Here is a 144,179-nt window from a genome sequence, read left to right as displayed (position 1 = left end):
TCCGCAAAAAGGTCTTCCAAAAGAGCTACTCACGAAACAACCTGTCTCTGGTGCAGGACCCCGCCACAGCAGCCCTGCTCAACAAAGCTAACGGTCTACAGTTTAAGACCTTGCATTCTACAGCAGGAGACCCTATCAACCTTTACTCAGAGACCGGGCTGGGGCCCACTGTGTTGGGAACAGGTGGGATGATGGGACCTCCGCAGGTCCCCGTGAGGCCTATGGGGTACACACCTTGTTTCCAGGGTGAGCCACAGTCCACACTGGAGAAGATGGTGGACGGACGCACTGTGGAGCATACAGAAATGAGCACCTTTCACCCAGAGTCACAGAGAATCCTGTCAGGGACCACCAGGAAGGGGGTTGTGGTGTGCAGTGTGGCCCCAAACCTTCCCTCAGTTTCCCCTTGTCGATTAGACTGTGACTCCATACAAAAAAGCCCATGGGACAGTGATGAGGGTAAGTGTATTGAAATCTGCAGCAATATTTTACGATTCTATAGCAGGCTTTCTGTTTGTGGGAGTCCCCAGATACAACTTTTTCGCTTCCAATACAATACCGCTATCAGCCAGTTGTGATTTATTTAATGCCCCAAGAAACCACCTCAGAAAACACTTGGCTCTCCAAGTATCACCATAATGACCAACATCAAAATACAGTAGCATAGTAGGCCTATGGTTTTATTCAACAGGTATATTTAATAATTTTGGCCACTGTACCACTGTGGTTAGAGTGTCCGCCCTGAGATCGGTAGGTTGTGAGTTCAAACCCCGGCCGAGTCATACCAAAGACTATAAAAATGTGACCCATTACCTCCCTGCTGGGCACTCAGCATCAAGGGTTGGAATTGTGGGTTAAATCACCAAAATGATTCCCGAGCGCATTCACCGCTGCTGCTCACTGCTCCCCTCACCTCCCAGGGGGTAAAACAAGGGGATGGGTCAAATGCAGAGAGTAATTTCACCACACCTGGTGTGTGTGTGACTATCACTGGTACTTTAACTTAATATGCACAGTTTGAACTGTAACACTGTCTTTGAATATTTAATTAAGTGATTATTTGGCGTACCATTAGATGGAGCCCACGTTCCACTAGTGGTACACATAGCACAGCTTGAGAATCACTGACCTAGATGAATGAGAATATGCACAGGCATTAATTTCTGTCATGTCTATGCTGCGTGCATGTTAGTCCTTGCTGGGTCCTGTTGGCCCACCTTTTCCAATTGTGCCAGAGGAGGGGAAGTGTACGGAGAGTAAAAAATTATGATTTCCTTTGTGAGTTCACATTTTTTGGCTTTAAGTCTGAAGAATCAGAGAATATTGTACTTTTGGTACAATTGTTTTGTGTATAAGATGTCTAAAACAAGGACATTGTTTTGTGTCGGTCAAGTCAAAATCAGTTGTTGCCTGTGCAATAACTTACTTTTTTATTGTATTGTATTGTAGTAAGTAAAGTTAAAGTACCAATGATTGTCACACACACACCAGGTGTGGTGAAATGTGTCATCTGCATTTGACCCATCCCCTTGTTCACCCCCTGGGAGGTGAGGGGAGCAGTGAGCAGCAGCAGCGGCCACGCCCTGGAATAATTTTGGTGATTTAACCTCCAATTCCAACCCTTGATGCTGAATGCCAAGCAGGGAGGTAATGGGTCCCATTTTTATAGTCTTTGGTATGAACTCACAACCTACCGATCTCAGGGCGGACACTCTAACCACAAGGCCACTGAGTAGGTGTATAGTATTTTGTGTAAACATGTTTTTATTCGTCTGGATCTGTATTACATTAAATGGGTTGTACTTGTATAGCGGTTTTCTACCTTCAAGGTACTCAAAACGCTCTGACACTTTTGCCACATTCACCCATTCATACAAACATTCACACACTAATGGCAGAATCTGCCATGCAAAGCCACGACCCATCAGAAGCTAGGTTGAAGTGTCATGCCCAAGGACACAACCGATGTGACTAGGATTGCGGAAGCTGGGATCGAACCCGGAACCCTAAAGTTGCTGGCACGGGCGCTTTACCATCCGAGCCACGCCGCCCCACATTAAACTATGAACTATGAATTATCTATGATAGTTATTGTGATTATTCGTGAATCAATCCTTCTTGTTTTTGTAGTGTTAATACTTAAAGGGCCTGATATACTAAAATCCAAATAACGTTCTGAATAGCATGTGCATAGTATAATATTTTGTGTAATGTTAGTGGGCTAAGACTGCGTGTACAATTGATAACAAGTGCAAAAGTGATGCAGACTGTTTAAATGAGGATTTTTTATGTATACCGGCTGTCACCATGCATATAGACTGTCTGTATTAATTTCTCTTTACATTTATAGCATTATATGGTCCAACATGTGGCGTTTTGTTATGTCGTTGACATGCAGCACACAAATATAATTAGGTGCCACTACGTTTTCTGTGCTATATTGAAGCACCATCTAGAGAAAATAACCTACCTTTAGCACGGTGAAGGTGTGCTCTTGGAAACACTGTGGTGTTGTGAAGGTAGTCTTGAATGATTCTGATGCAAAAAAAATGCATACTGCAAGAGGTTTTTCATATCGGAAATACACCATCTAAAAAACACCAACAATGCTCCATTTAAATTTTGTGACTTGAATATTAACCGAGTATTAGTGATATTGTTATTGCAAGCGCTAACGCAGACATACTATTTATAGCGGTGCCGCGATCACAAGCCTGTGTGCCTATTTTGACCAGATTAACTAGTGAGCTGCTTCCTTGCTCGTGGAAGTTTATTCTAGATCATAAATCATGCCTCTCACCTGGATAGTAGAAGGATGAGGACATATTCTGACAAGTTGGTCAACTTTGGCATCCGATTTAGACCCGGAAATGGCGAGAAATACACAAAAGGACACTTGGTTCTACCCTCCTTTTTTTCCACAAAGATTATGAGTCATTCTTCATCTAAACGGGAATATAACAAGATTCTATCAGTCGGCATCCTAGTGACTGCAGACATTGTACAGTAAGTGATGTTTTACTATGTTTGTTGGCTCTCATGAAGTCAGCAGTGGGTAGTTCTCAGTGAATAAAAAAAGTGAAAGTAAATAAAAAAGTAAAACTGAATGTTATGCGTTTTTTAAATTAATAAAATGAATGAGCAAAATACGTAAATATTAAATGTTATTACACATGTGCATATATGCACAGCATGTACGGTATATGAAATCTTAATGGAGGTGTTTGGATGTTTTTAAGAGCTTTAGAAGCAGAATAGGGAAACTCCCATATAGGCTCCATTTTAAGTGGAATTATATTAATTATTTGCCATTTAGAATGCATACAAAAAGAAAAACATGTGTTCTTGTCCTACATAAGGACTTTTGAATGATAGGCAAAATTACAAAAAAAAAGTGCAGTTCCCTTTAATACACACAAACTTTTATATCAGGAACTGAGGTCTAGCTTGGTGGTATGCATAACATGGTTTTGCCTCTGGACTTTTATTTTCCAACTTTGGAACCAAATTTGTATTAAAAATGTTAACGCTACCAATGTCACCGACAAAATGTTCGATTTCTGTGGTTCCGTTGTAATTGTCTTTTAAAGTAACGGTGTTGATGTCAAACTTATTTTCTTCTGCTGCAGTGTGGCTGTTGAACATGATGTGTCTTTTTCCTACAGGCACATTTGTGTTGTTTTTGTAACAGATTCCAACTGAGTCTTATTCCTGTTTTGCAGGTAAGATGGTGGATATGACAGAGGAAGTAACATGTCTCTCAGGGAGCAACAGGGGCAGTAACTCAGAGGTCCAGTCACTAAACTCCTTCCAGTCTGACTCTTGTGATGATAATGGTAAGGTACACCCTCTCGACAGTCAGTAATAAGATTCTATTCTGAATGTAAAATATCCCCTAAATTTCAGCTGTTTTAATTTCTGTGTTATAAAGTATTGTTGCTTTTTTCTTTGGTAGGACTGATATTTCACATTGAAATGTAATTACCAATGCTTTCCATAAAAATGGGTTTGTTACATTCCACTTACTGGTGGTGAAGTCGCACACCCATTTTGAAGACCCCATTTAAAATAAATCATCTTGTGAGGTTACCTTTCACTTAAGATGGAAATACAAACAGCCAGGCTAAGGGAAGGTCTTTGCAACTAGTGATGTGCGCCTGTAAAGAAATGAACACAACAGAGTATTTCTGCAGTATTACGTAGGTTCACTTCAAATGCAAGAAGTGCAAACTATAAAGAACTGATTTTGTCCCTGTTCCTTAATAACACTGAGACAAGATAGCTGTAGTGTCTAGATCAGTGAACGTCAACCATAGCCTGCGTTCCACATCTGGCCTCCTGAATTCAGGATCGGGTCCTGGGCTATAAAAATAAAACACGGGCGGTACCGAATCTATTGCGAGTGAGTCAATTTTAGTGTGAATAATCTGAGACCTCCACAGTAGTGCCAAATTATTTTGACTTGTCTGCCCTTGCTTTGCAGCCAGAGGCGGTCCTGGCTTGATTTAAACCGTCCAGCCCCCCTCCTCCTTGCCTCGTCTGACACACACAACTTGTATCCCTGTCTGCAGCAAGTTGAGGTGTCACTAGCCGTCTTTATACAAAGCACCAAGCTACCAAATTTCCCGTCCTTTTACCAGCTCGCTCGTGGTTCTTTTTTGGTCCACCGATTTTCCAGATCGGAGGGTACACTTATTTCCGTCTCGATTTCTATACGAAACCGAGGCAGAAATGTGCCGGCCCGTAAGTGAGATGGGCGGTGTTTTATAAAATGGTCTCCAATGGAAATAAGCGGCAGGAGTCTAGAAAACTGGCGATTTATGTTCAGATTTTTTTTTGTGTGTGTGCATACGACCTCACAAAGAGTGTGCCCTGGGTGGTCGCCCACATTGCTCATAGAAAAAAACGGCCCTGTTTGCAGCCCCTAACGAAGCGCATACCTACCTCATACCTGAGTTAGGCTTGTATTCAAACATTTAAAGTTAACATTAAGTTACAATACAAAGACATGACTGGTATGTAGTAAGGCCGGTTTGGTTTGATACAAAGTGGAATTATATGTGCGTGAGTCATGTGACTTCATTTATTACGTCCCCATTCGAATCTCCAGTTCCCACTGTCTCCAAAACGACAGCTCAAAAGTTTGCATGCAGATACACACATTCTGTGTATTTGTTATGTGATTATTTAACTTTATTTAAATTTAACAATTTGGGATCTTTCTGTGTGGAGTTTGCATGTTCTCCCCGTGACTGCGTAGGTACTCCGGCTTCCTCCCACCTCCAAAGACATGCACCTGGGGATAGGTTGATTGGCAACACTAAAATTGGCCCTAGTGTGTGAATGTGAGTGTGAATGTTGTCTGTCTATCTGTGTTGGCCCTGTGATGAGGTGGCGACTTGTCCAGGGTGTACCCCGCTTTCCGCCCATGTGCAGCTGAGATAGGCTCCAGCGACCCCGAACGGGACAAGCGGTAGAAAATGGATGGATGGCTGGATGGATGGATGGATGGATGGATGGATAATTGAATATATGGAAGAGCCATAATTATTCCTCAGCAGATAACTGTAAGGCCAATATCGATAAAAGATAATTAATGATAACAATAATGCTGAATCTAAATAATATTTTGATAATAACAATAATGTTAATAATGTTACTATGACCATTCACCCTGACTAGGATTTGAATCTTGGTTATCATGTTCAACCACTCACTATGTAGTCTGTATTACAATATTATTTTCATTTTACTTACAATAACAAATCCAGTTGACTCCAGGTGTAGCCCAATAGTGCTTTTACTGAGTTTTATAGCAAAGCATAGGGCACCATTGTGATGTAGCGGGTAGTACATCCTCCTCACATTTTGGAAATCTGGTTTTGAATCTCACTCTTTGCTGGAACATGCGTTCTGTGGAGTTTGCATGTTCTCTCTGTGTTCTTTTTGTGGGAGGGTTTCTCTGGGTGTGAATAGTTGTTGTCTTTATTGGACCTGTGATTGACTGGCAATCAGTCCAGGGGGTATGCTGCTTCTTGCCCAATTAGACGTAGAATCAGTATTTTTTTATATTATTCCTAAAAATAGTGTGATATTATTTGAGGCCATATTGCTCGCTCCTACTTATCACATAAATCACTCAAAGCATGTTGCTTTATTTGATGTTGAAAAGACTTGTCTTTTAAAAGAATACTGTACTACATGGGTCCCCAAACTACAAAACCCAAAACCAGTGAAGTTGGCACGTTGTGTAAATTGTAAATACAAACAGAATACAATGATTTGCAAATCCTTTTCAACTTATATTCAATTGAATACACTGCAAATACAATATATTTAATGTTCTAACTGAGAAACAAACTTTTTTTTTTAGCAAATAATCATTAACTTACAATTTAATGGCAGCAATACATACTTGCCAATCCTTCCGAATTTTCCGGGAGACTCCCGAATTTCAGTACCCCTCCCGAAAATCTCCCGGTACAACCATTCTCCCGAATTTCTCCCGATTTCCACCTGGACTAAAGGCACGCCCCCTCCAGGTCCGTGCGGACCTGAGTGAGGGCAGCCTGTCGTCACGTCCGCTTGGCCAACCAAAAAGTAAACACAGAACACTATACGGTATAGTGTTCTGTCGTTACTTTTTGGTTGGCCAACGGTTTACGTTTTATTGCGCACCCTGACGACAAGTGTGGGAGTCGGTTCTGAAGTATGAAGTAAAGAGACGTAACTTCGTCATTGCCTGGTTATTGACTCCAACCCAGAATATTACACTGCCCATACCTACGCTCCTTCAAAGGCTGTGCAACTGGCTGCAAAGCATTGCACTTTCAAATACAACAATGAGTAGAGAGGAGTGATATGTGTGTATAAGTGTAAATTAATGAACACTGAAATTCAAGTATTTATTTTATTTATATGTATGTATATATATATATATATATATATATATATATATATATATATATACATATATATATATATATATATATATATATATATATATATATATATATATATATATATATATAATAAAATACATATATATATATATATATATATATATATATATATATATATATATATATATATATATATATATATATATATACATATATATAAGCAATACTTGAATTTCAGTGAATTCTAGCTATAAATATACTCCTCCCCCCTTAACCCCGACCCCACCCCCTCAAATCTCCCGAATTTGGAGGTCTTAAGGTTGGCAAGTATGCAGCAACACATTGCAAAAAAGTTGGCAGAGGGACACGATGTCCACAGTTTCCAAAAACAATTTGAAATGTGGACTCGTCAGACCACAGAACACTTTTCCACTTTGCATCAGTCCATCTTAGATGAGCTCGGGTCCAGCAAAGCCAGCTGCGTTTCTGGGTTTTGTTGATAAATGGCTTTCGCTTTGCATAGTAGAGTTTTAACTTGCAATTACAGATGTGGCGACCAACTGTAGTTACTGACAGTGGTTTTCTGAAGTGTTCCTGAGCACATGTGGTGATATCCTTTACTCACTGATGTCGGTTTTTGATGCAGTACCGCCTGGTCGCATGGAAGCTTTTTTACCCAATCATGTTCCCAATTAGCCTGTTCACCTGTGGGATGTTCAAAATAAGTGTTTGATGAGCCTTCCTCAACTTTCTCAGTCTTTTTTGTCACTTGTGCCAGCTTTTTCTAAACATGTTGCCGGCATCAAATTCCAAATGAGCTAAAATTTGCAAAAAATAACAAAGTTTAACAGTCCGAACGTTAAGTATCTTGTCTTTGCAGTCTATTCAATTGAATATAAGTTAAAAAAAAGGATTTGCAAATCATTGTATTCTGTTTTTATTTACGATTTACTAGAGGTGTAACGGTACGTGTATTTGTATTGAACCGTTTCGGTACGGGGGTGCCGGTTTGGTTCGCAGATGTGCCGAACGAGTTTCCACATGGACATATTAAGTAGCGTAACGCACGTTGTGTAAACAATGCACACCGAGGCACAACACACGGCATGCTAGCAGCTAACGGGCTACGATAGACTGACCATACGTCCTCTTTTCACCGGACATGTCCTCTTTTGCGGAACTGTCAGGGAGGAGTTTCTTAAATGCCTCAACTGTCCGGCATTTTGAGTTAGGGTTGCGTGTATTTTCAATGTACGTTCAGGGTTAAGAAGGGGTTAAAAACAAAACAAATTGTGCGTGCAGCAGCATTCGTGAGGGAGGGGCAGAGACAGAGAGAGCGAGAGAGTTATGATAAACGCGCATGCGTCGCCAGGCTCTGCTTTTTATCCATAGATTTATCAGATTTAATTTTTTATTATCTATAGCAGGGGTGTCAAAAGTGTGCCCCGGAGGCCATTTGCGGCCCACAGCTAATGTTTTTAAGGCCCACGGCAAATTCTAAACAAAAACATAACAAAAGTGAAATAAAAAAGCTTAAAGTTTAAATGTAAGTTAGAAAAAGTTGCAGTGTTGACTAATAAAAAAAAGCTGTTTTTTTTCTTTCAAACTGTCTTTGCTCAAAGCATAATATTGAATCAAAATCAATGTTATTATGAATTATTGACCTATCCAAGGTTACTTCACATCAAATATTCCACTAAGAAAAATATTTTTGGTGGAGATTTTGCAAATTTGGTAAATAAATAACCCAAAAATGTATATTTTGTTGTTTTCTTACTGTACCGGAAATGAACCGAACCGTGACCTCTAAACCAAGGTACGTACCGAACCAAAATTTTTGTGTACCGTTACACCCCTACAATTTACACAACCTGCCAACTTCACTGGTTTGGGGTTTTGTACAATCCTGCCTGTCAACATCAACAATCCAGCTTAAGGGACGTACCAAGGATAAACAAATTCTAATCAAAATCTCTCCTGTCAGGAAAATCATATTGTTGATGTAGATGCCCATACAGATTTATAGGGGTGTCAAAAAATAAAAAATGTTTAATTAATCGCGATTCTTATTTGTAACAATTTTTAATCGATTGAAAAAAATCTATTTAAAAAAAGTATATGTTATTCTTTTTTGTTTTTTTAATTTGTCCTGTCCAGCCACTCAGGCAAATCATATTGTTGATATAGATGATCTATACCTGCTGTACAAAGTTACTTTAGAAAAGAGAAATGATGGATACTTCTCTTGTTGCCCTATTTGTATTTGACTTTATTAAATGTTTGGGTAGAATTTTATTACATTTGATTTTTTCTTCTAAGTATTATAAAAAATTATCAGAGCTGTTAACTTATTTTATGGAGGAATGTAGTTAATCATAGAACTGGCACCCATTGTTATTAAATAAGAATTGATTTTGAACCGAGAATCATTTTGAAACGATTCTGAATCGAATTGTTACCCTCAAGATTCACAGGCCTACAGATTTACTTTACAAAAGTATTTATATTTAATTTTTGATGCAGCCACAACATAGCAGGAGGGGATAGAAAGAAGAAGAAAATAAATAAGACAGAGGATCACAAAACAGGGACATAACAAAAAAAACAACAAACAAATTGTAGGGATGCAGTACACCAGGGGTGCCCAAACTTTTTGACTCGGGGGCCACATTGGGTTAAAATAATTTGGCCGGGTGCAAAGCTATCTATCTATCCATTTATATTGCCCCCGGCCAAATTCTTTTCACAAAATCTGGAACCCCGAGTCAAAAAGTTAGGGGACCACTAGTGTACTACACCTTACAATAGAGTTTCATAGACGTTATCTTCCAACACACATCATTGCTGTTCCTATAGGCAATGGCACTCTCTCTGTATTATTTTATTCTTTCATTCTTGTCTCTAGTGAGTTTTGGACATGGCTACGTATTGCATTGTCTTGTTTTCATGACATCTTTCTTTCTTTCAAGAAAATTTTTTTTGGATCCAACCAGATTTGTTATTACCAATTAATGAAATGCTTAAGTTTGCATGCTTGTTTGGCGGAAATGCTTATTATTTTCCATGATGTTTGAGCAAGATATCGAAGTCAGACAAGTCTTGATCAATTCAAAGGCTGAAAAGGTAGAAATTCTGTGCAGAGTGAGATTGCAAAGATGGGATTGTGAGAGGATCCTCAACCATCATCACAAATAACTATTTCAAAACATATCTCCTTTTCCTTCCAAAAGCCTCCATCGTGACCGTCATTCGCCTGGTCAATGACGCAGTCGACACAATCGAAAGTGAAGGTAGCATGTCTCATCCACTTTGTGTCTCATCTCTGACTGTTCTACTTTTCTTTCTTCTCAACTTAGTTTTACCGCAGACTGCAGTTATTGAAAAACACATTTGGACTTCCATCCATCCATTTTTCTACCGCTTGTCCCTTTTGGGGTTGCGGGGAGTGCTGGAGCCTATCCCAGCTGCATGTCTTTGGAGGTGGGAGGAAGCCGGAGTACCTGGAGGGAACCCACGCACTTAATAAACAAATTGTGCCCTTAGCTTAGACTATTTTTACTAATCCCTTTAAAATAACAGATAATGGCTCTCAAGCATGCAAAAGCAGGTCAATGATCCCACTCCTCCCACAATGTGTACTCCTTGGGCATGTAGCTGAGCCAATTCTTTTGCAGCTAAATGTAAGACCCATACAGACAGTTTATAGCAAAAAAATATAGTCTTATAAGCAGAAAACAATGTGAAATAGATGGACTTTTATTCATCCCACAATGGGGAATTTATATGGTTGCAGTACAGGTTTTTACAAACAGTAACAGAAGTAAAACATAATGAAAACAATCAACAATAATACATATTGCAAACGATTGTATTATATACAGATAAAAAAATAAATTAATAAAAAAGATAAATCTTTTTTTTACTTCATTGATGACTCTTGTTAACCTGACTCTCGCCAGATCCTTGTAGTTCGCTGAGCTCCACACAAGGATCTGGGACTTTTCTATAGGAGATTTATTTCAGAAGGCGGGCCTTGTAAACAAATCATTGTATGTGATTGGATAAGCCACTTGTCCGTTATCTTGAATGACGTGCTACTTCAACCACTCACATCGAAATCAACCTGTTACGCTAATGAGAGCGACGCTGGGGAATCCAAAACAGAACAACCGACATATTGGATAACGACAGAGCGAAAAGTTCTCTGTTCATCTTTTAAATAATTAGTATTCGATCGATGTCGCAAAACAGTTGCAATAGCAGAATCAATGTCAGCGCACGACTCCTCGCTGCGTGCCGCCATTGTTGTTTTAATCAAACAGTCGCTTCGACTCTACGTTACATCTATGAAATCCCGCCCGGCAATTGTTTGCTATCTTGAAGGAATTTGCGTTACCCTCGAGCCCAGATCCCTGTGTGGAGCTCAGCGAACTACAAGGATCTGGCGAAATTCAGGTTAGACTCTTGTTGGCCAAGACGGCGATAAGCGCAGGAGGGCAGGAGAGAGCCATGCGGACTCTACTTTCGTACTTTTCTACAGGTTTTTTCTTAAATCCAATAATGTTTTCACCTTTATCAAAGTGCTGGCACTCGATTCTGCTAAATTATAGTTCGGCAAACAAACTATTTTGTTCTTTGTGATGTTTTGCTGCACAATGTTATTCGAATACAGTGAAAAGCTTTTGGCAAACTAATTCGTCAAAAACCGAATCTAATGAAAAGTCAGGCGTACGAAAGCCGAGGTACCACTGTAACTGTTAATATTGTGGTGGCTGTAGCTCAGTCTGTGAGTACTTGGGTTTTGGAACCAAAAGGGTCCCAGTTCAAGTCGAGCTGACAAAAATAAATATGCTGTTTGACTGTCAAGGATCTCCTGAGCAAGGCACTAAACTGCCCCACGCCTTGGCTCAGGGAGCCAGACAACATTTGTGCACCCATCTGTCCTTGCATGCCTGCATATGTGTGGTCTTCTTCTGTGTGTTGTTCAACACAATACAACATTTCTCAGAATTGTTCAGTCCTCATTAATAATCCCCCGCTGACTTTGTACATTTACCCCTTCATAAAAGACATGGACAGTCCATCATTTTTGGGATCGCTTTATTCTAATTGAGAGACTGAATATCAACAAGAAAATCGAGTAAAAATATTAAATACCGGTTAAGAATTTGTATTTGAGGGAAATAAGTAGACTCTTTACCACAAAGAAAGATATGTTGACGATATTAAGAAAGGTGAAGCACCATCTCGGAATTATAATGGAGGAGCTTGCTAGTAATCTCAAGGGAGTTGAGACCACAGACACATATAGACTAGCATTAGTAACACACTTTGGTGTAAAGATCAGATTAGATCAGACCAAAATCTAAGTCCTTGGCATCAATTTGACTCAACATGTTTGGAGGCAGAGACATATTTAATATGACTCCAACAACAGCATCCCTACTGTTAAACATGAGGTGGAAACATTCTACTTTGGGGTTGTTTCTCTGACCAAAATCCCTCCTGAGATGTGTGTAATGCTAGTGACCAACTACAAGAAACATCTGACCGAGTTACTATCAAGTTACTTAACGAACACAAAGCAACATACGAAAACATATAAATCAATATGCCTAAACATTTGAGGTGTAACAATTGATCGATATATTGATAGATCGATTTATATTCCTAAATCTCAAGCATATTGATTTGTGCTCGGCAAGTTGGCCTTCCGGAAGATAGGTATCGATCCAACATCTATTTAAAAGGCAATATATTTCAATTTCATCAATACTAGAAAAAGGAAAACATTGGATATAAGAACAACAGACTTAATATGAAGTCTAGCGCTTTTATTGAAAAGGACGTGAAACGTTATTTGAGTCTGTTTGCCCTTCTGTGGCATCATAAAAACAAAAATGGCGGATACCTATGGTGGTCAAGAAAGGTCATACCAAATTCAAACGCACAACATAACATCATTGATTAAAACACAAAAACTTTCAGCAACAGCACGATTGTAAAAGCTACAACCAATAAAAACGACACAACACAATAATATAAAGCAAAACTCAACATTACACCACAAATGATGTGACGGACAAAACAGAAGTGACAGCGGAGCAAGTTTGTCGACGGACCAGCTTGAGACAGAAGGTTAAAAACAGTGTAATAAACACTAACAGTACATTAGTAATATCGAAAAAGTAAAAATAAAAGTAATAAATGACTAAAAAAGTGGTGACAAATCTCTTAAGTTTCTAACTTTGTTCATTACTCCCTTGGCCATTTGGTTGGTGTCTCGCCAAAATGTTTCCACTATCATTTCTGTTATGTCTTTATGATGTTCTGTGTGTAATTTAAGGAGTAGCAGGTCAAACCACTCCTCATTTAATCTGAAAAGATTTGGTTGCATTTAATTTCTCCGGTAAATCTAGAGAATTTAACCTGATAGATGTTAGTTGCACTTTGTTTTTGATATATTATTATTTTTATGTTGAAAAACAATAGCAAAAATAGCAGGTAAATCTACTGTTAAAATGTTGGTTACTGTATTTCATTGAAAATTTCTGGAATGTTGAAAATGGTAGCAGAAAAGGTTTCCTCCTGTTAATTCAAATTAAACTGCCGGTTGCACTTTATTTAAGTAAGATGTGAATGCATTGGCCATTAATTGTTGTTTACTTTCTTGTTTGTATCCATAATTCCCTTACAAATAATACCAGGAATGTAGGAAACTTCACCTGTAGTGTCCCAGTATCCATCCAGTATTTATTTCACACACTGGTTGTGTTTATTTTATTTTTTTTAATGTTTTTTTTTTTGCTAAAAAGTTACTGAATCGATTTCAACTCACTAATGGTCCCTGAATCGTATCAGCAAACCCAAATTCTGAATCGAATTGAATCGTTGTTACAATGAATCGTTACACCCCTACGAAATATGTCCCTGGACACATGAGGACTTTGAATATGACCAATGTATGATCCTGTAACTACTTGGTATTGGATTGATACCCAAATTTGTGGTATCATCCAAAACTAATGTAAAGTATCCAAACAACAGAAGAATAAGTGATTATTACATTTTAACAGAAGTGTAGATAGAACATGTTAAAAGAGAAAGTAAGCAGATATTAACAGTAAATGAACAAGTAGATTAATAATTAATTTTCTACCACTTGTCCTTAATAATTTTGACAAAATAATAGAATGGAAAATGACACAATATGTTACTGCATACGTCAGCAGCTACATTAGGAGCCTTTGTTTGTTTACTTACTACTAAAAGACAAGTTGTCTTGTATGTTCACTATTTTATTTTTTTTAATTTTTTTTTATTTTTTATTTTTATTTATTTTTTTTTTCACTATTTTATTTAAGGACTAAATTGTTTAATGTTCCGTAAGATTTTTTGTTAAAATAAAACCAGTAATGCAATTTTTTGTGGTCCCCTTTATTTAGAAAAGTACCAAAAAGTATCAAAAATAATTTTGGTACCGTTTCCGGTACCACAATATTGGTATCGGGACAACACTACTCTCTATTGCTCTCTGATGTTTGGGAGAAATAACAAACATACACGTTGTTTAACTTCTATCTGTGAGGAGTGGGCTGAAATCCCTCCTAAGATGACTGCAACCATGGTGACCAACTAAAATATCTAACCTCTATACTTGCCAACAGGAGTACTAAGCCATGTTTTGCTTGAGCACTTATTTCCCTTAATCAAATGCAAATCAATTAATAACTTGTTTTTAATGTTATTGTATCTGAATTGTTTATACACTCATTCTCTCTGGTATAATAAAACTACCATAACAATTATGGACTGTCCATGTCTTTGTAAAGGGGTAAACTTACAAAATATGATTATTTTGCTTCCTTGCTGTACAACAGGGCTATTCAGTTAAAAAAAACATTTTTGCAGAAGATTCTTAAAAACACAAGAGCACTGTCATACAGATGATCTCTGGCTAGCTTTTTAACAGGTCCTTAAAAACATCAGATTGTCAGGAGTATACAAAATAAAAAAAATAGTTAAGAGAGAAAACCGGTCACCTTGTCCTTTCTGGAAATGGGAAAACAATTGAGTTGATTAGCCCTGATTCTACAGCAACAACAAGAAAGCTCAGATCTTTACTTTTGTAAAAGGTACTTTGATTTAGCTTACTTTCTGGTTTTTAGAAGAAGAAGAAAAACATTCCGTCACATAATGATTTGGATGTTTTGATGTCATAATGTTTTAAAGGGGTCATATCACGCAAAAACAACTTTTGTGTATTTGAGATCCCCATAACCACCGAAAATATCAAACAAAAATATGTCCGTAGTGCGACCCAGTGACCGAAAATGCATTGTTATTGTTTGAATTAACCAGCATACAAACTACAAACCTCCAGCCTCATCTGAAGAATTAAGAAGTAACTTTTGTGTTTCGTGACAATGTACCTACTCGGAGTATGACTTGGAGAGAGAAGGCAAGATTTACAGCTTGGCATGCAGGCACAAAGCCAGCTGTCTAATGGATAAAGAATAATATACTGCATATATATATTTAAACGTTCAGACAGTTCTTACAATTTATCGCAACAGTGCATACAATGAGGAAGTAAGTACAGGGACAGTAGCTTAATAAATGTAATAACATGTTAACGATGTATCATTGTTAGCTTGTAGCATTAGCTTAACCTGCCTACATGTCAATGAGATATAAACAGGCTAATGCTATATTCTTGCATGATTGTACGTATTAGTTTCAAATAGGGAGAAGACATCACAACAACACATACCTAAAGCTTTATGGACTGAAATAAATAATAAATTAACCTTCAAGATGCCTTTATCGCCTCGGCTCTAAAGTTCCATATTCTTGTCAAACCTCTTGTTGCAGACTTGCTCATAAATGCACATGAATGCTGAAATCCATGCCATTTCCATTAGAAGGTAGCGTATAGTTCTAATTTATATTCGTCAGTAGACCCGATATAGAAGCGCTAAAAGCTACAACATTGCTGATGGGGTGGAGACACAGTCGAAGGGGGAGAAGGGCTTTGGCACGTAAATAAGACCGCCAACAAAACGCTGCATTCTAAAGAGACAGTTAGAAAGGAGCTTGAAGATGGTCTGTAAAACAGAATCTATGTACAATTTTGACCGAAGCACCAGCATTACATGTTATGTAGACCACAAAGAAGTGTTTTAAATCATAATATGACCCCTTTAAATAAACTCCTATCGGTATCACATCGATCTGTCTCACAGAACCAAGACTGAACGGAACTATTTTATCTGTAAATATGTTTAATTTTTTTGTAATCGTTCTAACCACATCTGGTTATTATTTTTTTTATTGTCAAAATGACTTGTGGGTCATGAAAACAACAAAACCATTAACATATAAATGCTTAAAGCTTCTAATGTTGTTCTTCCATCTGACAGTGTCAGTCATGGACCCAAGTCAAAACTACAATAGAGGTGACAACATATGGCCTCTGTTATCTATCTATCTATCTATCTATCTATCTATCTATCTATCTATCTATCTATCAACAGTGTTTGGGTTTTTTATACATATACTATATCTGTCTTGCTGCAAAGAGTAGACTTAATCAATCAAATTTTTAAAAAGTATCGATGTGTAATGCCATTTTACAATGACTTTATTGACAAACATTTATGTTTTCTATGCTGTGAGCTGGTATAAATTCAATCATGACAGCATTTTGAAATGTATTATATTCCACAACCTTTTCCCTTGGATCTGCCTTTGGTACACATTTCCATTTAACAAAAGTGTGAAGGTCATTATCCAATAATCATTGTAGCAGAGAGACAAATAAAGTAGGATGTGTGGCTTTTCTCAACTATGTCAAGTGGAATAAATTGATTGCCAGTAGTAAGTATACCCTAAAGTTGATCTTTTTTACACCTGAAAAAGCTGTGTTATTCAGCGCAAAAAAGCTTGATAACACAGAGGGTTGATTGGCTAGCCATCTGCAGTTTATAGTCTGACAGTGGCCTCTTTGAAATGTGGGTTTTGAAATAAGTCTACTCCTTGTATTTTTTTTTATCTTTACAGTTTTTTCTCAGTCGCTACGGTGCATTTCTAACATCACAGTTAACATTTGTACAACATTTAGTGCATTTCTAAATACAATTATTACAAACTCCAAAACATTGTTAATAACCTGCAAAAATTCTTAAAATGAATAGCAATTAGTAATGAAGTCATCGTGACATATTTTTTTATGAACAAAGATATTTCGTCATGTTTTTATTATGACAGTTTACGCTGTGATTTTTTCAAATGCCAAATAGTTAGATCTAGGTGACACTACCCAAAAATGCTCAAAACAGCACTACTCACACAGCCATTTGACAACAACGGTAAAGTTACACAGTACTGTATTTAGCGAGGTAACTTATTCCACACCTTCTACCTTTTACCAGATTGAAACCTGTCTCAGCTGGGATTCACCAATGATCATTTAAAACTTTAAGGGGGCATTTTCCAGGAAAAAAAAAAATTAAGACATGAATATTTGCTTGACAGACTTTGACAACTAGTTCAACATACCATATTTTTCAGACTATAAAGCACACTTAAAATTATTTCATTTCCTCAAAAATCGACTGTGCGCCTTATAACCCGAGTATGTATATGTGTTAATTCTGGTTGTGCTGACTGACGGATTCTATGTGACACAAAGTGTAGTAAAAGGCAGTCACACATAAGCGATATGTGTAGACTGCAGGGTGACACCTCTTCAATAAATCATGCTAGCAAGAACATGTAAGCAAGCAACACCAAAACTTTGATGTTTCATTGATAATATAAAACACGGTGCTAAAAAATCTGTCAAAATGTTTTAGTATGACTTTGGTCAGCGACAAAGCTGCACCGCTTGATGGATTGTTGATGCATTATGGATACCATAGTCAGATGGGTTGTGCTTCAACGTAAGGATATTATTATGGTGTGTGTATAAGGACCCCAAAATGGCACCCATTAGGAGACATATTATCTGGCGTTTTGTTTCGCAAAACCAACTTTTCTTACATATTAGTACCTGCTGATGTGTATTTGTGATCTGCATAAGTCCCGGAAATGTTTTCACGCGTCCGCCGTTATAGCCCACGACGTAGTCAATAAGCGCATTCTTTTTCTCTATCCTCTTGTTGTGGGCATTCATCCTCCACTGTTGCCATTTCTAATACAAAGTAGTGTACAGTTCGAACTTAATTGTTTAGGAGACTTGCTATGGCAGCGCTAACATCTACAACAAAACATGTTGGGAAGAAAAGACACTGCGAAGGTGAGCCACGCAAGTAAGAACCACCCACCAAATGCACCTGAAGAGACGGTCAGAAAGCGGCTTGAAGATGGCCTGTAAAACATGATCTATGCAAAGTTTTGACTAAATAACCACCCTTGCCTGTTATGTAGACCAGAAGAAAGTGTTTTGAATTTAGTAAAAAAAAAAAATCACAATATGATCCTTTTAATCCGGTGCGCCTTTTATATGAAAATAGACCCGTTCGTCGACAGTGCGCCTTATAATCCAGTCCGCTTAATAGTCCAAAAAATAGAGAATTTGTATGTAATGACTCAAGCAATAAAATGAGGAGTTTAAAAATGATTTAAAATGAGTTTATACTAGAGAATGACTATTCAGCAGTCATAAGTGTTGTTTATTTTGACCAACATGACAAAGCAAGTCAGAAAACATCAGAGAATTGGATGAAAGTAATTGATGCATGTCCAAAAGTATTTGTCATTTTTTGGAAAAAAATGAGAATCTGACACTATTGATGTGCACAAAATGTTGTGGAGGTTGAAATCAGAGAAATGCACCAAATGGACTGAGAAAATCCGTAATACAAATCAATGCTTTTTCTTTGATTTGTTAATGTTTGTTTACTGCTTCCCCATCCTCTCACAGCATGTTTGCCTGACACCTTACTTTTTGTCACCCAGTGTGGAGTTATGTGTCCATCCCAGTGGTTGGAAGTATAACCATGCAGATGCATGATATTGTTTTTTGTTGTTTTTGTTTCTTCAATCAAAAACTCGAAGTCCCAGTTACACTCAGAATGAGTTAACCCTATTTTGAATGTGCCTTTTCATACATGAAGTCGTTTGCAACAAACCAACAAAACAAAAACAATTAATATAGTTAAACACAACTAATATGACTAGCAGTTGTTATTTGTGGAAAAGTTTGTTCATTTTGTAAATAAATAGAATTTACAATAGAAGTGGATCATTTTAGTGAAACCGTTGGACACGTTAGGACTTCTTGAGTCACTTCACACAGTAATAATTATTAACATCAATATAATGACAGGTATTAAGATTGACATTAATTAAAAATGATAAAAGCAAGCTTTAATTAAAAATGTATTGTGCAACATAACCAACATAAATATTCCTGTATAAGCATTTATTTAAATGTAAAATTTTATTTTAAGAAATGTAAACACAAAAGAGATCGATAACATACGTGTTTTGCTCAACATTGACCATGCTGTATACATGCACTGTAAGGAATGGTCTTTGTTCAAGTGTATGTTTAACCAATACGTGGGCTCAGTAGATGAACAGGTGCCTTAAGAGTAAGAAATGCTGTATTATGGACTGTGTATGTGTACACCATCCAATTACTAACTAATTGGTAACAAACGCTTAACAAAAAGTTTGGAAACTAAACTAAATCACAACTACAACTGCTTTTTTGAGGTCCACACCCAGTAAAAAGTTCTCGTACATAATGAGGTAATTACGTAACACATGCACGCGCACTAGCTTTGGGTGTTGTTAGCTAATAATACCAATTTGGATAGCTAGCATTAGCTGTCATTGAATGTATATTCTATCATAACAACAACATGACTGCAAATTGTTGTTTCTCTTGGACTGTTTTTGTATGTGTGCACACTCTCATGCCTATTTGTTGACGAGACCGGTTGAGTGACAGCCGTAAACACCAATCATTTTATTTGGGCCGGTAAAAGGTTTTATTACATAAACTTTTTAAATGACGAAAAATATAGACAATTATCAAACAAGTGTATTGTATTAAATCACTAAATCAATCTAGCCGGTGGTGTTTTTGTTATATTTTTTGCTTTGAAAAATGTTACTGTGAGGAAATTCCAAACAGCACCTTTAACATCCACAATTAAAAGATGAATGCTTCAGAAACTGAAATAAGTCAATATTTTAGTATAAGTATACAAACCTACCTGTTCAGTTAGTGGCACATCATTCTGGAAGAAAACTTCACTTTTGTAGTGGGTGAAATCCAGCAGCAATCAATTAGTCAGACAACAGCAAATATTCTCTGCCTTTTAGAAAATATTTAAAAAAATGGATAGACTGTATTTCAGTGAGTTAGAAAAACATTGACACAAGTTAACCTACCTTTTTTTCGCAAAGGAATGTCCACTTACTGCAATTTAGACACCACTAACATGGATTTAATTCAAAATATTTCACTGTTAAGCAGAACGTTTGTTTTCAAATACCGTAGTCACTTAAAGCAAGCCACCGGAATGTATTTAACCACTTTATATAAGAGTATTGTTTACATTCCTAGTATTAGTATTTTACTAGTAAAAGTATTGTAGCCACGACAGGAGTTGTGAGAGATTTTTGTCTGTGCCTCTGAGGGCACTAAATAATTGTTTCCCCTGCTGTATGTAATGATGTGTACAGTGTATGGGAATTTGCCAAGTAAGTATTTCAACATAGCATCTAATAGTGAGCAACTGAGGTAACATATGACCAAATATTGAGTGTCCTCTGCTAACTAATGATGATGCATTTTGGAACAAAGCTTTGCAATTTCCCATGAACCATAGCATGATTTGATCCAGACCCTTAACAGCCCTTGTCTGCATGTCACAGCTGTTACACAAATTGTGCTGATGTTTTCGATGCGAATCCTTTTCATGTGCTTAACCGTCACCCCTTCTGTGTATTGTTGCTGTGGCTGCCTGATGCACACTGAACACTGTTGAAAGGTTTATGGCTACTCCATGTTGAAAGTTCACATTCCACACTGTGACTAACTTCTCCCCTTCTACTGTCCAGCATACCACTGGGACACATCAGACTGGATGCCCAACACCAGGTTGTCAGACGTTGAACAGGTCCCTGGCCACAAATCCCGTACTTGTGGTAATGTTGCAGCACAGCTTGCAGGAAGTGCCCGTGAATTAGAGTCCGACTACTATCTGGGGGGCTACGATGTTGACAGTGACTACCCACCTCCCCATGAAGAAGAATTTTTCAACCAAGACCAACTTCCCCCTCCTTTACCTGTTGTTGAAGACTATGCAGAGCCCCACACATTGCTAACTGCCAATCTTCCAGTTTCAAAAGAGAACACCTTAAGTTCTGTCAGCAGTGGACATCACTTCCACCCCAGTCAATATCTCCCTCCCCATCAACTTCCTGTGGCGGAGGCAGCGCATGGTGACTTCAGTACTTCGGCATGTGGGGTGAGCTCAAGAAATGTTGACATGGATGACTCTGCGTCTCTACATATATGCCTGTCAATCAGAGCATCGTTAGCATCGGACGTGTCAGGCCCCAGTGGATTGGAGGATTCTGAACATAGCAACAGTATGGACGAGCTGCATCAAGGTGTCACCATCATCACGGACTTGCAGCAACAAACTGAGGTGTGATTGTCAAGCAAGCACTCGCTGGAAAATGCACACCATTTATTATTGCCACAGTTGCATCAAAAGAAAAACATCAACTATAAAAACAATGATGCATTTTTTTTAAATATTGGTATTCATGCATTTTCCCATGCAGAATACACAATGTGTTCAACATTTCTTGATGTGCAGGAAAATAAGAAGTACCCTTTCTCTTTCGATAGGAAGTCCTTTTTAATGTCAGAAAACTTGGCTAGAGAATGTGAATAAGAAAGTTTAATCTGCAAGTGAATCATGTGATGGAGAATTGTAAGAAAAACCGAAAGGACTTTCATGTAAGTGAAGAGGTTGATTGTCACAGATGCCAAAGGAGTACTTCTTTCTAGAAACGCAACATTTTCCTTAACAAAATTTCCATTAAATGCTTTTCCTCATCGTACAATTTGAAGTGCTTGTACAGATTTAGTTTAATGAGCATATGTTGTAATTTATGGCCACGTTTATAAAAGTATTTGATTTCATGTGGAATGTAATCCCTTGAACCTTGACAAGTATTGTATGAAAGCTAAGGGCTGCTGTTGTTGATCTTATACTGTATTGTCTGTATTTGTCTCTCATCCCTAGAAAAAAATGTCTAATATTTTATGAGTAAATTAGTAGTTAGTCATTTTAGCCGGATCAAGTTATCTTGGATATGTTAAATAGCTTGTTCTGGAAGTGATTGCTTTTTCATACATGAACCTTTTGACCCAGATATAAGATGGTACTTTTCTTCCCTAGAATAAAATGATAGAGAACGAGAGAGGCAAACACATTTTCTCTTACATACTAATACTGAATAATTTATTTGCTGTAATTTTAACACTGGTCCATGTTTCAAGAGGTCTCAGTCAGCTTGTTTGATGTGCACTTGAATTGAGTAGATTGCATTCATTCTTGACCAAATACTGTAAGGCTATGTCCACACGAACACTGCTACTGTAAAAACACACATTTTTCAATGCACTTTGGCCTAAGCAGAATCGTCAAACAACTAAGAAATATAAGTTTGGTCTTAAAAAAGTGTTTTCCAAAAACTGGTCTGTGACCCTGGCCCAGGTAAAAAGTAATTCTATAGTTGAGTCAATACAGTATATACTTATAGTATGGGTATTATTTATACTGTATATATTATTTCTCATAGGGATGTGTGGCAACTATATACCCCAACACTAAAATTGACAGCGTACTAATTCTAAATAGTGTTTTTGTAAAACTTCAGATTGACGTGGGGAATATAAAATACAATGTTAATGTTTGTATACATAGAGTTGCCAACTGAGTGATCATTAGAAGGAATGTGCACAAAAAGTTTGGGCTGGTGGCTATGGAAACAGTTTTATAATATATTTTGGATGTGGTCTTGGTATACTCGGTTTTTTAATTATGTAATAATTTTCAGAAATATGGAAAGTGTCTACATTTCACAGCTGCCGTAATTTAGTTTTACAAAATGTTTTCATTCATGGTGCATTAGTGATGTGTTTTGTCATTATGTAAATTAAACTTTGTACCATGCTCATAAATTGTACCTCTTTGTGACATATGGTATGTTGATGTAATTATTCCTGAATTAAAAACACACTCAAAAAGGACAACCGGAAAAGGTAAAAAGTGCACTTACTGGATTCATTCACCAACATAATTATTTCACCAATATATCTGTACAATCTACATATTGTAGAGGAAATACTTATGTTACCCCCTTATTTTAACAAAAATGGACAGAATAGCAACATAACATCCAGCCCATCAATACAAATGTGTACATACATTTATATTTAACTGACTGAAATAAATATTACAAATGAACATGGCATTATAGAAAACGATGCATTGACACTGAAAAATATTCAATTGAAAAATATGTGTCAGGAACTGCTGGTGTTGAACCCCAAGATGCAGAGATAGCAGGCGTAGCACAGCGCAGGAAAACATGACTTTAATACAGGGGTCTCAGAAACGCGGCCCGCGAGACGTTTTTTGCGGCCCGCACCTCAATATGAAAATGTAATGTTAGTGCGGCCCGCGAGTTTTATATGAATGGCGCTTGACAGCGTCATGTTTGCCAACCCTCCCGATTTTTCCGGGAGACTCCTGAATTTCAGGGTAACTATTCTCTTGAATGTCTTCCCCCAAACAACAATATTAAGGGCGTGCCGTGAAGTCACTGCCTTTAGCGCCCTCTACAACAGCGTGTCAGCCCAGTCACATGTTGTAATTGGCTTCTGTACACACACGTAAGTGACTGCAAGACATACTTGTAATGTAGAGTATATGTAGAATATATTTATATTATTTATATATTATATATATAATATATTATATATATTATATTATTTATTATTATTACTGTCTATTGTGAGCGAACTGTGGTGCTGAATTTCCCCCAGGGATCAATCAAGTACTTTCTATTCTATTCTACTTGATCAACAGCCACACAGGTCACACTGAGGGTGGCCTTATAAACAAGTTTAACACTGTTACAAATATGCGCCACACTGTGAACCCACACTAAACAAGAATGACAAACACATCTCGGGAGAACATCCGCACTGTAACACAACATAAACAAAACAGAACAAGTACCCAGAATCCTATGCAGCCCTAACTCTTCCGGGCTGCAGTATACACCCACGCTACCTGCGCCCCCACACATCAACCCCACCCACGCCCGTGCGTGCGTCGGTTGAGGTGGGTGGGGTTTGGTGGTAGCGAGGGTGTATATTGCAGCCCGAAAGAGTTAGGGCTGCAAGGTGTTCTGGGTATTTGTTCTGTTGTCTTTATGTTGTCTTACGGTACGGATGTTCTCCAGAAATGTGTTTGTCATTCTTGTTTGGTGTGGGTTCACAGTGTGGCGCATATTTGTAACACTGATAAAGTTGTTTATACAGCCACTCTCAGTGTGACCTGTATGGCTGGTGATCAAGTATGTCTTGCAGTCACTTACGTGTGTCTGCAGAAGCCTCATACTACAGTACATGTGACTGGGCCGGCACGCTGTTTGTATGGTGAAAAAGCGGACGCGACGACAGGTTGTAGAGGACGTTAAAGGCAGTGCTATCACGGCACGCCCTTAATATTATTGTCCGGGTGAAAATCGGGACAAATTCGGGGGAATGGTTGCCCCGGGAGATTGTCGGGAGGGGCACTGAAATTCTGGAGTCTCCCGGAAAAATCGGGAGGGTTGGCAAGTATGTTGCTAGGGCGGGATAGCCATTCAAAGAAGGTGAATTCATTAAAAAGTGCATGTTAGAAATCTTTTCTTGCGGCCCAGCCTCACCCAGTATCTGCATCCAGTGGCCCCCAGGTAAATTGAGTTTGAGACCCCTGCTTTAATAGGATAACAGGAAACAATCATCAAGCACTGACTAGAGGTCAAGGCAGGCATAAATATTAGCCAGCTTGTTGACACAACAGGTGTGGTCAGGCTGTCAATCAGCGGCAGTTGAAGGGAAATAGCACATCATCACAGTATCCCCCCTTTATGGACGGTACTAGGTTCAAAAGTCACGGGAGGGTGGAGGGCGGAGTTGGTGGCGCGTCACCAAGCCTTGTGTCTCCACAGCCAACGAGGGACAGTCAGGTGGCGGCGACGCGTTGAACGCCGCTGCATCTGGCAAGGCAGGCGACTACGGAACGGCCACCTTAGTAGCCGACGAGAAGTTCGCGGAGGTGACGAGGATGACGGCGCTGTTAGACAGCCCGCCGGAGACGAGGATGGTGTTTCCAGAGCTGGAACAGCAGGCGACTGGGCTGTCGTGGGTCCAGAGCTGGCATCTGCGATGGCCTCACTTGAAGAGGTGAGAGCTGTGCTTCCGCACAGCTGACCTTAGCACCCCCATCATGGGACGGATTTCAGACGTCCCAAGAAAGGCTGAGGGAGCGGGTCGGGAGCTGGAGGGTCTCGGGTTCTGCCGACTGTGGCCGCCCCCCTGGAACAAACGACAGGGACGGGTGGTAGGGAGCCGAAGAACCAGTCCGTGCAGCACTCAAGCCACAGAGCTTGTCCATCAAGGAGACCAAGCGAGTACACTTCTCGTCTGCGGCTTTCTCCCAAGCAGCCATCCGTTGCCTCCAGACAGCCCACCAAACTTCCGCGGGGTTCGTACTTGGCTCGATGATTCTGTCTGGAACTGCTGGTGTTAAACCCCAAGATGCAGAGATGACAGGCGTAGCGCAGGAAAACATGACTTTATAAGGATAACATCATCTAATTTTATTCTGTGAAATGTTTTTTTCCCCATTACATTTTTTTTTTCCATTGTCATCAATTTCACTTTCTGGTTTTAATTGATAATTGATTATTAGTTTCAGCTTCATGAAAGTGGTTTAGGGAGAGACAAGAGCACATGAGGATTCCAAGCTTTGAGAAAGCCATCATTATTTAGTCTGAAAGGTTCACGTTGAGATAACTAAATCTCTTATATACTTGAACTTGTTAAATGCTGTAAGTGGTGTCCAATCTGCGGCAATGGGGGCCCATTTTGGTTTTAGTTCACTGCTGCTGAAACTGAGGTTTGTTAGCTAGCTAACCATAGATTACAGCAGTGTTAGCTGCTAATAGTGGTACATGCAGGGCCGCACCGCACTGAACACAGATCATGCGTTGTGCATAAGCCTTTTTTTTGGTGAAAAAGCGCAAGGAAAATGTAAATTAATGATAAGGCGCTTCATATGAAATGTTACCGCAAACGCTCCTTAATTCATCAGAATATAATGGCAAAATTCCCCTCTTAGGTCTATCAATCAATCAATCAATCAATGTTTATTTACATAGCCCTAAATCACAAGTGTCTCAAAGGGCTGCACAAGCCACAACGACATCCTCGGTACAGCCCACATAAGGGCAAGGAAAAACTCACCCCAGTGGGACGTCGATGTGAATGACTATGAGAAACCTTGGAGAGGACCGCATATGTGGGTAACCCCCCCCCTCTAGGGAGACCGAATGCAATGGATGTCGAGTGGGTCTAACATAATATTGTGAGAGTCCAGTCCATAGTGGATCCAGCATAACAGTAAGAGTCCAGTCCACAGTGGGGTCAGCAGGAAACCATCCCGAGCGGAGACGGGTCAGCAGCGCAGAGATGTTCCCAACCGATATACAGGCGAGCGGTCCACCCCGGGTCCCGACCCCGGACAGCCAGCACCCCATCCATGGCCACCGGATCTGTGTGTCTCCCCTTCCACAAGGGATAGGGGGGAGCAGAGGAGAAAAGAAAAGAAATGGCAGATCAACTGGTCTAAAAAAAGGGGGGCTATTCAAAGGCTAGGGTATACAAATGAGTTTTGAGATGGGACTTAAATGTTTCTACTGAGGTAGCATCTCTAACTGTTACCGGGAGGGCATTCCATAGTGCTGGAGCCCGAATAGAAAACGCTCTACAGCCCGCAGACTTTTTTTGGGCTCTGGGAATCACTAATAAGCCGGAGTTCTTTGAACGCAGATTTCTTGCCGGGACATATGGTACAATACAATCGGCAAGATAGGCTGGAGCTAGACCGTGTAGTATTTTATACGTAAGTAGTAAAACCTTGAAGTCACATCTTAAGTGCACAGGAAGCCAGTGCAGGTGAGCCAGTATAGGCGTAATATGATCAAACTTTCTTGTTCTTGTCAAAATTCTAGCAGCCGCATTTTGTACCAACTGTAATCTTTTAATGCTAGACATAGGGAGACCCGAAAATAATACGTTACAGTAATCGAGACGAGACGTAACGAACGCATGAATAATGATCTCAGCGTCGCTAGTGGACAAAATGGAACAAATTTTAGCGATATTACGGAAATGAAAGAAGGCCGTTTTAGTAACACTCTTAATGTGTGACTCAAAGGAGAGAGTTGGGTCGAAGATAATACCCAGATTCTTTACTGAGTCGCTTTGTGTAATTGTTTGGTTGTCAAATGTTAAGGTGGTATTATCAAATAAATGTCGGTGTTTAGCAGGACCGACAATCAGCATTTCCGTTTTCTTAGTGTTGAGTTGCAAGAAGTTAGCGGACATCCATTGTTTAATTTCATTAAGACACGCCTCCAGCTGACTACAATCCGGCGTGTTGGTCAGCTTTAGGGGCATGTAGAGTTGGGTGTCATCAGCATAACAATGAAAGCTAACACCGTATTTGCGTATGATGTCGCCTAGCGGCAACATGTAAATACTAAAGAGTGCGGGGCCAAGAACCGAACCTTGGGGGACTCCGCACGTTACCTTAACATAGTCCGAGGTCACATTGTTATGGGAGACGCACTGCATCCTGTCAGTAAGATAAGAGTTAAACCACGACAAGGCTAAGTCTGACATACAAATACGTGTTTTAATACGCTCTAATAAAATGTTATGATCGACGGTATCGAAAGCAGCGCTAAGATCAAGAAGCAGCAACATAGATGACGTATCAGAATCCATCGTTAGCAGTAGATCATTAGTAACTACTTCCGGCCGGTCATAGAGTCCACGTTTCATACATAGTAGTTTATTATTCTTCATCATTGTTGAAACATCTTCATAAAACACTGTGGAAACTAAAAATGAGAAGATGAAATCTCTAAATGAAGAAGTTACATGTCTAATACATGTCACTCAATAATAATAGTGGGTAATAACAATAGTGTCAGGCTTGGTCAAAAATAGGTCTCAGGTGCAGAGTAGGGAACAATCCGGCAGGCTTTTATTTTGAAAGCTTCTTTTCACCTCCAGAGTCAGGTTTATTCAACATATGCTATAACCTGACTCGACGGCGAAAAAAGGTTCCGCAAAAAGGAACAACCGAAAATCACTCCAAAAGGAGGAAACACAGAAACAATAACAAACTATACTTGGCGCAGGATATAATCTATTAAATATATCATAAACAAAAACGCTCCAAAAGGAGGGAGAAACAATGGCTATAAAACTTCTTCACTGTCTCTTATCTAAAAAAAATAGTTAACAAAAAATGTCACTCAAAAAATTGAGGAAAAGGAGGAACTGTGAAACAAAACTGAAAACTCACCACTTCGGCTGCAAAACTAAATAACCAAAAATCACTCTGCTGAGGAGGAGAAAACGAAAACTCAAAATACCAACAAGGGAATTCAGGATCAAGATACTCAAACAAGAGACGAGGCAAGGCTTGGACGATGCTAAAGAGGCACGAAAGAACGAGACAATCTGGCAAAGGGGTAATGGGAACAGGTGGAAACAATTAGGGATCAGGGATGACGTCAGACTGATGACACAAAAGGAAGGGCAGGTGACCTGAAACGAGAGGAGAGTTACTTTTCAAACTAAAACATGCAATTTACAAGACAGAAAAAAACAAGACAAGACATCCTCACCGTGGTGTGACAAATAGAGATTTAAAGGAGCCATATGTAATAATGTGGCCGGAAATGGTACTGCAATCACGGTCAAAATTACCGGTATGTAGTCCCCTCGCTCTCTCCCTGACTGAGATTGCCAGATACGCAGCCAAATCCAGCTCAATCAACTCCTAGGAACTTCAAACGTCCACTGCCTCTTACTAGGGTTGAGGTGTTGGGAATATAATAGCTGAATAGACAAGCGTTTTGTCAATAACAAATCTCTAACCAACACATTTTACACAGCAATGAGGCTATTTTCAGGAAGAAGTATGTGATGCCTGCGTACAATATCACAACAAATGGCAATCATATGGTTATTTTCAGTACTATCAGAAAACAAAGACTAAAACAAACTAAAACCAACACTAGCAATGGTTATACTGGTGAAAATAAGTAGAACATGCTAATGTACGCCCAAAACTATAGCTGCTACACGAATGAGGAATTATTTTATCATGCAATTTGGCTGTCTCTGTATGTTTCACATTGCCATGATGACAGCCGGTACCCAGTTCCTCAGTGTATCAGCATATTTACAACGAAATAGGCACCGACACTACTCATATCCACATAGGTTTTTTTTGTCGGAAAGATATTTTGCCCTGTCAGTTCGAATACACATAGGCTAACAAGCATATATTTCCCCCGTCAGCCTATATGTCGACGTGTCATTGTCCAGGCTAGCATACTAAGCATTACACTCGGAGCTAAGCACCATCAAACGAAGCATTCGTTGCATGAACATACTAGCTTTGTTAGACAAGATCATAGACTGTATTGGACAATATGGTTTACATACAAAATGTCCATTTCCTATTATTACAAACCCCGTTTCCATATGAGTTGGGAAATTGTGTCAGATGTAAATATAAACGGAATACAATGATTTGCAAATCCTTTTCAACCCATATTCAATTGAATGCACAACAAAGACAAGATATTTGATGTTCAAACTCATAAACTTTTTTTTATTTTTTGCAAATAATAATTAACTTAGAATTTCATGGCTGCAACACGTGCCAAAGTAGTTGGGAAAGGGCATGTTCACCACTGTGTTACATCACCTTTTCTTTTAACAACACTCAATAAGCCATTGGGAACTGAGGAAACTAATTGTTGAAGCTTTGAAAGTGGAATTCTTTCCCATTCTTGTTTTATGTAGAGCTTCAGTCGTTCAACAGTCCGGGGTCTCCGCTGTCGTATTTTACGCTTCATAAACAGGTATGGACTGCAGGCGGGCCAGGAAAGTACCCGCACTCTTTTTTTACGAAGCCACGCTGTTGTAACACGTGCTGAATGTGGCTTGGCATTGTCTTGCTGAAATAAGCAGGGTCCATGAAAAAGACTGCGCTTAGATGGCAGCATATGTTGTTCCAAAACCTGTATGTACCTTTCAGCATTAATGGTGCCTTCACAGATGTGTAAGTTACCCATGCCTTGGGCACTAATGCACCCCCATACCATCACAGATGCTGGCTTTTGAACTTTGCGTCGATAACAGTCTGGATGGTTCGCTTCCCCTTTGGTCCGGATGACACGGTGTCGAATATTTCCAAAAACAATTTGAAATGTGGACTCGTCAGACCACAGAAAACTTTTCCACTTTGCATGAGTCCATCTTAGATGTTCTCGGGCCCAGATGTTGTTGATAAATGGCTTTCGCTTTGCATAGTAGAGCTTTAACTTGCACTTACAGATGTAGCAACCAACTGTATTTAGTGACAGTGGTTTTCTGAAGTGTTCCTGAACCTATGTGGTGATATCCTTTAGAGATTGATGTCGGTTTTTGATACAGTGCCGTCTGAGGGATCCAAGGTCACGGTAATTCAATGTTGGTTTCCGGCCATGCCGCTTACGTGGAGTGATTTCTCCAGATTCTCTGAACCTTTTGATGATATTATGGGCCGTAGATGTTGAAATCCCCTAAATTTCTTGCAATTGCACTTTGAGAAACGTTGTTCTTAAACTGTTTGACTATTTGCTCACGCAGCTGTGGACAAAGGAGTGTACCTCGCCCCATCATTTCTTGTGAAAGACTGAGCATTTTTTGGGAAGATGTTTGTATACCCAATCAAGGCACCCACCTGTTCCCAATTAGCCTGCACACCTGTGGGATGTTCCAAACAAGAGTTTGATGAGCATTCCTCAACTTTATCAGTATTTATTGCCACCTTTCCCAACTTCTTTGTCACGTGTTGCTGCCATCAAATTCTAAAGTTAATGATTATTTGCAAAAAAAAAATGTTTGTCTGTTTGGACATCAAATATGTTGTCTTTGTAGCATATTCAACTGAATATGGATTGAAAATGATTTACAAATCATTGTATTCCGTTTATATTTACATCTAACACAATTTCCCAACTCATATGGAAACGGGGTTTATACAAGTAATAAGAAAACGTAAATGCCTTACTTACCTATCAAGGAGGAAATTACTAAGGTCTGACATGTTTAGTAATTTTACCAGTGGCAGTAGCGAGACAAAGAGTAACTGGCAACCTGGATGTGACACACTCACAGACTTTCTAATTGGTCAAATGGTAGAGGGCGGTACATCGAAATTAAAACAATAACAAGATTCGGGGCTGTAAATCTAATTTTGAAATGAGCATATCCCGGTTGAACTATTGTAATCAGTTATAGAGGTATTGGAAAAGAACATGATTTATTAATGTCTTTTGACATATCAGGGCCATTTAATAACTTGACATGAATTTATTACATGTGGCTCTTTTAAAATTTGGGCCGCCACATGTGTATTTTGCCATTCTGTAGTAAACTGCGAATGCAGCTGGTAGTTACAGTGCTGTTCTACCAGAGAAGAAGAAGACGCAGAGAATACAAATTCACAGAAGAAAAAGTGACGGAACAGTAAAGTTTATCTAGAGACACATGCAGCTTTGAACAACACTTGTCTAGAAATAGAGGGTAAATACTATGTTAAACACTGGTCATTTCTGAGGCAATAAAGTTTCTTAAGTTATGTTTTAACTGATGCTAATATTGTTATTTTGAACTATTTTATTTTTATAATTGAACAATTTATTTCCCATGAATTTGTTTAACTACAAAACATGCATCAAACTCAATTCAAATTTGATCAAAAAGTATAAAAATCGTACCACATAAAAACAAAAGTGTAAAAACATGTTGTAATGTATGGCGTTATGTTTGTGTCTTAATGTTGAGGTCGCAAAGGCAGAGTTTGAAGACAGAAAAATATGATTTGCAAGCCCAGACATATTTTGAAAATAAATTAAACTCACGCAAAAAAATGTTTTTTGAGCGAATATAAATGTATTTTGTGTACAATAAAAGTGTTTGCTTGTCTGCTATTATCCAAATTCCATCCATCCATCCATTTCCACTGCTTGTCCCTTTTGGGGTCACGGGGGTGCTGTAGCCTATTCCAGCTGCATTCAGGCTGAAGGCGGGGTAAATTAAATGATAAATGGGTTGTACTTGATAGCGCTTTTCTACCTTCAAGGTACTCAAAGCGCTTTGACACTACTTCCACATTTACCCATTCACACACACATTCACACACTGATGGAGGGAGCTGCCATGCAAGGCGCTAACCAGCACCCATCAGGAGCAAGGGTGAAGTGTCTTGCTCAGGACACAACGGACATGACGAGGTTGGTACTAGGTGGGGATTGAACCAGGGACCCTCGGGTCGCGCACGGCCACTTTTCCACTGCGCCACGCCGTCCCAAGACACCCTGAACAATTTGCCACCTCATCGCTGAGCCATTATCTGAATTAACACTCAATAATTAGTGCTGTCTGCAGCCAGATGGATGATCAATCATATTTTGTTCATAGTTAACTCAAAATTATTCACAATTAATCACAGATATATATAATTTTTTGTCATTAATAAGTGCACCATAGACAGATAATTTTGAACGAACGGACAATTAATTTGCTTTATTGAAATGTGTTGTAAACATTATGCTTCTTTAAACAGCTCAATACAAAAAGGACCAAGGATTTAATGATAATAAAAACAAAAATGCCCACTGTGTGTTGGTGTCTTGCCAGATTTTGTATTTTGTAGAAATACAAAATTTATATTCCTGTTTTAGGAGCACTTTCATTCAGAGGAAGAGCTACATTCCATGTTTAGATAACAGTTTCACACACAAATAACACAAAATGTTAATTGTTATTTGTGTTACATGTGTTATAAGTTAATGGTCTTCATATTGCTGCATGGCAATGTTTTCACCTTCTTTATTATTAATAAAATTTAATATTCAGCCTGCCAATCGTTTTGTAATTGAGGACTCAACCAGAACATGTTTATAAAATAATTTACACAATATTTCAGCCAGCCAGAATTTTTTTACTTCAAAAGTACTAAACTAAAAATGAAAGTTAAGCAAAAACTTTACATTAACATTACAAAGTACAGTAGTACGGTAGTACCGGCTGGTTTCAGTCTGTGCCAAAAAAGTACCGGATTCGGTGCCCACCACTATAGTGACAAAGCATGATCGTAATGTAATTTTGCAAATGCAGTTAAACCCAATGTATTGTGTCGCGCATTTATTTTGAAGCCGGAAAAGTGTGTCATTGGTGTGAGAAAGTGTCTTGACATGTTTTAAAATCGGATCGACTGTTTTCAATTAAAAAAAAGTATCTTTCGACATTCTGCTGACCGTCTTTCATTTCTGTTTAACTTTTATGTCGTCTTACTTACTAAAGCAGTCACAATAACAATTTTAAATGTTATGTTATCACTGCAGCTTAACCGTAATCTGAACACGGAATAGAATAGAGTTTTATTGTCAATATCACAGTGAAACAACACCCACCAGAACAACAAGCGAAGCAGGCGTTTGCTGCAGGCATGTCGCCTCTTCTCACTGAAAAAAATAGTCCTTTCTTGTCAGGATAAAAACTTGCCATGGATTTGAACCTGATATTTCTACAAGGTAGAGAACTTTCCTTTGGCCATTTCTGCTCGCTTCTGGCTCATCAGTAACAAGTGAACTGCAGCCAAGAACTCCCCGAGGGTCAAAATGCACGTGTGTGAGGGCGATTAGCCCTAATTTTAACACATGTTTATATCACTACTATCACCCCAGCTTTACATGTCTGCTTTTAGATGTTTTAAATGAATAAATAAAGCGATACTTACATTTTAAAGTCTCTCTGTCCGACTGCAGACAGCACTAATCATTGAGTGTTAATATGGAGAATAGCAAACAAGCAAACACTTTTATTGAGCACAAAATACATTTATATTCGCTCCCAAAAAAAAATTTCCGCGTGAGTTTTATTTGTTTTCAAAATATATCCATCCATCCATCCATTTTCTACCGCTTATTCCCTTCGGGGTCGCTGTTCTTGCAAAACATATTTTTCCGTCCTGAAAATCTACCTTTGCAACCTCAACATTAAGACACAAATATAACATGGCATTATATACTCAGTGGCCTAGTGGTTAGAGTGTCCGCCCTGAGATCGGTAGGTTGTGAGTTCAAACCCCGGCCGAGTCATACCAAAGACTATAAAAATGGGACCCATTACCTCCCTGCTTGGCACTCAGCATCAAGGGTTGGAATTGGGGGTTAAATCTCCAAAAATGATTCCCAGGCGCGGGACCGCCGCTGCCCACTGCTCCCCTCACCTGAACAAGGGGATGGGTCAAATGCAGAGGACAGATTTCACCACACCTAGTGTATGTGTGACAATCATTGGTACTTAAACTTAACTTTAACGTATGTCTGACGCCAAGTGCAAAAAAACAGCAGCATTAAAATACATTACCGTATTTTCCGCACCATAAGACGCCCTGGGTTATAAGCCGCGCCTTCAATGAACGGCATATTTCAAAACTTTGTCCACCTATAAGACGCCCCGTGTTATAAGCCGCATCTAACTGCGCTAAAGGAATGTCAAAAAAACAGTCAGATAGGTCAGTCAAACTTTAATAATATATTAAAAACCAGCGTGATGTGGGCGCGCACGGAGTCGTATATCAACGGAGCTGCGTGAAAAAAGCCACCCGGCCTCTTCGCGTAAACTTACCTTAATCACTCGCTCATCTTTTCTTCATCCATCCCTTCGAGTTAGCTTTTATGATGACGCCGGCTGGAAAGGTCTCTTTTGGCAAGGTCTTCCTTTTGAATATCACCATGGGTGGAAGTTTCTGGCCATTAGCATGGCAAGCTAGAACCACAGTGAAGGATGACTTCTCATTCCCTGTGGTGCGAATATTCACCGTACGTGCTCCCGTTGTATCCACAGTGCGGTTCACAGGAATATCAAAAGTCAGTGGAACCTCGTCCATGTTGATAATGTTCTCTGGCCGGATCTTTTTTTCAGCTATCTTGTTTTTACAATATGCACGGAAAGTAGCCAGCTTTTCTTGAAAGTCTTTAGGCAGTTGCTGTGAAATAGTCCGTGTGCGGATGGAGAGATTGCGTCTTTTCATGAACCGGATCCCTGTCGCTTAGTAGGAGCCATTTTGTGGTCTTTACAGATGTAAACACACAAAGGAAATGAAACGTAATATCCGCACGCTTCTTCTTCTTCTACGCGGGCGGGTGGTTGCTTACAGTAGAAGAAGAAGCGCTTCCTGTTCTATAGGGGCGGGTGCTTACCTTGGCGGTTGCTTGCGTAGAAGAAGAAGCACTTCCTCTTCTACGGGGAAAAAAGATGGCGGCTGTTTACCGTAGTTGCGAGACCGAAACTTTATGAAAATGAATCTTAATATTAATCCATATATAAAGCGCACCGGGTTATAAGGCGCACTGTCAGCTTTTGAGGAAATTTGTGGTTTTTAGGTGCGCCTTATAGTGCGGAAAATACGGTAGTTTGAAGTGGCAACTTGTCCAGGGGGCCTCTGCCAATTCCAGCCGAGTGCAGCCATCCATCCATCCATCCATCTTCTTCCGCTTATCCGAGGTCGGGTCGCGGGGGCAGCAGCCTAAGCAGGGAAGCCCAGACTTCCCTCTCCCCAGCCACTTCGTCCAGCTCCTCCCGGTGGATCCCGAGGCGTTCCCAGGCCAGCCGGGAGACATAGTCTTCCCAACGTGTCCTGGGTCTTCCCCGTGGCCTCCTACCGGTCGGACGTGCCCGAAACACCTCCCGAGGGAGGCGTTCGGGTGGCATCCTGACCAGATGCCCGAACCACCTCATCTGGCTCCTCTCGATATGGAGGAGCAGCGGCTTTACTTTGAGCTCCCCCCGGATGGCAGAGCTTCTCACCCTATCTGCAGCTTTACAGTTAATTGCAATACAACTAAATGCTCTAACTTCAGAGTTGTATTTTCATAGGCAATTACAACTATATACTGTAACTTAACAATTGTAATGTTATTGCTAACTACTGTCTTATTTTAACAGCATATAGCCACCTACTGTAGAATAGTATGCAATGTAGTATATGGAACCACTTAGGAGACAAATCAGTTTGAATTTACAGTAATTTGTTGTGATATTACAGAGGACTATAATTACAGTATCGTACTGTGGAAAAAAAAAACTGTAAATGCTGTGAAAAATAATGATATCCTAATTTTTACAGCCATCCGTTGTAATGAAAGAGTACATTTTGATTACAGTATTTTACTGTAGAGAAAATACTGTTAAATGCTGTGGAATCTTGGTAACTTTTAAAGTGTAGCATTGAAAAACACATGAAAAAAATCCTATATTCATTCATTTTGTCCAGTGGCAGTACATCTTTTTCCACAATGCCAACATGTATTTCAGCCAAACCTCAGTGGCTGCAGTGTTCTGACTCCACAATTAAATGCTTCACTCAGTAACCTTTGATTATTTGTTGTCTCCCTTTGCTGATATAAATCTACCATTACAATTATGAGCTGTTCATATTTTATTAAGATTGAGCAAGGGATCAAGTAAAGTTATTTCTAATGCAGAGGAGGAAATACTATTTTTTTTAATTTAACACCAAAAGACACTTTTTTGTAATTTTTATTTTTTTTAGCATTTGGTTATTGAATCTTTGACATATACAGTCCAGAAATACAATAAAACACATGTCAAATGCTCTTGTTTTCCTCCCCCAACTAAGTAATAGGGCTGGGTGATATGGACAAAAAAGTATATCTCGATATATTTTTACTTAAACTCGATATTCGATACATATCTCGATATATTTTCCAGTGAAAATATACGTATAAAAGATATTCATTTTTGTCAGTGGCACTTTCATTAAAACCCAGTTAGTCAAGATGGGTGTTTAAGTAGCACAAAATCACATAACATAAATAAAATAGAAAAACAAAGAATGTATTTAGAAATAGATAGAAAAATATTCTTTCTACATAAAATAAAAGACATAGCTGTGCAACTAATACAAAATGTATCAAACTCAGATACAAAATAAATTTGCAGGCAGGCACTTTTTAATACGCATACATTTGTCCAAATGTGGCCAAGTAGACGCAATGTGGGTTTCCTGGATGTTGTCTAAAAGGAAAATCTGAGAAAGAGAATCCCTCTGCCATCTACCACTATATACAAATCTCTGATTGGCCTGTCCGTAATGTTTTGCCCTAATCGTGACTCATCATAGTAAACCAACCAACCAATTGTGGATGTTCTTTTACGTAAACCAACCAATCATCAATGATGTTTCCCGTATATGATATGTCCCTGGCTCGTGGAATTGCACTAGTCTACTTCTCTCTTTCTCTTCTCCCCCTCTCCTCTTTTGTAGCATGTAGCTTGCTAACCGATACAAAAAATATAAAATAGCTAAGCTACGGAAATCGCCATTTGTTTAAAAAGTAAATGTAGTTAAGCTACGTAACGAATATTTGCTTGTGTGTTGTTGTAGTGGGTTTACCTCGCTCAAAGGAGGTGGACGCCTAGGGTGACCAGGTGTCCGGATTTAGGCCGGACAGTCCGGATTTTTAATGCCCTGTCCGGCGTCCGGCGCAGCATCAAGCCGGACACGTATTTGTCCTCCTTTTTGAGGCACTAGGCTTGAAGAGCAGAGTTTTTTCATCTTTGCTGGGCTGCAGCGCGATAGCCAATCAAAGACCATAAAAAATGCCCCCAACGCAGTAACATATCAAATGATTGGCTAAGAGCGGTGTCGGATACAAATCTGCTTATCATTGGTTAAAAAAGTAAACAAGGGTCCATGTGCTTCTGCGGCATGACTTGGACAGAAAGTTAGCATCATGCCAAAACGCAAGACCTCGTTTAATTCTGAATGGATAAAAGAGCACGAATTTATAACGAAAAGCAGTCGAAACTCATTCCATGGCTTCTGCACACTTTGTCGATGTGATGTCGACGTAAGTAGTCAGGGGAAAGCTGCAATTGAACGGCATGCGGGTGCGCGGATAAACATAAAAGTAATAAACGTGCGGCAGGTACCTCTTCAATGAGGACATTTTTTCGTGAAGTTTCGTCGCCCCTGGATGACAAGATAACCGCTGCGGAGCTGTGCAAGGTGTACCATGCTGTAAAGCAGTGGTTCTCAAATGGGGGTACGTGTACCCCTGGGGGTATGTAATGTAATGTAAGTTCATAAACTGAACATCAAATCAAGTAGGCTATTCCATTCATTACCATAAACCCAGAGTTTCCCCCATGCCATGATGGTTTGACCCTCACTAAAATGTCTGTGAAAAAGAACTGTGAAAAGAAATGCAACAATGCAATATTCAGTGTTGACAGCTAGATTTTTTGTAGACATGTTCCATAAATATTGATGTTAAAGATTTCTTTTTTTGTGAAGAAATGTTTAGAATTAAGTTCCTGAATCCAGGTGGATCTCTATTACAATCCCCAAAGAGGGCACTTTAAGTTGATGATTACTTCTATGTGTAGAAATCTTTATTTATAATTGAATCACTTGTTTATTTTTCAACAAGTTTTTAGTTATTTTATATGTATTTTTCCAAATAGTTCAAGAAAGACCACTACAAATGAGCAATATTTTGCACTGTTATACAATTTAATAAATCAGAAACTGATGACATAGTGCTGTATTTTACTTCTTCATCTCTTTTTTTCAACCAAAAATGCTTTGCTCTGATTAGGGGGTACTTGAATTAAAAAAATGTTCACAGGGGGTACATCACTGAAAAAAGGGTTGAGAACCACTGCAAAGCATCACCAGTCCTACAGAAGTTTAGACTGCGGCATGAAAGTGGACCGGGAGATTTTCAGTGACTCGCCCACAGCTAAAGGGATGGCCTGTGGCCGAACAAAAGCCAAGGCATTGTGCGAGAACGTCATCGCTCACTATTCAGTACAGGAACATACAGACTACATAAAAGAAAACAACCTACCCTTTTCCGTAGCAACCGACGCCTCAAATAAAGGAACAAACAAGTGTTTTCCCATTGTGGTAAGGTATTTTCACTTTGATGAAGGCATCCAACATGTCCTGTTGGATTTTTATAGTGACAGCAACGAAACGTCAGAAGCCATAACAAACCAGCTGCTGGCAAAACTTGAGATGTCTGGCTTAGAGGTGAAAAACATGTCTGCATATGCAGCAGACAATGCCAGTGTCAATTGTGGCAAACATAACAGTGTGTATCAGAAGCTGAAACTGAGCCAAAAAGATGTGCTCCCTGCAAACTGTTTGGCCCATATTCTGCATAACGCAACCAGATATGCAGCAAGCAGCCTTGATGTTGATGTGGAACATTTTTTGTGGCATTTTTTTTAAATTATATATGTTAACTACATTTAAGTCCACACATGTTATGCTTTGTGGCACTCTGCACTTGAAAAGATTCATCTCAGTGGTCACTTTTTGAACACCACAATGTATTAAATAAATACAAATACTGTTAACAAACACTTGACTTTAATATTTTTTCCTATTCAGCCACACAAACATCATCTTTAAACCACTCAAAATTGTACTATAAATAAGGTATACCAGAGTCCTATGTACACCATAGTAATTTATTGATATGCCGCATAATGTCCTCCTTTTTGGTGTCATGGAAATGGTCACCCTATGGACGCCGAAGGTTCAGTCCAAGTTCTGGAGGAGATTCGGGACTTTCGAAAAGACATGAAAGAACAGCTGAACAATATTAAATCCGAGCTAACCAACATTAAACAACAAATAACAGACACAGAGAAGCGAATTGAGAAGGTGGAAGACCGGATTCAAAACGTGGAGTATGTGTTGAACAACATGATAAAAGTTATTCATCAGCAAGAAAACAAACTACTCGACTATGAAGGGAGATCCCGACGCGAGAACTTGAGTATATACAATGTTCCCGAAGGAGCCGAGGGACCGTCCATGCCAGAGTTTGTGGAAAAACTGCTGCGGGACATGTTGGAGATCCCCGCAACTACGCAACTCGACATCGAAAGGGCGCACCGCGCGCTGGCGCCAAGACTCGCCGGAGACAGAGAAGACAAGCCGCGGTCAATAATAATCAAATTCCTCCGCTACAGGATAAAAGAAGAGGTAATGCGCAAAGCCTGGGGAAAGAAGGATATTTTTCTGAATGGAAGACTAATATACTTTGACCAGGATTACTTCCCAGCAGTCCTGCAAAAGAGGAAAGAATATGCTGAAGCGAAGCGAGTGTTAAAGCAAAGAAATATCCGCTTCCAGACTCCGTACCCGGCCAAACTACGAGTGTTCTATGAGGACGGCACGCAGCTGTACCGGACAGCAAAGGATGCGACAAGAGACATGAAGAACAGAGGACTGCCAGTCAGCGTGATTACGCCGAGGGAGAGTCTGCTGGATCAGCTGTCCCGCTGCGCCTGGGAGACCATGGGAGGAAGGAGCCGGGAGGGGGACAGGTGAGGAGCCAGAGAAAAGCATCAAGGAGAGACTGCAAGCCTTCAGAATATAATCATCGTCTCCTCCGGAGGACCTGTTAATTTTGACTGACTTCCTAAAGTGTTGGTAAGATGAACAGAACCAAAACAGGTGACTTTATATTCACTCCAAGACATTTGCGTTTATATAATAACCCCAGCTAGATGAGAATATATACAAATGAGGGATGTATCTATGTAATGAACACAGATTTTTTTTCTCTATCTCCCAAGTGCCATGATGGGGGCCCTCAGCCCATAGTTGGAGAAGATTTCCCCCACAGCTAGATGTTTTATCTAGCCTAACTCAGGGTCATCTACTAGAGACCCCTGCCTTGGAACTACACTTTTCTTTTTTCTTCTGTTCTTTTTTAGTTATTTTGCTTTGTTTTATTTATGTTATTTCAGTTTTTTTCGTTATGGGAGTAGACTTGCTAGGTTTTATTTTGAATATTTTATTGGTACACTTACAAGTAAATACATATGGTTAGTGACAAAGTAAAATGTGTATCTGTCAAGACTTGGACTATGGTGTGGTTTGTTCTCCCGAGGTGCAAGTGAATTGGACTGGTCACGGCATGAAGGTAAATACATAATTTAATAATAACACTCAAACGAACAAAAGGCGCGCTCAAGGCGGATGTACAAACTTGACTAATGAAAACAAAAGACTTGCACGGGGGCAAAAAACTATGAACAATTAAACAAAACACTAACTGTGGCATGAATCGAAACAAAACTTACTTGGCATGGACATGAAGTGCGCAGCGGAGGACAGAGTGTGACAGGGGGCATAAATGCGGGGATGTCGTCAGGCCGAACAACAGAAAATGAATTAACTTAAATACTATGGACATGATTAGTGAAAGCAGGTGCGTGACTCAAAACGTGAAACAGGTGCGTGACGTGACAGGTGAAAACTAATGGTTGCTATGGTGACCAGACAAGGGAGTGAAAAGACAGAAACTAAACAAAACATGACTTAAAACAAAACATGATAATACAGACATGACAGAGCCCCTCCCTTAAGGACAGATACTAGATGTCCAAGAAAAAACTTAACAAAAGTCATGGGAGGGCGACATGGCGGTGGGTCGCCAGACCACGTGTCCCCGTATCCACCGGGGCAGAGTTAGGTGGCGGCGGCGAGTGGAACGCCGCTGCAGCAGGCGAGGCGGGCGCCCAGGGAATGGCCACATTCGTGGCCGACTGGGAGGTGGGCGCACTTGGTGTGGCGGGCGACCAGGTAGCGGCCATATCCGTGGCCGACGAGGAGGCAGGCGCGTCGACAACTTGGCAGGCGTGGCTTGGCGTGGTGAGACAGGCGGCGAAGCTCGGCGTGGCGCGTCAGGCGGCGAAGCTCGGCGTGGGTCTTGGTCTTGGCATGGCGGGTCTTGGTCTTGGCATGGCGGGTCTTGGTCTTGGCATGGCGGGTCTTGGTCTTGGTCTTGGCATGGCGGGTCTTGGTCTTGGTCTAGGTCTTGGCATGGCGAGTCTTGGTCTAGGTCTTGGCATGGCGGGTCTTGGTCTTGGTCTTGGCATGGCGGGTCTTGGTCTTGGCATGGCGGGTCTTGGTCTTGGCATGGCGGGTCTTGGTCTTGGTCTTGGCATGGCGGGTCTTGGTCTTGGTCTTGGCATGGCGGGTCTTGGTCTTGGTCTTGGCATGGCGGGTCTTGGTCTTGGCATGGCGGGTCTTGGTCTTGGCATGGCGGGTCTTGGTCTTGGCATGGCGGGTCTTGGTCTTGGCATGGCGGGTCTTGGTCTTGGCATGGCGGAACTTGGCGTCGTGAAGCTACGACTGGCGGCACTTGGCGTCGTGGAGCTGCGACTGGCGGCACTTGGCGTCGTGGAGCTGCGACTGGCGGCACTTGGCGTCGTGGAGCTGCGACTGGCGGCACTTGGCGTCGTGGAGCTGCGACTGGCGGCACTTGGCGTCGTGGAGCTGCGACTGGCGGCACTTGGCGTCGTGGAGCTGCGACTGGCGGCACTTGGCGTCGTGGAGCTGCGACTGGCGGCACTTGGCGTGGAGGGTCTTGGGCTTGGCGTGGAGGGTCTTGGTCTTGGGCTTGGCGTGGAGGGTCTTGGTCTTGGGCTTGGCGTGGAGTGTCTTGGTCTTGGACTTGGCGTGGAGGGTCTTGGTCTTGGACTTGGCGTGGAGGATCTTGGTCTTGGACTTGTCGTGGAGGGTCTTGGTCTTGGCTAGGCAGTGCTTGGCGGCGTGGAGCTGGTACCGGAGCTTGGCATGATACGGCTAGGCGTGGTGCGGGTACTGGAGTCTGTCGTGGAACTTGGCGTGGTGGAGCTGGTGCTAGCCTTGGTGCGGCAACAGGTGCAGCGACTGGTGCTAGCTGAGGAGCTAGCCTTGGAGCAGGTGGAGGTGGCCTAGCTGGGGGTTGCGGCTTGGCAGGTCGGAAGACTGGTGAGGGCGGTCGTGCTGGAGGCTGTGGCTTGACAGGTCGGTAGACTGGTGGTGGCGGCCGTGAGGGAGGCTGTGGCTTGGCATGGTGATGCCGAGCCACCCCACCTACACAGCTCCCGACCCCAGCCCCCCCCTCAAGGGGCGGATACCAGACGCGCTCCCTGCGGTCTGGAACTCTCTGTAGGGGTGGGCGGGGGAGGGCAGAAATTTCCCCTTTATTTTGGCCACAATATTTTTCTTTATCCCCCACCTGTGGTTGTGTGGGCGGAAAAAAATAAAAAAATTGTGACGGGGGCGGGACTTGAGTCTTGGGGGGCGGGGCATGAGTCTTGGGGGGCGGGGCATGAAATTGGGATGGCTGTGACTGACTAGACCTGAATTCTAAAAACTTATCTTGATAAAGTTTTGTTACGGACATGGAGTCTTTGGTTGGGAGCGGTTGAAAAAAAAGAGATTTGAGGAAAAAAAAATCTTGCTCTGTGATGTCATCCTCCGGTGATGGCGTGACGTCATCCTGGAGCAGCGGGGCTGGGAGCAGCCTGCTTCCGCCCGGAGGGGGAGGAGCTTGCGGGAGTGACGTGTCCTGACTGCTCGCGGAAGTCTTCCCAAACGTCCTCCGTCTTGGGCGACGTTTCCGCGGCTGGGGCGACGTGCCAACGTCGTGGGGCCACACGGAGTTCAATGGCACCATTTCTCCATTTGGCCCCCACATCTGGTCTCTGCGCTCCACGGAGGAGTAGCGTAGCGTTTCCTCCTCCATCGCGCGCAGGAGCTCCCACCTTCCTTCGTCCAATCTTGCGGGAGAACTTTTGTGCTGACGACATCTGTCAGAACTTGGACTATGGTGTGGTTTGTTCTCCCGAGGTGCAAGTGAATTGGACTGGTCACGGCATGAAGGTAAATACATAATTTAATAATAACACTCAAACGAACAAAAGGCGCGCTCAAGGCGGATGTACAAACTTGACTAATGAAAACAAAAGACTTGCACGGGGGCAAAAAACTATGAACAATTAAACAAAACACTAACTGTGGCATGAATCGAAACAAAACTTACTTGGCATGGACATGAAGTGCGCAGCGGAGGACAGAGTGTGACAGGGGGCATAAATGCGGGGATGTCGTCAGGCCGAACAACAGAAAATGAATTAACTTAAATACTATGGACATGATTAGTGAAAGCAGGTGCGTGACTCAAAACGTGAAACAGGTGCGTGACGTGACAGGTGAAAACTAATGGTTGCTATGGTGACCAGACAAGGGAGTGAAAAGACAGAAACTAAACAAAACATGACTTAAAACAAAACATGATAATACAGACATGACAGTATCGTTTAATGTTAATGGGCTATTGAACCCAATTAAACGCAATAAAATATTATCGAAGGTAAGGACAGAACAAGCCCACATAGTATATTTACAGGAGACCCATTTGACTGGCAAGGAGCATGTAAAACTAAAGAAAATGGGCTTCACTCATTTGTTTTTTTCGTCATATAAATTAAGACATAGGAGAGGAGTTGCAATCCTTATCTCAAAAAAGCTATATTTTGAAAAAGTACTGGAATTTGGTGATAGGAGGGTAGATTTATTTTAGTAAAGGGAAAGATAGATGGGAACCCAATCACCTTATTGAATGTCTATGCACCCCCTGGGAGTGATATTAATTTCTTCCTAAAAATCACCAATATTATGGTAACGGAAACCGAAGGTCTTTTGATTTGTGGTGGGGATTTAAATATACATTTACAACCAAAATTGGACTCATCTAGTATAAAAATACATAACGTTAAACCCCTTTATAAGAAAGTAAACACACTTTTTGAGGAAGTAGGCTTAATTGACATATGGCGAGATTGTTTTCCCAGACAGAAGGGATTATACTTATTTCTCTGCTCCGCATTGTCTTTATACAAGAATAGATTATTTTTCTAACATTTGGAAAGGATAAAGATAAAATATGCACCTGTGAAATTGGGAGGATAGACCTAAGTGACCATGCATCTATATACCTATCTATTGACTTTAATCTGAGGGCAAAAAATAATACATGGAAACTAAACTCAAGTCTGCTGAATGACCTATCCTTTAAGACACAAATTAAATCTGAAATTAGTCTCTTTTTGGAGTTTAATGACACAGGAGAGGTTTCACCTCCCAGGTTATGGGACACCCTAAAGGATGTTTTAAGAGGGAAAATTATAGCAATATCTTCATTTAAGAAAAAAAATTAGAATACAAAATCAAAAGACTTAAAAAACAAACTAAAAGAATTAGAAAGAAAACACAAACTAGATTTGGCACAGGATACATTAAGGGAAATAAGAAACACTCGGAATGAAATTAGCAGTTTGGCCACACAAGAAATAAAAAAAAATCTAATGTTTTTGAAACAGAGACACTATGAAAGTGGCTCTAAGTCAATGAAAATATTGGCTTGGAAACTAAAAAAAAAGATAGCGGAAAACACAATTCATAAAATCAGGGATCCAAGAACAAAAGAGATAAAAACTAAACTGAATGAAATTCAGGAAGCCTTCAAACATTTTTATAAAACGTTATACTCCGAGGTCTCTAGTAGGAGCATAACCCAAATTGACAGTTTCCTGAACTCTCTGGATTTACCTATTTTAGATTAAATACAAAACCAAACAATATCTGCAGATATAACGGAAAATGAATTAAAAATTGCAATTAATAGGCTTAAATTAAGTAAATCGCCAGGATCAGACGGTTACACGGCTGAGTGGTATAAGGAATTTAAAAAATAATTAATACCTGTTTTACTCCCCACACTGAATTGGGTCTTAAAAAAGGCACAAACGCCACTTAGTTGGAGGGAGGCAATTATCTCAGCTATACCAAAAGAAGGCAAGGATAGAATTGAATGGGGATCTTACAGGCCAATATCGGTTCTCAATGTAGATTATAAACTATTTACTTCCATTATGGCCAAACGATTAGAAGATTTCTTACCTATATTGATACATAATGATCAAACAGGTTTTATACATCAACGACAAACACAAGACAATATAAGAAAGACACTACATATTATGGATCATATACAAAGAAAAAACATCGAAGCAATTGTCATAAGTGTGGATGCTGAAAAGGCCTTTGATTCGGTCAATTGGAATTTTCTTTACAGAGTTCTATATAAATTTGGCTTTCAGTATACAATGTTTAAAACTATACAGGCACTATATAACAATCCTACTGCTAGAATTAAAGTCAATGGATCCTTATCAAACCGTTTTGCCCTAGAAAGGGTCTCTAGACAGGGATGTGCATGGTCACCATTACTCTTTGCATTATATCTGGAGTCATTAGCTCAGTTTATCAGACAGAATGAAGATATTAAGGGAATCATGATTAAAGGAAGAGAGTATAAATTGGCCTGCTATGCGGATGACATTTTGGTTTATCTCGGACACCCAACATACTCGCTCCCTAAATTAATGCAATCATTTGAACTGTATGGTCAACTATCAGGATATAAAATCAATATAGGTAAAACCCATTTACTCTCATATAATTATAACCCACCAGGGGAAATCAGAAGTAGTTACCCTCTGATATGGCAAACAGTATCTTTTAAATACTTGGGCATTAATTTGTCAAAAGATCTAACAAAATTATCACAATACAATTATCTACCCATACATAATAAAATAAAAGATGACATAGCAAGATGGAACTTAATTCCTTTTCGTAGCCTTAGTTCTAGAATTGATTCCATTAAAATGAATGTACTGCCAAGACTGCTATACCTATTTCAAACCCTGCCAATAGAGATTAACCAAAACCAATTCAATGAATGGGACAAAATGCTATCAAGGTATATATGGCAAAATAAAAGGCCAAGAATTCATCTCAAAACTTTACAATTGGTCAAACAAAAAGGAGGATGGGGTTTACCTTGCCTCCGATATTACTATTTTGCAGCCCAGATGAGAGCAGCGATATGCTGGTACAACCCGTCATATATAACCGCTCAATGGAAAATGATTGAAGAAGAAATGCCCCCCATCCCTATACAAGCAATCCTGGCGGATAGCAATTTACAAACCCACATAAATAACATTGATAACCCATGGGTGAAATGGACCCTTAAAGTGTGGGAAATGATTACAAAGAAATACAAACTCGAGAGTGATATTGCAGTTCTTAAATAGTGTGCCTATGATACAGAGTTTACACCTAATAAATTAGACTCAAGATTTAAGGACTGGATATCTAAGGGTATAACAGCTTTATGTAGTGTAATGAAAGATACAAAAATGCTTAGTTTTGAAACTATTAAAAGGACATATATATTAGAAAACCAAGACTTCTATCGATATTTGCAGTTGCGGCATTTTGTTAATATGAAGATGAAAAGTGTCACAAAGACGAGTATATGTTTGATTGAACTGTTTACAAAAGCCTACAATTCAGAAATTATTGATAGAACTATTTCATGCTTGTATAAGGGTCTGTTGAATATGAAATCATATTCAACTTCATATATTAAAACAAAATGGGAGAAGGAAGGAGGGATAACTATATCTGAGGAAGAATGGACAATAATATGGAAATATCAATGGAGTTGTACCAGCTCACCCAAGTGGAGGGAGTTTGGCTGGAAAAGTTTGATCAGATTTTTTATTACACCTTCTCAGAAGTCTCACTATGATAACAACTCCCCTGCCTGCTGGAGAAATTGTGGGAATTCAAATGCAAATCACTACCATGTTTTCTGGGACTGCTGCACCATAAAGCAGTGGTTCTCAACCTTTTTCCAGTGATGTACCCCCTAAGAACATTTTTTTAATTCAAGTACCCCCTAATCAGAGCAAAGCATTTTTGGTTGAAAAAAAGAGATACAGAAGTAAAATACAGCACTATGTCATCAGTTTCTGACTGATTAAATTGTATAACAGTGCAAAATGTTGCTCATTTGTAGTGGTCTTTCTTGAACTATTTGGAAAAAAACAACAAAAAAAAACTAAAAACTTGTTGAAAAATAAACAAGTGATTCAATTATAAATAAAGATTTCTACACATAGAAGTAATCATCAACTTAAAGTGCCCTCTTTGGGGATTGTAATAGAGATCCATCTGGATTCATGAACTTAATTCTAAACATTTCTTCACAAAAAAAGAAATCTTTAACATCAATATTTATGGAACATGGCCACAAAAAATCTAGCTGTCAACACTGAATATTGCATTGTTGCATTGTAATGTATGGAATAGCCTACTTGATTTGATGTTCAGTTTATGAACTTACATTCATATTGTGTTGAAGTATTATTCAATAAATATATTTATAAAGGATTTTTGAATTGTTGTTATTTTTAGAATATTTAAAAAAAAATCTCACGTACCCCTTGGCATACCTTCCAGTACCCCCAGGGGTACGCATACCCCCATTTGAGAACCACTGCCATAAAGGACTATTGGAAAGAGATACACCAAGCTCTACAGGATATTTTCAAACGTGAAATACCCCTCGAAAGTAAAAATTTGTTTTTTGGACATGTACCTCAGGACTGGCTGAAGAAAGATAAACACTTAATGAATATCCTACTGGTGGCTTGTAAAAAGACCATTACTAGGAAATGGATATCCCAGGAGAGCCCAAATTTGAAGCAATGGATGGAAACAACAATGGACATATATAAAATGGAGAAAATAACCGCCTTTATTAATTATAAATTGGAGAAATTTACTTCATACTGGGAAAATTGGGTCAATTATGTCACGCCCCATAAACCTGACTTTAATTTTTCGAATTAGTGATTGTATTGCCAAAAAAAAAAAAAAGGGATTACTCCCTACAAGTGTATATGTATGTATGCATATATATGTTATTATATATTTATATATATATATATGTATGAGTGGGTATATATATATATATATATATATATATATATATATATATATATATATATATATGTATGTGTGGGGGAAAAAAATCACAAGACTACTTCATCTCCACAGGCCTGTTTCATGAGGGGTTCCCTCAATCATCAGGAGATGATTGAGGGAACCCCTCATGAAACAGGCCTGTAGAGATGAAGTAGTCTTGTGATTTTTTTCCCCCCACATATACATATATTGCGCTCTACTACGGTATCGAGCACTATTTTTTGGATAACCTTATTAAGACATATATATATATATATATATATATATATATATATATATATATATATATATATATATATATATATGTATATATATATATATATATATATATATACATGTATGTGTGGGAAAAAAAATCACAAGACTATTTCATCTCTACAGGCCTGTTTCATGAGGGGGGGTTCCCTCAATCATCAGGAGATTTTAATGGGTGCATTCACATACCATGGTTTATATAGGGCACAGAATATATATATATATATATATATATATATATATAGGTATCTGTTTATATTTTATTTCTGATTACTATTATTATTAATGTATTATTATGTATGTTGTTTATTATTATTATGTATGTTGTTTATTTTATGTTTTTTCTTTCTTTCTTTGTTTATTTAATTGATGTATTTGTAGATATTACTTTGTTTTTTTGTTGTTTATTTCTTTTTTGGGGGGGGGTGAGTGGTATGGGAGGGATATAAACACAAATATTTTGACATTTAGGGCAGACAATAGATATATGATTGATGTGAATATGATGAATATTTATAATGATAGGAATGTCTGATGCTGGATGTCAATTAAAAAAAAAAAGAAAAAAAAAATGTAGTGGGTTTAATAGCCCATTGAGTGTTGGGAGGGAGTGGGAAGCGGGGGAGAATCAAGGAACACAACAAATAAGCTGCGTTTGGTAATTTTAACGTGAAATAAATTATATCGATATTAAGATATTTTCTTAATTCATATCTTGTTTAAAAATATATCGATATATCTTACAAACTCGGTATATCACCCAGACCTACCAAATAATCCACAAAAGTTATATATACACATTTTTAAAAAAAACAACTAGAAAACAAACAAAAAAACACAAAAAAACATGCATCAGTCAAATAAGTACAGGCAAATATTGACATGAAGTCATAGACAACTGGACTCCGAATTGTCCCAAACACTCTGCAGCCATACACAAAAGCAGACATAAGGCTACCTTTCAAATACTTTTCAATCGGTGTTACATTTGAGATCAGTCTCTTTTACATATTTTAGGAAACCACAATACTTGATGAAACTTCACAAAACAATTTTCAATGTCAGTCTAATTTTCTTCAATTTAAGGAAATAAAGTATATTTCCGTGGCAGGGAAGCGCTGTTGCCTTCCACTTTAGCACAGTGAGTCTTAGAACCAACAAAGTAGTAAATGCTACAAGTTATTTTTAGATTTGCTAAGAGAAGATGACAGAGAGGCTACCCTAAATAGTCTGCTTAGAAGATTTGGTTCAATATTTTTGCCTATTAACAAAGACAAAGTATTTAAAATTTCAGTCCAATAACTGCACAGGGATGAGCAAAGCTAAAACATCGGTATTAGGTCGACTGGAGACTGTTGACACTGATCACATAATACCGATATTCTGTCATACATCTTAACCTCACAATAAGAACGTCCTGGGTTCGATCCCCGGGCTCGGGGTCTTTCTGTGTGACTGCGTGTGTCCTCCGGGTACTCCAGCTTCCTGTGTGAATGTTGTCAGTCTATCTGTGTTGGCCCTGCGATGAGGTGCCGATTGTCAAGAGTGTACCTCACCTTCCGCCCGGGTGCAGCTTGGATAAGCTCCAGCACCCCCCGCGACCCAGAGAGCGGTAGAAAAGGATGGATGGATGAACATCTTAGGCCATGTCTACACTAAGTCGTTTAAACCCTTAAACGAATAATTATTTAGTCTAAGCCCCGTTTCAGCCACACTAAACCAGCGTTTAAGGCCCCCCTCCTTGGACACATTTTTACACGGCTAAGTGTGCTGTGTATTTCTTGACTCTCCGGCACTTAGCTTTGTATGGACTCATTGATCGTTTACAAACTAAGTTCGGAGAGGTAGTGACGCCAGAAAGACCGCGCTCCACACAGGAAGTGACGTCCTAAAGAAAGCGCCACAGCCAGCTTCATAATAAAGCAGTTTCGTAACTCGGAGCTAAACACTGGAAATATGAAGGCGAGTCATCCAGACATGCCAGTGTTTCTCAATCCGTCTGTACAGACGCTTGTGGAAATCACACATGAATACCTTAAGAGAAAGCGATTGCAGCTATTTTGGATACAACACTTCTCAGACGGCAAGAAAACTTTCCAATGTCCAGGTCAGCTGGGATTCTACTTAGCGAAAAACTTTGTCCATTTGTCGAAGGAGAAACAACATGATTGCGAGCTCCCGTGGATGTGAGAAAAAAGGTAGCGTGTGCTTTGTATTACCTGGCCGACGAGGGAATAATACAGAAAACGGCGAATACTTTTGGACTGGCAAAGCAGACTGTATCCGTTATTGTCCGCCATGTATGTCGCGGACTCAAAGTCTGGGTCCAGAGTATATAAAGTCACCAAAAACTAATGGACAATGAAGGTGAAGGCAAAAGAGTGAGGAATGTCCTGACCAGATATCTACATCCCTAGATTGATTGTGTAAAATGTTCTTTATCACATTGTTTACACGTCTAATAAAGATTTGATTAATTTTTGATGGCTCAGGTGTGATTCACTACAATAGGGCATTGTTGTGTGTGGACACGGATAAGGTTAGGTGGGATTTACCCTGGATAAACGGGGCCTCAGCCAGCTGGACCTAGGTACGATGTATTAGCTTGCATTGAATAAGGCTGTGTCGAGCACAAATAAAAAACTTATGAACTCTTTCTTAAAATCTCTGTCCAGCTCTCCTCAGATGGGGTCACTCCTAAGTTACACTCCTGAATAGAGATGTCCGATAATGGCTTTTTTGCCGATATCCGATATTCAGATATTGTCCAACTCGTAATTACCGATTCCGATATCAACCGATACCGATATATACAGTTGTGGAATTAACACATTATTATGCCTAATTTTGTTGTGATGCCCTGCTGGATGCATTGAAGTGAAGTGAATTATATTTATATAGCGCTTTTTCTCAAGTCGGGACGGTGTGGCGCAGTGGAAGAGTGGCCGTGCGCGACCCGAGGGTCCCAGGTTCAATCCCCACCTAGTACCAACCTCGTCATGTCCGTTGTGTCCTGAGCAAGACACTTCACCCTTGCTCCTGATGGGTGCTGGTTAGCGCCTTGCATGGCAGCTCCCTCCATCAGTGTGTGAATGTGTGTGTGAATGGGTAAATGTGGAAGTAGTGTCAAAGCGCTTTGAGTACCTTGAAGGTAGAAAAGCGCTATACAAGTACAACCCATTTATCATTTATCATTTATAAGTGACTCAAAGCGCTTTACATAGTGACACCCAATATCTAATTTACATTTTTAAACCAGTGTGGGTGGCACTGGGAGCAGGTGGGTAAAGTGTCTTGCCCAAGGACACAACGGCAGTAACTAGGATGGCAGAAGCGGGGATCGAACCTGCAACCCTCAAGTTGCTGGCACGGCCGCTCTACCAACCGAGCTATGCCGCCCAAACATTAAACAATGTAACAATGTTTTCCAAAATAAGAGAACAACTTCAACTCAAGTTATGGAAAAAAGTGCCAACATGGCACTGCCATATTCATTATTGAAGTCACAAAGTGCATTTTTTTTTTTAACATGCCTCAAAACATCAGCTTGGAATTTGGGACATGCTCTCTCTGAGATAATCCCGATACCCACTACAACTATGGGAAATACTACACTTTTTTTTTTAAACATTCCTCAAAACAACAGCTACAAAAACAATGAAGGCACACAGCTTCAGTCCAGAGTATACTAGAGTAATAAAGTACACAATAACATAGTCCTCCTTGAGTGCAAGATTGCCTGGCATACTGTATAACAGGAAATTATAAAGTGGGCTCAATCTGAGTATCTGCCTCTAATTGTATGAGTAACACAAATGTGCTGCAAGCTGGTGGTGAGTGCTTGAAGTGACCTACCAGTCAGCCAGAACTTCTGAAATGCTGCGTTGAGACAGGGCACCTTGTTCAATGCAAGCTGCAAAGTGTGCGCCATGCAGGGCAGACTAGCCACACCAAACTCCACCGTAGCTTTTTCCATACTGCGTGCGTTGTCCCTGACCACAACTTGGGCTTTCGCCCTGGGGTGGTTTTTGTTGTACTTTTGTTTTTTCTCTGCAGAGTCTTTAAGCGACAACTGTGTGGTACTACTTTTTGGGGGTTTTTTGCTTTCCATCCATCTTTTGCTTGTATTCATCGTGTATCTCCTTATGATTCTTGAAGAGGTGGGAGATCAAATTGCTCGTATTAAAGGAAGTATTAAAGGAAGACGTCTGGGTTCCTCCTCGCATAACCAACTTTTTGCTGTCATTGCAAATTGCCAGTTTTTTATCTTCAAAATAATCCCAAACAATAGACATGGTGTCGTTAGTCAGTCACCGAGCGAGCTCGCTTGTTAGCCAAGGCTACAGCACCGGCAACAACACATTCTTGTTGTTGTTATGCTCCGCTTGCGGTGGTTTGATGAGGTCATCAAGCGTCGCCAGTAAACCTCTCATGTTGCAGTCGTGCTGCAACTCCTGTGTTGTGTGTGGGAGAGGGGAGGGGATGCTGACTGGGAGACACAACTGCTCTGTACTTCTCCCTACGTCCGTGTACCGCTCCGTACAGCGGCGTTTTAAAAAAACATTAATTTTACTTTTTGAAACCGATACCGATAATTTCTGATATCACATTTTAAAGCATTTATCAGCCGATATTATCGAACATCTCTACTCCTGAAGTGACTTAATTGAATTCAGGGTGTAAATAAAAAATGTGATTGTAAATACATGTAATTGATCCTTTTAAAATCGGAAGTGGTGTCAAAAAAGCATCTAAAACTGTGTCAGTCGGTAAATTTGGAAACAAATGCGAACAAATTTCCTGATCTGTAGCTATCTAAAGAAGTGTTGATAAGGGAGTGAACAATTATCACAAAGTTGCTGGAAAGAGGCAAAAATGTTGTCAATGAATACACCTTTAATGTTGTGAAGCCCCAGACTTGACCATCTTATCACTATCAACAAGAGAGGCATGGTTAGCAGTGATGGGTGCAAGACTAGAAATAGTCTCTAAGCCAAAATAGCGCTTAAACTGAACCTAGATTCTGAATTAGGTTTTTACAATTGGATTTTTCGTAAAAGCAGAAGTAGAAGAGAAACGAAGCCCCAAGAGATGGGTTAGCGTCCATAACCAGCCATAACGTCGGGGGATTAAATGCTTCATATTGTAGCCAATATTTAAGAATTGGTGGCCTAGTAGTAAAACCGAAAGTTTGGTAGTGCTAATCCTCCGGACGATATGGGTCTCTGTAAATATTGTTTATGAAATCTGTGAATCTTTTTTTTTTCCAATTGAAGTTTAAAATCTAATTTCAAAAGAAGGTTTGAAGGTGAAAAAGTGTTGAATACTGGAACAGATAGCAAAATTGCGGAAGTACATTTATTTTAACAGAGTTGACACGAGCCCCTTTTGATAAATTAAGTAAATCTCCCTGGATTCTACAGTGGAAAAGTTGGCTTTAGTAATGCTCTGCAAGCGTATGTGTGACCTACGTATGTGAGACTTTGCCAGTCAATTTTAAAGGGAAAATTGTGCAGAGGATATTTCTTAGCAGCAGAATTAATAGGAAATATTTCATTTTTACCTAAGTTCATTTTGTAACCAGACACATGTCCAAAAGCTTGGAGAGTACTCAAGGCAGCCAGGACAGAACAGAGATGTCCGAGACATATTAAAGGTACCCTTAATAAGCAGGTTGGTACGAAGCGCAATTGACAGAGCCTCAATGACAATAGCAGAAATCAATGGGCTAAAAGGGCAGCCCTGTCGTGTGGAACAGTAAAGGCGAAAATATTTGGATTTAATATTATTTCTCCCGACCGAGGCCTCAGGAGATGTGTATAGGAGCTTAATCCATGAAATAAAACTGTTGCCAAAGTCGAAAATCTCAAGGACATAAAATTAATCATTCCACTCTACATAGTTAAATGCCTTTCAGCATCCATATACCTGTATATCACTGCAGGTTTGTCATGCAATATATTGAAAAGACGTTGAAGATTAGAAAAGGAGTGCCTATTCCGAATGAACCTCATCTGATCCACATTAATAATAGAAGGGAGAATAGTATCCAGAAGTAAAGCCAGCAATTTGGAAAAACATTTAAAGTCCACATTTAAGAGGCTAATAGGGCGATAAGAAGTGCACGACAAGGGGTCCTTGCCTTTTCTCAAAAGTAGAGAAAATGAAGCTTGGTTGAGCTTGGAGGTGGCCAGATTTAAACAATGTACCGTATTTTCCGCACTATAAGGCGCACCGGATTATTAGCCGCACCTTCAATGAATGGCATATTTCATAACTTTGTCCACCAATAAGCCGCCCCGGACTATAAGCCGCGCCTACGCTGCGCTAAAGGGAATGTCAAAAAAACAGTCAGATAGGTCAGTCAAACTTTAATAATATATTAAAAACCAGCGTTCTAACAACTCTGTTCACTCCCAAAATGTACGCAAATGTGCAATCACAAACATAGTAAAATTCAAAATAGTGCAGAGCAATAGCAACATAATGTTGCTCGAACGTTAATGTCACAACACACAAAATAAACATAGCGCTCACTTTCTGAAGTTATTCTTCATTCGTAAATCCTTCGTCTTCGGTGTCCGAAGTGAAAAGTTGGGCAAATTTACGATCCACTGGCAGATGTTGGCGTCGTCTGGCGCTGCCTCCTCGTCTTAGTGAAGGTGTGTTCGCCTTCTGTCATCCATTGTTCCCACGCAGTTAGCAGTCTAGCTTCGAATGCCCTGTTGACACCAATATCTAGCGGCTGGAGGTCTTTTGTCAATCCACCCGGAATGACGGCGAGTATTGAATTAAGCGCGTAAGCGTGTCTCTCAATGTGCTGTTATGAGCTAGCAAATATAACAACTACACTACCCAGCATGCAACGATAGTTACGAGCATGCGCGGTAGCCCTGAGAAGCGTTGTTGTATGCTGGGAGTTAGAATGTGGTTATGAGCACGCTGCGAGTAAATGTTGAGAACTCAGTTAACACGCCTCGTCTGCATTATTTATAATTAGACAGACAACACACTTAATAGGAGCCATTTTGGGGTCTTTACATAAACACACAAATGGAAATGAAACGTCACATATCCCAGCATGCACCGCGCGCTTCTTCGTCGTCCACTGTTCCCACGCAGTTAGCAGTCTAGCTTCGAATGCCCTGTTGACACCAATATCTAGCGGCTGGAGGTCTTTTGTCAATCCACCCGGAATGACGGCAAGTATTGAATTAAGCGCGTAAGCGTGTCTCTCAATGTGCTGTTATGAGCTAGCAAATATAACAACTACACTACCCAGCATGCAACGATAGTTACGAGCATGCGCGGTGGCCCTGAGAAGCGTTGTTGTATGCTGGGAGTTAGAATGTGGTTATGAGCACGCTGCGAGTAAACGTTGAGAACTCAGTTAACACGCCTCGTCTGCATTATTTATAATTAGACAGACAACACACTTAATAGGAGCCATTTTGGGGTCTTTACATAAACACACAAATGGAAATGAAACGTCACATATCCCAGCATGCACCGCGCGCTTCTTCTACGGGGAAAAAAGATGGCGGCTGTTTACCGTAGTTGCGAGACCTAAACTTTATGAAAATGAATCTTAATATTTATCCATATATAAAGCGCACCGGGTTATAAGGCGCACTGTCAGCTTTTGAGAAAATTTGTGGTTTTTAGGTGCGCCTTATAGTGCGGAAAATACGGTATTGTACTTGTCCAATAATAGGGGTGCTCTCTTATGCCAAATGTTTTTGAATAATTTGGGAGGATAGCCATCTGGTCCCGGGGATTTTCTGTTTTGTAGTGATAACGCTGCAAAATTTAATTGCGCACTAGTACCGGTAATTGGTCTCTTTAACTCTACCGCAGCGGACTGATCAACCCAGGGGATGTCCAGATTTGCAAAAAATGTATCAAGCTCAGGAGTAGAACAATGAGGAGATGTGTAGAGGAGCGCAAATAAATTCCTGAATACATTATTGATCCCAAGATCATCCGTAACTATACCTGAATTGGAAAATAATGGGATGCTGATATCTGGCGTAGTTGATGAGCTAACAGTTTACCACCAGCTTTATCGCCATTTTCATAAAACTGAGATCTTGAACTAAGTATTTGTTCAGTAGCACGGTCTGGCGCAAGGACATCCATTTCTGCCTGTAGAGAGAGTCTTTCCTTATAAGTGTCTGGGTTTTGAGAGGTAGAGTACAAGTTATCAAACAGAGATATGCGTTGTGTCAAATTAGTCAATTTATTCTCCATTAGTTTTTTCTCATACTTTGTATAGGATATTAACTCCCCCAATGTATGCCTTCAGCGCCTCCCAGAATACATAGGCCGGCATCCAGGGAGTCTTGTTCAAGAGCACAAAAAAATCTATTTGACGCGATACAAAATCCACAAAATCCTCATTTAAAAGTAATCGTATATTTAGACGGCATGGCGCACGTGTGGTTGTCAGGTTTAAAAAAAAAAAAATTCCATTCAAATTGGAGCATAATCAGATAAAACAATTGGAACATATTTGCATATAGATATAGATGTAAGTAATTTATTATCAAACAGAAAGTAGTCAATGCGGGTGAAAGCGTGATGAACGTTAGATATCCTTATCTAATGCCTGGCGCTTTTTTAATCTCTCTGAAGGTAATACAGGAAACTGAAAATTATTCTATAAAAGACTAAATTACCTTAGCGGACCTTGATGGTGTACAAGTTTTCGGTGATGATCGATCAAGCTGGGGATCGAACCAACAGTTAAAGTCTCCTTCTATTATTAAATAGTACATAGACAAGTCAGGGAGATTCTGAAAATGACATTTGAAAAAAGTGTCATCGTCATAGTTGAGAACATAACAATTTATGAGGGATACTGGGGTGTTGGAAATTTGGCCATTGACATTGAGATCAGAAATATTTCAATATAAAAATAGCAACTCCTCTCGATTTGCGTGAAAATGAAAAGTGGTAAGTCTGTCCAATCCATTCTCTCCTCAGCCTCAAGTGATCAGAACGTTTAAAATGAGATTCAAACTAAAAAATTACCTGGGTGCCCAGATGACGGAGATGATATAATATCTTACTTAGTTTGCAATTAAAACTGGTAAACCTAATGCCACACTTGCTGGATGTCACTGCTGCTAGATTAGGCTGGGTCATAGAAAAATGATGCAAACATCAAATATACAAAATGCAATTATGTGGTCAAACTCAAAAAGATTATCTTGAAAGAAAAGAAAAACAAAACGTGGTCCCCACCCCAAAGCTCCTGCAGAAGCATCCCTCCAAACTGGGTGTGTGCAACATCCCCACCCCACAAGAAACAACCATCGCGCCTCTTCTTCACTGACAAACAACACAATAGGCGCCAGAAATGTGACTTTGAGTTAGCAAATCAAGTGCACTAATGTATATACTTGAATACGGTGAAAAAAGGCTGTTTGATTACAGCTTACTATCAAAACGTATTCCTTCCTTCCTATATATGAAGAAGACATATATCACCGGTAAATTAGTCAACAAAATAATAACAAAAAAGAAATAAAAAATACATAGTAGTCATCCCGACAGAACTCAGGAAACAACACCATCTGACTAAAGTAGAATGTAATCGATAAGAAAGGCGAGATATCTTGCGCTTCTGGTAACTGTAGTACTTTAGCTCCAAAATGGTAACAAGCAACTATCATGCCTTCTAGATCGAATCCGTGGCAACTACCATTTCAATGTTTTTGTTGACAAAGCCCGCTGCCTTTGTTGAATCATCGAATCTGTGAGTGTGGCCGTTGGATAAAGTGATCTGTAACTTCACTGGGAAGAAAAGACCTAACCTCACATTGGGACATCAATGTAGCCTCTTCTTCACCGCAGCAAAGGCCGCTCGCTCCCGAAGTTATTTTTCCGAAGTCGGGAAAAATTGAATGCCTCTTGTCCATATAGGATAGTGGAGAAGCCTCACTCACCCTTTGCAGAATCTGGTTCTGGACTTGAAATAAATTAACTCGTACAACGAGCGGCCAGGCAGGTTCGCCGTCTTTAGGCCTGGCGCAGAGCGTCCGGTGGGTGCGGTCCAGCATGGGCTTGTCGTCAAGTTTAAGGACATCTTACAAGAACTAAGCAGTGAACTCAGTCGGACGAGGGTCCTTACACCCCTCTGGAAGGCCCACCATTCGGGTGTTATTCCCCTTCGAGCGGCCCTCCAAATCATCACATTTTTAGAGAGTAGATCAACGGTGGCAGTTAGCTTGTTGGCGCTAGCACAAAGTTCGGTTATCTCCTTAGCATTAGCATTAGCAGCAAGCTAAAGACTTGCGATGCTCTCGAATGGCTCCATAACAGCAGCTATCTGACAATAGATTTAGGATGGTCGAGGATGTCAGCTCGCATCTTCTGACTTATCTTCTTAAAAAGGGCCAAGTCGATGACTGACTCCTCCATGGTATCTGGATCCAGAGACGAACAAAGCGGTCTGGCTTATCGGATTTCCCTCGGCCAGACATAGACTAACTGGTATTAGTAAAAGTGCCAATAAAATTGAAAAAAGTCACATTTCCATAGAGCTAAGCACGTCTTGCACAGACTATGCTCAACCCCAACAAAAGACAGTTGTTGAAATCAGGTGGAGGAAAAAGAGGTACAAAAAGAGGCCGCAAAATGGGGCGGTATAGCTCGGTTGGTAGAGCGGCCGTGCCAGCAACTTGAAGGTTGCAGGTTCGATCCCCGCTTCTGCCATCCTAGTCACTGCCGTTGTGTCCTTGGGCAAGACACTTTACCCACCTGCTCCCAGTGCCACCCACACTGGTTTAAATGTAACTTAGATATTGGGTTTCACTATGTAAAGCGCTTTGAGTCACTAGAGAAAAGCGCTATATAAATATAATTCACTTCACTTCACAAATATTACGGCCTCTTTTTGTGGCTTCAGAAAGATGAAGTCACATTAACTAAACTAAATTGAAGAACGTACAAGCACAGGGCAAAAACATCAGTAACAATGATAACAAGACAGAAAAACTTGGTGCATTAGACACAGGTTGAAGCTGTAGCAAGAAGACAATCCAGCATCTGACTGGGCACATTAATTGCAGATGTGCACCATGTGGCTCCACCCCAGGAACTGCAAACAAGGTGGTAGGACAGGATCATGACAAAAGGTAAATGGTAATGGTGAATGGGTTATACTTGTATAGCGCTTTTCTACCTTCAAGGTACTCAAAGCGCTTTGACACTATTTCCACATTCACCCATTCACACACATTCACACACTGATGGCGGGAGCTGCCATGCAAGGCGCTAACCACGACCCATCAAGAGCAAGGGTGAAGTGTCTTGCTTAAGGACACAACGGACGTGACTAGGGTGGTAGAAGCTGGGTATCGAACCAGGAACCCTCAGGTTGCTGGCACGGCCACTCTGCCAACCGCGCCAGGTCCGTTCTTTTGGGCCAGGTGTCTCCAACCTTTTGTTCCTCTGGGAGCTACTTGTACAAATGCAAATTGCAGAGAGCCATCAATTTTTTTTTAGCTTTTATTTTCATACTATTTCAACCCAAAAATGATGTTGCTATAACAATAAAATATTGTGTATTAAAAAATCAGGAACAAAAAAATTTTCATTTGCATTTTGTATTTCACTAGGCATTTTTGTCTAGTACAGTTTTTTTCATCACTATTAGACAGTCACTCCAGGATTTCACAATTTTTTGGTGATTGTTACGGCCGAATAAGCCGGAATCTGGGCAGTTTTTTCAGGAAAAAAAATAGAAAAAAGTGTGGTGTTTTGAGGTTTTTTTATCCCAACAAGATTTAACAAATATGAAAAAACAAATACTTTGTTTATACCGCACAGACTAGATGTCAGTAAAAGTACATACTGAGATCTCATTGTCAAAATTATATTTTAATTAGTTTCAACTAATAATAGTAATAATTAATTATAGCTTTGATTGTCAGGGACAGGGTTAACACTGTGACTTAAGTATAAGAAGTTGAAGAGTGCTTTCAAAGACTAGAATGACAAATGAACATATTGACATGTGTTTTTTTTGGACAACTAATTAGTGTTCAAGCATTTGAACCACTGTTGTCATTATGCCTTATTTAGTTAAAATAGTGCCAACAAACTGAATATAAAGCAGTCAGAATGTGAGTTTTAGTATAATCATACAAACTGTCATTCATTTTAATATATGATTTTAAAATATGTCAAGTTTCCCTTTAGCAATATCTATTAGCTGATTTGTGTAGGATTGCATCCATCCATTTCTACCGCTTGTAGGATTATTAGTGGATAATAATTATACTAATAAATCATTAGTTAAAATATTATATCATTATTAGTGCATCTACTGGGCTTTAAGCCTTCCGTCTTTAAAAACTAGTGACATCTGTTTCTAACTTTAATCAAGGGTCTTTGAAAGGACTGTGATTATGTGCCAATTAATGTTAATGTTAAACATAACTTTCAATGCTGCTACAAATACATTTATTATATTTTTACCATTTTTCAACCACCTCATCCTAGTTCCCAAATGTTGGCACTTTGGTTTTGGTTAGTAATCCGTTCTAGACGCTCAGCCGAAAATCAAATCAATTATTTCTAGAAGACATCATGTAAATGTAATTGAATCTGATCCAGACACCCAAAAATATAAACACACAACAATTAGAGAATGCCTAATAGTTCTGCATGCAGTAAACAATGTGAAATGTCTGACGTATATATAAACATATAAGTTAAATGGATAAATTAAGATCATTTAACTTTTTGGCGGTGGCGATTTGTTGAGCGAAAGCTACACAGACGACACTTTTGTCCTAGATTTCTTGAATTTAATATAATTTGTAATCTTCCTCATCAGAATGCTGGTACTCACAACTTGTTTTGGTCCTATGGAAGTTAATTTTTTCCGTTGTACCGTACTTAATTAATAAAATAAAAAGCATAGAGAAGTCATCAGTGCATTGAATTATTTCTTTGGGTACTTGATTTTTAGGAATTATGTGTGGGTAAACAGATTAGTTGATGGTATACAAAAATCTGGGTAAATTTTTTTACAGGAAATGTATGTATCACTGTATATTATAAATCCTGTCTGAGATGAATTTAAAAGTGTGAAAACTCTACGTTTAAAAGTCAAAAGGCGGTATTAAAATATTACACAGTACTTTAATAGCAAAATAATCCAAACTAAAAGCCCAACAAATTGTTGACATCCATCCACCATCATTTATCTTCCTGATCTCGGAGCTGTCAAACACACAAAAAAAAACATACAATGTAGGGTTCAACATGGCCAGTTGACAATCATGTTTTACGGTTTTCTTTTATTTAGACAAACCCAAATAAAAGGCACATAAAACATTGTGCATGTTTACATAGTTATTTTCCATGAACATACATTTAAAAAATGTAGGAATGTTTTACCTTTCTGCTAATCAGAAAGCCTAGCCTTCATATATACAAAAATTACCATTGTTAATGATCTAATACAAAATGTTTTTTTAATAAAAAGATTTTTTTCCTTGCATGTGTCTATCATAACTAACAAGTTCTCTGATTTGAACGGTTTGTACAAAGATATACATTCAATTGCCTTCACAACATCTTACAAATTTTTACTTGACAAAATGGTTGGGAAAAATTGTTTGTCTTCAAATTGTTTTTTCATGTATGTTCCTAATTAGCAATTTAAACAAAAATACAGAACACAGTTACTGAACAACTGTGACTTACAATCATAAGATTTCATAACATACTGTATAGAACGCAAATGCCATAATTTGGTTGTCAGTTAGATGTCTGCAGCCATTTGAAAATAAAAAAACAACAAAAAAGTATTCCTTCACAGTATATTTTCATCCTTTATCACATAACACACATTGAGGAAGAAGCATCAACGTGGAAGAGTCTTGCAAAGTATTTCAGGCACACTTGTTACGGCCACTAGAGAAGGACAGACAACACATGCATGATTTACCCTTTTTTTTTTTTTAGTGTTTGTTTTGTCATAAAAATGTCACTATTGTTCTAGCAAAAATGTTATTCAACTCAAACCTACAATAGACAAGCTCAGTCAACCACATGCACCATAAGAAAAAAAACAAAGATTGAAGACAAAACAATTAAATTTCCAAGATCAAAACGCATTACAAATCGGGACAGTGTTGACATGCTTTCAATGAAATGCAGGTGCGACTCGCCAACATCCAATAATATGCTGCAAGTGTTGTAGAGAAATGGCCTCAACTTGAAACAAATACAGATAGGAAAATAAATGTTTGACCCCATGCTGATTTTGTAGGTTTGCTGTCATACAAAAATATGCATTTCTATGGCAGGTTTATTGTAAACATTACAATAAGTTGGTTTAATTTGTATTTCAGTGCGGTAAATAAGTATTTGATCTCCTACAAACCAACAAGCATTCTGGCCACACAGTTGTATGTCCATGAAGCACATAAATCAATTGTTTCTCTTTAGGAAAGACTTTCAAATCGCAACATATTAATTGGCTAAGACCAAAAAAGTATCTTCCATTCAAACCTCCTTATCTCTATGGGCATGTCCAAAGACTTGTCAAGAACCCCATGGACAGGTTTGTAGACCTGCACAAGACTGGGATGAGCTACTAGACTATCACAAGAAGCTTGGTGAGAAAAACAAATACTGCTATTGGCACTGTCAATCACCCTCGTTCAGAAAATGTTTACCCCAGCAGAATAGGGATGGTTTTAGCACCAAATACTCTCATAGACTATAATGATCGCGAAAGAGTTGGGTGTACAATTACCAATGCTGCCATAAAGACCCTGCAGTACTCGCAAGGTCCCAAGAATACACTTGACTCAACGTGTTTGGAGGCAGAGAAAAGCTGAATATGAGTTTAAAAGCATCCCTTCATTCAAACATGGAGTTGGAAAAATCTGACCAAAATCTCTTTCTAGTATGCGTGCAACCTTGGTGACCAAGCAGTCTGACTCGTGTGGTTGCTAACGAGGCTTACTACACCAAGGACTAAGCCATGTTTTGTTTTGGGAACAAATATATTTCCTTTAATTAAATACAAATTAATTTATAACCTTTCTAGATCCCCCCCCCCCACAATGTCAGCCTCTGTTACAGTAAAGCTACCATAAAATGTATGCAATGTTTCTATCTTTGTTTTTTGACAGTCAGGCAAAGGTATGTAATTTGTGATGGCTGCATCACTAACAGTGTTGCAGTCAGATCAGACAAAAGAATAAGGGTCAACTCAACATTAGTGTGTAATTGTGTGAGATCAATATGGTAGAGCACTATTACTAAGTAGAAAAACAAACAAAGAATAGAAAAAACTAGACAATTCCTCTTTGGCCTTGCAGTCCATGCTAAATTATTCTAAATCCGATAACACAAAGGATCAACCTTTGAGCAAGAACTAACAAACAATATATGTACCAAGCAATCTGACTTTTGACCTTTTCCTAAGACACACAAATGTGTTAAAATTGTTTGTTCTGACCTAAAAACATTTCCTGACATTATTAAACAGTGGGAGAGAGATGTTAAATATATGTGAATCTGACCTCAAGTACCTCTGCTGACCCTTGTCAGGGTTTTTGTCAAATACTAATTATTTGTGAAGGTTTAAAAAAGGTTAATTATTTCACAGGAAACACTATTAAGTCTTCTTTCCGAAAACAAGCCTCCATTTACAAGTTTAACCACAGTATTCTCGTAAATATGTACAAACCCCGTTTCCATATGAGTTGGGAAATTGTGTTAGATGTAAATATAAACGGAATACAATGATTTGCAAATCATTTTCAACCTATATTCAGTTGAATATGCTACAAAGACAACATCTTTGATGTTCAAACTGATAAACTTTTTTTTTTTGACAATAATCATTAACTTTAGAATTTGATGCCAGCAACACGTGACAAAGAAGTTGGGAAAGGTGGCAATAAATACTGATAAAGTTGAGGAATGCTCATCAAACACTTATTTGGAACAGCCCACAGGTGAACAGGCAAATTGGGAACAGGTGGGTGCCATTATTGGGTATAAAAGTAGATTCCATGAAATGCTCAGTCATTCACAAACAAGTGTGGGGCGAGGGTCACCACTTTGTCAACAAATACGTGAGCAAATTGTTGAACAGTTCAAGAAAAACCTTTCTCAACCAACTATTGCAAGGAATTTAGGGATTTCACTATCTACGGTCCGTAATATCATCAAAGGTTTCAGAAAATCTGGAGAAATCACTGCACGTAAGCAGCTAAGCCCGTGACCTTCGATCCCTCAGGCTGTACTGCATCAACAAGCGACATCAGTGTGTAAAGGATATCACCACATGGGCTCAGGAACACTTCAGAAACCCACTGTCAGTAACTACAGTTGGTCGCTACATCTGTAAGTGCAAGTTAAGACTCTCCTATGCGAAGCGAAAACCGTTTATCAACAACACCCAGAAACGCCGTCGGCTTCGCTGGGCCTGAGCTCATCTAAGATGGACTGATACAAAGTGGAAAAGTGTTCTGTGGTCTGACGAGTCCACATTTCAAATTGTTTTTGGAAACTGTGGACGTCGTGTCCTCCGGACCAAAGAGGAAAAGAACCATCCGGATTGTTATAGGCGCAAAGTTGAAAAGCCAGCATCTGTGATGGTATGGGGGTGTATTAGTGCCCAAGACATGGGTAACTTACACATCTGTGAAGGCACCATTGATGCTGAAAGGTACATACAGGTTTTGGAGCAACATATGTTGCCATCCAAGCAACGTTACCATGGACGCCCCTGCTTATTTTAGCAAGACAATGCCAAGCCACGTGTTACATCAACGTGGCTTCATAGTAAAAGAGTGCGGGTACTAGACTGGCCTGCCTGTAGTCCAGACCTGTCTCCCATTGAAAATGTGTGGCGCATTATGAAGCCTAAAATACCACAACGGAGACCCCCGGACTGTTGAACAACTTAAGCTGTACATCAAGCAATAATGGGAAATAATTCCACCTGAGAAGCTTAAAAAATGTGTTTCCTCAGTTCCCAAACGTTTACCAAGTGTTGTTAAAAGGAAAGGCCATGTAACACAGTGGTGAACATGACTTTTCCCAACTAGTTTGGCACGTGTTGCAGCCATGAAATTCTAAGTTAATTATTATTTGCAAAAAAAAAAATAAAGTTTATGAGTTTGAACATCAAATATCTTGTCTTTGTAGTGCATTCAATTGAATATGGTTGAAAATGATTTGCAAATCATTGTATTCCGTTTATATTTACATCTAACACAATTTCCCAACTCATATGGAAACGGGGTTTGTAAAAGGAATACTCCCATGACCCTGATGAATAGTATACAGTATTTTCATATCACAAGTATTAGATTTGTTTATCAAGTATTAGATTTGTTTATCTGACGACAAAATGGCCATAGCACCACAAGCAATATTTGTTGAACAGTTTTTTGTTTTTTTGGGGAGGGGATTAGTGATTAAAACAAAAATGACAAGCTTATAGGCCAATGTGGTCTGTTTATTCTTAGTGTGGACGGCCACATCAGCGCTCACATTTTTATTTATTCTCAAGGGAAAACACAAAAGACACATGGATACAATTTAAGAGTAGTCAGCATAAAGCTGTCAGTCCCTCCGGGATTGTTTTTTCATTTTTACAAAGTTGTGGTAAAAGTTGCAATGTCAAAGCCTATCTTTGCATCAGCTTGCGTTTGTATGAATTTGTTATCAATGTTTCAAGTGTTCTTTGTAAGCTTTACCCAAAAAGCACATGATGTACGAAATACGCTTCATATTCATACTCAAGTGCAGAACATTTGTAACATTGACAAAAATTTGGGGATCTTGCCTGATTTCTCAAGAGTTTTTACAAGAATTGTGACAAAAATCGCACTTTGCGAACGGTTTACCCTGCTCTCATTAAACAACGGGGAACTGTGCAGTGCTAAAGCAGGGATTTTTGTTAGTAAATGAGAGTAAGAAATGGTCATGAAAAACTGAGATCTCTGTTAACGTAAACAAGGATGTGACGGCGTGGGTGGGCGATGCAGTGACACATTTCATTGGTTGAACAGCTAATTATTTGTGTTTTGTTAGTCATATTGTTGCTTATATTGAACTCTCTCGTTGTTTTTTCCGACTGCTCCGAGCAGGGCACAAACCCAGGTTATCGGTGTGAGAGGCGAGCCTGCTGACTACGAGCCAAAAGCACAAGCAATCTCCCCAGACCGCGAGTACTATTCTTGAAGTTGACTGACCATTGATGAACAATATATTTTTTAATGATTATATTTTTGCATTGTTGCCGTTTTGTTGGGTAAAAACTCTATTTTGCACAAGCAGTTTTTATTTTACTTAAACTATTCTTTGTAACAAAAAAAGAATAAGGGATGATTCTATGTTTGTTTAAAAGTAACAATTATATTTGTGAATTATATTTTGTTATTATTAATAGTACTGCTTTTTAGTGCCTTATGAAAAACACAAGGAGTAATACTGTCACTCGATGTTTCAATGTGTCACTTTAAGAAAAAAATGTTGCGTCATTTCACCGCGAAGCGCCAAACTGCTCTTCAGGAATTGTTTTTCTTTCGGCTCACAAGTGACAGTTCCTACTAAACAAAGATGATCTATTTAGATCATCGATCTAAATAGAACTAAGAAAAGGCAAAATTCTGAAGTATGGGATCATTTTGATCTTAAAGCGCCAAATAAAGTAAATATTCTTCTTTTTCAATTTACTATTTGGATACTTGACCAGAGTTGCGTGTTTCATATTCCTTTCTGTGCAGCTGTTTGTTTAAAAGTACCAATTATATTTGTGAAAGATTAGTCTTATTTTGAAGTCAAATGCAGATACTTTTTTAAAGAGCAGATAGCGGATGAACATAATGAAACACTAACACAGTATCAGTGTCGCGTCAATACAGCTAGCAAGTGTGCCACACACTCCCTAATTGTTACACTATCTTATACAATTGTAATTTTTTTTCCCCAAATAGGTTTGTTCCCAAAACTATGTTTACCTAAAATTGTGCTGCGTTTTATTTTTAGTCTGATCTGATTGGCAAAATCATTCAAGAAACGTGAAAATATTTTATATATTATATTTTATCGGCAAATATAGCTCTTAATTTTTACTTGATATTGAATCACTACCATAATATGTTGAGTAAATCAACTAATTAAAGTATAACCCTGTTTCATTATTTTGTATTGTCCCTTAAGAAATATTGCCATAAAAATGTGAGAGATAGACCAATTTGTTTTGCACTGCCAGCTGTGGTATAAAGTCACACTGGCATTATCACAAGGCTATAAAATAGTGTTCCATATTTACAAAAAAGAAGGTAAACAGGCATTGGAGAAGAAGTAACTTTTTAGAGTTCTACTGGCATATATAAGCTCATATGCTTGTTAACATAAACATTCCGAACAACCTAACTTTGAAATGGCCTTGATAGCGTTCCATGACCTTCGAAGGAAATACTGTAAATATACAGTTCTCGACCTCAGTAATCAATCTATTTGACCTTAATAATACTGTTTCTCCCTCTGTGCTGTACCTTAAGCTGTCAAGTTCTTATGATAAATATTTCCTCAATAATTCACACATAGATGATGTGAATTTAATTTCAAAATACAGCCAGGGGAGAAGTTAATTTAAAACAAACCTCACCAAGCTTCAGAAACATCAACAAAATGCAAAATATAACACCAGCCCTTCTAAGAAATATTTTTTTATCACTTAAAACTTTGAAATACATAAAACTATTAAATACTGATTAGTCCTCTAAAAATAGTGTAAAAAAAATCTTATCTGGAAGCATTGTGTCTCACACACACCAAAAATACACCTCAGGTGTAGGAAGGTGTCACACCTTTTGACATCAAATGCACAGCATAGGCAATCTTGTTGCAATTGTTCACTTATACTACACATTGACAACTAGATCAAGAATTGTGTAAAAGGATACTCCTTATAACACAGCTCCATTAAGTCAGCTAACAAATGCGGCACAAAACAAGAGATACATTAAACATATGGTTCAATGTGTAACCGCTAATAATGTCTAATAACTGTCTGATAAATACATCAAAATCGGCAACCATATTTGTTCTGTTCGAAAATCTATGTAAACACTAAACATACCTAAATTGATTTCAAAATTAGATTTGAGTAAACACGATATCAGAATGCAAAGATGTAGGAGCATCTAATGTGAGACCTCTTTTGAGATAGTGCTTGATCTAAATTAATTTAGGTGTCTACACTCATCTTTAACATTCATCATTTAAAGGGAACAGTGTTACTTCGAAACTCTTTGGCATAATGGGTTGCTTAAATACTAAAAAAAACAAACTAAAATGGTAGTGAGTGGGGTCATTTTACATTGAATAGAAGGTTTTTATGAAAATACGGTAGACTGTCCGTTTGATAGATTAGAGAATTTAAATGTTTTCTGGGTACTTTAATCTCTACTAATGTAAAACACAAACAATGTGTTGCTTTTCCTCATACGGATTGTTGAAAATTTGTTTTAGAAAATTCATCGGAGGGACTAAGCTTCAGAGGTAATACTTTTACTAATACTAATCATTTTGCATCAATGTGATGAATGGTAAACAGGCTTTCACTTACACTGTGGAACCCGTTAAAAGTCGACATCCCTCGGACTGGCTGACTCACGTTGACACAAATGGTTGTCGACATGACCGAATAACAGTTATTAGTGACTTCAGCCAGAGGCATACAATGTTGAACCTATGGTAGTTTGTTTACTTTTTCCTCCATTTGTGCAAATGAAAAAAACAATTCTATTCCGTTTTTGAGGTGGTCTGTCACACCTTTTCCCTCCCGCATATTAGACATTATTTTGTAAAGTTTTGCATTAGTATTCCTGAAAAAACAGACCCAAGCAAATACAGCATTTTTTTTTTACAGCTAAATTATGAAGTTTTACAGTTTTTCACTGAATAAGGCAGCCAAAATATACATAACATATAGAATGTGGGATTTACAATATTAACTGCGTATGATAAAAAACTGAATATTAAGAATGTTGCTCCTCCTTTACTTCGCAGACCACCTCCTTGATCGACACATTTTACAATCAAGCAAAACGCAACAAACAGAGTAAAAAAATCCTTATAAACATCTTGAACCTTATTAAAAAAGGAGAAAATATCATTCATCTCAAAAGACGAATAAGACATTAATTACTTTTCTGTTTTGTTTGATCAGCCATTTTACTGGCGTGTTACAGGCACCATCTGGAAACAATTAAGGTATGGAAATAAACATTTACAAAATCTGTATATGTAAATATTTCACAATGTACCGGTATATAAATGCGGTTTATAGTCCAGTGCGGCTAATACAGTATATGTACGTATATACAGTATACTAAAATTTAGTGGGTGAGGTTTATATGTCGATTCGGTTTATAGTCCAGAAAATACAGTAAATTAATTTTGCTCATGTGTTTTATACGTTCTACATTGCTAGAAATAATGTCTGTGTTTACTTGTCATCCACCTTGTTTAAAAGTTGGAGAAAGAGTGCATATTTTTCCATAAGTTGTTTATATTCAGATAAGGCAAGAGCAAGAATACTTTTCGTGGATTTGGCGATCTTTATTTCCGACTTCGTAACTAGAGCGCAAGACATCATTCCCAGCTCTGATTTCCAACTTCCGAGGTTAATGGAACGCACCACAAGACTTACGGTAAATTAATAACGGCAGTTTTGATGTTAAATGTTTTAAAAAATAATTGGAAGACATCCAGCGGACCGGATTACAAAGCTTAACGAGACGTATTTTGTCAGGTGTGATTTAGGTATTTGTACGAAGGAAGATTAAAGAACGGCTGAGAGCCCTAACACGAAAGAAGAAATGACTTTTGACCCTATGCTGAAACTTTGAATGTAAGTGGCACTTCTTTTCATAGAATTGCTCCGGTTTAAACTGGCAGCTTTTTTAGCAATGATAAAAACACGATGGGTTGGTCAACATTAACAGGTTCCACTGTATAGCGCTTTTCTACCTTCAAGGTAATGAAAGCACTTTGACACTATTACCTCATTCACCTACTGATGATGCAGCCCCAGGAGCAACTGGGGGTTCAGTATCTTGCTCAAAAATAACAGTTATAGGGTCACAGTGGCACTAAGGATCCGACCACGACCACCTGAGCAATGCTACCCCAATTCATTTGTGGGATATGTAAATCACTGCTTCTTCCACATTTAATATTTCCCAAAGTGGTGGTAACAATTACTTTTTCGATTAGGAATCTACGTGGGGTGAGGTCGTGTATTATTTAGGAAGGCATGCCGCCCTTCATTGGACCAAGATTCAGCACATTTGTATATTATTATTAGGCATATAGTTACATTCTCAACAGTTACTCTGCGGCTACAAAAAATATCTACCAAGGAGGTGAGGATGGCAGAACTTGGGATAGAAAAGGCATGCTATCCATGGGCCTCATAGCAATGTTAAGTGGGCCGGTAATATTCATGGGCATCGGGGTGGTTATAGCTACAGGGTGGGCAAGATTCATGTGGGCTGTCGTTGGGATATTGACAGAGGCGAGGTTGACGGGGCCCAAGTTAACCGGGTTTGTTATGTTGATGGTGCTGGTGGTGATGTTCATCTGAGCAGCAATGGTGACTGGATTGCTGGTATTGCCACCTCGGTTTAAAGCAGAGGTGATGGCTGCAGAGTTGGTGACTGGCGTTGTCGTGGCGGAGTTGTGTATGTTGTTGGCATCTGTGGTAAAATCAAAAGGAGAGAAGATAATAGTCCCGTCACTTGGATACATTTCAGAACTTCTAAAACAAGTTAAGCCAACAGTGAAATCAGGTCCTTCGTAACTTACCTGGATCAGTAAAATAAACATACATTATGTCAACATTATGCCAACTGTAGTAATATTGCTGGAGAAACCTACCTTTATGAGAGTTGTCAATTAGGACTTGGAAGGAGTTATTTAAAATCTCTCCTACCGTCAACTCACCTAAGGGGTAAATTCAAAAAGCAGGATCAATAGACTAACCGGCTAACTGTCGGATTTTTTTAACATAAATACATTGTGGAAAAAACATCTCTACTGCTAAGCACTGTGTGCAGGAGGCTAGATGAACACTAGAACACATGACTAGTAAATAATACAAGACAGTTTATGGCCAATGTCAGCAGGTCTTGCCCAAGCAGTGACACCGTCAGTTAGCCATGTTGGGCCATGTTTTGATTCCTATGGGACATAGTACTTTTTACAAAATATTCAAACAAGCAGTCAAACAAGTCAATTCATCAGGAAAAAAATCTGGGCAAAAATATTGATTAATAATAGTTTGTGGGGCATGATGGTCCAGTTTGTGGTTAATTCCAATCTACTGATCCTGCTTCATGAACTTTAACCTTACACTGGCACAACTACTGTATGTTCTCTACATACATGGAGGAACCTTAATGTCACCAGTTCTTAGCGAAAACATGCATTCAGACCTGAGTACCATGGTGCAACATAACTAAAACTGGCCACTTGTGTTTATCAGAGTTCATTTAGAGGTTTCTGCTACCAACTACAGGACTGGATTACCTTTTCGTGGCCCTGAATGGTTCCACTGCCAGTCACTTATTCCTATTCAAAAATACAGACACATGAGGGGTTATCATAGTACAGGGCAGCAGCACCATCATCTGGAAGTTTTTGGTTGGAATGGTATGGTTGGAAACAGATTGGAATAAATATTTCAATTAGTGGGAATAGTAGTTCTTTTACAATCATGTGGCCTTATTCACCAACACGTCTCACAAATACATTTGATCTTACACACATTTCAAGAAGAACTTACGCAAACAAGTGCAGATTTTCTTGCACTCAATAGAATACTTCAATACATGTGATTGTATAACATATATCATCTTCAATTCTAACGTACAATATGAGCAATTTGTGCCTGGCAAGAACTTCAGAACGGTTGGCATCTGAGTTAGTAAACATACTCCCTTGTAAAATGCAAATGAGCATATTGCACCCGCATTCATTATTAAACTACATCACACAAGAGATACTGCTGAGAGTTATTACAGAATTTGTAAGTCTAATTAGAATGCTGCTGTGGTTCAAATTTCTCTCACCCCAGATTCAGGGAGATACAGGTATACTTTTGAGTGCTTAGGTCACAGGGTTATGGTATAATAGCTACCAAAAGTCACCTATACCGCTCACATTTCAGAAACCACTTTTATTACAGTACAGTGGTATCTCAGTTTTTATATGCCCCGTTTTTAGGTGAAAATATAAAAAATATGTGTCCGTTTTCATGTCACTGTTTTTCCTATCAAATTACCGTAACCCACCATAGAGTTAAACTAAGTTTTAGCATGCAGTAATAGTCCAATCAACACAAGTCAATAAGTCGAGCAAAACAATCAAGTGTAATATGGCGCATACCGGCTCTCATATAACTGATCCCACTAAAAGAGCTCTCGATTTGAGCGTTTTGTTTGCCAAAACACGTAAAACGGCACGTATGCATGTAAGTGTGACATGGTCTGTCTTGCGCATTCATGTGATTAGATCAATTGATGCAAAGCCGGTGCCCGTGCGATCTTGGGGGAAAAAACTCTATAACACAAGTGTCAGTACCTTGATAAATACAATGGGAAACACTATGGCATTGAAGAAAAAGGTGGGAGCAAAGTACGATGATGGCATTAGTGAGGCTCCTGCCCTCTCTCGCCACTCAGACATCAACAGTCATTTTAAATGTCCATATATCCATTTAAATTGCAATTTATATGCATTTTGCAGTGTATTGGTGTGTAACTCTTACGGATGATGTTCGAAACCGGTTTTCCCGGTTGTTCAATAAGAAAAGAACCGATTCCATGGACTCAAATGCCTTTTTGAGAACCGGTTCCCGTTATCGAGGCCACTATAGTAAAGAAAAAGAGTTGGTTCTTTATTCGAATCCCTGGGAACGAATCCCGTCCCACAGGAAATGCCCTGTGACACATCCCAGGAAATGACGTAGCTCAGTCATTAGGCGGCAAATACAGAAAGCAGCAACAACAATGGACCGGAAAAAACGCCTCAAGGCATGGCTTAATTTTACAAAAAAATATGACGAGGAAACGGCTATCTGCAATTATTGCCAGGCTTTGCTCTCATGTAAGGGGAGCAGTACAACAAGCATGATGAAACATGTTCAGGCCGTACATAACCTGAAGGTTAGAGAAACGTGTTGTGGAGAAGCAGCGACAAGAGATGACGAAGCAAACCCCTCTTCCTCTGCTTCAACCTGCAGCGCCAATTCCAGTGATAGTGCTGGTGAGTAACTAACGTTAACTGTTGCCGGTTAATTTCCATATATGCTCACTTGTAGCCTTTCGGCTAAAATAACGTTACCTCTTATGTCAACCAGGACTGCAGTAATGTTAGCTAGACGAACGTTACCTAAGCATAGTCAGTGACTAACGGTAACGTTAGCCTTTTTGTATATGTCTGATAACGTTAACGGTATCTTGTATCCTACACCACTCCAGAGTTTGCAGGGCCTTCTATTAAACTAGTGCTTTCTATCTTTCTTTAGTTTATTTTGTACATGAACACACTTACAACATAACATCACAGTTTCATATCATTTCACTTTACATCATGTCAGAAAAGGAGTAAGAAGAAGTAAAGCTTATTTAATCCTACCCCTTTCCCACGTCAGAGCGTTTACAAATATATACATAATTTACTGACCTTTTTATAATAAAATAACATCTGTGAATTAGTATATACAACCGTTTTGTAATATGTAATTAATTCAGTCATTATTAATATACTGAGATGAAGAATATCTTAGGTTGAAAGTATTTCTCATAATTCTTCTTTGTACTTGGTAAGCACTATTAATTTGAACAACCTCTTAAAGTGGATCATATCAGTACAATGTTTAACTTCATTACTTAATCCATTCCATCATTTAAATCCACATACTAATGCTAAAGACTTAATAACAGACAGCCTAGTCTTCACATTCAGCTAATTTCCCCCCTAATTCTATGCTGTGTCTGTCCCTCATTTTCCCTCCAGGACAAGGACGTGCAGTCATTCCTGGAGGAGGCCACACTGATGGACCCCAGAAGGATGTTCCAATAGCAGCAGAAGTGCACTTTTTGGAGAGCTGTATTATTTTCAGTTTTGTGCCCAAGGGACTGATTTATTTAACACTATATTATTATTTATACACCTATAGTGATCACAGAGACAGGTTGTTTTTGTGTTACTGTATATATTTGTTTTTCTGAAAAATCCCACTTAATATACTTTGGGTAACAACAGTCAATATTTATTTTTTTTATTTGATTTTTTTAGGGGGGTAACAACAGTCAATATTTATTTATTTATTTTATTTTATTTATTTCTTATAAAATAAAAGTGAGCTTTTGTTAAACCAAATATTGTGTGTTTTTTTCCATATACAACAACCTATCTGGATTCGATAAGAGAATCAATAAGGAATTGGTTCGATAAGAGGATTCGATAATGGGCTCAAACTCAATAATTTCTTATCAAACATCATCCCTGTAACTCTATATTTCTAATATTGTAACTTGTGTTCACATTTTAGGGTGTCTGTGTCTGTAGACGAGTGGTTCTCATTCTTTTTTTCACCAAGTACCACCTCAGAAAAAACTTAGCTTTCCAAGTACCACCACATTGACCAATATTAAAATACAGTAGCTCAGTAGGCCTTAGTATTCATTAAAAACAAGGAAGGTTTTATTTAACAAGAATATTTAATATTTATGGCCACACACAGTTTGAACAGTAACATTGTGTTTGAACATAGGAAAACAAAACATTGTACTTTAATCAAGTGATTATTTGGCATATCATTAGATGAGCTCGCATACCACAAGTAGCACACGTACAACCGTTTGACAATCACTGCTGTAGCGGATTAAATTGATATACATTGTTTCGGTTTTCTTACGATTGGATTTTATAGGGCCCTTTGGACTGGATACATAACATAAACCACTGTATATTTTATATGAAGGGACAAAACTATTGAAAAGAAACTTGGATATACACTCCTAAACAAAATCTTGGCATTCCAAAACGTCAAGCCAAAATCTACACTACAATATGCAATGTGAAACTTGAATATAATTATAGGTAATATTACCTATAACTAGAAGAGGCAATTCCTAAAGGAATTGCATGTGAATGTAGTATGAATGTAAGAATAGTTTGAATGTTAGAATGGTTTGAATGTTGAAAATCTGACGCTGAACTGAAATGCTAATGGAATGTTGAGTGAATGTAGAAGTGGCTTAAATGTTGAGCACTAACCCCTGTTCCACCGTGCTGCCCTAGTGGGCAAATGCCAACTTTTTAAAAGGTGTTGTCATGTTGCCGGCTCCACATTTTTATGTTTGTGTCACGTGACGTTAAGATTGCAAGGATTAATAATTTAATAGTAAAAAGTTTTGAGTTCAATTTTGTTGCTTCGATTATTCCTTTAATGAGTATAACTAATAAAAATTAATGAAATCCAGACAGCACAAACTTTAAATATGCAAACAAAGTTTCCGCACGTGCAGTTGAGAGCAGTGGTGTGTGGGTGCAGTGATTTTTTATTAACGCACACATTTTAAAAGTAGGGCTGGGCAATTAATCAAATTTTGATATTGATTATGGCTTCTCACGATCTAATATAATACCATCCATCCAGCCATCCATCCATTTTCTACCGCTTATTCCCTTCGGGGTCGCGGGGGGCGCTGGAGCCTATCTCAGCTACAATCAGGCGGAAGGCGGGGTACACCCTGGACAAGTCGCCACCTCATCGCAGGGCCAACACAGATAGACAGACAATATTCACACTCACATTCACACACTAGGGCCAATTTAGTGTTGCCAATCAACCTATCCCCAAGTGCATGTCTTTGGAAGTGGGTGGAAGCCGGAGTACCCGGAGTACCCGGAGGGAACCCACGCAGTCACGGGGAGAACATGCAAACTCCACACAGAAAGATCCCGAGCCCGGGATTGAACCCAAGACTACTCAGGACCTTCGTATTGTGAGGCAGCTGTACTAACCCCTCTGACACCGTGCTGCCCGAAAAAAATAAAAATAAAATAAAATAAATGATTAAGGTGCATGCAAATTTCGGAACATGTGACGGTGGAAAAGATGAGCAGCAAATGAATGAAAAGAAGACCACAATAATCCGGTTTGACTGCACTAAACAAATAAAGGTTTTAAAAAAGTACCTAAAAAGACCTAAAATATTGGTCAAAATTGTCCAAAATGTATTACACCAATAAATGTGAGGATGTTTGCAATTATTAACAAATATTTTATTAAATTTTATTTGACACAAAAACATACACTATGGTGGTAAAATAAGTATATGAGGCAAAAACTAAAACAGAAAACTGAATAGTATTGTTTTTATATTGCTATTGTTGTTCAGAAATATTGTTATCACTATTATTTTACTTGTTGCTGTTTATACGTTATTAATTTATACCGTTTTTAAAAAACTATATTTAAAGTTATCTCAGGGCATTCAATCGCAACTGGACTGTTTGGTTTGTCTTAGAAGATGTGTGTCCGCTCATCAGAGTAGGCTTTATCAGTTTGTGCTCAAAGACTTGGATTGGTCAGATCTAGTCCAGCAGCTGGTGCCAAAACCCCAAATATTTATACCACAAAAAACCAGGAGGGTGTGCCTGGGCAAGGATGGTTTCGACCTATCGTAGTGAGAAAAACAACTGTTTTGATGCAAACGAGCAATCCTAACAGTCAAAACCAACGACAGTCATTGAAGTATAATATCCCCTTGTTACCATTGAGTATTGTGTGGCAGAACGATCGCTGTGGATCGACTACTACCGGTCCAAAATAGCCGGAATCCCTCACGCCAAATTAAACTATAGTTTCATTTTTGTCCAGTTCTTTGATCTTAGCTACAAAGTAGGGGTGTAACGGTACGTGTATTTGTATTGAACCGTTTCGGTACGGGGTTTCCAATTCGGTTCGGAGGCGTACCGAACGAGTTTCCACACAAACATACTAAGTAGCCGCCTAAGCTAAAGTCTTAACAAGCTGCTCCGCTTTCTGCCTCTGTCTCCTACACAGCACCCAGCATTGTCCCACCCACACAACCATCTGATTGGTTACAACCTTAGCGGTAAACGTATTCAGAGCGCATGTAGTCAGTGCTTCTGCGGTGGGGTTAGCAGATAGGTGTTTAGCAGATGAGCATCAGGCAACGGACTCTCCCCAAATTAAAATAGACACCTCCCAGTCAACTACTAGTAACATCACTATGAGCACGTTGATGTTCTAGAAACAAACTGCAGCTCAGCTCGTTCACAGTCCTGGCTTGAGGTGAAGGCTAATTAGCTTTTAGCGTAACGTTAGCTCATTTGCGTTATGTGTGTGTTAGCTCATTGTGCGGTGTGTGTGTGTGTAATCATTAGTAATGTAGCAGCCTAGTTTTGAATGGCAGGGTCCCTGCTATCACATGTTGATAAAAATATAACATTTACATAATAAAAATGAAGTACAGGCTTCCCAAATGCTGTAATAAATTAAGCATGATGAGTTGACTTGAAACTGTTTAATGTTGCACTTTTTATATGTACAAGAAAAGTTTTGTCATTTTATTTAATCTGAGCAACAACGTGAGGCAGTTTAATGTTGATTAACGTGGGCAGAATTATTATTGTGTTCCCAATGGTAAAAGGATAAAGCCATTGTTTACAAATTTGGTAAATAAATAACCAAAAAATGTATATTTTGTTGTTTTCTTACTGTACCGAAAATGAACCGAACCGTGACCTCTAAACCGAGGTACGTACCGAACCGAAATTTTTGTTTACCGTTACACCCCTACTACAAAGTCAATTCTGTTTTGGACATGATGTGGAGTTTTGCCGACCAAAGGTGCTGAGATGTTGGCCACATACAGCGAAGATCAGAGATCTAAAACTGGACAAAAATGAAACTTTAGTTTAATTCGACGTCACCTCCATGTTCACCTGTATTCCAACCCAGGATTCAATAGAGACAGTGAGACGTCTACTAGGCTTTCACACCCTACAGGATAGATCCATACTAAACCCCGAACAGATTTGCCTTTTGCTGGAACTTTGCCTTAACACTGTACTTTCAATTCATGGGAACATATTACCAACAAAAACATGTGCCATGGGATCACCTGTATCTCCAATAGTAGCAAACCTTTACATGGAAGACATGGAAAAGAGAGTTTTGAGCTCTTGTAAGGGAACAGCACCAAGTCATTGGTACAGATATGTGGATGACACATGGGTGAAAAATCAGAAACCAAGAAGTGCAAGCCTTCATTGAGCACATTAATTCAGTGGACAAAAACATCAAAAGGAGCTCCAACCAAGTATTGAGTATTGTACATGCTCATATTTTTCATTTTCATACTTTTCAGTTGGCCAACATTTCTAAAAATCCCTTTTTTGTATTAGCCTTAAGTAATATTCTAATTTTGTGACACACGGAATTTTGGATTTTCATTTGTTGCCACTTCAAATCATCAAAATTAAATGAAATAAACATTTGAATGCATCAGTCTGTGTGCAATGAATAAATATAATGTACAAGTTGCACCTTTTGAATGTAATTACTGAAATAAATCAAGTTTTTCAAAATATTCTAATTCACTGGCTTTTACCTGTATGTTGCAGACTCAAGGTCTAGGTCCACAGTACGGTATATAAAGTCACCAAAAACGAATGGACAATGAAGGTGAAGGCAAAAAAGTGAGGAGTGTCCTGACCAGATATCTACATCCCTAGTTTGATTGATGTAAAATGTTCTTTATCACATTGTTTACGTGTCTAATAAAGATTTGATTAATTTATGATGGCTCAGGTGTGATTCACTACAATAGGGCCCCACAGCGCACTTTCCAGTTAATTGAAATACCACAACACTGGATATTGTTCAGATAAGTTAAATTTAAGAACTTGCACACAAAACAATACTGGAGATGACTGTGACATGTGCATTTTCAACGCATGCGTACTAGGTCACGTTACGCCGGTGGACGGGGGGGGGCGGGGGTCTTAAACGGTGACATTGTTGTGTGTCGACACGGATAAGGTTAGGTGTGATTTACCCTAGATAACCTTATCCGGGTTAGTGTAAACGGGGCCTGAATGGAATACTCACGTGGGGGATTCTGACTTTTTCGGACTAGTAGTAGTCAATCCACAGCGATCGTTCTGCCACAAAATACATCAATGATAACAAGGGGAAATTATACTTTAATGACTGTCGTTAGCTTTGACAGTTAGGATTGCTCGTTTGCATCAAAACAGTTGTTTTTCTCACTACGATAGGGCGAAACCATCCTGCCCAGGCACAAATAATTGGGGTTTTGGCACCAGCCGCTGGATTAAATCTGACCAATCTCAGTCTATGAGCACCAACTGATGAAGCCTACTCGGATGAGCGGAGAATCGTCTTCTAAGACAAATCAAACAGTCCAGTTGCGATCGATTGAACGCCCTGAGATGACAATGACCTGGATGAATGCGAACATTCATAGACATATATTTAAAGTTCAGTTTTGGTGGCACAATAAATACTCATGTTTTCAAATTAACTAATAAGCGTGTTAATAATTGTGATTACCGGTACAATATCAATCAAAATAATAATCAGTATTTTTTCCATAATCGTCCAGCATTGGTTAAAAGTGCAATTTCAAAGTTGATGATGTGCGTTTATCAGAAAAAAGGAATGAAGATTTTAGCAAGCAGAAAAGGGGTGGTTCTTTCAAGGGGGGGGGGGGCACTAGCGCAGTGTTAAAATAGCTCATTACAAAAACAACTACAAAGTGGTGGGGAGAGAAGAAGAGAAACCGTCAAAGGTTTTGCAATCATTTTAATGTGAAAAAGACAATGTGGTGGTTTCTTATATATTTTTTCAAACATAAGTGATTGAGATATATATATATATATATATATATATATATATATATATATATATATATATATATATATATATATATATATGTGTGTATAAATGTATACATACATACATACATACATATATATCCCATGGTAGAAGTGCATTTCAATATTATAAGCATTTATAAGTCGAAAGAATAAAGTTAATCAGAAAAGTCCTTGTATATTTCAAACATTTTCCCTAAAAGACGCATCGAGGCTCAAAAGTGTTTTGTTCGATTACTCGATTAATCAAACAAATGAATCAATGGATTACTCAATTACTAAAATAATCAGTTGCTGCAGCCCAAGTTGTGTGTTTACAATTTTTCACATTGTACATATGCATTTACAATTACTCATCTGCTCTGTGTCGCATGTGGAATATCAATCGCAATAAATAAATGTCTTTATTTGTAATCTATTGCAAGTTTGTGAAATGGAACTGTTGAGGAGTGATCACATTACAATAGGCTACGCTATGCATGAGCATTTAGAAATCTGATCATGAAAAACAGGACAGGACCATTTAATAATCTCACAATTCATCCGGTCGAGACAGTCGCCTCTCACTGTTCAAGGTTTTAACATGAGTTCCATTGATTTATTTCAATGTATGAGAACGACCGCTGTTCTTGACCTACTCCATGTGTAAAGTGTTTTGAGATAACATTTGTAGTTTGAATTGGTGTTGTATAAGTACAATTGACTTGACTTAAATGTTAACACAAGCCAGACTCAAAATTTGTGAGCTTTGTAGACAGCCTACCTTTGTTACAATGGTTGCTGAAGCTGGCCTGGCCATGAGTCTTGAGGTGACTTGTGATGTAGGCTGCACTTAGCATTTTGCCACAGATGTTACAGGTGACTTTGCCTTCATGTCTGATCATATGCGAGCGCAGACGGTCTTTGGTAGCAAAGGCAGATGTACAGGCCTAAAACAAACATAAAATGAATAATTATTTATTCTTTATTGAATTAATAAAAAAAAAAATACAAACATACTGAATTCAAATAGTAAACAGTGTAGTATTTTGGACATTGTGCAGATATAACTTTTAATAAAAACTTCCAGATGCACAGATACAAGTTACCTTAATGTTGTGGTCAGCCTGTGTATGTCATTCATACATACAGTAGAACATATACCGTATGTCTGGTGTTGGAACTTTAGCTTTTACTTTGTGGTTAAAGTTAAATAATATTTGTCCAAAAGAGTGTCTTAAAAAATGGTAGCATGGGAATTACCGTTACTTGGCACTTGAAAGGCCTCTCTGAGGAATGGACATGCTTGACATGACAGCTGAGATGATCAGGCCTGCACATAAAGACGAGACAATTCAGATTGTGACATTCTTCAGCTTTATTCAAAAAGCACCATCTCTTAAATAAAGTTTTGTTTTCATATTATTTATTCATATGTAGTTATACTTACAGTATTATGTTAAACTAAAATACGGCACTTGTATTGATGTAAGCATATTACACGTACAAGTCTGCCTTTTATAATTAAGTCCAGAAAGTTGTCCCAAAAACAGGAAAACATTATTACAGCACCCAAAATAATTTTTTGCGATTTAATGTATTTTATTTTTGCTATTTTGTTCAGTATTTTACAATATTTAGTTTCAAGGTATTGTTTTTGAAAGTTCAATTAAGTTAGTACAACTAAATGTTTAATAAACTATAGAGATGGGTAGAACAATGTATTTAATCGATGATGGATCAAAAACTTTTACATTTTGCAATATAAAATTTACAGTGCATCTATTCCCTCCACCCAGCTTCGAGAGAGTCTTGTGCGTGAAGCAGCAGCAGCATCACACTCCGTTAACGTTAGGTTCCAACAACAAAGCCGTCTAGGGGAAAACAAAAGAAACTGAAGGACTGACTCGCATTACTAATCAATTCTCTGCAGGCCATGAAGATACAGTATTAGAAGCCATCGCTTTTTGGCAAAGATTTAAGCTTGCACTTGTCTGTTTTTAGCGGTTTGTTCAGCTCCTTGAACAACTACATTATGATCATGCAATGTAAAAATGTGGATGAAACGGCTATTGGTATTGATATTATTTGTGACAGAGTCTTATAAGATGAGCGCTGATGTAGTGCTAGCTCACTATGAGGAAAGGACCACCGCCGTAACTCGGGAAGTACTTTTGTTTACATATTTAATCCTGTTGTTTATGGTAAAGAGAAAAATAAATACATTTGTACTTTTAACAGAGTAGAGACATTTTCATTGTTTGAGTGCAGATCGAATTGAATTATGATTTAGAACATTGTGAACCAAAATCAAACCTACTTGGAAAATTGGCTATGATACCCAGCTCTTTATAAATACCAGCAGAATTAATCTCCGACATGAATATGTTTACAACAAAGGTTAAGGGAAAACAAAACTGTACACATTAACTTAGTCCTGGTTGTACTTTTTTTAAGGTCTTACCTTGCATTTTGTCTCACTATGCAATATTTTAGCATATTGATGTGTATCAAGAGAATGTTATATTATTTAAAAGCCCAGCTAGGGACAAGAGTTAGAAATTAGCATACACTGTAAACTATCTGCACAGCACATCAGTAGCATTTGTTGTTTTGGAACTACAGTATATTGAACTTCATCATCCCTATTCAAATAGCATTACCGGTATATTATATTCTATACACGGTAAATAAAACATTCATAAATGTACAGGCAAAGTACAATAAAAAAGAAGCAGGTTTCACATGATTGTTGATTTAACAAATAAGGTATGATTTTTTTCCCCCCCTCTCACGCTTCTTTGCATGTCTCTTTTTGTATCATAACATCTTACACCTCTAACATTTTTTTTAATCCATGGGCCATTAGGATATTGAATCTGTTCCAATAGCTTACACTGTTTTTCACTGTTGCACTTGTTACTGGTAATTATTTTTAACACGTTTATTGTTTGTTTTTATATTTTAACTGCACCTAACAAAGTAGCCACCTGTAATTTCATCATGCTCTTATGTTTGATGACAATAAAGCGTTCTAATCTATTATATTGTTGGATAATAATAACACTTTTCAAGTTTACAGTTACATATATTTTGATTCTTGCGCTCTCATTTGCTCACACGGGTTTGATGGGTATCTTCTGCAGACTGCATGTTTCAGCTCTGCCCCATATAATGTTCAATTGTACTTAAATCAGGACTCATAGACAGCCATTTATTAGTCAAATGTTTTGACCTTAGCCATTTTTTAGTGTGGCTGTATGTTTTACATTATTGTTCTGTTAGAGGAGCCATTACCTTCAACTTACAGTAAGCTTTCTGACACTAGGAAATAACACATTTTGTCCCAAAATGCCTTGAATATATGAAAATTTAGGAAATCCTGAGATCCTGAATTAACAATAGAACAATAATATTTTTACAAAGAAACAATTTATTTAGATAATTTGTTATTACTAGTGAGTATTATAGCACGCGGCAAGACCAAAAATTAAAAATAGACCTTTGAAACATGAAAAATGTATTTGTGGACTTTTAAAATTTGCATTTGAGTACCCCTGCTCTACTCTCTTTCATCGCGTGTCATTGACCACCAGCCTGTTTTTCCCCATTACCATTTTCCTGCACTGCTCAGAATTTTTAAACTTATTCTTGTAATAATCTTGAGACTTTTTCACAAGGAGCAGGAATGACAATATGCAACAAGCACAAAAATGCTGGCTGGACCAATCAGTTTTACAGTGTGCGTCACGCAATGTTTTTTTTGTAATTAAAAAAAAATAAAACACCTAAATACACTTGATGAAATTAAAAATATATACTGTATTTTCCGGACTATTAGACGCTACTATTGTTTTACGCCTTAAACGTGCAGCTTTGAAAAGGTGTGGCTAATTTATGGATTTTTCTTCGCCAACGGCAAATAGTGTTTTATATTCAAATCATAGTTTTAATGCTCCGCTGACAGACACTTAAAAGGTGTGTTATTGTTTGTGCTGTGGCGCCATCTTTTGGACAGATTTGCTTATTGCAGGTGCCGCTGGTTGACAGTGTACTTTCTGTTTCATGTCGGAAGTATATTTGTTAGTGTTTCTGCTTGAAAGGATTCTTCATTCATCCTTCCAGACATTTGTAAGTTTTACAATATAACTAAAACAAATCATACTTTCTAAACCGTCCCATGTATGATGTCTGTAGGAATGTGTTCATGCATATTTGTACATGCTATCATAATGTAATCAAGCTAGCGCCGTTAGCATTAGCGAATATACTAACACGTTTGCAAGTGTCTGTGTTGGAGGTTATTACTTCCAATGGCATTCTTTTTGTATTGTTTCAGTTTCGTAAATTCACTAAAACGTCACCGTGGAGTATTTGAGTCTGTTTAGCTAATTGGAGAGCTAACTTCAGCAGCTAGTGGGTCCATGACTTCTGTTTTGTTTGATCAGCTGTTTTACTGTCAACAATTAAGGTAATGGTATGTAAATAAACATTTACAAAATATTTCGTACCAGTATATATCTGCATCTTATGGTCTGGTGTGGCTATTATAGGTAAAAATATGTATTTCTTTTCAAATCTGGTGGGTGCGGTTTAAATACCGTTGCGCTCTATAGCCCGGAAATTACAGTATGTAATCTACATACCTGGAGAATCCTTTCCCACACACAGAACAAATGTAAGGCTTGTGAATGCCGCCATCATGGGAGCGTGCATGATACGTCATTCGATCCTTCCTCTTGAACCTCTGGTGACAGACGGGACACTCAAACGGTTTTTCATCAGAGTGCGACAGCTTGTGACGGTTGAGGTGATAAACATCCCGAAAGGCCTTTCCACACATATCACAGCCGTGATTCTTTTTCACGGGCTTGGAGGGTTTCTTAGGGATGCTCTGCTGCTGTTGGTGTTGCATCGGTGTCATAATGCTTGTGCCTGTTGCTGTTGATGTGGTGGCTGTAGTCAAGATACCAGCTACAGTAGTAATGTATGAAGAGTTTCCACTATTTTCACGAGGTACAGTGGCTATGAGTGGCACCATGGTGGGAGCTGTGGGTGTCTTTTTAGGCCGTGAGACCATCTTAATGCCGGTGTGACATGACTCATGCCGCCGCAAGTGGTAACTGTCCCGAAAAGCCTTGTTGCAGTAGCCACAAATGAAGGGCGTCTTTGATTTGGGTTCTTTTTTAATCACAGCAAGTAGAGGTCCTCCACCACCTCCTCCCCCAGCCCCGCTGGCCACATTATCTTTAAGAAGTTCTGCAGCACTGACTGGTGGTTTCTGGTCCAACAGTATGGGCAGTACTGGTTTCTGATCAGGTGGCTCCGTTGCAGAATTGAGCAGAGGCAAAAGGCTGTTTCCGGCTATTTGGTGCTGGTGAAGGGCCTCATTGGCCTGCTACAGTGAGAAAAACAGATGGATTGTTCAGTTAAACAGAATTTAAATCAAGCATTATTGAGGTTACCTTCAAAAAGTGTCACAAAGCAATGATTAAATTAGATAGGTGGTGTAGGAAGTATACCTACAGTTGGGGGATATGGGAAAATGTTTTGAGTCAGTCCAGGGTTTCCCGCAGCGTTTTGTTGTTAAGGCGGCCGCCTTAACATTAAAGAGCCACCGCCTAAACTAACGTCTTAACAAGATCTCCAGCCACACGTGCACATTTAAAAAACTATTACTGTCCCCAAGTAAACGCATACACTGAGTGTCATATGCATGCCAAAATACTGGGGGCGCTGTAGCCTAGGACTTAAGACCATTTTAGCCCATCAGAAACATCCAAAACGTCATTTCCGGAGGCGGCATATAGCAAAAATGGCGGGTCACGGCAAAAAATGATTATATATGTGGACTGACGGAGAAGTAGAGCTACTTTTAAGCATCGTCTTGGAGCTTAAAGTTAACAAAACTCAACAAAGTGTTGATTGGGAAACTTGCCAGTCCAAGACTGGTGACATTCTTACCCTATTTTGGAACGGTACGGACTTGGAGGGACATCTGAAGAATTTCCTCATCGGAAAGAGGACATCACAAAAACAACTATCGGCACTAAATTGAAAGCAATTCGTGGAAAGTACAGAAAAGCAGTCAACGCAGGTCGAAGAAAGGTTACGGTAGAGTTGTTTTGCTGTACTTTGAACTATGCGTGCAGATCTCGGGCAGTTGTCCAACAACTACATCCATTCAATTTGTAATAGAAACATCAGAAATTGACACAAGCTCTCACAGGAGTTTGGATTCTCCATTCACCCTTGACAGCCTGGTCACAGACAAAGATATGCCAAATGATGTACAAGAGCAGCAAGATTCCAATAGGTGCAATCCACAATCTTCTGTGGTGAAAGAGAGAAGAGCTCTACTTCAGGTACTGTATGTGGGCGCTAACTTCATTGCTAAAAAGTAAAAAGGCAGATAGATGTTGTATATCTGGTGCATCAAAATATTTTATATGAAATGCACTGCAATTACAAATGCTCTCAGATGACCACTTTCAACAATGTGGAATCATATTTTGCCCATTTGTTTGAATTAGGGATGTCCCGATCCGATATTTGGATCGGATCGGCTGCCGATATTTGCCAAAAATTGCGTATCGGCAAGGCATGGGAAAATGCCGATCCAGTTTTAAAAAAAACTCTGGTCCGTGTTTTCCAACGCACCGATTTAAATAATACATTCCACTTTTCTGCTGCTCCGTAATTTCCGTTCCGCATTTTCCAGCACACCTTCAACACATCCACAATTCTCACGCAGTTGCTTTTAGCTGCTGGCATTACACGACAGGCTCTTCTCACTCTTTCCTGTGTCTCCCTCTCACAGACAGACAAGCGCACCTTCTTACATACGTTACCTACTGTCACGACATACGTCACATACGTATACGTCCTCTCCCAGCAGAGAGCGAGGGAGCAGCATGGCTAACGTTAGCTGTGATGCTAGCGCAGCCGTGCGAGCAACGCTCCCTCTAAGGTGCTCGCATATCAAACTCTTTTGGCTGTCTTTTTGACACTTACATCCGGCGCCCCCCTCCACACCCTGGATTATAAATAATGTAAATAATTCAATGTGATTATCTTGTGTGATGTCTGTATTATGATGATAGTATATATCTGATAGTATATATCTGTATCATGAATCAATTTAAGTGGACCCCGACTTAAACAAGTTGAAAAACTTATTCGGGTGTTACCATTTAGTGGTCAATTGTACGGAATATGTACTTCACTGTGCAACCTACTAATAAAAGTCTCAATCAATCAATCAAAACACATAGAATCATCATACTGCTGTGATTATATGCATCAAGTGTTCATTCAAGGCTAAGGCAAAATATCCACATATATATCGTGTATCGCAATATGGCCTTAAAATATCGCAATATTAAAAAAAGGCCATATCGCCCAGCCCTAGTTCAATGATGCCATTTCTGTTTGTCATGTATAATTTTGTCTATTTTGTGTTTATCCTTGAATAAACAGGTCAGTTTCTTGTTACCAACCATTGTGTATTATTCAAACTCCCCTAATTCAGCTGGCTAGTTGTTATCAAGAGTACTAAAACCCTTTTCAACATGATTCTGACAACTAAGTAGGCTAAATAACTTTAAACTTTAATACATGCTCGGATAGGCCAGTATCGGTATCGGTCAGTATCGGTATCGGATCGGAAATGCAAAAATAATATCGGTATCGGATCGGAAGTGCAAAAACCTGGATTGGGACATCCCTAGTTTGAATATTATCATTGTGTGACAAAAATACTTGCTTTGGAATCAGAAGTCAAGATGGCAAGCATATATTAAAGTTCAGCGTTTTAGATGTATTTCAATGGGGTTGTATTAAAAATGCTTTGAGTAGTTTCTTGTAATAAATGATATTGAGTTAAGTAAAACTGCAGTTGCATAAAAAAAAAATTCTGTCAAAATTAAAATACCTTGAAGTGCTTTATTGACACACATTGTTTCCCGACGATGATGAGGGCCATTTGACATGTTGTAAATAACATGTCACTATCTTACACCTGTGCTAAAGTGGGTTTATCCCAAATAATGTATTCATGATTGTTGAATGTAATTTTGTAAAAATCCTTGTAAAAATGTTTTTTTTTCACTAGGCAAAACTCAACAGCCACAAGCACGACAGACTAAAACGAAAACTTCCAATCGAGACAAAGTTGCTGAATGCGGTAGAAGAAGAAGTCCAGATAAAGAAGAGACTTCTGGACATGATGGAGACATCAGAGAAGCAACAGTCTGACAATTTAGACAAACTAACCTCAAATTACTAAGTCAAAATATTGACTTACTAAGTCATAATAATGACATACTTAGTATCTCAGGTAACTAGGACTGTTTTGTGTTTTGTTTGTACTTTACGGAAAAAATATTGAGGTATATATTGTATATCGCCGTTCTGCAAATGGAGCGGAAAACACAACCAAAAATTGTAGGCTTCTTTATTTCTCTAATATTTTTTATTTATTATAAGATATTGTTATTTGGTTATTTTTTAATAAACAATGTGTTCAATGTTATCAGAGTCTGTAGTCTATTGCCCCCCCAGGCTGTGGTGGCAGCGATGAGGTGGAGATGTGATGGCGACAGGCCGAGTTACACTGTTCCTTACTTAAATCAAGCGCACCTTCTTACATACGTCACATACTGTCACGTGAGCAACGTCACACGCTCCCGCGGAGCAGACAGATAGCGACATGGTAACGTTAGCTGTGATGCTAACAGCTAACGGTGTGGTTTGAGAGGTAATACGAGAGAAAGAAGGTGCGAATCTGGTAACAAATGCAGGAATAATTAATTCCCAAAAAAAACAGCACGGGGTCCATCGTCTGATGGTGGTTTGGCTTCAAGCGGGACTATGTCAACATCTCCGTTCGGTGCCACACCAACTAAATGCCGAAGCAGCTATTTCCACATCAACACCATAGGACATATACTATTTGATATGCAGTTAATTTTTATGTGACACTTACTGAAATATCTTGTGTGTCATCATGCACTAAAGTGCACTTAAAGCTTGTTTTAAAATGTCTCTGACAATCTTGCACTTTCTGTTTTGGAAATGACATGAATGTTTGTGCCACTACATAATAATTGTTTAATAAATACAGTTTTGCTAAATTGACTTAGTTGTGATTTCCCTCTCTGCATGAAAGTTTAAAATGAGCATATATTAATGCAGTATGAACAAGAATGTTTTAATGTAGACACATAGAATCATCATACTGCTATGATTATATGTATTAAGTGTTCATTCAAGGCTAAGGCAAAATATCGAGATATATATCGTGTATCGCGATATGGCCTAAAAATATCGAGATATTAAAAAAAGGCCAAATCGCTCAGCCCTAATTCTAGTATACGTTCTCACGCAGTTGCTTTTAGCTGCGGGCATTACACTCCAGGCTCTTCTCACTCTTTCTTGTCTCTCCTTCTCACAGACAAGCGCACCTTCTTACATACGTCACATACTGTCGCGTCATACGCCCTCGCATGAGAGGTAGCAGCATGGGTAACATTAGCTGTGATGCTAGCGGAGTGGTAAAACGAGAGAAAGAAGGTGCGAATCTGGTAACAAATGAAGGAAAAATTAATTTATAAGAAAAACAGCACGGGGTCCATCGTCTGGCGGTAGTTTGGCTTCAAACGGGAATATGTCGAACAAGTATGCGACAAAAGCGTTGTTAGAAAAAGTAGCACCTACTGCTAATTTGTAGTATCATTTGAAAAGTCCCCCGCTAGAGAATGAAGAGTGCTTGAAACTGCATGTCAACATCTCCGTTCGGTGCCACACCCACAAAATGCCGAAGCAACCATTTCCAGATCGTATGAAAAAAATAGTCAACAACAGAATTTAATAACGTCCGTAGTAACCTACCACATAGCAAAGGACATACACTATTTGATTTCCTATTATGCAGCTCATTTTTATTTGACAGTTATTGAAATATCTTGTGCAAAAAGTGCACTTTAATTTAGTGTTGTTTTGATATGTCATCTTAGTGACATCATGCACAAAAGTGCACTAATAGCTTGTTTTAAAATGTCTCTGACAATCTTGCACTTTCTGTTTTGAAATGACATGAATGTTTGTGCCACTGCTTAATAAATACAGTTTTGGTAAATTGATTTCATTGTGGTTTCCCTCTCTGCATGAAAGTTTAAAATGAGCATATATTAATGCAGCATGAAGAAGAATGTTTTAATGTAGACAAATAGAATCATCATACTGCTGTGATTATATTAAGGCTGCAGCTAATGATTATTTTTCTATCGATTAATCTATAGATTATTTTTTTCGATTAATCGGTTAATCTATAGATTATTTTTCGATTAATCTATAGATTATTTTTCCTTTTACCGATTATTTTTTTTATTTAAAATGAAGATGAAAAAATAAATGTAGGCCAGTTTTTTCAAAAGGCATGGCTTTTATTTACAAAAAAAAAAGTATGGCCACTCAGTCAACATTGACAACAACATGACAAAATATTCTGTAACAATGTAAACATTTAACAAAATTAAAAGTAGCTTATTTGCTTTTAATGTGCAAATATAAAAGTAAACATCCAGTGCAAATCTTAATATTCTGCAATAGTATAAGCATTTCAAAAGTAAAAGTATTGCTTATTTTGCTTTAAAATGTGCAAAAATAAAGATAAACATCCAATTCAAAAAAGTGCAAAACGGAAATATTCTGTAACAGTGTAAACATTTCAACAAAAGTAAAAGTATTGCTTATTTGCTAAAATGTGCAAAAATAAAGATAAACATCCAATACAAAAAAGTGCAAAACGAAATATTCTGTAACAACAGTGTAAACATTTCAACAAAAGTAAAACTTTTGCTTATTTTGCTTAATAACACAACAATGATAGTATGATTAAAGTGAAAGTTAATTGTTCGTTTGTACATAGTATACGTAATTGTTAATGTTGTAAAAGGTATTTGCACAACTAATTAACGTTAGCGTTAAAGAGGAGCGCGTCTTTGTAAACACTGAACAGGCACGCCAAACGCTCCTCTCAGAGCGAAACGGTGCTTTAGTTTATGAATTTACAACGCAGATACAAATGACACATTCATGTTTTTGTGTAATGATGACAACGTATACTCACGCGGACGATTGACTAGTTGATGGTGATGGCAAGAACGCTGCCGTTGTGCTGCTATGATAGGCCATTTCCGCTCGACACAGTGTGCATACAACAACATTATTAGCAGAGGTGGGTAGAGTACGGTAGCCAGAAATTGTACTCAAGTAAGAGTACTGTTACTTTAGAGATTTATTACTCAAGTAAAAGTAAGGAGTAGTCACCCAAATATTTACTTGAGTAAAAGTAAAAAGTATGTTGTGAAAAAACTACTCAAGTACTGAGTAACATACACACACATATCATATATATATATATATATATATATATATACACACGCACACACACACACACACACACACACATATATATATATATATATATATATATATATATATATATATATATATATATATATATATATATATATATATATATATATATATATATATATATATATATATATATATATATACATACATTGATATATACAGTATATCATTTATATTTATTTATTTTGCCGTTTTTGTTTACATGTTAAAGGTGTTTTAATAATTATACATGCATGTTTAACATATAGATTCCTTTCTTTCATGAAGACAAGAATATAAGTTGGTGTATTACCTGATTCTGATGACTTGCATTGATTGTAATCAGGAAGCAGTGCTGGTAACGTCCACGTTTTCAAATGGAGGAGAAAAAAAGTTCCTCCTTTCTGTCTAATACCACATGAAAGTGGTTGTTATTTGGCATCTTATTTGTCCACCTTCCATATTCGTTTTTATACCCTTTACAAGAAATACATTGGCGGCAAACTCCGTAGCTTGCTAGCTTGTTTGCACTGGCTTTCGGAGACTCTTATTTTGAAAGCGCAGGCGCGATGGAGCGGGACTTTTATTGTGAAGACAGGAACTGTGCAGTCAGTCTTTACGTTTGAAATAAAAAAAGGGTCTTTTTTCCTTCACACTTTTGATTGATTGATTGGAACTTTTATTAGTAGATTGCACATTACAGTGCATATTCCGTACAATTGACCACTAAATGGTAACACCTGAAGTTAGCTCGGAGCCAGTCAGGTCATGTGACCCCTGGCTCTGTTTGATTGGTCCAACGTCACCAGTGACTGCATCTGATTGGTGGAACGAAGTGAAACGTCACCAGTAAGGCAGGCACTTTGAAGGTCTGTCTGACAGACCAAAACAAACAAAGCGTGCATTAACAGATCGATAAAAATTAGTAGCGAGTAGCGAGCTGAATGTAGATAAAAGTAGCGGAGTAAAAGTAGCGTTTCTTCTTAGGCCGTTTATTGAAATACTCCCACACTTTTGACGACTTTTGGGGTGCTTTTTTCCCCTCGCTCGCACCGCTCGCATCGTCTGCTTTGCGCTCCGCCATGACGGTAGTGTGACGTAAATATGCGACGCGTCGACGAACAAAAACGTCCTCGACGTATTTACGTAACCGATGACGTCGACTACGTCGACGCGTCGTTTCAGCCCTAGATTATATGCATCAAGTGTTCATTCAAGGCTAAGGCAAAATATTGAGATATATATTGTGTATCGTGATATGGCTTAAAAATATCGCAATATTAATAAAAGGCCATATCGCCCATTGATATTATTATTTATCTAAAAAAATGTTGAATATATATATATATTTATTTATTATATTATATATGTATACACACACACACAATTATTTTTGGTTAGTCACGAAGCAAGCTCGGTTGCATGAACAAAGGCACTCGTGGTCTGCTAGCAAGAGAGGAAGTGAAAACTGAGCAATGGGAGGGATCACTTAACAGTATTAACTATCAAATTTGGTTGTGCCATCTTGCTGCTGATTCCCCTGCATGGAGGGAGAAGAGAAACTAACAATGAGTTCTGCAGAGAGCGCAGAAATTGTCGACAAAACAGGAAAAGTCACCTCGACAGTATGGCAGTTTTTTACATTTTTTCCAAACAGACCGTACTTCCTTTCCCTTTTAACATGTGTCCGTTCCCTATTTGTACGCTGTATGAATAAAACACTTAACAAAATATAACAAATGTGTTACTTTAAAATAATAATTTGGTTCAATAGTATTTAAATAATAATTACTGCATAGCATGAATTCATTTCCATACTTAAATAGGAATAACAGACCAAATTAAAGGTTGCACACACCACGTAACTTCCTGGCAGTAAACATGCAAAAAAAAGTTTTTCTCAGGTTTCTCTATGTTTACATTTTCACACTTTGTACTATTTTATTACACTTTATCAAGCATTTCTTACATATTCCTTACTTTGCACCTTAATTTAAAGAGGTTATTGTTAGGTGTTCAATGTGATTTTTCCATGGTTGTGGTGGGTGGGGGGGGCGGGGGGGGGGGGGGGGGGGTGTTAATCACAGGAAGGTTAGATTTGAAATAAAAATGTTTATGTTCTCCTGGTCTGTATTTTCCATAAGTCATAGAAAATATCAATAATTATTGATATCATGATACAGTTTTCGGCCATATCGCCCAGCCCTACTAATATAGATGTATGTTATGTCAGCGTTTGAAAATGACAGATGTACTGAAGTACATGATATCACATTAAAAAAAAGATAACGTGTGTGCATATATTTGAACCAAACTTTAGGTTTGACCAAGAAAATGTTTTCAAGTTTTCAAAGAGGAAACACACCAGTGTTACAGGCATATCTTTGGACAGCTATTTTTGAGGCCTGTCTGAACTTTGACATGTTAAGGGTCGTAAATAAAGGTTTTGCAGACGATTTAAAAAAATAAAGAAATTCATGTTTTTCCGCTCTTGCGCTGACATACTTTTTGCTTCCGTAGCTTCCGTCCTCTCGCCTACTTTCTTAGTGAAGTGTCTCACACACTTAGCAAAACATGGCTACTGCAAACGAAAGCAAGACGTTTGTTCCAAAGAAAATAATTGTGTTGTCAGTGGCTTGGATTTACAGCAATATGTCTGGAAAAAGTGACTGTATACTGCAAAGTTTGTTAAAAAAAACAGCAGCAGCACAAGAGATTATTCCAGCGTTTGAAAGAGTAGCGAGTGGAGGAAATGTAACTTTTTTCAAGGTGAGCAAGAACGTAACAAGAATGTACCAATGAACAAACAATTTTTATCAAATGGTATTTTATTAAGAAAACAAGATTTAAATTCCCATTGCATTGATGTCAACACCAGAGTTTATTTCCATGCACTGAATTATATGCTACATTTTTATTTACAGAATCATTTTATTAATTCTCTTTATCATTCTCTATATTGTTGTTTATTTGTCACATGAACTGAATGATATGCTAAGTTTTTGTTTACATAACTATGCCATGTAGCCTGTTAAGTGTGGCATTGCTTGTCTCTTTTCAAACTTCTTGTTTTTGATTGAATAACATCACAACTGGTTTTGAATTATCTTTGTCATTTGTAAAGATCAGTTTCTTTAAAAAGTAGGGGGAAAATAAATCTGAAAATAATATTAAATCCACTTTTTATAAAAAAAAATATCTGAGATTGTATTTTTAAACCAAGCCATCAGCCACCCACAAATGTGCACTTCTAAGGCTATAGACAGAGGTGTTGCTGCTTTGAGGGTTTTTCAGTGCCTGAAAAGTTTTTTCACCAAGTACCATCTCAGAAGAAACTTGGCTCTCCATGTACCACCAAAATGACCAACATTAAAATACAGTAGCATAGTAAGCCTGAATATTCATTAAAAACAAGATAAATGTTTTTTTTTTAAAGTGTATTTAATATTTTGGCTACATTAACATTACACTCAGTTTGAACAGTAACACTGACTTTGAATATTTAAGTGATTCTTTGGCGTACCACCTCTTGGAGCCCACGTACCACTGGTGGTAACTGAAACAAAGTTTTAGAATCACTGGTCTAGAAAATACCAACATTTCAGAAAAAGTTATTTTGTGGTATACATCTCTCTTGTGTCTATTTTTCATTAAACAGTAACTTCAGCTATGTTTGGCTATTTTAGGGGTGGTTGGGTTTCCACCACATTGAACGTATCAGAATGAGTTTTATTTGAGACCGAGAACAAGAAAGTTGGGCCAAAATACGCCTTTCTCAAGTCAGTATTAAATTCTGCCTCCCAAAATAAAATGCAGGGAAACTCAAATCTAAGAAGAAAAGAATTACTTTAAAAAAACAAAATTGCATACAAAAACTAAAAAAAAAATGTTAATGAATTAGGTACACAATCCAACAGCAGCTTTTAAAACATTCTGTACAGGGGACATTTCAAGTCTACAGCTGCTAGCAGGCATTGTCCAATTGGTCATGGCAGATTTCCAGTGCGATCGACAGAACAGAAGGCAGAGGCTCACATGAATACTTTGTCCAGAGAGAAAACAGAGATTCACATTGTAACCGTCAACCTTGCAACAGGTCAGCTTAGAAACAAAGTGGTTGAGAAAGACTAGTTATTTTCTGCAATTAACATATGGCAAGGCTAAAGACCTGACCCTTGGCTTTTCAGGTTCAGTCAAGCATCTCAAACTGGCCAGCCAAGCAAAGAAGATGCAGTTTGAGAGGGGGCAGGATACCACAGGCTCGATTTTACCCCACTGTGTTCTTTTATGAAGAACAGCACGGATGTACTTGTAGTAAGTGTGCATGTGCATGTGTGTTGGGGGGTGGGGATTCAGCAGCCGCTCAAAAAGCTGTGGTGTGTTTTTGTGTTTTAGAATGGGACAGAATTGGGGCCGTCACACATTGTCGAATCACTTTATACATACCACACTGCAGTAGTACTTTGACTACAATACCAACTTCAACTAGAATTGTTCTCAACTATTTTATTCAGGACAGAAAAAGCCATATTGCCTGCTCTAGTTGGAAAAGTGTGGTGTTACTGTTGCTATCCAAAAAACATACATTTGTGTTTTTGATTAAATGAAATGTAAAATATGTATTTCTAATGATACATAAACAGTCTCAATGCCGATCTCTCAGTTTAGACGGCCGGCCAGCTTTAGGAAGAGTCACGATGGTTCCAAACTTCTTCCATTTAAGGATGATGGAGGCCATTGTGCTCATTGGGACTTTCAAGGTAGCAGATATTGTTCTGTACCCTCCCAGAGTTTTGCCTAGAGACAATCCTGTCTCTGAGGTCGACAGACAATTCCTTTGACTTCATGCTTTTGTTTGTGCTGTGTGAGTGTGGGACTTTATTTATAGGAGTGTGTGTGCCTTTCCAAATCATGTCCAATCGACAATTGACCACAGGTGGATGATCAGTTGAAACAGGTCACACCTGAACTCACTCTTTTGAGTTTCATGGCAAAGGTTGTGTATATTTATGTTTGTGATTTCTTAGTTTTTAATTTTAATGAATTTTTTTTCGGAAAAATTTAAAAACAAATTTAAAAATGAAAAAAAGAAGCAGTTACGGGGTATTGTGTGTATTAGTTCGAGGAGAAAAAATAATTTATTCCATTTTGGAATGTGGCTATAACTAGAGATGTCACAGTGTAAACATTTCTTATCCCGGTTATTGTGACCAAAATTATCACAGTTAACATTTTTATCGCAATATTTTCCAATGTGCTAAAAATCTTCAAATACTTCTCATACTGAAATCTTTTTAACCAACTTTTATCCAAAAAACACAAACACATTCAAAATGATTTCTTTTGTAGAAGAAAAATTATTGTAGCTAAGAACACTGTGTTTCATCTACCTCAAGTATAAATTGAATGTGGATAAGAAAGCAACACAAACATTATAAACAAAGTAGTATGGCAAAAACAAAATATCAAATTTATTGAAAAAATGCAAAAATTGTTCAAGATGGCATCTTATGGACATACGAGATAAACAAAAACAAATGTAAGAATTTTGCCAGATGGCACCTGTTGGCCATAAGACGTAACTGTACTTTTTGCCAATAAAATACAAATAAAATAGTGTTCATATATGGGATCTAGTCTTACACATAGGTTTGCACACTTATGGCCGAAACAATAATCAATATTATTTTTCATCACTTTTGAAATCACGATTATTAATCACAATTAATAATTATGTTAGGTAAGACAGTTTTGGGGTGGGGTGTGACTGCGACGCCATCATGTAATTTGTAATGTCTAATAAAAAGGCCATAGATCAGGGTGTCCAAACTACAGCCCGTGGGCCAAGCGTGGCTCGCCAAAGACTTCTCCGCAGCCTGCAATGCAATACAAGTTTAACAAGAAAATCAACCCGCGGGGTGCGATTGTCTGCATTTCAAGTTCAAGGTGCTGTTTACTGTCCAATCTTAACATGTACAAGACATATAAGAACTGAAATTACATTTTTGTCTCTTATGACAGGCATTGGGAAATCAATACCGCCCTCTGGTGGGCAGAAGTAAGGTCAGAGTTCAATGACCACAAATTTGACGATGAGTTGAGCACAGCATCCATATATATGACCCAATGGAAACAACTTTTCCCACCCATGGTGTAAATTAACCATAACCAACACAGTCACACATAACACACCACCAGCTAAATGAACATTGTGGACATTATAAAACACAAACATATACACTTTTAAATTACAAATATATACATCCCTTACATGATGGGTAATATATACGGACAAAATAATAATTCAGATTATTTTCATCAATATTGAAATCGCGATTATTATTATTAACCATGACTATTCACTATGTTTGGTAAAACAGTGTTGGGGTGTGAATCGACGCCATCGTGTAATTTGTATTATCTAATAAAAATGCTCTACATTCTGGATCTATATATTTAAAGACAAATATTTGTGTTTTTGTTCATTGATAGTGTCAGCGTGTCAGATTTTTTATTACATGATGCCTTTATCTCTAGTTTTACATTTTCATCAAGAGAGGCATTTTTAAAGTTATGTACAATTACATGTACTAATGTGTGTACATGTACATGCTGTATCGGGACAGCTCCATTGAGAGTGTGAGTAGAAATATGTTCAGTTATAAAATAAAATTTACAAAAGGTAAAGGGTTAACTAAAAATACATGTGCCATTGCAGAGTGCAATTATAAAGTGCAAACATGTGAAAAAATAAGATTATGCACTAAAGACACATACAAGGACCACCCTGTACTGCTCACAGTATATATAGGACATCCATTAATCCATCCATTTTCTACCGCTTGTGTCTTTGCTAAATAAAACGGTATTACATACGTTATTTATGCATGTGTCTGAGAGTTGGATGGATATGGGGTCCCTCGGTGCATGGTTGATGTTACGGTAGTCTGTACGTCAGGGCTTTGCGCCATAGGCGGGCTGAAAGCTCTGTGAGCAACCATAATTCTGTTTGGATTATTAGCTTCAAGTCACGGGCAAACGATGGCAGTTTAGAAAAGAATGGAAGTGTTTTTATTGCTTAACCTGTCGCTGTAAGTCAATAATTTGTTTAAATGTGCACACCAGCGCAGCTTTGCCGTGCAACTTGTTGTGGAGCTTGTTTGATTATACGCGCAGTAACATTTCCAAGTTTGCAGGAATGAGCGGGAGGAAGCGTAAAGAACAGTGAGGTGTGCGGGCGTGTTCCGGTGTTAAAATATGGATCACTCTACGGGAGATAAGGGCACCAATGTAATAATGCATTTCTTTTTCTAAATGTTTTGGGGAGCTACAGGCGACCAGCTGATCAATTGTCAATCAACCTCTCACTCACTCTTACTCACACTCACATGAGTCCACTGTCTTTCGGTCACCCCCTGGTGGTTGGCAAACTGTTGGTTGTGAAAGTACTTGAATGGATAAATGTTAATATCGCCGACGATCACCCTCATTTAATTGTCGTGGCCAAAATTGAGATCACGATTAAAATTTGATTAATATTGCAGCCTTAATTAGTAGTGTTTGATAGCAGAATTAAACGTAAGTAAAGGACAAGAGATCGTAATAGTTTGTGTTCTTTTGTGATTGCTATGCCTACATATAAGTCCAAAAACCTGGTTGTGCAAATACATTAACGTCATTATAAGTCCTAGTAATAAATATTGTGATTGTTCCACCGCATATTTTCGCTGTCAATTTTCATAACAGAAAATAAAAGCTTAGTCGTTGTTGTGCAGGAAAGTCAAGTGCTTTATTTGACACAGATGACCACATTATAACGTATTTTGTACAATTTGTTAGCATCAAGAAAATGTCCTTAATAGTATTAATAAACTAGACGAATAAATCTCTCATATGCTCAACGGCATATACTATATCTTGATTAGGGATGATGTTTGTTAAGAAATTATCAATGTCGATGCCATTATCGAATCCTCCTATCGAACCGATTCCTTATCGAATCCAGATAGGTTGTTGTGGTGCACTGAGTTCCAAAAGCCGTAGATGTTATGTGACTGGGCCGGCACGCTGTTTATATGGAAGAAAGGCGGACGTGACTGAGGACAGCATGCGGACGTTAAAGGGTGAATGTTTCAGGTGAGAGAGGACGCTAAAGGCACGCCCCCAGTGAGCATATAGTGCTGCTATGTGCATTGTAAATAAAAAAAATTGCCGACAAACACATCACCAACATGGACAAGGTGCCGCTCACTTTCGACATACCGGTAAAGCACACTGTGGAGAAGAAGGGGACCAGCACGGTAGCGAATTGATACGCACAACGGGGCAAGAGAAGTCGGCTTTTTATTTACTGTTGTGCTAGCTTGCTATGCTAATGGACAGAAACTGCCACCTATGGTGATTTTCAAGGGGAAGACGCTGCCGAAAGAAAAGTTTCCGCCTGGAGTCATCATTAAGGCATGACGAAGGAACTCCAACCGCTGGACATGGGTGTAAACATGACGTTCAAAGTGAAGTTGTGAGCGCCATGGGAGCGATGGATGACAGACGAACACAGCTTCACGAAAACTGGGAGGCAGCGTCGGGCGAGTTACCCCACAATTTGTGAATGGATCTTGGATGCTTGAGCTAACGTTTGTGCTTGCACTGTTGTTCGAGCTTTCGCAAAAGCCGGCATCTTTTCCGAGGAGCCCCACGGCAACGAGACTGACTTTGAAAATGACGAGAGGGAATCTGGCGTGTTTGATGGAGAACTTGCCCAGCTGTTCATTTCGGACACAGAAGATGAGGACTTTGATAGATTTGTGGATGAGGATTGATCAAAAAATAATGTGAGTACATTGATAAATACTTCAATAAAGTACAACCAAAAATACGCTGCGCCTTATGTATGTGTTAAATACAGAAATAGCACCTGTAACTGACACGGCACATTTTAATACGGTGCGACCTATGGTCGCGAAAATACGGTATAGTGGCTTCGATAACGGGAACCGTTTCTCAAAAAAGGGATTCGAATCTTATCTTTTCTTATCGAAGCATCGGGAGAACCGGTTTTCGAACATCATCCCTAATCTTGATATAGCTTAAAACATTGCTGAACAACAGGTACATCTACAGCGAAATAATGAGACACAAAATGAACTTCACACCATAAAAACAGCTGCAGACATGAATTGTAGATGAGACTAATATTTGTAGAAGGAAATCAACTACAAACAAACGTATCCTTTTTGTCATTAGCACTCGTTATAGGGCTGGGCGATATATCGAGTATACTCCATATATCGCGGCTTTGTCTCTGTGCGATATAGAAAATGACTATATTGTGATATTCGAGCATACGTTCTCACGCAGTTGCTTTTAGCTGCGAGTATTACGCTACAGGCTTTTCTCACTCTTTCTTGCCTCTGCTTCTCACTGAGACATAAAACAAGCGCACCTTCTTACATATGTCACATACTGTCGCGCGTGCAACATCATACGCTCTCGCGGAGCATAGAGGTAGCGGAATGAGTAACGTTAGCTGTTGTGCTAGAGGTGCGGTGCGAGTGGTAATACGAGAGAAAAAAGTGTGAATCTGGTAACAAATGAGGGAAGAAGAATTAATTCCCGAGAAAAACAGCACGGGGTCCATCGTCTGGCGGTGGTTTGGCTTCAAGCGGGAATATGCTGAACAGACAACCGTAATATGTCAAGTATGCGGCAAAAGCGTCGCTACAATAAGTAGCATTACTGCTAATTTGTAGCATCAACTGAAAAGTCACCCGCTAGAGAATGAAGAGTGCTTGAAACTCCGCATCTCAACTTTTCCGGCCGGTGCGACACCAACAAAATGCCAAAGCAACCGTTTCCAGATCAACACTGTATGAAAAAAATAGTCACCAACAGAAAGAGATAACGTCCACAGTAACTTACCACATATCGAAGGACATACACATTTTGATTTCCTATTATGCAGCTAATTTTTATTTGACATTTATTGAAATATCTTGTGTGACATCATGCACAAAAGTGCACTTTATTTTTAAACTGTTATAGTGGCGTTCTGCACAAAAAGTGCACTTTAATTTAGTGTTGTTTTGAAATGTCATCTTAGTGACCTCATGCACAAAAGTGCACTAATAGCTTGTTTTAAAATGTCTCTGACAATCTTGCACGTTCTGTTTTGGAAATTACAAAGTCCATTTCCATATGAGTTGGAAAATTGTGTTAGATGTAAATATAAACGGAATACAATGATTTGCAAATCATTTTCAACCCATATGCAGTTGAATATGCTACAACGACAACATATTTGATGTTCAAACTGATAAACTTTTTTTTTTTTGCAAATAATCATTAACTTTAGAATTTGATGCCAGCAACACGTGACAAAGAAGTTGGGAAAGGTGGCAATAAATACTGATAAAGTTGAGGAATGCTCATCAAACCCTTATTTGGAACATCCCACAGGTGAACAGGCAAATTGGGAACAGGTGGGTGTCATGATTGGGTATAAAAGTAGATTCCATGAAATGCTCAGTCATTCACAAACAAGGATGGGGCGAGGGTCACCACTTTGTCAACAAATACGTGAGCAAATTGTTGAACAGTTTAAGAAAAACCTTTCTCAACCAGCTATTGCAAGGAATTTAGTAATTTCACCATCTACGGTCTGTAATATCATCAAAGGATTCAGAAATTCTGGAGAAATCACTGCACGTAAGCAGCTAAGCCCGTGACCTTCGATCCCTCAGGCTGTACTGCATCAACAAGCGACATCAGTGTGTAAAGGATATCACCACATGGGCTCAGGAACACTTCAGAAACCCACTGTCAGTAACTACAGTTGGTCGCTACATCTGTAAGTGCAAGTTAAAACTCTCCTATGAAAGGCGAAAACCGTTTATCGACAACACCCAGAAACGCTTCGCTGGGCCTGAGCTCATCTAATGGACTGATACAAAGTGGAAAAGTGTTCTGTGGTCTGACGAGTCCACATTTCCAATTGTTTTTGGAAACTGTGGACATCGTGTCCTCCGGACCAAAGAGGAAAAGAACCATCCGGATTGTTATAGGCGCAAAGTTGAAAAGCCAGCATCTGTGATGGTATGGGGGTGTATTAGTGCCCAAGACATGGGTAACTTACACATCTGTGAAGGTAGATACAGGTTTTGGAGCAACATATGTTGCCATCCAAGCAACGTTACCATGGACGCCCCTGCTTATTTCAGCAAGACAATGCCAAGCCACGTGTAGGGCTGGGCGATATTGCCTTTTTTTAATATCGCGATATTTTAAGGCCATATCGCAATATTTTGCCTTAGCCTTGAATGAACATTTTATGCATATAATCACAGCAGTATGATGATTCTATGTGTCTACATTAAAACATTCTTCTTCATACTGCATTAATATACCGTATTTTCCGCACCATAAGCCGCCCTGGGTTATAAGCCGCGCCTTCAATGAACGGCATATTTCAAAACTTTGTCCACCTATAAGCCGCCCCGTGTTATAAGCCGCATCTAACTGCGCTAAAGGGAATGTCAAAAAAACAGTCAGATAGGTCAGTCAAACTTTAATAATATATTAAAAACCAGCGTGATGTGGGCGCGCATGGAGTCGTATATCAACATGGACGGAGCTGCGTGAAAAAAGCCACCCGACCTCTTCGCGTAAACTTCCCTTAACCACTCGCTCATCTTTTCTTCATCCATCCATCCCTTCGAGTTAGCTTTTATGATGACGCCGGCTGGAAAGGTCTCTTTTGGCAAGGTCTTCCTTTTGAATATCACCATGGGTGGAAGTTTCTGGCCATTAGCATGGCAAGCTAGAACCACAGTGAAGAATGACTTCTCATTCCCTGTGGTGCGAATATTCACCGTACGTGCTCCCGTTGTATCCACAGTGCGGTTCACAGGAATATCAAAAGTCAGTGGAACCTCGTCCATGTTGATAATGTTCTCTGGCCGGATCTTTTTTTCAGCTATCTTGTTTTTACAATATGCACGGAAAGTAGCCAGCTTTTCTTGAAAGTCTTTAGGCAGTTGCTGTGAAATAGTAGTCCGTGTGCGGATGGAGAGATTGCGTCTTTTCATGAACCGGAAACCTGTCGCTTAGTAGGAGCCATACCTGTCGCTTAGTAGGAGCCATTTTGTGGTCTTTACAGATGTAAACACACAAAGGAAATGAAACGTAATATCCGCGCGCTTCTTCTTCTTCTTCTTCTTCTTCTTCTACGGGGGCGGGTGGTTGCTTACAGTAGAAGAAGAAGCGCTTCCTCTTCTATGGGGGCGGGTGCTTACCTTGGCGGTTGCTTGCGTAGAAGAAGAAGCGCTTCCTCTTCTACGGGGAAAAAAGATGGCGGCTGTTTACCGTAGTTGCGAGACCTAAACTTTATGAAAATGAATCTTAATATTAATCCATATATAAAGCGCACCGGGTTATAAGCCGCACTGTCAGCTTTTGAGTACATTTGTGGTTTTTAGGTGCGGCTAATAGTGCGGAAAATACGGTATGCTACTTTTAAACTTTCATGCAGAGAAGGAAATCACAACTAAAAAAATCACTATTTTTTTCATACGGTGTTGATCTGGAAATGTTTGCCTCAGCATTTTGATGGTGTGGGCGTGTGGCACCAAACGATATTGACGTGCGGAGTAAGCCCTCTTCATTGTCTAGCGGGTGACTTTTCAAATGATGCTACATATTAGCAGTGTAGCCGAGTGTCCTGGGTTCGCCTATACAGTGTACTTATCTAATAAAATAATAAACGGGAGACATTAGAGCAGGTTCGGTAGCCACCGCTTCTTTAATGTCAACATCACACACCTCCTTCCACAACCACACACACCCTACGTCAAAGCCCTACAACAACTCTGGAGGGACAAAACTCCTCTTCCTTACCTAACACACTCCGGTAACTTGGGACACCCTGAACTGTTTGTTACAGCAGTAATGCTACTTTTTATAGCAACGCTTTTGCCCCACACTTGACAAATTACCACTGCCAGACGATGGACCCCCTGCTGTTTTTCTTGGGAATTAATTCCTCCTTCATTTGTTACCAGATTCGCACCTTCTTTCGCTCGTATTACCGCTAGCATCACAGCTAACGTTAGCCATGCTGCTACCTCTCTGCTCGGGGAGGGCGTATATGTATGTGACGTATGACGTGACAGTATGTGACGTATGTAAGAAGGTGCGCTTGCTGTCTGTGAGAAGGAGAGACAGGAAAGAGCGAGGAGAGCATGTAGTGTAATGCCCGCAGCTAAAAGCAACTGCGTGAGAACGTATACTCGATATCACGATATAGTCATTTTCTATATCGCACAGAGACAAGCCCGCGATATATCGCGTATATCGATATATCGCCCAGCCCTAGCCACGTGTTACATCAATGTGGCTTCATAGTAAAAGAGTGCGGGTACTAGACTGGCCTGCCTGTAGTCCAGACCTGTCTCCCATTGACAATGTGTGGGGCATTATGAAGCCTAAAATACCACAACGGAGACCCCCGGACTGTTGAAGAACTTAAGCATCAAGCAAGAATGGGAAAGAACTCCACCTGAGAAGCTTAAAAAATGTGTCTCCTCAGTTCCCAAACGTTTACTGAGTGTTGTTAAAAGGAAAGGGCCATGTAACACAGTGGTGAACATGCCCTTTCCCAACTACTTTGGCACGTGTTGCAGCCATGAAATTCTAAGTTAATAATTATTTGCAAAAAAAAATGAAGTTTATGAGTTTGAACATCAAATATCTTGTCTTTGTAGTGCATTCAATTGAATATGGGTTTAAAAGGATTTGCAAATCATTGTATTCCGTTTATATTTACATCCAACACAATTTCCCAACTCATATGGAAACGGGGTTTGTACATAAATGTTTGTGCCACTGCTTAATAACTGTTTAATAAATACAGTTTTGGTAAATTGACTGAGTTGTGATTTCCCTCTCTGCAAGAAAGTTTAAAATTAGCATATATTAATGCAGTATGAACAAAAATGTTTTAATGTGGACACAGAATCATCACACTGGTGTGATTATATGCATCAAGTGTTAATTCAAGGCTAAGGCAAAATATCGAGATATATATCGTGTATCGTGACATGGCCTAAAAATATCAAGATATTAATAAAAGGCCATATCGCCCAGTCCTAACTCGTTATGTCAATCAAATGTGTTACATAGCGATGCACGAATAAGTCCAACTTTGTCTTTCACAGATGAATTTGTAGAAACCTCAGAAATTGAAAACAACATAATTTTTCCCCTCGTAGGTACAGTATGCTTTTTGTGTAGTATGTAGTATGTAGATTAGTCCACCCATTTCCATATTTGCCTGGCAGTCTGGCAAACGACAGACACAGCAACGGAGCACTCTAGTTGCATCTGTTCCTCTTTCTAGACTATTATTAATGTACTTGTTAATTTTTTGGTAATATCTTCTAACTTTCAGGAGTAATGCGGTTAAATATAAATTTCTGCTAAAGTGAACTAAGCACTTATTCTTCTATCTTAGCGTTAGAATGTTTCTTTGTTGGCTTCTGCTTCTTACTAAAGTGTCGCATTTTCAGCCTCTTTCTCCAATTCCAGGGTGATATTAAAACTTGTGGGAAATGTAGTTTATTTGACATAATTGCGGGGATATTAACATAGACGAGTCGCTCTGCATTGAATATGGACATACACAAACAGTTTGCAGGGGCTGCTTCAAGTGATAATTTTTTGTTATCGGCATTAAAAGGCATTGATTGGGATCTAACGATCATAAACTTTTCTACAAAAATTGAGAAGCCCGAGGCTACCGCCAGCGAATCGGAGTATGCCTCAACGTTGACCCATGTCCACATTGAGTCATGCCCATTTGCCACCACATTGGACCACCGAAGAAGAATGTGTGCAGAGCGTAGAAAAAGTAAATCAGTTTGCAAAATGGAGTTCAGAAAGGGTTTCTATTTTGTTTTGACATGCTTTGACAGGGAAGGAAGTAACATTATTTTATTTTCGAAAGACGTATAGCCCTATATTAGTGATGGTCAGATGAAGCCTAATGAGGCATTGAACTACTTGAGCTAATAGGTTCGAGAATTTCTCGAAGCTTTAATGCATGCTTCGGCACAAGACTCCACCTGCTGGCCACATGTATAACTACAAACAGCTGTATGCACTTTTTGTCCGTATAGATACAAATAGTGTTCATGTATGAGATCTCGGGCAGCCAATTATGGCCAAAGTAATCTTTAAGATAATTGTTATCAATATTGAAATCATGATTACTGATTGTTAGGTAAAGCAGTGTTGGGGGGTGAATGTAATACCATGTATTTTGTAATGTCTAAAAAAGGGTATAGATAAACGTTATCCATATATCTAAAGACAAATATTAGGTTTTCTTATTCTTTAATACTATCAACTTGTCAGCTTTTTGTCATTGTATGATGCCTTTATCTCTATTTTTACATGTTGATAGAGAAGGTTTTTTTATTATTATTTATTTTTTAAAGTTATGTACATTTATATGTACATGTAGATGCTGTATCGGGACAGATCCATTAAAAGTTTGAGCAGAAATATGTTGTATAGGAATTAACTACCGTATTTTCCGCACTATAAGGCGCACCTAAAAACCACAATTTTTCTCAAAAGCTAACAGTGCGCCTTATAACCCGGTGCGCTTTATTACGATTAATTTTCATAAAGTTTCGATCTCGCAACTTCGGTAAACAGCCGCCATCTTTTTTCCGGTAGAACAGGAAGCGCTTCTTCTTCTACGCAAGCAACCGCCAAGGAAAGCACCCGCCCCCATAGAACAGGAAGCGCTTCACCCGCCCCCATAGAACAGGAAGCGCTTCACCCGCCCCCGGAAGAAGAAGAAAAAACGCGCGGATATCACCGTACGTTTCATTTCCTGTTTACATCTGTAAAGACCACAAAATGGCTCCTAATAAGCGATCCGGTTCATAAAAAGACGCAATCTCTCCATCCGCACACGGATTACTACCGTATTTCACAGCAACTGATATTCCTGTGAACCGCACTGTGGAACGGGAGCACGTACGGTGAATATTCGCACCACAGGGAATGAAGTCATCCTTCACTGTGGTTCTAGCTTGCCATGCTAACTTCCACTCATGGTGATATTCAAAAGGAAGACCTTGCCAAAAGAGACCTTTCCAGCCGGCGTCATCATAAAAGCTAACTCGAAGGGATGGATGGATGAAGAAAAGATGAGCGAGTGGTTAAGGGAAGTTTACGCGAAGAGGCCGGGTGGCTTTTTTCACACAGCTCCGAAGGCGAACACACCTTCACTAAGACGGGCAGACAGCCTCGGACGACATACGCCAACATTTGCCAGTGGATCGTAAATGCTTGGGCAGATATTTCGGTCACAACTGTGGTCCGAGCTTTCCGGAAGGCAGGATTCACAGAACTACTGGACAACAGCGACACTGACTCCCGATGACTTCTACGAGACGGAACCGGCCATTTTGGATACCACGCTTGCGCAACTTTTCAATTCGGACACCGAAGACGAAGAATTCGAAGGATTTACGAATGAAGAATAACTTCAGAAGGTGAGCGCTATGTTTATTTTGTGTGTTGTGACATTAACGTTCGAGCAACATTATGTTACTATTGCTCTACACCATTTTGAATTTTACTATGTTTGTGATTGCACATTTGCGTACATTTTGGGACAGAGTTGTTAGAACGCTGGTTTTCAATATATTATTAAAGTTTGACTGAACTATCTGACTGTTTTTTTGACATTCACTTTAGCGCAGCGTTTTTTTGACATTCACTTTAGCGCAGCGTAGGCGCGGCTTTTAGTCCGGGGCGGCTTATTGGTGGACAAAATTATGAAATATGTAATTCATAGAAGGTGCGGCTAATAATCCGGTGCGCTTATAGTGCGGAAAATACGGTACACACAATAAAACATTAACAAAATGCTGTCTCACATGAATGATTTTTGAAGTAAAACCTTTGTGACATGAAAAAAACCAAGTAAGGTAAAAAAACATGGTGTCTACTTTTTGATATCAATATAAAACTCAAAGCAGTTTGGCTAATGAAGATGAAGTCTAATAAACAAGCTTTGTTCTTCTCCAACGCCTCCTTATGGTTCAGAACAACAGTTTGGCCAACAACAACAAAAAACAGGAGTGACATCTCTCACATCGAATACACAATCTTCACAGCCTGCGTTCAATTCGATGAGATGACAAAACATTTTAGCTAGTATTTGGTATTTGAACACTGATAGTTTGCAGTTGAATAAAAAATGAGTGATCATCCCAGTAAACAAACTAAAGACTCTATAAACAAGTTGTGGCAACGTTCCCGACACATCGCCTGCTGTATGTTTCCTCACGTCATTAACTCTCAGTCACAGCAGCTGATGGACGCTGTATTGAGAAAATAAAAGAAACATAAAATGTTTTTTCTCCTTCGCTGTATACTTTTAGTGTGGGGACAAGTGTGTCTGTTTCCAATCAATATTGTCTAGACGGTAGAGATGCGCGGTTTGCGGGCACAACCGCGGAGTCCGCGGATTATCCGCGAATCGGGTGGATGAAATTTAAAAAAATTAGATTTTATCAGCGGGTCGGGCGATTGAAATTTAAAAAAATTTGATTTTAAATAGATTCAGGCGGGTGGCAGTTAAACCAATTGGGAAATATATATACATAGTTAAATGTTGTTACCCACATACGAAAAACGAGCAGGCACCTGCTGCATATGCCACAACAGAAGAAAAAAAAAAAAAGAGATGGACACTTTTACGGAGCGGAGAAGGCCCCCGACGCCTCGCCGGGGTCCGGGACCGAGGCCCCTTCCCCCGAGAGGGCCCCACCGGGAGCCGTAGCTGAGGCGATCCGCGAGAAGGGCCCGACGCACGTCCAGGGTCACCACCGCGCCCACCGCACCGACACCCCGCCTCGTCCGCCTTCGCCGCGGCCGGCGTCACGCGCAGCAGGTAGGCAGCTTACCTGCCCGCCACCCCCGTGGCCGGGGGCTCGTAACAGGGGTCACTCTGCGCGCTCCGCCCGCGCAGCTTACCTGCCCGCCACCCCTGTTGCCGGGGGCGCGTAACAGGGGTCACTCCGCGCGCAGTGCGCTCACGAAAGGGGTGGGGCTCACCCTGGTTGATATAGACAGCAGCTAGGACGGTGGCCATGGAAGTTGGAACCCGCTAAGGAGTGTGTAACAACCCACCTGGCGAATCAACTAGCCCTGAAAATGGATGGCGCTGGAGCGTCGGGCCCATATACCCGGCCGTCGCCGGCAGCGAGACGCGCTTGGAGGTGCGCTCAGCGCGGCTCCCATATGATTGCGCACTGGTGTGCGTCTGGGTCGTGACAGCGTGGCACGCGAATGCTGCATTGGATCAGTCTCTTTTCTTTAACAGGCAAAAGCTTTATAACCTCACTAATGCCTTGCATCGTCTATATTAGATATATAACAACGGGCGGGTGCAGGCGGATGCGGTTCTGATCAAATGTTACATCGGGTGGATTGCGGATGGTTGACCACTTTCTGATGCGGTTGCGGATGAAATAATTGCCTATCCGCGCATCTCTACTAGACGGTATTACTAACCGTCTGGAATTTTATCGCGAATTATCATTATACCGTTGACCATTACATCCCTCGTCCATTAACAAGTAAAAAGTCAAGGGCGGCCACGGCATATTCTTGCCACCGATGCTGGTCAATTTTTAGGACATTACGGCAAGCGACGAGGGCGGTCGCGGCAATTACCGTGGTTAAATTCGAGCCCTGCATGTAATGATTTTCTACTCTGTGTTTTGACATGGTAGTAGGCTATATGATTTATGTGTACCGTATTTTCCGCACTATAAGGCGCACCTAAAAACCACAAATTTTCTCAAAAGCTGACAGTGCGCCTTATAACCCGGTGCGCTTTATATATGGATAAATATTAAGATTCATTTTCATAAAGTTTCGGTCTCGCAACTTCGGTAAACAGCCGCCATCTTTTTTCCCGGTAGAACAGGAAGCGCTTCTTCTTCTACGCAAGCAACCGCCAAGGTAAGCACCCGCCCCCATAGAACAGGAAGCGCTTCTTCTTCTACTGTAAGCAACCACCCGCCCGTGTAGAAGAACAAAAAGGGCGCGGATATCACCGTACGTTTCATTTCCTTTGTGTGTTTACATCTGTAAAGACCACAAAATGGCTCCTACTAAGCGACCGGGATCCGGTTCATGAAAAGACGCAATCTCTCCATCCGCACACGGATTACTATTTCACAGCAACTGATATTCCTGTGAACCGCACTGTGGATACAACGGGAGCACGTACGGTGAATATTCGCACCACAGGGAATGAGAAGTCATCCTTCACTGTGGTTCTAGCTTGCCATGCTAATGGCCAGAAACTTCCACCCATGGTGATATTCAAAAGGAAGACCTTGCCAAAAGAGACTTTTCCAGCCGGCGTCATCATAAAAGCTAACTCGAAGGGATGGATGAAGAAAAGATGAGCGAGTGGTTAAGGTAAGTTTAAGTTTACGCGAAGAGGCCGGGTGGCTTTTTTCATGCAGCTCTGTCCATGTTGATATACGTATGTTTGTGATTGCACATTTGCGTACATTTTGGGAGTGAACAGAGTTGTTAGAACGCTGGTTTTTAATATATTATTAAAGTTTGACTGACCTATCTGACTGTTTTTTTGACATTCCTTTAGCGCAGTTAGATGCGGCTTACAACACGGGGCGGCTTATAGGTGGACAAAGTTTTGAAATATGCCGTTCATTGAAGGCGCGGCTTATAACCCAGGGCGCCTTATGGTGCGGAAAATACGGTAACATGGTTTTTGCGTAACATGGGTTGGCTCATAGAATGGCACTCTGCACTGAAAGATGGTGATTGATTGATTGGGTTTAGTTTATTTCGAACATGAACACACTTACAGTATAATACATCACACATAATTTCATATCATTGCTCTTTACATCATATCCGAAAAGGAGTAGGAAGAAGCAGTGCTTATTTAATCCCACCCCTTTCCCACTTCAGTGTTTACAAATACAAATGTTCATTTACTGTCTTCTTTTTGAAACACAATTACATCAGTGAATGATTAATACAGCAGTTCTTGGAATATATAATTAAGTCAGTCATGCTAAAAATACTACTCATAATTCTTCTTCCATTGTACTTCGTAAGCACTATTAATTTGAACAACCTCTTAAACTGGACCATACCAGTAAATTGTTTGATTTATTTGCTTAATCCATTCCATAATTTAATTCCACATACCGATATGCTAAACGTCTTAAATGTTGTATGTGCATTAAAATGTTTTAAGTTAGTTTTTCCTCTAAGGTTATATGTCTCCTCTTTAGTTGAGAACAATTGCTGTACATTCTTGGGTAGCAGGTTATAGTTTACTTTGTACATAAATTTAGCTGTTTGCAATTTTACCAAATCGTTCAATTTCAATGTTTTTTTATTTAATAAATAAAGTGTTTTTATGTTCTTTGTATCCAACATTATGTATCAGTGTAATTTATATTGTTTGTAACACTGTTAGTGAATGAAGTGCACATTTGTAGTTATTTCCCCATATTTCGGCACAATAACTCCGATATGTTAACACGAGCGAACAGTAGAGAATAGGGAGTGATTTTTGGTCCAAAACATATTTTGCTTTGTTCCTTATTGAAATATTTGTCGCCACCTTATGTTGCATATTTTTTTATATAAGGTTTCCAGTTAATGTTATCATCTATTATTACACCCAAAAATCTAGTTTCTTTTACCCTTTCAATGTCTACTTCGTCTATATGTGTGTGTGTGTGTGTATGATGCTCTTTTGATGTGCGTAAATGGAAGAGAATGCAGTGCATCAGGTTGGATGCAAGATGGAGTTATGCTGAATGAAATGTGGCGGTAATTTTATTGTTGGCCTTGGCTTGCCATCAAAGTAGGCCTATGCGGTATATATTATATATTATTATTAGGGATGTCCCGATCCAGGTTTTTGCACTTCCAATCCGATACCGATATTGTTTTTGCATTTCCGATCCGATACCGATCGATACCGATACTGACCTATCCGAGCATGTATTAAAGTTTAAAGTTATTTAGCCTACTTAGTTGTCAGAATCATGTTGAAAAGGGTTTTAGTACTCTTGATAACAACTAGCCAGCTGAATTAGGGGAGTTTGAATAATACACAATGGTTGGTAACAAGAAACTGACCTGTTTATTCAAGGATAAACACAAAATAGACAAAATTATACATGACAAACAGAAATGGCATCATTGAACTAGGGCTGGGCGATATGGCCTTTTTTTAATATTGCGATATTTTAAGGCCATATTGCGATACACAATATATCTCTCGATATTTTGCCTTAGCCTTGAATGAACACTTGATGCATATAATCACAGCAGTATGATGATTCTATGTGTTTTGATTGATTGATTGAGACTTTTATTAGTAGGTTGCACAGTGAAGTACATATTCCGTACAATTGACCACTAAATGGTAACACCCGAATACGTTTTTCAACTTGTTTAAGTCGGGGGGTCCACTAAAATTGATTCATGATACAGATATATACTATCAGATATATACTATCATCATAATACAGTCATCACACAAGATAATCACATTGAATTATTTACATTATTTATAATCCAGGGTGTGGAGGGGGGCGCCTGATGTAAGTGTCAAAAAAGACAGCCAAAAGAGTTTGATATGAGAATAAATCTAAAGTTAAAATATAGGGTAGAAATGCACCCATTTGCAGGAAATGTAGTCTTGATTTTCAAAATGTTCTTTCAAGGCTTGCATGTCTACATTAAAACATTCTTCTTCATACTGCATTAATATATGCTACTTTTAAGCTTTCATGCAGAGAAGTAAATCACAACTAAAAAAATCACTAATTTTTTCATACGGTGTTGATGTGGAAATTTTTGCCTCGCCATTTTGATGGTGTGGACGTGTGGCACCGAAATAAGCGTCTCGACAGACGTCACAATATTTGAACAATGATGACGAAAACTGTTGTCTCTGTCGTGTCCGTGAAGAGTGAGAGGGGACTACAAAATTTTGACCGTGATTGCAGTACCATTTCTGGCCACATTAGTACATATGGCACTTTTAATATATATGATCGTACGGCTGCACGGTATTGCAGTTAACACCGGTATATATTAGAAAGAAAAATATAATTGAGACAATACTGCCAGACCTGTATCTTTTGATGTACTCTTGTTACGGCCGTTTGCTCTTCTCTGCGCCTTTGGCTCTACCACGCCACTTGCGTGTTTACATAGGCTTCTCTGATGCACGACGACGCAATACAACAAAAGAATATGAGACTTCTCGACTCCCGAGTAATGCAATGCTTTGGTCACCGAAAGCATTTGGTGAGAGACTACATTTGTATTTACACATACCCCAATTAGCTTGAGAACCTATATCTCTCTTTGTAGCAACTTTATCACTAATCTCATCTGTTTATGTTGTTCAGTTCTGTTAGCGACTTAGCACTCGTGATATCTCGCTCGGTTTGTCAAATGCTTTTAAGTTTACAGCCTCAACATTAATGAACAAAATTAACAAAAACGGCTTTGACATTGAGACGGCTAACTAGTTACTTTATAAGAATTATCGGAACATCCCTAGTTTAAATGTGTATTTATCTGAAATTTGCCAAAGGAGAAACATAATGTCAAACTACAGGTAAAAGCCAGTAAATTAGAATATTTTGAAAAACTTGATTTATTTCAGTAATTGCATTTAAAAGGTGTAACTTGTACATTATATTTATTCATTACACACAGACTGATGCATTCAAATGTTTATTTCATTTAATTTTGATGATTTGAAGTGGCAACAAATGAAAATCCAAAATTTTGTGTGTCACAAAATTAGAATATTACTTAAGGCTAATACAAAAAAGGGATTTTTAGAAATGTTGGCCAACTGAAAAGTATGAAAATGAAAAATATGAGCATGTACAATACTCAATACTTGGTTGGAGCTCCTTCTGCCTCAATTACTGCGTTAATGCGGCGTGGCATGGAGTCGATGAGTTTCTGGCACTGCTCAGGTGTTATGAGAGCCCAGGTTGCTCTGATAGTGGCCTTCAACTCTTCTGCGTTTTTGGGTCTGGCATTCTGCATCTTCCTTTTCACAATACCCCACAGATTTTCTATGGGGCTATGGTCAGGGGAGTTGGCGGGCCAATTTAGAACAGAAATACCATGGTCCGTAAACCATGCACGGGTAGATTTTGCGCTGTGTGCAGGCGCCAAGTCCTGTTGGAACTTGAAATCTCCATCTCCATAGAGCAGGTCAGCAGCAGGAAGCATGAAGTGCTCTAAAACTTGCTGGTAGACGGCTGCGTTGACCCTGGATCTCAGGAAACAGAGTGGACCGACACCAGCAGATGACATGGCACCCCAAACCATCACTGATGGTGGAAACTTTACACTAGACTTCAGGCAACGTGGATCCTGTGCCTCTCCTGTCTTCCTCCAGACTCTGGGACCTCGATTTCCAAAGGAAATGCAAAATTTGCATGGTTGGGTGATGGTTTGGGGTGCCATGTCATCTGCTGGTGTCGGTCCACTCTGTTTCCTGAGATCCAGGGTCAACGCAGCCGTCTACCAGCAAGTTTTAGAGCACTTCATGCTTCCTGCTGCTGACCTGCTCTATGGAGATGGAGATTTCAAGTTCCAACAGGACTTGGCGCCTGCACACAGCGCAAAATCTACCCGTGCCTGGTTTACGGACCATGGTATTTCTGTTCTAAATTGGCCCGCCAACTCCCCTGACCTTAGCCCCATAGAAAATCTGTGGGGTATTGTGAAAAGGAAGATGCAGAATGCCAGACCCAAAAACGCAGAAGACTTGAAGGCCACTATCAGAGCAACCTGGGCTCTCATAACACCTGAGCAGTGCCAGAAACTCATTGACTCCATGCCACGCCGCATTAACGCAGTAATTGAGGCAAAAGGAGCTCCAACCAAGTATTGAGTATTGTACATGCTCATATTTTTCATTTTCATACTTTTCAGTTGGCCAACATTTCTAAAAATCCCTTTTTTGTATTAGCCTTAAGTAATATTCTAATTTTGTGACACACGGAATTTTGGATTTTCATTTGTTGCCACTTCAAATCATCAAAATTAAATGAAATAAACATTTGAATGCATCAGTCTGTGTGCAATGAATAAATATAATGTACAAGTTACACCTTTTGAATGCAATTACTGAAATAAATCAAGTTTTTCAAAATATTCTAATTTACTGGCTTTTACCTGTATGTGTGTGAATGCTAAACGTCAACAAAAATATGACTCAGTTGGCATCAACATTGTAAATTTAAGTGTTATTGGTTAGCTGTATAAATAAATGCATGGCACACAACACACTCCTCTCTTTCAATTTTAATGCATACCTCTCCTTGCTAAATATAGTGTCAAAGTCGCAAAATGGGCACCACAGAACTCTTCTGCTGCATCTTATTTTTTGGCATAACAGGTGTGTTGTGAAGCAGATTTATGACACATCCATGACAATTGTTATAGTAATTTGTTTATGAACAAGGCCAAACCCAGAAGTGCCAAATCTGCATTTATGAGTTTATTTGTGGGCACAAATAAATAAATAAATGGGAAACATTGACATGTGTGTGGAGCACTATCTGTCTGTGCACACCGGAGAGCGCTTGGAGGTGCAAGACATGATGGACAAGAACATTGATTTAACGATGTTTTTTTAAAACATTGTCTTAATTAATAACTCTGCTTACAATTTAAAATTAATCGACCAGCCCTAACTGAGACCCTTATTTTGTCAGACAGGATTTAGCGTGCAACGCTTTTATTGTCTTCAAAGTGTCTTGACTACTATTGTGTCCAGATAAAATGTAATGGTTGACTTCCTGGCTGCTGTCCTTTCTCAACATCTTACAAAAGCCTCAGTCACACTAGTGTTGTACTGTTGAAATTTAGAATTTTGAGTTGTGCGCATCAACTCACTTGCCTTAACTGTGATTGGTGCATAATGTGGACGTTTGTGTCGTTGCGATGAAATGCGTGTGTAGTGTTGGATCTGATGAATGCTGTTGGCGTAGAAAGAGCAACAATAAAAGGTAAAAAGAGCATCAGACTGTGTGGCTGTCTGGATTGCTGCATTAATGTGTCAATGAATTGTTTCAGCACCCAAATGAGCCACTGATAGCTACTTATTTTTTCAGTCCGATAATAATTGTGCACATTGGCACAAATACCATTGAGGAACAGAGTTTGTGCCCATACATAATTACCACTGGGTTTTGCATCCATTTCACTGTCCTTAATAAGGAAGTTCGTCCATTGTAATTTTCATTATCCGTTTTAGCGTTTTATAGATGTGTTATCATTGTCCATGTTTAAAAATGAGATCACAAACTTGTAATGAATAATTGTGCAGCCCTACTGAAATTATTATTTTCAATGATAAGGACAAGCGGTAGAAATTGGATGCCTCACAATACGAAGGTCCTGAGTAGTCCTGGGTTCAATCCTGGGCTCGGGATCTTTCTGTGTGGAGTTTGCATGTTCTCTCCGTGACTGCGTGGGTTCCCTCCGGGTACTCCGCTTCCTCTCATCGCCAAAAACATGCACCTGGGTATAGGGTGATTGGCAACACTAAATTGGCCATAGTGTGTGAATGTTGTCTGTCTATCTGTGTTGGCCTTGTGATGAGGTGGCGACTTGTCCAGGGTGTACCTCGCCTTCCGCCCGAATGCAGCTGAGATAGGCTTCAGCACCCCCCGCGACCCCAAAAGGGACAAGCGGTAGAAAATGGATGGATGGATGTATTTGTTAGAGTATTGTACAAACCCCGTTTCCATATGAGTTGGGAAATTGTGTTAGATGTAAATATAAACGGAATACAATGATTTGCAAATCATTTACAACCCATATTCAGTTGAATATGCTCCAGCGCCCCCCGCGACCCCAAAAGGGAATAAGCGGTAGAAAATGGATGGATGGATGGACAACATATTTGATGTTCAAACCGATAAACTTTTTTTTTGCAAATAATCATTAACTTTAGAATTTGATGCCAGCAACATGTGACAAAGAAGTTGGGAAAGGTGGCAATAAATACTGATAAAGTTCAAGAATGCTCATCAAACACTTATTTGGAACATCCCACAGGTGTGCAGGCTAATTGGGAACAGGTGGGTGCCATGATTGGGTATAAAAACAGCTTCCCAAAAAATGCTCAGTCTTTCACAAGAAAGGATGGGGCGAGGTACATCCCTTTGTTCACAACTGCGTGAACAAATAGTCAAACATCGTCTGGCGGTGGTTTGGCTTTAAGTGGGAATATGTCGAACAGACAACCGTAATTTGTCAAGTGTGGGGCAAAAGCGTTGCTATAAAAAGTAGCATTACTGCTGTAACAAACAGTTCAGGGTGTCCCAAGTTACCGGAGTGTGTTAAGGAGGAGGAGTTTTGTCCCTCCAGAGTTGTTGCCGTAGGGCTGTGACGTAGGGTGTGTGTGGTTGTGGAAGGAGGTGTGTGATGTTGACATTAAAGAAGCGGTGGCTACCGAACCTGCTCTAATGTCTCCCGTTTATTATTTTATTAGGTAAGTACACTGTATAGGCGAACCCAGGACACTCGGCTACACTGCTAATATGTAGCATCATTTGAAAAGTCACCCGCTAGACAATGAAGAGTGCTTACTCCGCACGTCAATATCTCCGTTTGGTGCCACAGGCCCACACCATCAAAATGCCGAGGCAAACATTTCCAGATCAACACCGTATGAAAAAAATAGTGATTTTTTTTAGTTGTGATTTCCTTCTCTGCATGAAAGTTTAGTAGTAGCATATATTAATGCAGTATGAAGAATAATGTTTTAATGTAGACACATAGAATCACCATACTGCTGTGATTAGATGCATCAAGTGTTCTTTCAAGGCTAAGGCAAAATATCGAGATATATACCGTGTATCGCGATATTGCCTTAAAATATCGCAATATTAAAAAAAGGTTATATCGCCCAGCCCTATTAAGAACAACGTTTCTCAAAGTGCAATAGCAAGAAAGTTGGGGATTTCAACATCTACGGTCCATAATATCATCAAACGGTTCTGAGAATCTGGAGAAATCACTCCACGTAAGCGGAGTGATTTAACACAAACCAACATTGAATGACCGTGACCTTCGATCCCTCAGACGGCACTGTTCAATCCCGGGCTCGGGATCTTTCTGTTTGGAGTTTGCATGTTCTCCCCGTGACTCTCCGAGAACTCCGGCTTCCTCCCACCTCCAAAGACATGCACTTGGGGATAGGTTGATTGGCAACATTAAATTGGCCCATGTGTGTGAATGTGAGTGTGAATGTTGTCTGTCTATCTGTGTTGGCCCTGCGATGAGGTGGTGACTTGTCCAGGGTGTACCCCGCCTTCCGCCCGAATGCAGCTGAGATAGGCTCCAGCACCCCCCGCGACCCCAAAGGGGACAAGCAGTAGAAAATGGATGGATGGAAATGCAAAACAAGTACACTTTAACTTGCAATTTATGTCTTGTTTCAAAATTGTACTTTTGAAACTTTTATTAAAGTTTTACTGTCCAAAGTTGTTCATGGGGAAGAAAATTTTTTTTTATATTTTGCCACTTATTTGAGACATTTTCAATATTTAAAGGGGACCTATGATTAATTTGGTATTTTTTGACTTATAAATACTATTACAAAGTTGAATACTCGTGTTAAACCATGCCACAGCGTCAAATCTTAAAGTACCAGTAGAGTGGAAAAACAAGTTGACTGCTTAATTGCGTTTCATTGTATCCAGTAAACCATATCCAATTTTATTTACAATCCGCAAAGTATGTGAAAATACCTTCTAAACATCCCAAAATGCTACAAATTCAGTCAGCCATTTTGATTATTCCGCTCCAAACATCTTCGGTAAATTCCGAAGATTGATGGAACACTTCTGCATTCTGACAATAGTATCAGATTAGTCATACCGGAAATATGCAAAAATCAGAGAGAGATGTGTGGCCTATCATTCACAATTCCTATATAAGACATTAAGAAATATGTTTTTATTTTTATTTTATTGCATTCTAAGTAAATAAAAACAATAATAGTCAGTCGTTTATATATATATATATATATATATATATATATATATATATATATATTAGGGGTGTAACGGTACACAAAAATTTCGGTTCGGCACGTACCTCGGTTTAGAGGTCACGGTTCGGTTCATTTTCGGTACAGTAAGAAAACAACAAAATATACATTTTTTGGTTATTTATTTACCAAATTTGTAAACAATGGCATAACATACATCTACACACAGGGTCCATTGCCAGGGTTAATGTGGTCAACATATATAAAATAAAAACTAAATAAGATAAGGCTCAGAATGGTTTCTTAACAAAACCTTTCAACATATAAAGTGCTTTTTTTGATTGATTGAGACTTTTATTAGTAGATTGCACAGTACAGTACATATTCTGTAGAATTGACCACTAAATGGTAACACCCTAATAAGTTTTTCAACTTGCTTAAGTCGGGGTCCACGTTAATCAACATTAAACTGCCTCAAGTTGTTGCTCATATTAAATACAATGACAAAACTTTTATTCTACATATAAAAAGTGCAACATTGAACAGTTACAAGTCAACTCAGCCTCAGATTAACTTTTCTCCCCCCCCCCCCCCCCCCCCTCCAGCCTGGCTAACTTGGCAGTAAGAGGATATATGGGCTTATTGTTCTTCCACCATAGAAGTGGGTCAAAATCTAGTTTCTAATGCAATATGGTCTTAAATCTGCTGCTATAAAAACATTTGTTATTGCTTTAGCCCTGACTGACTCGCCGAGGAGAGGCTGCTTGAATGCGGTGGTGACGCTTCAAATGGGTTAGCATGTTTGACGTGTTGTCAGAAGCAGCTGCTGAACAATGTCGGCAAACCTCCGTCCTCCATTGTTGTATCGCGCAGCCAAAGTGTTCCCAAACGGGAGATCTTAACGAGGCAGGAGGGTCTTCCAGCTCTGGCTTTCACATGTTGTCGTAGCCCGGTCGCTGCTAGCATGCCATGTGTTGTGCCTCGGTGTGCATTGTTTACACAACGTGCGGTACGCTACTTAATATCTCCGTGTGGAAACTTGTTCGGTACACCTCCGAACCGAACCGAAACACCCGTACCGAAACGGTTCAATACAAATACACGTACACCCCTAATTATATATATATATATATATATATATATTCATTTCCGGGACTGATTTCTTTCGTACATTTATTTTTGTTTCCATAGCAGCACACGTCTTACTTCGGCAACATGTGTGTTCCTACTTTTGTAATCAAACACGAGTGTGTGTTCTAATCATGGCAGCCTTGGTAACAGACAACGAAAACGACTATGCTTGGATAAATGAGGATTTACAACCTTATACTTTTGAAGCTAAATATACTGCTGATTATAGAAGCGAGCACGAAGGAAGAGTGAGTCGTTGGAGCAAACGGAAGCTGGGAGATGGGGATGAAAGCGATTTTGATACTATAAATATGGAACTTAGAGCCAAGCTATTTTAACATAAATAGATTGCTTACCCAAAATCAACAGGAAACGTCCCTGGTCAGCGGGACCAGACAATCAACTGTCCATCGAGTGAGTCACTTTATTATCGATCATGATACACGCAGCCCGTCATGCGTGTTAGTATAACTACACGCTGTCTGGCTAGCTCAGCTGTGTACAAAGGAAACATGAAATGTGGGCTAATACTTAACAGATACTGTAATATGATTGTTCATGTTTTTCAGTCAGTACAGATTGGTGTGGTATCGCAGTGTTGTGCATTACAAACTCAAACGCGTTTATTTTTGTTGTAGAAGCTATCTTATCTATTGCCGTAGTTAGCTTTTACGGCTAATATCAATCAATGTGTTGTGTTATATCAGGTAGGCCATGGCGATTTATTGATTTCATCGATAAATTAGTTTTTTTTGTAGCAGACAATTAAAAAAATTGATGTTTTTCTCCTCCTGCTCCAGCATTTTTTTGGCCCTGAGAGCTTTCGTACCCCTCTCCCGCCTCTTTACTTCCTTTGCGGAGATCCACAAGCCTAGCAAAACATGGCTAATGCTAATGAGACTTTTGTTCTAAAACAAAGTGTTGTCAGTGCTTTAGGATTGCGGCAACATGCATGAACCAGTGACTGCACGCTGGAAAGTTTCTTTAGAAAAGGCAGCAGCACAACAAACTTATTCCAGCATCTGAAACAGCATCGAGCCGAGTGGGGGGAATGCAACTCTTTACAAGGCGAACAAGAACGCAACAACAACAAACCCGCCTAAGAAGCAGCTTACTGTGGTGAAATAATTTACACAAGGTACCATGTACAGTATGATGAGAAAGGAGAACAATCATGCACAGAGCGATCACTAAAACAGTCGCTCTGCACATCCAACCCAGACAGCTCGTATGTGCGCATGCTGCTGCAAAACTCTTGTGGAATTATAACGCATTTAATCATCAATATAGTGATACATTAGACGTGAATATTTCATCTAGTCAAAATGAAGACTTTTTTACAATCATAATGAATACAATAGAAGACCATTTCACATCCATACTGACACAAAGAAAGAAGAGAGAGACGAGAAGGAAAATCAGAAGCCCAAAATTATTTTTTCTTTTATTCATTCACTGCTCTTTCACATTAGAAAACAAAATGCTTAACCTAACTAAAAACACCAAAAACCTCTATAGTAAGCAAATATTTGTTTTAAAAAAATATTGGCGATCACCGCAACAACCATTTTTGTGATTTGCAATTTACTATCAATATAAAATGAAGCACAAGTTTTATCAGGGCCAGAGTTGTCTTTGTTTAAAGTTAAAGTACCAATGATGTGGTGAAATTAACCTCTGCATTTGACCCATCCCCTTGTTCACCCCCTGGGGGGTAAGGGGAGCAGTGAGCAGCAGTGGTGGCCACGCCCGGAAATCATTTTGGTGATTTAACCCCCAATTCCAACCCTTGATGCTGATTGCCAAGCAGGGAGGTAATGGGTCCCATTTTTATAGTCTTTGGTATGACTCGGCCGGGGTTTAAACTCACGACCTACCAATCTCAGGGCGGACACTCTAACCACAAAGCCACTGAGCAAAAAAATCAAAACAAAAACAATGTCAACACTGGGATAATATTAGGGACTTTCCAATAAGAGTTTTATGTTCCCGATTGCCATTCTGATTATCCGTGAGTGAGATGAAGTGGCTGGGGAGAAGAACGTTTGGGCTTCCCTGCTTAGGCTGCTGCCCCCGCGACCCGACCTCGGATAAGCGGAAGAAGATGGATGGATGGAGATCAGCAGATACCGGTCACATGCATTTATTGTAATTGTTTAAAATTATTCATGGTGAGTGTTGACAGTTTAACAATATTAAAAAAATACATTAGTTACTTATTCTGTAGTATTACAGACAATCGTTTGAGCAAAACAAAAACAATATGTTTGTCCCCAAGTAGGATGATTCATAATTAAGGCTGCCAAGGTTAAAAAGATAAATTATCAAAAATTTCCTTTAACGGGAATATTTTTTTGAGGCGCGCGATTAACCTGTGCACGTCCTGTATGACCCTCGGTCCATCCCTTAGCGTGGGAAAATACAGCTGCGCTCCAGTGGATGTTGAGCCACAAGCGGGAAGAAATAGTGAGCAGAACTCAGCAAAGAAAAGGGTACTTTGAACGGCAAGCCTCTCCCGACCCGATCTGAGCAAATGCCACATGTAGCACAAAACATGGAGCTAAATTTCCGTTTGGTAATGTAATTTGTGATAACTCTACCTAAATTAATATTTTTGGCAGCTGAGAATTAATAAGATCATGAGGATGAGGCACATTCTCTGGCAGGCTGAAATTATGTGTACTGGTATATTCCCTTATTAGTCTTTAGCAGGCTGATCCCATAGTAATATTACACGTTATTACAAAATAGAGAAGGATAAGACATTGTCATGCAGCATTATGATTATGATTAACTCGTACAGAATATCAAAAGCATTTATTTTGGTAGAAATATCATAGGTTACATTAGTAATGTAACCTATGATATTTCTACCAAAGATGTTTGGTAATGATTACCAAACATCTTTGACAATCAAGGCAAGATGGTTACAATCCACATTTTGTGATATGACCTAAGCTGGTATCTAAACATGAATTGTAGCTCCATCACTTTAAATCCAAGCACTCCAGCAGCAGCGGTTACACAGTCTGTTGGGGATACAAAATCGGGCATTCCACCAGCGCAGATTTTTTTGTCTGTAAAGTAGTGTTTGCACATTTTGTGTTGAAAGCATTGTTTAATAAACACACTTTTGCATAAAGCAAACAAATTATCCTGTGCCAGTACTTATTAAAGATAACAAATTATATTTAAATATCTGCTTCTAATTGCAAGTTTACTATATACAAAATGCAATTAATCGCGATGAACTATTTTAATCAATTGACAGCCATATTATTCAATTGAATGTTGTTATAAAGCATAAAAAACTGTTTACAGCCTTCTAAATACATGTTTAACGTTATTAGAGCCTTCTAAACAACTCAATATCTTTGCTGTACAATAATCGACAAATTGCTATGTCCGTGTGTGTTTATTTTCATCTCTTGCTTTCAAACAAGGTGAAAAAGGGTTCGCTCTGTGCATCGCTCTCAGCACCCACCGGTAGAAAATGGATGGACGGCTGTATAAGTAATCTACTTGTTTATTTACTGTTAATACTGTATATGGTTACTTTTTGTTTTAACATGTTCTATTTACACTTTGGGTCAAATGTAAAAAGCACAATTTCTTCTTTTAATTGTATACTTTACATACGTTTTGGGTGATACTACAAATTTGGGTATCGATCCAATACAAAGTAGTTACAGGGTTATACATTGGTCATACTTAAAGTTCCTGTGTGTCCAGGGATGTATTTCCTGAAATTATAAACAACAATAAAACATCACAAAATGGTGATAATTTAAATATATCGATGTAATGTAATATACAGCTCTTTTACTTAGTTTTGTTACAGTAGATGTTGAATAGATCCATCCATTTGTTTACATTCAGAAGCGCTAGATTTGCTGTTAGCTATTGTTTCCTCCTATGGTTTTTAGTGCAACATTTTGGCTATTTCACATCCTGCAGGAAGGATATTTGTAAAAAAAAACATATTTAATTTGTTGCTATTGAGGTAAGGATTAGTCTTAAAAGTATCTCGAGAACGACAAACAGTAGACAAAGGATGGATGGATAAAACACTATGGATTGACGTTTGCTCGCTGTTTTGAAGCACATTTATAGTAATGCAGCAAAAAACACCCTCAATTTTAAAGATTTTTTGTTCACAGTGTACATAATAATCAAACGTATAGGCAACTGTGTGATAATATCATGAGGCAAACCTTTATACACCTATATTTGTATATGTTTTATTGTTACGAGCAGCCCTCAGAGGGCAATCATAACTACATTGCAGTGAAAAACAAGTTTGACGCCCCTGCTCTAAGTGTATTTTAAGAATGTATTCATGTTGTGATCTTATTAATAAAGTTGATTTGATTTGATTTGATTAAGTTACTTACTTAGGGATTGCATTTGTTTGCTTTTCCCCCCAACGAAATATCAAAATGGCACTAGTGAGGCAGTGTGGCTCAGATAGTAGAGCAGCCGTGCCAGCAACTTGAGGGTTCCTGGTTTGAATCCTGCTTCCACCATCCTAGTCACGACCGTTGTGTCCTTGGACAAGACACCTCACACACCATGCTCCTGATGGGTCATGGTTAGCGCCTTGCACGGCTCCTTCCGCCATAAGTCTGTAAATGTGTGTGTGAATGTGACGTTAGATGTAAAGCGCTTTAGGTATCGTGCAAGTATAAAGTGCTAAAAAAAATACAGACAGTTTATCATATACTTGAGTTGAAGGTTTAGCAACCGTAGACTGCATTAAAAACTGATTTTTTTTTAAATCATTTATCTAGAAGGAATTCATCAATGTTTTGTTATCATTTTAAATATATATGCTCCACTTTTTATTATTATGTTCTTTATATTGTTTTAAAATGCCGGTTAAACTGAAGTAATTTTTCTCTTCTTTTCAATAGACATTTCAAAATAAAACATTTTAGAGCTGTAAATGTAATATCGTATTGTGATACCATGAATATGTGATATTTTTGCCTTGGTTATTACTGTATACCGTCAGAATCTCATACCAGCCCATGCATAATCCATACACAAACACAGATTTTTGCATCATGGCCAATTCTGCAAATGTATGCCACAGATGCAGTCCAGTCCTATGAAAAATATTGATTATGCATGCAAAAATATATTTTAACTAGACACAGTGATTTTGAGAAAAAAAACCTTAATAGCAATTTTTCTACCTAAAATTAGATTGTATTCAATTAAATGCAAAGAACTGTAGATGACGTCTGTTAAGGGAGCAGAATAACACGTGCAATCAATTTTGCGTCTCTGTCTTCATTATAAGGCTGAAACGACGCGTCGACGTAGTCGACGTTATCGGTTACGTAAATACGTGGACGTCGTTTTTATGCGTCGACGCGTCGCATATTTACGTCACACTGCCGTCATGGCGGAGCGCAAAGCAGATGATGCGAGCGGTGCGAGCGAGGGAAAAAAAGCACGCCAAAAGTTGTCAAAAGTGTGGGAGTATTTCAATAAACGGCCTTATAATGTTGTAGCGGCGAACAGCTGTCTCGTCAGCTGACGCGCGAGCTCGCAACCGTGGCTGTTTAGTAACCAGCCAAACCCCACTTAATAAAATTATATTTTATCTTAGAGCACATCCGCATCCCTATTCACCTAGGCAACCCCAGGAATATAATTCGGCATTATTTCGGCCAGTCGGCTTATATGATCAGAGCCGATCAGTTTACGTTCACGCGCAGGTATAACGCGGCGCGCTCCTGTCCCATCTGCTGGTGCGCGAGCCCAGTAATTAGACCACTGTGTCGAATCAAGGAGTACAAAAGACGCCAGCGCAGAGTGGAAAAAGGTTTAGTTCATTACAGATAACCAAGAGTTGTGCCAAAAGTATGTAAGATTTAATATTTCTCTTCGTGGGTGTGGCGCACCTGTTGCGCTGGTGAGATTGGGGGGGGTTATGTAACTGTTGTTTAGTGTTGACATTCTTTGCTTAGTTTGATAAATGTTGGAGCAGTTTGCTTCATCAGGAGGGTGAAGTCGCTCAACGTAAAGTGTTGGATTTAACTGTGTTGGATCATTGGCTGCTGGTGAAGGCATCGAAAAAAGGGCATTTTTCTACCAGTAGACAGCGTTTAAGATTGAGTGTTTCACTGCTAAATTAATAATATATTTATATTGAATATGGATTTTAAATATGTATCTAAATAGGTGGTTAATTGGTTAGGTATTTATGTATTTGCATATTGGGTTTTCTGTTGCATTTATCTATTGTGTTTCTGGGTTTAAATGTATTTTATATGTATCTTGGTGCATTTATGTTGAGACAATTTATTTAAAATCTGTTTTAACTTAAAGGGAAAAGATGTGTCCATTTTCTTGCACTTGTTTAATGGTTAAGAGTTTGATAGCCTAATTAATAATTGTAAATTATGGGATTGATAATTGATTGATTTTTTACAGCATGTTAATCTTGTGGTGTTTTGTCCTTAAAGGTTTTTCACCTACTAAAGAAGCTAAAGGCTATAAAGGCTACTAAAGACAGCTAATGACAGCTAAAGAAACTAAAGTCTAACACTGCTAAAGACTGCTAAAAAGACTAAAGAAGAAAAAAGAAGCTGTTTCTTCGTTGGAAAAACTGTTGCAAACTAAAGGAAAATAAAAGGAAAAAGTAACTACGGTCTGGTCTTTTGAGTGAAATCCAGAAGCCACATTCAGCATTGGTACATCCCTTCAAGTGTGGGATAAGCACAGCGAAAAAAGCAAAACACTTGACAGTTGTTGTATGCACACTGTCGAGCGGAAATGGCCTATCATAGCAGCACAACGGCTATGAAGGAACATTTGAAAAGAAAACACCCCATCACCATCAACTAGTCAATCGTCCGCGTGAGTATACGTTGTCATCATTACACAAAAACATGAATGTGTCATTTGTATCTGCGTTGTAAATTCATAAACTTAAACACTGTTTCGCTCTGAGAGGCGCGTTTGGCGTGCCTGTTCAGTGTTTACAAACATGCGCTCCTCTTTAACGCTAACGTTAATTAGTTGTGCAAATACCTTTTACAACATTAACAGTTACATATACTATGTACAAACGAACAATTAACTTTCACTTTAATCATACTATCATTGTTGTGTTATTAAGCAAAATAAGCAATACTTTTACTTTTGTTGAAATGTTTACACTGTTACAGAATATTTCGTTTTGCACTTTTTTGTATTGGATGTTTATCTTTATTTTTGCACATTTTAAAGCAAAATAAGCAATACTTTTACTTTTGAAATGCTTATACTATTGCAGAATATTAAGATTTGCACTGGATGTTTACTTTTATATTTGCACATTAAAAAGCAAATAAGCTACTTTTAATTTTGTTAAATGTTAAAAGTTTTAATTGTTTACATTGTTACAGAATATTTTGTCATGTTGTTGTCAATGTTGACTGAGTGGCCATACTTTTTTTTTTGTAAATAAAAGTCATGCCTTTTGAAAAAAACTGGCCTACATTTATTTTTTCATCTTCATTTTAAATTTAAAAAAAAATCGGTAAAAGAAAAAATAATCTATAGATTAATCGAAAAAATAATCTATAGATTAACCGATTAATCGAAAAAATAATCTATAGATTAATCCATAGAAAAATAATCGTTAGCTGCAGCCTTACTTCATTAAAATGCAAAATATAAGCTACTTATTATTATTATTAAAATACCCACAATAATGGGAGTAGAAAATGCAAATATATTATAAAGCATGCACAATCTGATTCATCAACACATCACCGTTTTGGAAGCACTATTTTTGCGTTTTATTTAGTACGTTTGGAAAGGACACGCAAACTGACACAAACAGCTGTAAGAGAGGAGTGCTCGCACCGCAGAGACACACGATGGAAAGAGAATCCTCTGTCCTACGTGTGTGTGTTAACATATTTGGACGGTCAGAAATTAAAAATATTAGACATTGTCTATTCAGCAACATCTGTTTACAATTTTATAGCTGCTGGATGATTTAAGGGGCTGATTGAAATGAACCAAATTAATGCCTTTTGGTGTAATTTAATATTTCTTTAGTGACGTAAATTTTTTACAAAGATGATACAGTATATCACTAATATCAATCAATCAATCAATGTTTATTTATATAGCCCGAATATCCTATATGGTAAAAACTTGTTGAAGTATGCATGTTTTCGCCTTGAGCACGATAGTGAAGCCTCCCTTCCGTGCAGCGTTAAAAAAAAAGAAAAAATGGTGTAGATGCACTGGACAACTGCTTCTAAGATGCCCATAAAAAGTGGTAGATGTCTCCTGCTTGTTTGAAAACATAGCAAAACTCCACAAGTAGGAGCCTGATGTAATGAATGTGCAGTAAATGAGTGTCTATGTGGTGATGCCCCATATTGTACACACATAATCCTCATTTAAATAAAGTGGTCTACAATGTTAGAAGATCACATGCAACCCGCCCACAAATAGTGCATACTATTTAATAGCTTGATACAAATCTGTGTGGATGAATTTGTGTTGTTTTTTCATTGTAAACAACGGTTTTCTGAAAATAATTAGCTTTCTTTACAGCGTGGCTCCAAACATCCTTTGTAATGTTCGGATGCAAGCCATGTTTATGTGCAGTGTTATTTATACATTTTTTTGAAATGGCAAAAAAACAAACGAGCAACAAACGGCCCGCGGGACGAACTTTGGACACCCCTGAGCTGCACTATTGACAACACCAGGCCCCTATGAACTTTCCAAATCATCTATGCGTCTTCCAACAACAATAACAGTTGACTATATGGCTCCTGCTACATCAATATTTTAATTGTCGTTGTTTCCAACTTAGTTTGCGCGGATTTGTGGTAAAGATGCTCATGCTTGCAATCCTTGCAGTTTCGCTTTCCGCAAGCCCCCGCGTGCTAATAACCCTCGCCTTAAGTTTACATTGTTATTCGCTAACGTTTGACTGTCTGTCAATTCTGTGATTAAACATCATTACTGCAATGCATCCTACAAGGCTTCACGTTTGCAAACAACTGTAAATCCCCCCACAAAAAGTAGTTAAGGAAGGAGATTGTAGTGGTGATGAGCAAGGAAAAGCCTGGCTGGGCTAACGATTAGCCTCCACGCTTAGCATGGCTACACGCAAAAGCAATGGCTCGAGCTAGTTCGGGCGACTGCGTTAGCGCGCGCGCAACAGTAGTTCAGTGGAGATTTGGTGGTTCTGAGCGGATTTAAAAATCAAACCAAAATAATATAAACTTTTGGCCGTTGAACCAACACATACAGGGGGTAACTTTAGAAATCAAACACGGTTCTACTCTTAGGGACAGTAGTTTGCTAAAGGATGAGCTAACTACAATGCTAATGCTAACACCTTTGTTTTGTTTGGCAAACTCTACTTCCATTTCAAAAAGCAACACGAACGTCACAACTTGATGGAAATCATTTACCCATCTAAACCAAGCACACGCAGTTTCACAGACAACAAAGATGCTGCAGAACACTTACTTGAAATAAAAACGCACTCCAGCTCGGTTCCATTGCAACTCGTATGATAAAATCTGCAGGAAGCCCAGCAGGAATCCTCAACAAAGCGGCAAGCTAAACATTGGCAGCTACAACTTCCTGTCACCCCCTGACCTGAACCAAATTAAAATGACTTCTACCAGCACGTCTCGATGTGACCAATATTATTATTTATGATTAAAACTAAATTAAGAAAAAATATTTTATGGAATAAAACTTTATTACATGTCTCATGTGGGGACCTTGCAGTTCTGCTTAAAAACAATCATCATTTTGAATTTAAAAAGTAAAAGCGGCCACGACATTATGCTAAGACAATCAAAAGAGCTATTTATTGCAGGTACATACAAAAAAAGGAACAAAATATTGACTTGGAATTACGCTTTTAAAAATGTAAGGGGTAAATGTAGATTACATTTTTAAATAATTTATTATATATATTGTATAATATACATTATTATCAGGTTTTCATATTTATTATTGGAAATATACTATGTATTTATTTAAAATGGAACAGTTTATTAAAAAGTTTTTGTCCCTGATCCAAACCGTCAATCGGAGAGTGTGCGTGTTGTTCGGTTAAGGGACGAAATTTTAATTTCAGAAGCAGGGAGGACTCGATTGGCTTCCATGCAGGGGCCTGGTTTGCAGGGATTAGGTCAGTGGTTCTCAAACTTTCTTCTCCATGTACCACATCAGAAAATAGTTGGCTCTCCAAGTACCACCATAATGACTAACATTAAAATACAATAGCATAGTAGGCCTAAGTAATCAATAAAAATAAAGCAGAGGTTGTATATCAATCAATCAAAGTTTATTTTTATAGCCCTTAATCACAAACTACGAACATGTGTTTGTGCAAATAAACTAACGTCATGTTAGTCCTAGTCATAAATATTGTAATTGTTGGTCTAATACACCGTATTTTTGTTGTCGATTTTCATAACAGAAACTAAAAGCTTTGTTGTGGTTGTGCAGGAAAGCCAAGGGCTTTATTTTGACACGGATGACCACAATATAGCGTCATTGGTGCTATTCATTCCTTAATCGTTTTAATAAACTAGATGAATAAATCTCTCTTAGGCTCAACAGTTTACTGGATCTTGATATCACTAGCAAACATTGCTGAACCACAAGAACATTTATAGCAAAATAAGACAAAATATGAACTTTACACCATAAAAACAACTGTAGACATTAATTGTAGATGAGACTAATATTTGTAGCAAAAATCAACTGCAATCAGACTTATCCTTTTTCTCCTTAGCGTCACGATCACAGCAGCACAGCACTCGTTATGTCAATCAAATATGTTACTTCCCGATGCATAAAAAAATCCCAAATTGTCTATCACAGATTAATGCTCAATTTGGATTTGGATTGGCAGACCGGGGTGGTGGTTCTTCTCTTTAGGAAGGGGAATCGGAGGGTGTGTTCTAAATATCGTGGGATCACACTCCTAACCCTAAGTAAGGTCTCTTCAGGTGTACTGGGGAGGAGGCAACGCCAGATAGTAGAACCTCGGATTCAAGAGGAGCAGTGTGGTTTTTGACCTGGTTGTGGAACTGTGGACCAGCTCTATACTCTCGGCAGTGTCCTTGAGGGTGCATGGGAGTTTGCCCAACCAGTCTACATGTGCTTTGTGGACTTAGAGAAGGCCTACGACCCTGTCCCTCTGGAATTCTTGTGGGGAGTGCTCAGATAGTATGGGGTATCGGACCATCTGATTGTGGCAGGCCGCCCCCTGTATCATCAGTGTCAGAGCTTGGTCCACATTGCCGACATTAAGTCAGATCCGTTTCCAGTGAGGGTTGTACTCCGCCAGAGCTGCCCTTTGTCACTGATTCTGTTCATAACTTTTATGGACAGAATTTCTAGGCGCAGTCAGGACCTTGAGGGGATCCTGTTTAGTGACTGTAGGATTAGATCTCTGCTTTTTGCAGATGATGTGGTCCTGATGACTTCTTCTGGCCAAAGACCTTCAGCAAGTGCCCTGCCAGCTCACATTGCACCTGACCTCTATGGCCCCTCCTATGAGTGGTCAGCCCATTGGAGGGGGGACCCACGTTGCCTCTTCGGGCAGGCCCGGCCACCAGGCGCTCGCCATCGTGCCCCACCTCCGGGCCTGTCTCCAGAGGGGGCCCCGTTGACCCGCGTCCTGGCAAGGGAAATCAAAGTCCTTGGTTGTTCTTTTCCATACAGGTTTTTGAGCGGCTCTTTGTCTGATCCCTCACCTAGGACCTGTTTGTCTTTGGAGACCCTACCAGAGGGCATAGAAGCCCCCGGACAACGTAGCTCCTAGGATCATTGGGACACGCAAACTCCTCTACCACGATAAGGTGGCAGCTCAGAAAGGTTTGATTGTTTATGTATTAGCTTCTAAACTTTTCAAAATACGCCCAAATTTGTACCGATGCAGGCAAATAAACAGCAGCCTAATGGAATTCTAGACCATCACCTGAAACCCAGAAGTGCCTCTAGGTCACATGATTGCAACCCAGCAATATGCTATATACTTTTTAATTGAAAAAGGTGTGTTACTAAAGTCTGTTACAGAGAACAAACACTCACCTAGGACTACATGTTCAGCCTGCCAGCAAACGTGCACCTGCTGCTTGCTGTCTGAATAGATGTTATGTTATAAAACAAAAAATGGCACAATTTGCATGCAGTGTATTTATTTATTAATGAATAAAAAAACAGAGATAACGGGAAGAAATTGTCCTGCAATTATATTCCTAAACTGAAAAAACTCAAATGTTTCTTAACGGTGAGGCTCAGGTGAACACAGTGCCAATCTTCTCTGTACCAGCCTCTCCATGTGCCTGTCGTGGCTGTAAATATTTTCTGATTGCATCCATACCATCTCAATTAGCAGGGCTGGGCGATAGAGCAGTTTTATACAAACCCCGTTTCCATATGAGTTGGGAAATTGTGTTACATGTAAATATAAACGGAATACAATGATTTGCAAATCATTTTCAACCCATAATTAATTGAATGCACTACAAAGACAAGATATTTGATGTTCAAACTCATAAACTTTTTTTTTTTCAAATAATAATTAACTTAGAATTTCATGGCTGCAACACGTGCCAAAGTAGTTGAGAAAGGGCATGTTCACCACTGTTTTACATGGCCTTTCCTTTTAACAACACTCAGTAAACGTTTGGGAACTGAGGAGACACATTTTTTAAGCTTCTCAGGTGGAATTCTTTCCCATTCTTGCTTGATGTACAGCTTAAGTTGTTCAACAGTCCGGGGGTCTCCGTTGTGGTATTTTAGGCTTCATAATGCGCCACACATTTTCAATGGGAGACAGGTCTGGACTACAGGCAGGCCAGTCTAGTACCCGCACTCTTTTACTATGAAGCCACGTTGATGTAACATGTCGTCGTCCACCAGCAGTAGCAGCAGTTCTGTCAGGTTCATGGCAGAGGTAGCAGCATATCATAGATTGTAGGTTTGATTGTTAATTTTTTTAAAGAAAAAAATTAATTAAGTGTACACAGTGCGCATTATACATACATTTTTATTTACTTTTTTATTATCATTATTATTATTTATTTTTATTATGCATTTGTTTATTTTACATTCTGCAATTTGGCACCCACTTCAAATGATGGTGCCCCAGGCGGCCACCTGGTTCGTCAGTCAGGAAAGCCGGCCCTGTGTTTATAGGATGTAAGGATTTTTCAAATTAGATTACATTTGTCATCAAAAAAATACTCTTTTTAATAAATATACTTAAATGACTATGGGCAGTGAGGTAACCCAATTTAGATACATGTGTTTCGTCAAATTCTTTCCCAATTAGCTGTATTTTTCTCACAGTGGGGCAACACATTGTGGTTTATAGTGTTACACGAAAAACAATGTTAACAATTTTAATATGTGGTAAATTTTTCAATGTTTTACCCCTGATGATAGAGATGTTGAATTTTGGCTTTTTTGCTAAAATACGATATGCTGTTACTGTCCAGCACTTCATTTCAGATGCTGATATCAACCAATACATACAGTCATGGTCAAAAGTTTACATACACTTGTAAAGAACATAATGTCCTGGCTGTCTTGAGTTTCCAATAATTTCTACGACTCTTATTTTTTTGTGATAAAGTGATTGGAGCACATACTTGTTTGTCACAAAAAACATTCATAAAGTTTGGTTCTTTTATGAATTTATTATAGGTCTACTGAAAATGTGACCAAATCTGCTGTGTCAAAAGTATACATACATCAATGTTAATATTTGGTTACATGTCCCTTGGCAAGTTCCACTGCAACAAGACGCTGTTGGTAGACATCCACAAGCTTCTGGCAAGCTTCTGGTTGAATTTTTGACTAAACCTCTTGACAAAATTGGTGCAGTTCAGCTAAATTTGAGTTTTCTGACATGGACTTGTTTCTTCAGCATTGTCCACATGTTCTCAATGGGGTTTAAGTCAGGACTTTGGAAAGGTCATTCTAGAACCTTAATTCCAGCCTGATTTAGCCATTACTTTACCACTTTTGACGTGGGTTTGGGGTCATTGTCCTGTTGGAACACCCAACAGTGCCCAAGACCCAATCTCCGGGCAGATATTTTAGGTTGTCCTGAAGAATTTGGAGGTAATCCTCCTTTTTAATTGTCCCATATACTCTCTGTAAAGCACCAGTTCCATTGGCAGCAAAACAGGCCCAGAGCATAATACTACCTCTATCATGCTTGACGGTAGGAATGGTGTTCCTGGGATTGAAAGCCTCATATTTTCTTCTGCAAACATATTGCTGGGTATTGTGGCCAAATAGCTAAATTTTTGTTTCATCCGACTACAGAACTTTCCCCTAGAAGGTCTTATCTTTGTCCATGTTATAAGCAGCAAACTTTAGACGAGCCTTAAGGTCCGCTTCTGGAGCAAGGGCTGCCTTCTTGCATGGTAGCCTCTCAGTCCGTGGTTCATGTCCACAGTCAAGCGTGTTTTGCACGCTTGACTGTGGACACTGACACCTGTGTTCCAGCAGCTTCCAATTCATTGCAGACCTGTTTTTTGGTGGTTCTCGGTTGACTCTTGATCCATCCATTCATCCATTTTCTACCGCTTGTCCCTTCCGGGGTCGAGGGGGGTGCTGGAGCCTATCTCAGCTGCATTCGGGTGGTAGGCGGAGTACACCCTGGACAAGTTGCCACCTCATCACAGGGCCAACACAAATAGACGACAACATTCACACTCACATTCACACACTTGGGCCAATTTAGTGTTGCCAATCAACCTATCCCTAGGTGCATGTCTTTGGAAGTGGGAGGAAGCCGGAGTACCCGGAGGGAACCCACGCAGTCACGGGGAGAACATGCAAACTCCACACAGAAAGATCCCGAGCCCAGGATTGAACCCAGGACTACTGAGGACCTTCGTATTGTGAGGCATCCGATTTCAACCGCTTGTCCCTATCATTGAAAATAACAATTTCAGTAGGGCTGCACAATTATTCATTACAAGTTTGTGATCTCATTTTTAAACATGGACAATGATAACGCGTCTATACAACGCTAAAACGGATCATGAAAATTACAATGGACGAATTTCCTTATTAAGGACAGTGAAATGGATGAAAAACCCAATTTACCGAAGATGTTTGGAGCGGAATAATCAAAATGGCTGACTGAATTTGTAGTATTTTGGGATGTTTAGAAGGTATTTTCACATACTTTGCGGATTGTAAATACAATTAGATATGGTTTACTGGATACAATGAAACACAATTGTCAACTTGTTTTTCCACTCTACTGGTACTTTAAGATTTGACGCAGTGGCATGGTTTAACACGAATATTCAACTTTGTAATTGTATTTATAAGTCAGAAAATACCAAATTAATCATAGGTCCCCTTTAGATATTGAAAATGTCTCAAATAAGTGGCACAATATTCATATTTTTTTTCTTCCCATAAACAACTTTGGACAGTTAAACCTTTCATAAACGTTTCAAAAGTACAATTTTGAAATAAGATATACATTGCAAGTTAAAGTGTACTTGTTTTACATTTCCATCCATCCATTTTCTACCGCATGTCCCTTTTGGGGTCACGGGGGGTGCTGGAACCTATCTCAGCTGCATTCGGGCGGAAGGTGGTGTACACCCTGGACAAGTCGCCACCTTATCACAGGGCCAACACAGATAGACAGACAACATTCACACTCACATTCACACACTAGGGCCAATTCAGTGTTGCCAATCAACCTATCCCCAGGTGCACGTCTTTGGAAGTGGGAGGAAGCCGGAGTACCCAAAGGGAACCCATGCAGTCACAGGGAGAACATGCAAACTCCACACAGAAAGATCCCGAGCCCAGGATTGAACCCAGGACCTTCGCATTGTGATCCACACTCACTAACCCCTGTGCCACCATGCTGCCCTGACACTTGATCATCCTGACTAATTTTCTCTTAGCAGCAGGTGATAGCTTGCGTTTTTTTCCCTTGATCGTGGCAGTGACAAAACTGTGCCATGCACTTTATACTTACGAACAATTGTCTGCACAGATGCTCTTGGGACCTTAAGCTGCTTTGAAATGGCTCCAAGTGACTTTCTTGACTTGTTCAAGTCAATGATTCATTTTTTCAGATCTGTGCTGAGTTCCTTTGACTTTCCCATTGTTGCGTTTGTAACCGAGTCTAATGACTGCATCACAAAAGCCCTATTTAAATGGGCTCAGAGCAGTCAACAGGTGTCGCCAATCATAATCACTCACATGAAATTAAGAGGCCATGCCATGAAGCTAATTTGATTTGATTGTAACTTTTCTACATCACCAAAATTGATCATGTATTTTGCTGTATGTATACTTTTGACCCAGCAGATTTGGTCACATTTTCAGTTGACCCATAATAAATTCATAAACTTCATGAATGTTTTTTGTGACAAACAAGTATGTGCTCCAATCACTCTATCACAAACAAATAAGAGTTGTAGAAATTATTGGAAACTCAAGACAGCCATGACATTATGTCCTTCACAAGTGTATGTAAACTTTTGACCACGACTGAAGGTATGCAGCAGCTCTTTTCTCAAACTAATGCATGGTGACATGTTGTGTAATGAATGAACACATTATGCTTCCATTATTGTGATGCTACTGGATCATAGCCGTCACCCTTACCGTTTTTGCTGGAAAATCTTGTTTTTTGTAATTGTAATTGTCTTTTGTCCTCAGCCTGCTAGAGGCAATGATAAACCATATAGCTGGTAACTCTCACTTAACAGGCGGCTGGCTAATTTTTGTAGTGAACAAGGCTATAACTTTATAGATTATTGGCCTTCTTTCTGGGGCAGACCTGACCTGCTAAGGATAAATGGCTTTCACCCTAAAGCCTGGTGTATAGCCTTACCTCCGTGTTTTTCATCTTGTTGTGTTGTTTCGTCCAAAAGTAGTTACACAAACGACACTCTTTTTAACTTTTTGTGCCCATCTTGATTGGCAACACCAGGGGCGTCACTAGCTTTTACAGACGGGGGGGGGGCAAAGGAGATGCACAGGATGCGAGCAAACGTAGCGCACGAGCACAAAACTTCACAAACGGCTAACAAAGACTTAGAAATTATTCATTGTTATTATTATTATTATTATTTCAGTCGGTTTATTTTCAATCTGTGTTCAGTACAACAACAAACATGGGTTTGCACAGTGACATTTCGTTTACAGCATCAACAAGAAACAATTACTTGCATGATCCTTCAAGATACACTGAAACACAATGAAAGTCATGGCATTAGCCTCTATGTTATTAATTCACAACAAAGAGGCTAATGCCACGACTTTCGCTCACAATACAATAATTGTTTGTTCCCAAATATTTTGAAGTTGCACAGATTACATTTTGGGCACATATGTGACTAAAATGGTTGTAAATTCAAGCCCTGGAAACATTACTTAATTGTCATGATCCGTGGTCCGGATCATGTTTTTGTGTTTTCTGTTAGTTTTGGACTCCTTTTGTTATTGCTTGTACACCTGTGAGTTTGTTTCGTCACCATGGTTACTTATTATTTTCACCTGCCGCTTGTGTTCCTGACGCGCACCTGTTTGCCATCACTGACACTATTTAAGCCTGCCTTTCTGTTCACTCGTCCTATCCTCCTTGTTTGCGGTAAGCAACATTCACGTTCTTGTATTTCATGTTCCATAGTCCTGTGCTAAGTGTTAGCCTTAGCTTCCTGTGCGTTCGGCACGCTTTTCTTTTGCTTGTTTTCTGTTTTTTATGTAAATAAATCACCACATACCTTCACGTTTTTGTCTGGAGTGTCCGTGTTGCACTGAAGGAACGATCCCGCATCAATATGCGACCCCCACGTGACATTAATTACTTGAAATAAAGTAATATCTGGATCGGGATAATTTGGCTTATATATAATATATTTATATATTTATATATATATATATATATATATATATATATATATATATATATATATATATATATATATATATATATATATATATATATGTATATATATATATATTATGGCAAGCCGTTAAGGAAATTAAATATATATGGAAGTCTGAATAGAAATGAGAAACGTTTATATATACTGTAAATAAGATCTGAAAAAGGGCCAAAGCTGTCAAAGAGCTGAGGGACCATCTTCAAAGTGCAATGCTGAAACAAATAATGCAAACAATAAAATGTAACTTCCAGGGCTTGAGATTAACGTAGTCCTGTCGTCCCGGGGACGGTAAAAAAAATGCACGGGACAAAATGAAATGCTCCCCGGGACGATGGCTTTTAACCATTTTTTTTCTGTTTATGTATTTATTCATTTTACATTTTATATTAAATGTCTTGGTTTTTCCTCCCTCTTAAAATCCTATGAAATGTTTAACAAGTAATCCTATAATAATACAATAGCTATTAATGTAACAATACAATAAAACAAATATATTTAATTATGTTTTTTTCATTATTTTAACAATAGGCTAATGTATATTATTTTATATAGATTCTACAAGAAACACAAAACTTAAAAACTAAATTATTTACAATTGCAGACACAAGGTTTCGTGCAGCTTCACTCATTGTAAAGTAAGACGGAAGTCCACACAGGAGAAAAATGACTACAAAGATGGTGTCTGGGTTTTTCCTTATATATATATATATATATATACGTATATATTTATATATATTAAGTCTTTCATACACACATATATATATATATATATATATATATATATATATATATGAAATAAATCAAAATTAGAATATTACTTAAGGCTAATACAAAAAAGGGATTTTTAGAAATGTTGGCCAACTGAAAAGTATGAAAATGAAAAATATGAGCATGTACAATACTCAATACTTGGTTGGAGCTCCTTTTGCCTCAATTACTGCGTTAATGCGGCGTGGCATGGAGTCGATGAGTTTCTGGCACTGCTCAGGTGTTATGAGAGCCCAGGTTGCTCTGATAGTGGCCTTCAACTCTTCTGCGTTTTTGGGTCTGGCATTCTGCATCTTCCTTTTCACAATACCCCACAGATTTTCTATGGGGCTAAGGTCAGGGGAGTTGGCGGGCCAATTTAGAACAGAAATACCATGGTCCGTAAACCAGGCACGGGTAGATTTTGCGCTGTGTGCAGGCGCCAAGTCCTGTTGGAACTTGAAATCTCCATCTCCATAGAGCAGGTCAGCAGCAGGAAGCATGAAGTGCTCTAAAACTTGCTGGTAGACGGCTGCGTTGACCCTGGATCTCAGGAAACAGAGTGGACCGACACCAGCAGATGACATGGCACCCCAAACCATCACCCAACCATGCAAATTTTACATTTCCTTTGGAAATCGAGTTCCCAGAGTCTGGAGGAAGACAGGAGAGGCACAGGATCCACGTTGCCTGAAGTCTAGTGTAAAGTTTCCACCATCAGTGATGGTTTGGGGTGCCCTGTCATCTGCTGGTGTCGGTCCACTCTGTTTCCTGAGATCCAGGGTCAACGCAGCCGTCTACCAGCAAGTTTTAGAGCACTTCATGCTTCCTGCTGCTGACCCGCTCTATGGAGATGGAGATTTCAAGTTCCAACAGGACTTGGCGCCTGCACACAGCGCAAAATCTACCCGTGCCTGGTTTACGGACCATGGTATTTCTGTTCTAAATTGGCCCGCCAACTCCCCTGACCTTAGCCCCATAGAAAATCTGTGGGGTATTGTGAAAAGGAAGATGCAGAATGCCAGATCCAAAAACGCAGAACAGTTGAAGGCCACTATCAGAGCAACCTGGGCTCTCATAACACCTGAGCAGTGCCAGAAACTCATCGACTCCATGCCACGCCGCATTAACGCAGTAATTGAGGCAAAAGGAGCTCCAACCAAGTATTGAGTATTGTACATGCTCATATTTTTCATTTTCATACTTTTCAGTTGGCCAACATTTCTAAAAATCCCTTTTTTGTATTAGCCTTAAGTAATATTCTAATTTTGTGACACACGGAATTTTGGATTTTCATTTGTTGCCACTTCGAATCATCAAAATTAAATGAAATAAACATTTGAATGCATCAGTCTGTGTGCAATGAATAAATATAATGTACAAGTTACACCTTTTGAATGCAATTACTGAAATAAATCAAGTTTTTCAAAATATTCTAATTTACTGGCTTTTACCTGTATATATATCTTCCTCCGCTTATCCGAGGTCAGGTCGCGGGGGCAGCAGCCTAAGCAGGGAAGCCCAGACTTCCCTCTCCCCAGCCACTTCGTCCAGCTCTTCCTGGGGGATCCCGAGGCGTTCCCAGGCCAGCCGGGAGACATAGTCTTCCCAACGTGTCCTGGGTCTTCCCCGTGGCCTCCTACCGGTGGGACGTGCCCTAAACACCTCCCTAGGGAGGCGTCTGGGTGGCATCCTGACCAGATGCCCGAACCACCTCATCTGGCTCCTCTCGATGTGGAGGGGCAGCGGCTTTACTTTGAGCTCCCCCCGGATGGCAGAGCTTCTCACCCTATCTCTAAGGGAGAGCCTCGCCACCCAGCGGAGGAAACTCATTTCGGCCGCTTGTACCCGTGATCGTGTCCTTTTGGTCATAACCCAAAGCTCATGACCATAGGAGAGGATGGGAACGTAGATCGATCGGTAAATTGAGAGCTTTGCCTTTCGGCTCAGCTCCTTCTTCACCACAACGGATCGATACAGTGTCCGCATTACTGAAGATGCCGTACCGATCCGCCTGTCGATTTCACAATCCACTCTTCCCTCACTCGTGAACAAGACTCCGAGGTACTTGAACTCCTCCACTTGGGGCAGGGTCTCCTCGGCAACCCGGAGATGGCACTCCACCCTTTTCCGGGCGAGAACCATGGACTCGGACTTGGAGGTGCTGATTCTCATCCCAGTTGCTTAACACTCAGCTGCGAACCGATCCAGTGAGAGCTGAAGATCCTGGCCAGATGAAGCCATCAGGACCACATCATCTGCAAAAAGCAGAGACCTAATCCTGCAGTTCCCCTCAATGCCTTGACTGCGCCTAGAAATTCTGTCCAAAGTTATGAACAGAATCGGTGACAAAGGGCAGCCTTGGCGGAGTCCAACCCTCACTGGAAACGTGTCCGACTTACTGCCGGCAATGCGGACCAAGCTCTGGCACTGATCATGCAGGGAGCGGACCGCCACAATCAGACAGTCCGATACCCCATACTCTCTGAGCACTCCCCACAGGACTTCCCGAGGGACACGGTCGAATGCCTTCTCCAGGCCCACAAAACACATGTAGACTGGTTGGGCAAACTCCCATGCACCCTCAAGGACCCTGTCTAGAGTATAGAGCTGGTCCACAGTTCCACGACCAGGACGAAAACAACACTGTTCCTCCTGAATCCGAGGTTCGACAATCCAGTGTAGCCTCCTCTCCAGTACACCTGAATAGACCTTACCAGGAAGGCTGAGGAGTGTGATCCCACGATAGTTAGAACACACCCTCAAGTTCCCCTTTTTAAAGAGAGGAACCACCACCCCGGTCTGCCAATCCAGATGAACAGCCCCCGATGTCCACACGATGCTGCAGAGTCTTGTCAACCAAGACAGCCCCACAGCATCCAGAGCCTTAAGGAACTCCGGGCGGATCTCATCCACCCCCGGGGCCTTGCCACTGAGGAGCTTTTTAACTACCTCAGCAACCTCAGCCCCAGAAACAGGAGCGCCCACCACAGATTCCCCAGTCACTGCTTCCTCATAGGAAGACGTGTTGGTGGGATTGAGGAGGTCTTCGAAGTATTCCCTCCACCAATCCACAACATCCGCAGTCGAGGTCAGCAGAACACCATCCTCACCATACACGGTGTTGATAGTGCACCGCTTCCCCTTCCTGAGGCGGAAAATGGTGGTCCAGAATCGCTTCGAAGCCATCCGGAAGTCGTTTTCCATGGCTTCCCCGAACTCCTCCTATGTCCGAGTTTTTGCCTCCGTGACCGCTGAAGCCGCACACCGCTTGGCCTGTCGGTACCTGTCCGCTGCCTCAGGAGTCCTATGAGCCAAAAGAACCCGATAGGACTACTTCTTCAGCTTGACGGCATCCCTCACCGCCGGTGTCCATCAATGGGTTCTAGGATTACCGCCACGACAGGCACCAACTACCTTGCGGCCACAGCTCCAATCAGCCGCCTCGACAATAGAGGTGCGGAACATGGTCCACTCAGACTCAATGTCCAGCACC

General features: G+C 39.2%; 2 protein-coding genes across 10 annotated transcripts in view; one reads left to right on the top strand and one right to left on the bottom strand.

Annotated features, from left to right (window-relative positions):
• The window catches only part of fat3a (FAT atypical cadherin 3a), a 311,463-nt gene extending 288,280 nt beyond the window's left edge, over positions 1 to 23,183 (top strand). For 2 of the 6 annotated variants that reach the window (XM_061925526.1, XM_061925523.1), the window contains 5 exons: positions 1 to 459; positions 3,723 to 3,836; positions 10,133 to 10,192; positions 16,325 to 16,360; positions 20,982 to 23,183. The exon at positions 1 to 459 is cut by the window's left edge and continues 254 nt beyond it. In XM_061925526.1, the coding sequence (XP_061781510.1) occupies positions 1 to 459; positions 3,723 to 3,836; positions 10,133 to 10,192; positions 16,325 to 16,360; positions 20,982 to 21,580 (1,268 nt within the window). In that variant the 3' untranslated portion in view covers positions 21,581 to 23,183. The remainder of the gene's footprint in view (positions 460 to 3,722; positions 3,837 to 10,132; positions 10,193 to 16,324; positions 16,361 to 20,981) is intronic. The other 4 variants (XM_061925528.1, XM_061925527.1, XM_061925525.1 and 1 more) reach the window with 3 other exon arrangements.
• A 37,761-nt stretch (positions 23,184 to 60,944) lies between these two features.
• Positions 60,945 to 131,613, bottom strand: vezf1b (vascular endothelial zinc finger 1b). 4 transcript variants are annotated; one of them, XM_061925534.1, is made up of 8 exons: positions 131,493 to 131,613; positions 85,966 to 86,717; positions 82,583 to 82,652; positions 82,104 to 82,269; positions 72,929 to 72,970; positions 72,278 to 72,343; positions 72,019 to 72,096; positions 60,945 to 62,572 (listed from the first exon to the last, which is right to left on the bottom strand). In XM_061925534.1, exons 1-8 carry the CDS (start codon positions 131,523 to 131,525, stop codon positions 62,553 to 62,555), a joined length of 1,227 nt encoding a protein of 408 aa, XP_061781518.1. In that variant the 5' UTR covers positions 131,526 to 131,613; the 3' UTR covers positions 60,945 to 62,552. The 4 variants fall into 4 exon arrangements, with proteins under 4 accessions (XP_061781518.1, XP_061781515.1, XP_061781516.1 ...); XM_061925531.1 differs by lacking the exon at positions 60,945 to 62,572 and having other exon boundaries at positions 64,966 to 72,096; XM_061925532.1 differs by lacking the exons at positions 60,945 to 62,572; positions 72,278 to 72,343 and having other exon boundaries at positions 64,966 to 72,096.
• Between the last annotated feature and the right edge of the window lie 12,566 nt (positions 131,614 to 144,179).

This window comes from Nerophis lumbriciformis, linkage group LG30, assembly GCF_033978685.3.
Source record: "Nerophis lumbriciformis linkage group LG30, RoL_Nlum_v2.1, whole genome shotgun sequence".
Classification (NCBI taxonomy): domain Eukaryota; kingdom Metazoa; phylum Chordata; class Actinopteri; order Syngnathiformes; family Syngnathidae; genus Nerophis; species Nerophis lumbriciformis.
Note: the sequence above shows the minus strand (reverse complement) of the source record. Positions and strands in the feature narration are given on the sequence as shown.

Excerpts from the sequence above, each read along its gene's own strand:
- vezf1b (XM_061925531.1), bottom strand. The coding sequence starts at position 131,525 with ATGGAACCGAGCTGGAGTGCGTTTTTATTTCAA. Across the intron at positions 72,971-82,103 it reads CAGCAACCATTGTAACAAAG|GAATAAGTGACTGGCAGTGG; the intron begins GTAGGCTGTCTA and ends ATTTTTGAATAG. Across the intron at positions 72,344-72,928 it reads CCATTCAGGGCCACGAAAAG|GTGAGTTGACGGTAGGAGAG; the intron begins GTAATCCAGTCC and ends TTTACCCCTTAG.